General features: G+C 32.8%; 6 protein-coding genes across 8 annotated transcripts; 4 read left to right on the plus strand and 2 right to left on the minus strand.

Moving 5' to 3' along the window:
* Positions 1-1,872: 1,872 nt before the first annotated feature.
* Positions 1,873-27,854, plus strand: LOC140448021 (beta-hexosaminidase subunit beta-like). Of its 2 annotated transcripts, XM_072541059.1 has the most exons (10): positions 1,873-2,165; positions 11,792-11,979; positions 15,412-15,643; positions 16,770-16,885; positions 17,912-18,117; positions 18,717-18,829; positions 23,073-23,271; positions 25,183-25,399; positions 26,899-27,043; positions 27,543-27,854. In XM_072541059.1, the coding sequence occupies exons 2-10, from the start codon at positions 11,806-11,808 to the stop codon at positions 27,755-27,757; spliced, it is 1,617 nt and encodes a 538-aa protein (XP_072397160.1). In that variant the 5' UTR covers positions 1,873-2,165; positions 11,792-11,805; the 3' UTR covers positions 27,758-27,854. The 2 variants fall into 2 exon arrangements, with proteins under 2 accessions (XP_072397160.1, XP_072397162.1); XM_072541061.1 differs by lacking the exon at positions 1,873-2,165 and having other exon boundaries at positions 11,623-11,979.
* A 4,089-nt stretch (positions 27,855-31,943) lies between these two features.
* Positions 31,944-100,815, minus strand: LOC140448023 (chitooligosaccharidolytic beta-N-acetylglucosaminidase-like). 2 transcript variants are annotated; one of them, XM_072541064.1, is made up of 9 exons: positions 100,611-100,815; positions 65,662-65,713; positions 61,520-61,693; positions 47,595-47,806; positions 46,968-47,289; positions 42,593-42,920; positions 39,264-39,481; positions 35,555-35,759; positions 31,944-32,318 (listed from the first exon to the last, which is right to left on the minus strand). In XM_072541064.1, the coding sequence occupies exons 1-9, from the start codon at positions 100,615-100,617 to the stop codon at positions 32,088-32,090; spliced, it is 1,749 nt and encodes a 582-aa protein (XP_072397165.1). In that variant the 5' UTR covers positions 100,618-100,815; the 3' UTR covers positions 31,944-32,087. The 2 variants fall into 2 exon arrangements, with proteins under 2 accessions (XP_072397165.1, XP_072397164.1); XM_072541063.1 differs by lacking the exon at positions 100,611-100,815 and adding an exon at positions 71,963-72,203.
* On the minus strand, positions 56,328-61,380 carry LOC140448022 (uncharacterized). Its single transcript, XM_072541062.1, has one exon. It carries the CDS (start codon positions 60,107-60,109, stop codon positions 56,690-56,692), a length of 3,420 nt encoding a protein of 1,139 aa, XP_072397163.1. The 5' UTR covers positions 60,110-61,380; the 3' UTR covers positions 56,328-56,689.
* Positions 78,044-94,013, plus strand: LOC140448577 (C-type lectin mosGCTL-7-like). The gene is made up of 3 exons (XM_072541661.1): positions 78,044-78,375; positions 84,583-84,691; positions 93,017-94,013. The coding sequence occupies exons 1-3, from the start codon at positions 78,190-78,192 to the stop codon at positions 93,283-93,285; spliced, it is 564 nt and encodes a 187-aa protein (XP_072397762.1). The 5' UTR covers positions 78,044-78,189; the 3' UTR covers positions 93,286-94,013.
* A 13,342-nt stretch (positions 100,816-114,157) lies between the features above and the next one.
* Positions 114,158-120,092, plus strand: LOC140448578 (C-type lectin mosGCTL-7-like). Its single transcript, XM_072541662.1, has 3 exons — positions 114,158-114,401; positions 118,303-118,411; positions 119,808-120,092. The coding sequence occupies exons 1-3, from the start codon at positions 114,216-114,218 to the stop codon at positions 120,068-120,070; spliced, it is 558 nt and encodes a 185-aa protein (XP_072397763.1). The 5' UTR covers positions 114,158-114,215; the 3' UTR covers positions 120,071-120,092.
* A 6,643-nt stretch (positions 120,093-126,735) lies between these two features.
* On the plus strand, positions 126,736-139,281 carry LOC140448579 (C-type lectin mosGCTL-7-like). Its single transcript, XM_072541663.1, has 3 exons — positions 126,736-127,050; positions 137,287-137,395; positions 138,905-139,281. The coding sequence occupies exons 1-3, from the start codon at positions 126,889-126,891 to the stop codon at positions 139,171-139,173; spliced, it is 540 nt and encodes a 179-aa protein (XP_072397764.1). The 5' UTR covers positions 126,736-126,888; the 3' UTR covers positions 139,174-139,281.
* The last annotated feature ends 4,898 nt before the right edge of the window (positions 139,282-144,179 follow it).

Raw genomic sequence — 144,179 nt, forward strand, 5'->3', positions numbered from 1 at the left:
ATTCTATAGGAGGAATCATCGGACTCCTAGAGTGATGAAGTAGAGTACAACGATAATTCGTCAGATGATAGTTTCGAATTAGAAGAAGAACGGCAAGATACAGAAATTTGTAAGGGCGATTACATTGTTACCAGAGTTTTTGGGACAAAACGTGTTAGAAATTTTGTGGCATTAGTTGATAATGTGGATCAAACAGATTGTGAGGTCAGATTCTTAAAGAAAAATATGCCATCAAATAGATTCAATTTCATTTCTGAGCCTATAGCTACAGTGAGTGTTACTAACATTGTAGTAGTTCTACCCCCGCCAATTAAAGATAATAGAGCGAGATATGAGGGAATTATTTATTTTAATACAGATTTATCACAATACAATTTATATTAATTGTACAAAAAGTGTACAAAATAGTAGCGAGTTTATATTTAAAAGTTTAGTAGAATTGGTGCTGTTCTTACATGGTGCTTGTAAAAATAAATGGAGAGATCAATGCTTGGAATAAGCTTAAGAAATAGATTAAGAAACGAGGAAGTTCGTAGACGAACCGGAGTGGAAGACATTATCGAACATATTACAATGCAAAAATGGAGATGGGCAGGACATGTTGCAAGAATGAAAAACGACAGTTATACAAAAAAATTACTTGAGTGAAGACCACGGGCTGACAAGCGAAGCCGAGGAAGACCCCCAACGTGATGGACCGACGACCTCAAAAGAACCGTGACCAATTGGATAGCAGAGGCGCAGAACAGAAGCAGATGGAAAAGTCTAGAGGAGGCCTATGTTCAACAATGGACAACTCAGGGCCGATTGATGATGATGATGACCATTTGGTATTATATCGATTTAGTAGTCTACTTGAGGGTAAGGAGACGAGTTATACTCTCCCATAAAGACTGTGATCATTTTAACATAATCAAAAACTGCCTAGACGTTAGTTCATTTGTAGTGTATTTGGTTAAATTAAGTATGCGCTTAAACTAAGTTTCTAATCCTTATTTTGATCTCCCAGGCCTCCCCTACTGGTTTGTTATAAGTTCCATACCTTCTCAAATACTCTTCCTGAAAGGACCACCTGTAGATAATAAAGTGTAAACTCTAGCATTTCTGCGATTTTGCTTTTCAGAATTATCACAAATTAGCTTATAACTATTGCTTAGAAGTAGAATGTTAATGCAAATCTATGATAATGAAATATTATTAAAATTAACAATGCATGACTTTTTTTATAAAATAAGGCAAATTTTAGGATTGCATTTATAAGAGTTAAGAAGTTTTTATAAAATAAGGCAACTTTTAGGAATGCAACAACTATAAGAGTTTTAATGATTTTAAAATATACTTTATATAAAAAATAAAAGATTCATGTTGGTTAAGATTTAAAGTTAATTTAACTACAGAAGCAAAAATGTACAAAATAGTAGCGAGTTTATATTTACTAACAAAAGTTTAGTATAATTAGGTGCTGTTCTTACATGGTGCTTATAAAAATAAACTTTTAATCCTCAGAATGTTTAATAGCCCTTTTTCCAACTTTAACTAACTTTCACCCATCGACAAAAAATATTCTTTTGATTTTTTCGATTTGGAATACTATACCATTTAGGTATTGTATCTTCTTCTCTTTTATTAATGTTTATTAGATGTATAAAAATTGATGTATACTGTATATTAGTAGAGTTTGCTAGAATCTTTGTTTTTTTTTGGAAAACATTGTATAGTATAATCAATATTTGCGTAAATATGCAAAACTAGTGAAACCATGGCAACAGCACTTACATCAACGTCATACGACTCTTGCTATGTCATACCCCCACCTAATGTGACTAGTAGCGCCGTCGCCATTATGAACGGCTGGGCCCATGCAAATCACTCTCCCCACCTGTCCCATTCCACTTACACTACTATTTGTGGTATATACTCTGACACATGTGAAATACCGTAAGCGATGCTCTCGGTCAGAGGTGGTCACAGTATATTGTAATATTGTTATTCTTTATCAATATACTGTGTCTCGGTTTTCAGTCGATTCAGCTCAATCAATCCGTTACTCGTTATTTCTCGTAAACGGCAAGGCAAAGCATTGAAACGAACGGTCGATACTGAACATGTGAATGAAACACGTGAATATTAACATATTTATTTAGTTGATAAACTAATCGATACAGGTATGTAACAACTGCTTTTGATAAATTTGGTGATAGCGATATGTAGTAAACAAAATATTAAATTAAATGAATGGTAAACTATACAAAAAGTGACAATTTTACTAAAAATATTCTAAAGAGAAAGTTTGTAAAGTTATTATTTTTAATTTGTTTATTAATTATTGCAAAAATCTTCAAAAGTTGATTTTCTAAAAACTAATAATAACTTTTCTAAAAATGCACAAAAACTTTGATTTCGCGTGAGAATAAGTACACTATCACAAATATTTAGCTTTAAAAATTTCAAGAAGTTTCACTTAATAGTTATTGCAAAATTAAAATTGTTTATACCATTTATACCAACAGCTTTTATCCCGTTTATGCGTAAACTATTGAGTCTACATTAATTATTTTAATCAAATAAAAGGCAGATATCGAGCACAGTTTTTATAAAATCTTGCCCAAGTACTTTCGCTCATAGAGCATCTCCAGGGGCATTTCGTCAAAATTAGGCTATCCAACAATATATGGAGAATGTCATAAACATTAAATGGTACATTAGCACAACACGACACAAGGACAAACAGTTTAAAAATTATTAAAAATCGACGAAGCTATAATAATTATATTGGGTGGCATCAGGAGAGCGAATGATATTCTTAGCCTAATTTTGACGAAATGCCACTGAAGATGCACTAGGAGCGTTGGGAAAGATTTAATAAAAACTGTGCTCGATATCTGCCTTTTATTTGATTAAAAACATGACTGGCCTTTTGGCTTTGCCAGTGTCATTAACTTAGGGAAAAAAAATTTGATTAAAATTCATTTATTCGAGCATTTAACCTTATATCACTTTACATTAATTATTCTTAAAGCACCAACTTGAAGAAAGAGGCTTATTTATGAAATTAAATTATTTAAAGATTAAAAAGTTTTCATTAAATATTGTAAAATATATTTGCAAAGTTACTGTTATTTTAATCTTATAAACAATTAAAATAACTCAGACGCAATAACATGTAGGAAGTTATTTTTTTGCCATGTCGGCATTTTTACACGAATAAAAAAAATATAATGTCTTACGATCCTGAGTTAGCCCTTTTTTAAAACCCTTTTAAAAAGGGTTTAAAAGCGGAGTAATTTTACAATTTGGTCAGGTACTTTTGAAAGTGGGAAATTTTTTTTCATGTCGAAAGAAATTGTCAAGAGTCCATTTCTTTGCTATGCTCGAGCCTGTATTTTATGAAGCTTCTTTTTGGTGTCCCATGAATTAATCATATTAATGCTCTTTTTTTCTGCAGCTTGTTTTACTCGCTGTTCAAACTCAGGGCAGGTTGAGCAAACATCTGTAAGAGGTGAGGTAAAACTGACATTGAAACGTGTTTTAAAAATGTGTCTAAAGTAAGATTCTTTTAACTTTAAACAATTTTCGTCTGTGCTTTAATCATACATAGCGTACATTTTGCTCATGCTTAAATCAAAACTAAGGTAAATTATCTTGCTTTTACCTCTACTATAATGGAACTCAATTCCCTTAATTTTTTAAACAAATTTGATGAGCAAACGCTGCCTCTTTCCTATTGCCACCACGAGTTTCCTGGGGCACCAGAGAACCATTCTTCTTAAAACGCTGGAATACACTTATTATTCGATGCTGTGTTATCCCTAAAATCTACAAAAAGGCATTTCTATAAACCTCTATTTCAACTTGGGCATTATTTAATACAAAGTAGTGGTAGATGAATGTTTTCTAGGGTTCAACTTTCTTATTTCGCATTATTACTGGGGCAGATTTCTTGCAATATTTGAGAAGAAAACAGTATTACTTTGTCTTCTCCTTGGAGATGTATACAGTTGAATGGAATATCGAAACATCTCTCATAGTTAGCAATTGGTAACCTTTTTTATTACTTCTATGCTTACAAGTCGGATAAATTGGTAATAATTGCGCAGAATGCCTGAAGCATACAAAAAACCACATATTTATATCTTAATCTTTCCAGAAATAAAAATTAAAATTTATACATTTCTAATTTAAAAGAAGTAAAATGTAGAATAGAAAAGGCTAGGAGTGCATTCAAAAACATGGCCAAACTCTTTAAAAGACACAAGCTTAATCTGGATATAAAAGTAAGGTGCCTACGATGTTAATTCCTCTCGATATTATAATACGGAGTTGAATCCTGGGCACTTACTGTAGCGATAGAGAAAATACTTCGCGATGTGGCTACACAGAAGAATCATAAGGATATCCTGGATGGACAAGACAACCAACGGGACTGTACTACGAAGAATGAAGAAAGAAATAATGAAGAAAATGATGTATACGGTTAAAAAGAGAAAGTTAGAATATCTCGGACACATAATGAGAAACGGCACTAAATACAGATTACTGAAAATAATCCTTCAAGGCAAAGTATTTGGAAAGCAAGGAATTGGGAGAAGAAGAATATCAGGAGCAAGAAGAACGCATCAGTTAATAAAATAATTATAGCCAGAATGATCGGCAATATTCGAAACGAATAGGCACCAAAAGAAGAAGAATTTAAAAACCCAAAACGGTGTTCGTAGATAACATAAACCATGGCAAGACGTAAATTAGTATACACGACGACATGCTAACTCAAATTTTAATCTTATCCTGTTCCCGTTTCCAATTATTTTTGTCTACTAATTTCTTTCTGGCTTTACTCTTAGGTGCTTCAACTACGTTCACTTGCATTTTTCGGAAAAATAACGCAAGTAATATTAAAAAAACACGAAAAAGGTTGAGATAACGTCGTAAACTGTTACAAACTTAAAACGCAATGCTCACATTGCTCACTCTCAGTAGGTTTGTTCTAGTGCGCATGGCAACTTGACGGAATTACTAACTTTCGATTGGCTGTAACAGAGTACCTAGTCCGATTCTGCTACAAGGTCAAGTTCAAGCTGAACATTTCTGAAACTGATACTCATTTTAAAATGTAATTTTTTGCATGTTCTAGCTGTTTTTGAAACCAAAGCAATTCAGATTTGAATTCTTTGTATAAATCCTATAAGATTGTACCATTAACTCAATTTTGAAAAAAATGGAGTTGTCCGTCTTTGATACCAAGCTCCTCATTTAACATATTTGTTTAAATTGTTATATGGTTTAATTTGATAAAAAGCCTTTCTCTTCAATTTGGTGCTTTCAAAATTCATGTAGATCTAATTAATCCGGTCAATTTAAACATAAACATAGTGGTCAAATAACAAAAATTCCCAGAAAACCAATTGGTAAAGAGCTGGGGTTAACCATTACAAATAAAGTTTTAAAAATCCCCATGGATCGTGTGTGTGCTACAAAAGTTATTCGGAGTCAAAGGTCAAAATTTGAGGTTTTTTGGATTTCTCTCGAAAATCGTAAATTTTATCAAACAAACCTCAAACCAAAGTTATAGATCTTAAAATTCTCTACAAAATTGGCAATTATGATTTTTTCGTAAGAGTTAACATTCTTGAGAGATCGAGATTCTAAGAGTCACATTATAAATGATATTCACATATAAGCCACGTATCTACTCGTACATATCAGGCCCTTAAGACAAGTATAAATACCTATTTGTGTCTCTTTTATATATATTATACTATTCTGAAAACATTTATTCAAAATATAGTAAATCCCTAACTGAATCCCCTCTACCCACGTGGGCTTGAAAAACATCTGGTCATTCTATTGTCCATAGTTCTCGTTCATATATCTGTTTCTTTTAGTCACTTTTAGTGCTAAAGGTTCAGTTCAAATTAATATACGTACTTATTAAAAGCGTCTACCATTTATGTTATTTGTGCTATTTAATAGCTCTAAAAAATGTCTCAGTTTTGCTCTATTTGCAATAAACTTTTAAGTGAAGATAAAACAGTTGTTGTGATCGTGGAATGCCAAATTTAATCGAGGCTAGTGTTGCGAGAAGGGATGAGTTTACTGAGTATTTAAGAACTCAAAAATCCGTTACATATACCCGGAAAACTTCATTGGCTGCAGTGAAAAGACAGCGTAAGGAGGAATAGGCTAGTACTTCAAAAATAAATTTTTGTTTTAAAAAATACTGTTTATTTGGTGGCAATGAAGCCAATGAAGAAACTGAGAAAAGGAAAGCACAGCATCTTCGAAAAAAAGTATGTTAGGTGACTACACTAAAATTCAACGAATCTCTGTGGAAATTAGCTAAAGATCGTTCTGATGATGTTTCAAAGGCTGTTCTGGAACATATTAATTTTAAGTATGATGTAGTCGCTGCTGATGCAAAATACCATGACAATTGTTACAAATCTTTCTTAAAACCTAATATAAGTGGTAAAATTGGCCGTCCATAAGATGAAACTGTAAACTCTGCGATGGAGAAAATCTTTCAATTCATAGAAACGAGTGATGATTGCCAGTATTCGTTAAATGAATTAACGAATGCTTGTCAAGATGTAGCTTTAGACGACAGAACTATAAAAATACAATTCAAATTGAAGAATGCCAGTAGAATTATTATTACAGAAAAGCCTGAAAAATAAACATTTATTTGTTTTATTGACAAGATATTTTAAGTCATGTTTGATCTGATAAAAAACACTTGGATGAAAAAAACAAGTGGTTAAAAACTCTGAAAGCTGCTGTAGCAATTGTTCTTGAAGATATTCAATCTTGCGTTTTCTATAATACTATGTACCCTCCACCAGGTAGAATGTTATAAACTACCGCGGATATACATAACAATATTCCCGAAACATTATCATATTTTTTTTTCATCATCAAGTCATTTTAAAAAACAAGCGTTATAGTTTAGATCATCTAAAGTTAGTTTGTACGAATATAAACCACTGCTTCATGACTGCTGTTCGGCCTAGAACCTTTAAATCTAAACTACAGCTAGATCTTTCAGTTCATTTCATCAGCGAATTGGTTCGAAAAGTCTCATATAATATTTATCAAAATATCAATCGAAATTGATAGATAATACTCTGGAAGCGATTAAAACTTTACTCCCACCTGCTCCCGAATAACTCTTCAACACTGTTCTTTGCAATTGCAAAAAAGGTTGTAGTGCCAAATGTGGCTGTAAAAAAGTCGGATCGCTGTATTCTCCAGCGTGTACCAATTGCCAAGGCCAGTCGTCAGTCTTGTTTAATATTCAGTTAAGTACAATAAAGGAAGATTCCTGTGGTTTTAATCAAGACACCAATGACTCATCCACATTTGAACATTCAGCAAGAGGAAGAAGAAGAAATCGAAGACGACTGTTAAAGTAGACTTTCAAGAGTATGAATCTAATTAAAATATCTAAAGAAATTAAAACAATAGTTAACCCAATAATCAATAGCAATATGAATAATCAATATCAATAACCTAATATCTAGAACTTGACGGGTATTGTTGCCTTAAATTATCCTAAAATTGTCATGATAGTTCTACACACTACCTCAAAGGTGGCGTGGAAATGTGTCCATATCATCTATAATGTGACTCTCAGAATCGCGATATCTCAGGAATTGTAATTTCTAGGAAAAAATCATATAAGACATTTTTGTAGAGAATTTTAAGATCTACAACTTTGGTTCAAGGATTTTTTTTTGATAAAACTTAACATTTTTCGAGAAAAATCCAAAAAACCTCAAATTTTGACCTTTGACCTCGAATAACTTTTGTAGCACACATACGATCAATGGGGAATTTTAAAACTGTATTTGTAATGGTAAACCCCAGTTCTCTATCAATTTTTGGCATTCCCGTAATTTTAGTTATTTTAAATGTCTATATTGACCGGAGTAAATAGTGTAGGCATAATATCGTTGTAGATAAGAACTTTCTGGGATAAAAAATTTCAATTTTGCGATAACTGTTGGGTGAAACTTCCTGAAATTTTTATAGCTGAATACATGTGATATTTTTCCTATTATCACGCAAAATTGACGTTTTTTTTTTTACATTTTTAGAAAAGTTATTATTAATTTTCAAAAAATCGAATTTGGAAGCTATTTTTATAATAATTAAAAAAAAAATAAAAATAACGTTACAAACTCTCATTTTAAACGATTTTCTATGTTTTTCAGTAAAATTGTGTCGCTTTTATATATAATTTACCTGTGTTCACCTTTAGTATTTGACCCCCCAGTATACGCGCGGATTACATACGTAATCCATTGAATTTTATAATATTGCTATTGGGACTATACTGTATATAAAGTTGCCTATATCCTTATACCTTCATAGTATAAGAAACTGTTTTAGTATGCGACTGTCGCTTGATGTGTGTAGGCACAGCCACCTAAAGTTACTTGTGGCTGGTGGTGTAGGTATAAGAAATGGATTGTGTTCTGTTACCATTGTAATCCACGCATGTACTTACTTAACTCTAAACTAAAAATTATATGTTATATTCGGCGGTTAAGGTAAGTTTTCTGCGCAAAAAAGAGTACCAAATATTTATTTTTTATTTTTGCTTTAGTTATTCGGCGACTCTAATTTTGAAAAAATGCCGATAGAATGGAATAATGAAATAGAGAACGAGCAGGAGCCGAATATAGATAGTAGTGACGACGACAGCTGCTCAGATGACTATAATGTAATACTATCTTGGCAAACACAAAAAAACAAAGTGGAGTAAGATATGTCATGCGCCTACTTCAAGAACTTGTGCAACAAATCTATTTCTATCTATTTATACAGAGCTTGCTGTCCAATTTTGGACATAGGCCTCCCCTTCCTTCTTTCACGTCACTCTATTGTAGGCAGTTTGTATCCACTTCGGGCCTGCGTGTTTCTTTAAGTCATCTGACCATCTCATTTATGGCCTTCCTCTTTTTCGTTTGTAACTATATGGTCTAGAGTGTATAATCTTCTTATTACATCTGTCGTCTTTCTGTCTTATGGTATGTCCAGCGAATTTCCACCTAAGTTTTGCTATCTGCGTTAATACATCGGTCACGTTTGTTTTGTTGCGGATCAAAGTATTTCTTTTCTTGTCTGATAGTCTGATGTTCAGCATTTGCCTTTCCATGGCTCTTTGGGTCTTTGCTAGTTTTCCATGTTTTCCTTTGTAAATGTCCAAGTTTGAGACCCGTAGGTGAGAACAGAAAGTATACATTGCGCATTGGTTGAAGACTCTTGTTTTTAACAAATATTGTTTGGAAGTTACTAGGACCAATAAGAGAAACTAGAAACGCAAAAACACAGTTTAAATGAAAAATTTTTTTTTGAATAAATTCCTTTATAAAAAGGTATATAAAAAACCCAGTTGGGCTATGTTGAATTGACAAAACGTTTTCGGAATAAGTATTCCATCATCAGTGTCTAGTTATTACATGGATGTAGCCACTAAATATGTGGGTAAAAACCCTTTAAAAATTATTAAATGAAATTTAGTTTACATTATGTCTAATTTACAATTAAGATGGTAAAGTTACCGTTGGATTGGTAACATGGCGACATATGACTCTAATAAGATATTTAGTGGCTACATCCATGTATTAACTAGACACTGATGATGGAATACTTATTCCAAAAACGTTTTGTCAATTCAACATAGCCCAAATGGGTTTTTTATATACCTTTTTATAAAGGATTTTATTCAAAATTTTTTTTTTTTTAATATATGATATACAGCCAAATACAGGAAATGTAGTTTCCTTGTGGATTTTACAGTTTAAATTCTTCAAATGTATGCTAGATGATAGTGTCGTTAAAGAAATTAAGCGTTGTACCAACATCTATATTGAGAAGGTAAGAGCAAATTTCCAACGCTACAGAGTTGCTAAAATGAGCAACGTCGAAGAGATTTGGGGACTTATTGGTATACTCTTTTTAGCAGGTGATCTAAAATCGGGAACACTAAATGTTTTGCAAATGTGGGATAATAAGAAAGGTACTGGTGTTGAAGGTATTTACTTGACAATGTCTTTAAATCGTTTCCGATTTCTACTGAGATGTTTGAGGTTTAACGACTTTAATTCTAGACAACAAAAGAGAGTGCTGGATAAACTTTCTCCTATACGAGACATTTTTGGATTATTAAAAATTTTCAAAAAAATTTTACACCTTCAGAATATTTACAGTTGATGAGCAATTACTTGCTTGTAGGGGAAAATGTCAATTCCGTCAATACATCCCCAGTAATCCATCAAAAAATGGTATAAAAATATTTGCATTAGTATATAGCAAATATGCATATACCTATAATATGGGGATTTACTGTGGAATACAACTAACTGGTCCGTTTGAAACTAATTGGAGTAGCATATGCATATACCTATAATATGGGGATTTACTGTGGAATACAACTAACTGGTCCATTTGAAACTAATTGGAGTAGCGCAGAGGTTGTTAAAAGAATGGTTAAAACCATAGAAGGAACAAGTAGAAATGAAACCATGGATTTTACCAGTATACCTTTGGTAATGGACTTGCTTCAAAAGCGATTAACTGTTGTTGGTACAATTCATAAAAATAAGAGGGAGCTACCACAAGAATTTATAACGTCTAAAAACAGAGACATACATTCTTCACTATTCGGATTCCTCCAAGAAAAATGTATCTTGATAGCGTACGTTCCAAAAAAAAGGTCATATTAGCTGTTTTAACCATGCACCATGATGACAGTATTGATCCTGAAACAGAAAACAAGAAAAAACCCGAAATAATAACGGATTACAACAAAACAAAATTCGCTGTGGATCTGGTGTGTGACTAGTTGTGTGCTCAATATGATGTTTCCCGAAACTTTCGGCGTTGGCCACTCACCGTGTTCTTTGATTTATTAAATATATCAGGAATTAATGCATTTTCCCTGTATACGGCTAATAATGTAACTGCATCTTTCCCAAGAAGCACTTTTAAAACATTTCGTTTGAGTTAATAAAACCACTGATTTTAAGGCGACTAGATAGACAACACTCACACATCAACAGAAATAAAAGAAAAAATTTCATTTAAAAATAAATAAAGAAACTCCTACAAAAGTTCCGACTCGATCTTCGGTCCTTGGGCGTTGTCATATTTGTGGACGAGCAAGGAATAAGAGCACAAGAAAATGGTGCAGCAGCTGTGATCAGTGGACTTGCCCAGGACATTTAAAGCAAATATGTGTACATTATGCTGAGATAAAACAGAACATGCAGTCTGAATCAGATTAAGATGTTATATTCAGGATACTATAGAGCCTAGTTTGGTTTGTAACATTTGGTTATAGGAAACTTTGATTTATAGTATTTGTTTTTTAATTTTCATTGTTTGTTTATTTTTTTTAATTGAATGTACATTTTACTTATCAAATAAAGCCAATTATAGATTGCAGTGGTATTATTAAAACCTTATTAAAACAATAACAGTATTTTTAAATAATATTGCTTTTCACATAAGGAATAATTAAACAAAAAAATCAATAAACACAGCTGAATCATTGGTATTAGCAAATATCTGATAATAGAAATATAAAAAAAAGGATTCATATAAATAAAAATATTTACAGTATCCACTTATGATAAAATTCAATTTTTATCACAAAAAACCTCAGAACTTCATTCTAATAGGCATATTAACTAAACATTTAGTTTTACTGTATCAAATCAGATGCACTTTTAATTATTGTGTACAGTTATCCTCCATTTGGAAAAGTCTCAATTTTGTTTATTTTCAGACATTCTATAAATAATGCATAGAATAATATTTATGATAGCTGCAGTGTGCGTTACTTTTGTTCATATGTACATAGAAGAACCAGGTCCAAGGTTTCCGCCAACCAAAGGAGAGATCTGGCCAAAACCGTTCTATCAATTAAAGAGCAATAATTCTTTTTTAATTGATCCACGGATACTTAATATTAAGGTAAGTAACTATGCGTAATTTTATCAACATATATACCAGATAAGTATAAAAATGCAGGCGAGAAATTTGGCATTTTAAACAAACTAACACATTTTCCAGTTGCATTTTATTAGTTCTTAATAATTTCATTGTCTCTCCACGACATTTTAATTTCATTTTAGTAAATAATTTCTTACTTTAATATTTAATTATGTAATTAAAAATTAAATTTAAATTTAAATTATGTAAATTCCTATATCTTCAATCTTCTTTTTATATAGACATAACTCTATCTGTTTTTAAATGTGCCTCCAGTAAGTTGTCATTCCATCGTTTTCGTGGTCTTCCTACTTATCGTCTTCCTATTGGGGAACCGTCTCTTGCCGTCTTTACTACACTATTTGTTGTCATTCGGCCTATACGATCGTTCCATTCTACTCTTCTATTTCTTACCCAGTTCTTGATGTTCTTCACCTTGCATCTACGTCGTATATCTGTACTTCTAGCTCTGTCCCATAATGTCTAACCATCATTTTTCTAAGTGTTTTGATCTCTGCTGTCTCTAACATCCTTTTTGCCCCCTCTGTGCCAGGTCTTGTTTTTGCCGGGTATGTCATTATTGGTCTGATGACTGTTTTGTAAATTCTGCCTTTCGTTTCTTTCCCGTAATTTTTATTTCTCTCAAACTAATAATTACATAGTCTGTAGGTCGTTGAAATTCATTAATAAAATTACTGAAGCTGAAAGAATTTTTTACAAAAAAGTTGTTATCGGTGTCGTATGCATCACTTAAAATTTTTGTAAAATGTTGCGATAAATTTTCATTAGGTGAGTTGAAAATAAATACAATAGGTCTCATTATTAATTCTGGCTTGTGAATTTTTGTATATATTAACATTAATTGATAATACAGTTTGTCGCAGGGTGTTCGGCAGGGTCCAGTACTAGGTCATATCCTGTGAAATGTCCTGTACGACGGGGTGTTTAGGCTACAGCTGCCAAGAGGATGCACTCTTGTAGCTTATGCCGATGATCTCGCACTGGTTGCGAAAGCAGAAAACGGACATAGCTAATACGGCTTACACAGCTCTGCATCGCATTAGTAGGTGGATCAGAGAGAACTATCTACAGCTAGCGCCTCAGAAAACTAAGGTGTTAGTTCTCAAAGGGAGCCGGGAAAAATGCTCTCTTTGCTTTATAGTGGAAAGTGTGGAGGTTGCACCGGTTAAATCGATTAAGTATCTGGTCTGGTTGTCGGAAGAACTAAGATTCGGAGTACACATCTAAAAGACGGTAGAGAACCGAAATCTGGAGGCATTGATACGGCTGATACCAAACATTGAAGGCTCAGATAGTACCAAAAGAAAGGTGCTAAATGGAGTTTTCCAGTCAGTGGTAACCTACGCTGCTCCTGTATGGTGTAGCGTACTGAACACTGCAAAATACGCTAAGCTGATGGAGACTTCGCAAAGGCGAATGCTCCTCAGGGTCTCTAGCGCATATAGGACGGTTTCAAATGAGGCTCCATATGTCATGGGAGCGGTGATACCAATCGTTTTGTTGTGTAAAGAGCTAGCGAGGGTGTATGCAAGGAGGATGGATGAAAATATAGATGAGAATGAGAGAGAGAGAGAGAACGATAGTGAAGTGGCAGATAGGATGGGCGAAAAGGCAAGGTGAACAAAGGAGCTTTTTCCCGATTTGAGGCCGTGGTGGGAATGTAAGTTCAGGAAACTAGACTACTTCCTGACACAGTTTCTGACCGGACATAGTAGTTTTGGCACCTTCACAAATAAAATAGGCAAATCTGCCTCGGCAGACTGTACTGTTTGTGGGGTACCGAACGCTTCCGCCCACATTTTTAGCTGCCAGAAATGGGCAAATGAGAGGGGAGATTTCGAGAGGCGAATGAGATTCGGTCAGGATGAAAGAAATACTGTAAACATAATGTTACGAGGAGAGAAAAAATAGAGGGAAGTACACTGTTTGATTTCTGGGATGATGAAGAAAAAGCAGCAGGAGGACAGAGGCGGAAATGGAGCCAGGAATCTGAAATTTATGGTTAATATTATTTATTAGTTTATGGCCTAACGTCTGCAATATTTTCTGATTTACGGTAATAGGTATGGTTATTTATAAGTTTTTAGTTTTGTATTTTAGATGTTCATTGAGTGGCAAGATCACCTCTCTGGAACAGTGGTTAAGGTTTTAACCGGAACACAGTTAATTCGGCACTATCCTGGGGTCTTTTGGCTTAGTATTCTACTCGGCCGAAAGATGCGAGTGTGTCTTGCTCCGTGACTTACCATGACCACCTTGACCACCGTTGTCTGTCAAAATTCAATGGATCCCTTCTTAGGCTCTTACTGGAATTTGGCAATACAGCAATTAAAAAAAAATAATGATAAAAAATACTACAGTTAAAATTAATATTGTAACTTTAACGAACGAAAAAAAGGAAAAAATTATACAATTTTGCAAGTGAATATTCATTTATACGTAAAAACATGGAACAATTTTTTTTACATCCTTTACCTATTTATTGCAATATGTTTCTACAGATAAAAAAAAACAATAATCAACAAGTTTATCACGTAAAACACATGGGAAATCGGTCCAGTGACAAACAAAGGGATCACAGCGTTTTAGTCTTCCTTGGTTGCTTAAGTAGGTCTTGGCCAAGCGTATTTGGATAATTACGGGTTCAGTAGTCTATTTTTGTAAGGGCTACTTAATGTTGTTTTTAATATTTTCAATCTGAAGGTCTCGATATGTAACATAATTGGCACATACCATGGTGCAATGGTAATAAGTCTCAAAACTTTAGATTGGAAACGCTGAAGTTCTAGTAGATAAGAATTATATGTACTCCATATCTGCATACCGTAAGTCCAAACTGGCTTTAGAATACATTTATACAGTAATAATTTATTATGTAGACTTAATTTGGATTTTTGGTTCATAAACCATTACATTTTCGTGTATGTTTTTCCTTTTCCTTGTTGTAGTCGTTTTGTCTAGATGTGCTTTCCCTAATTTAGTCAGCTCTCAAAATGTACCAGAAAGTATTTCATATCACTTCTTTTCGGTATTATGGTATTGTTTATACGCACAGATGTTATTTTAAAAGTCTATATTGACCGGAGTATTTAATAAAAGAAACTTTTAAGTTTTATCGGTGTTGTTTTAGAAATTATATGTATGAATTTATTGTATTTTTTATATGTATAGTTTCAAAGACAAGAAAAAAGTTAACTATTATATTAAAAGACGAACGCTCCGATATAGGTCGATGTAACCGTGAGCCGACGGCTGAACTGGAATGGAGAACCACTCACGCGCCCATCTCTACTGCCTATCTATACCTTTCTAAAATTTGAATAAATATAAACATAAAATAAATAAGTGTAAACGAATAATTGTATTATTATTTAATAATATATTATTTTACAGACAACAAGATATGAATGTTCACTAATAAGAAATGCGATTGTGTACTATCTACACGTCATTTCAGAAGGTGGCGTTTCAGAAGAAGACAAACTTAAAATACTTAAAAATAATTCGAACACAAGATCATCGTTGCATGATCCTGCTTCACTAGGACTTTTCGAAACACTTGAAATAAAGCTTGATTCTCCATGTACGGGAAACGAATTTCCTTCAGATGATATGCTAGAAGATTGTAAGTTTATGTATTTTAACAGTAGAATATAGCTTCCTATTCTTCTTTATTTCTCTAGTGCAACAATTCTTCCCCTCTGAACATTTGACAAACCTACGTAGGGCATATTACCTTTTTTGAACACAAACTTAACTTACTCTGACGTCTCGGTTTTACAACTTGACACAAATAATAAAATTTTTCAATGTGTACTTGATCAAATTTTCTCAATTATGAATCGTATTTCCAACAAAAACCTTTATCTCTTATCTGCAAAAAGAGTTGTCATACATTTCTTATTATTAGTAAGAAATACTGGATGATTCCATATAAATATATATATATATATATATATATATATATATATATATATATATATATATATATATATATATGTATATATATATATATATATATATATATATATATATATATATATATATATATATATGTTGGAAATATCGGGTATGTGGTCTATATTAAATAAAAATCTTTGTTTTTTCTAAAGCTCAATATTTCGCCATTTATTTAATAGCTTCATCGGGAGTAAAGAAATTAAAAGATTATACACATAAATAAAATTGAATATTATAACATTATTGCTGATGTAACTGTACATTTAATAAAATTCATGTTAAAATTTAAAATATCTTTGAGCACGTTCGTTAACAATAAATAAGATGGAACAGGTTCCAAGACTTGTTCCATCTTATTTATCGGACTGGTTGGTACTAAGAGGTAATGTTATTAGAAAATACAGATAATATTCTTGGGTAATGGTGACTCCCATATAAAAATTGTAAAGGATCCCAGTTAAATGCGATTGAAAGACTTGTGTCACAAATCGATAGATCAATGACTGATGTTCTAAAATTATGTATATACATTAAATCTAGTTGGTCTTTCATCATTGGGAATGTTTAAGTTTATATGTTTTTAACAAGTCTTTATCGGTATGCCTTTGGTATTAAAATTTCTTGTACCCCACGTTGGGTTGTGACTATTGAAATTTCCTAATATTAGCCTGGGCATAGGTATTTGTGAGATGACGTATTTTAAACTGAAATTGTGGTTAACTCCTTTTACAGATAGAAAACTAATAAAAATGACACAAGAATAGCTTCAGAACTATATTTTTATGTTCTAGATTCAATCATTATATCTGAAGATGTAAAGCAACTAAATTCAAGTTCAGTTTGGGGCATTCTTAGAGGTTTGGAATCCTTTTCTCAAATGATCTATATAGCAGATCATGGATTATCGGTAAGTAAATGAAATTAAATTGTAATATTGGCTTTATTGAAAATTGAACCACATTGTGTAATACCTAACGATTCTGCACCATTGTCTTGTAATTGTCACATGGGTTTTACCATTTTGAAATCCACGATTGACTTTTTATCGTGAGATAAGAAGTATTTTAACTAAATCATCTCTTCATTACCATAAGTACAATCATGTGGTTCTCTAACCTGAGAGGTACTCTAACATTACCTTCTCAGAGGTACTTCGACTAATCCGCAAGGCAAACAATGGTAGCAAGAACAAACACGAACATTTAAACAATCATATTTTATTGATTAAATCGGCAGATCTGTCTCTACATAACAGCAAGTCCTATACAAGATTCAGCTAGAAGGTTTAAAAAATAAATAAAGGTCCAAACAAAAAGTATCACTGTAGGTACCACTGCAGTATTAGGTCTTCTATTTATTCATTAGATGGTGGATCTTGGTGACTGTATAAAACCTTTGCTTTTTAAGGTCCATTGGATGGTGGATAGTGAAATTGAGCCTGGTGGTGGATTAATTATAAGTCCATGGATTTTTCGCACGGGACGAGATCCAAGATTCTAAACAGAGCAACTTTAAGTTTTCGACACGGAAAACCTGTCAAGTGTCCACGCTCTATGAAAAGACCTAAATCTTAGAAAATAATAAACTTGACATAAAGACAAATTTATTACAGTAAAAAGAAATTAACATAAGAAAGTTTCTTAAAAAGTCAAATGAAAATTTTCCCAATTATTAGCAAATTACAAAGAGTTTAAAAAAGGTTTTAAAATAAAGCAAAAAAATAATGGCAATTAGCCATTCTTTTTTTGCCTGCAATATTTAAAATATTATTTAAAGAGATAAAACAAATATTGCAATATTTACTTGTATCATAGACCAATTAAGTTAGATTTTTACTCGACACAACTATAAAGACAGGTTATACAGTTGACAGAAATTTTTTTCAGAAAAAAAGATACACAAAATGAGAGATGCTTCTGTTTTTTTATTTTAGCTTAAAATTAACAAGACTATTGTGGAAGATAGCCCTAGATTCTCACACCGTGGACTTCTTCTGGATACATCACGACACTTCATTCCTCTAAAAACTCTTTTACTTACCATTGATGCAATGGTTTATAATAAATTAAACGTGTTCCATTGGCATATAGTGGACGATCAGAGCTTCCCCTATGTTAGTCGAAAGTTTCCAGAACTGAGGTAAGTATGTTTTTATCATCGATTAAATACTTATGTACTTATGTATACTATAATCAAAAGAGACATAATATTACGTTTTGCTGATAAGATAAAAACCTTATATAATTCTTCATTATTCAGTGTAAATTACTAATATTTCAGTTTATTGGAATTTCCTAAAAAAAATTTACCGAAATGTGCATATTAGTTAACATATTTCACCATAAGAAAAGGAATTTTTTCTTCTTTTTATTAATTTTTCTAAGTTAATGTGGAATTTTTATTTTTTCCATCACTATTATTAGTTTTTTTCCTTTTAATCGAATCAAATACTTATTTGAAGTCGATAAATAGCATTTCCAATTCTAATTTACATTCATTTGACTCGAAAGTAATATTTTTTTTGAGGTTAGATATAACTGCTAAATGTCAACTCGATTTATTTTTTTACGAAAATCTCACCATGTATTAAATCATGTCATCGTAAACGCACACAATAATAGGAGATGTAATTCGCTATATTGTGCTTCTGCAACAGTATGCATTAAAGGGTTAATAGAAAAAAACTTTAGGGTAGCTTTGTTTATTTATTTTTTTTATTTATTTTGTTATTTTTTTAGCGCAAAAGGAGCATATACACCCTACAAAACCTATTCGTATGCAGATATACAGATGGTAATTGAATATGCTCGATTAAGAGGAATTAGAGTTATTCCAGAATTTGACACACCAGGTGAGAAAATAATTATAAAATTTTAAAAATATGGATTTAATAATACATAATTTTACCTGTTTCGTCTTTATTATTAGTAAAAATATTTGAATGTGCATTCATATACTTACCACCATTATATACCATTACATACCTTCATTAATATGTGGATCTAATTCTTTAATTCTAATTTTCCATAAGATGGGTTACATTAATGTCTGTCTGTCTTAAATCATACCAATAGTAATTTCTTCCACAGAAATATTTAATTTAATTTTCATCTACTCTCTCTTTTTACATGGTTTTTACCTATTTTTATGCCAACTTCCTCCTTTCCTTTCTCCTTCTTTTTTTGCCATTTATTTAAATTTCTCTCCTATTAATATTTATTTATTCTGCTTACCTTACTTATCGATGTAATTTACTGTGATTTTTACATGTTTAATGCATCACAGTTACTGGTAACAACTCAGTTTCACAACATCATTATGTATGCATTAATAACCTTGTACATTGAGTAGTTTAAGGCGAAACTTACATTAAAACCTTGATTACCAAATTACCGAGAATAAGTAAATTTTTGTTATCGTGGCTGAATGGATCAAGTTATCCAAAGCCATTAATTAATTAAAAAAAAAGTAAATTTATTGATATGTGGCAACACCGATCCGGACTCGATGTCTCTTCGCGAGAAGTTCCAAGTTATTTCGAACATTATCGACAGCCTGCATCTCTTTAGTTCTGGCCACCTGACTAGTCAGGTCAGTTCTTCTGTACCTGTTACATTGATTGTGAATGTGTATGTTGTAGTTTGCACGTTAATTGCGGTTTACGGTATTAAAATATCCCAAGCAGTAAATATCAATTCATACAAAATGATGGATACACTTTTAACTGGGCGTAATTATAGTGAAGCATCAACAAGTGCACAGGCGAGAGTGGTTCCAAAAATAAAATTAAGAAAATATTCTCAAGAATATTTAAATTTTGTTTAAGTTTACTGATGTTAATGAAGAAGAAAGGCCTCTGTGTATCATTTGCTCAAAAATTATAGCAGCCGATAGCATGAATCCTAATAAACTTAAAAGACTTTTGGAAACACTTCATAGTGAGTACATTAACAAAACCCGAGAATTCTTCGAGTTAAAATTAAAATCACATGAAAAGCAAAAATCATTAAAAAAACTTTGACTGTGAATGAAAAAGCGTCACTTGCTTCTTATAGAGTCTCATATCAAATAGCCAGATGTAGAAAGCCTCATACTATTGATGAAGAACTTATTTTGCCAGCTGCAATTAAAATTTTAGAAACTATGTTTGGAGATCATTTTACCAAAAAATTGGAGTCTATACCTTTATCAAATGATACGGTTGCCCGTTGAATCGGTGATATAGCTGAAGATGTACATCGTTGGATGTTTTCGATTCAAATTGATGAGGCAACAGATATCAATAAAGATGTTCAATTTATTGTCTACGTTCTATTTTGTAATGGAATATCAGTAGTAGAAGCACCACTGCTCTGCAAACCCATAGAACTGAAAGCAACATGGCTCGAATTATTTGCTATCTTAAATGATTATATAAACGAAGCAAAAATATCGTGGATTAATTGCGTCAGAATATGCTCCGATGGTGCTCGTCCAATGTCCGGAAAATTTTAAAGTCTACAAGCGCTTGTGAAACAAAAGTCTCTAATGTATGTATGGACACACTGTATATTCCACTAAGAAGCTCTGGCTTCCAATAAAATATCTTTATGCCTCAATATTGTGCTAAATACAGCTATAAGTGGTTAATTATATAAAAGTGAGACCTTTGAAAACTAGAATCTTTTCTGCACTTTGTATAGACTAGGATGATTATCACGTGGGAAGTTTTTACAAATTAAGACAAAAAATCGCCATTTTTCTAGAAGAAGAAAATAGACCGGAAGCCAAGATGGTTTATTTTTGATAAAATTGAGCTACTTGGATGATATATTCGAGAAACTAATATTTGAACCTTCAGATTCAAGGAGCCAATGCACATATATTGGATACGAGTGATAAAGTTAATGTTTTTTATAAAAAATTGGAATTGTGGAACAGAAATTTAAAGCAAAAACACCTAGAAATGTTTGCATTTTTGTAATCATTGAAAATCATTTAGTGATACTGACAAGCAATTTTAAAAGATATTTTTTTGCCGACGAGAAATGAATACTTACTTACGAGTGGGTAAGGAATTCGTTTCAAATTTAACCCGAAGGGTTTACTATTGCCGAAGAAGAAACCTTCATAGACTTCACGGCAAATGCTGAAATCAACAAACAGTTTATTAATAAGTCCCTCTTTGAATTTTGGGCAGGGGTGAATGATTAGTTTTCTGCACTGAAAACCAGAACGTTCCGTAAACTATTACCGTTTTCAATATCCTACCTTTGCCAAACATGATTTTCCGTGGTGGCTGCTTTGAAGACCAAATGTAGATTGCAGCTAAATATGTAAGAGAGTCTATTTCTAATATTAAACTGTGTTTCGATAAACCTTGCTTTACAAAACAAACATTAAACAAGTTAATGTGTAGTACTAATACAGTGCTATTTATAAGTGTACCTATTATATCAGTGTTCATGTTTATTTTATTTTTAATTTGGCAGAATTTTGTTTTGTTTTAATTTTAGGAAATTAGTCAATGTTGTTGGTGTTTTTTCGGATATGCTCACCCCTTCCTCCCCCATTAGTAATGTAGCATTTGAGAATCCCCTCGTATATGTATTAATTGAAATCCCCTTATATATGCATTATAATAACGAAGAATTTTTTCAATGTTTCTTAGTTCGTATCTTTCAATTTAAAACCCAAATAATATTTCGTTCTTTTCACGTCGCCAAGTCGATAATAAACCATTTTATAGTTTGTTAATATTTTACAGATGTTACTTCCTCGGTATTTCTGTTAATGTTTTATTCGAACTGCTTGATATTGCGTTTTCTAATAAATGATTTGCGTTTTAACCGTCGTTTGTTTATTCCAACTTATGCGATCAATTTTTAAAGATAATTTCGTCACTCTCGCTGGAGCTGCGGTCAAGTCAAGAGTGATAGGCTCCAGCGTTTTGTCTAAATTCACGTCGAATTTGTAGTTTTCTTTTTTTTTATCCCTTTTTAGGGAAATCTTCGTCTTACGCTATGGAAAACAATTTTAGTAGCAGTTAATCGTCTAATTCTACCTGTTCCTGTTTTTTAAGAGGCAGAAAGTTTTGTGTCCAGTGCCGGCTTCGGCCTCAAATGGTCGATCTAATTCGCAGTGTGAGATGCGGTCCTTTTGTTCGTGTGTTCGTGTCCAGAGAATTCAAACCCAGTTTCCAGGAACTTGTGAAAGTGTTTTTGTGAAATTCAGGTAATTTTTTTTTGTGTCCAATTTAAAGCAAAGACAGACATTTTTTTAATAATTGCTTTCATTAAAATTTAAAAGGATTTGTAATAATTAATAAAGTGTAAAATTTTAGGGTTTGACTTTAGCTGTCAATTTATTTGTTCAGTTTTTTTAAATTTAATGTTAATATATGACAGCTAGCTTTATTATTTTCGATATTTAATTGTTTTGTTTGTTTTAAAAAAAGGTTAATCTCTGTGCGGTAACATTTGTAAGTTTTTGTAGTATCTCCAACTCCTGGAGTTTGTAAACGGACGATATGTAAGTTTTTTCTGTATTTTTTTGAATTGTAACTATCATTTAGTATTTTTGCATTGTCTATTTTGTAACTGTTTGTGGTGACACAACAATAAATGTTAAATTTTGTTTCTTAACATTTTGTTTATTTTTTTTATCTAACCTTTTTTTGAGTTTAATTTAAAAAAGATATGTTTTGCATTTCAAATAATTATTTCGATATTTACAACTAGCTGTTGTTATAGTTATAATTAGGCACCTCGAAGTGGCGCCCTTTCCAAATTACTAGAGGTGTTTCCTGTTTCTTTTTGTTTTGTTTGTCCCAAGAGATTCATGACCCCTTTGTTTCATTTTTCTGTAGTTGCCCAAATCCAACCCCCTTGCCATTTACTTCTCCACGACCCCAGCTCTCCTAACAAACCCTGAGTGCCGTTCGCACAAGAAGCGTTTATTTTGCTTGCCCTATCTCCACCCCCATAGTTTCTGTCCCCAATTTTCTACCCCTAATAGTAATACCCATGTGGTAGGCAAAATAATATCGTTACAGTAATAGCGCGCCCCTTAGAGTTGAGAATCACTGCTCTAACCTAAAGCTATTTTGATTATAGGACATACAAGATCTTGGGGTATAGCTCATCCGGAAATACTAACCGCCTGTGAAAAAAAATATACAGGAAAATACGGGCCCATCGATCCAACTAGCAATGAAACTTATGTGTTTTTGAACGATCTATTTACAGAAATAAGCGAAACTTTTGCTGACAGATATATTCATATTGGCGGCGATGAAGTAGAATTCGAATGTTGGTAAGTTTTTAGTTAGTATTAAGTGATAACTTTTAAATTTTAAGTCATAGAAAAGGAAAAAAAAACAAAAAAGTAATTGTATAGGTAGGTATTCTTATTAACACGCCCGATCCCTCTTGTCCTTGCTGGAAACATATTTTTTTTTTCATTTTCTGAAAAAATGGGAGTCATTTGTAGATAATTATAATATTTATATTACTAGTTGGCTGCAGACTAAGTAGCAATTACTTAATATAAAATCTACTAGTTCACTTTATTATTATCACCCGTTGTATCGCGGTCACTCGAATTTCATAAGCGAAGTACAAAAAGAATTACTTTAGCAGTTTTTCTTCTTCTTCTTCCTCTTTATAAGCAATTCTGCTTGTTCATTGGCGGATTAATAACTCTATGAAAGGTTGTCACTTCATCTTTTGCGCGGTCGTCCGATACTTCTTCTGTCGATTGGTGACTGATCTCTTGCTATTTTGACGACACCGGTCTCCTCCATTCTGCTTATGTGGTTATTCCATTCTTTTTTTTTCTATTTTGTGTCCACTCATTTATACACTGTACGTTACATTTTCTTCTAATGTCTTCACTTTTCTTTCGATCTCTCAGCGCATTTCCTGTAAATCTTTTCAGTACTCTCATCTCTGCCGTTTCCAGTAGCCTTTGCATTGTGGCTGTGTCGAGTCTTGTTTCTGAGGCGTATGTCATTGGTCTTACACTGTTTTTATAAATTCTTGACTTCATCTCAGTGTTAATGTGTCTGTTTCGCCATATAGTGTTATAAAGGCATCCTGCCAGTCTATTTGCTTTTTGTACTTGATCTCTCACTTCTTTGTCTAGATCTCCATAGCTAGACAGTGTAATTTCCAGGTATTTTATTTCCATTACTTGTTCAATACTGATGCCATCAATTTCTATTTTACATCTGGTTGGTTCTTTGCTGACTACTATTGTTTTAGTTTTCTGAGATGAGATTGTCATATTAAATTTTTTGCTCTTATGTTAAATCTGTGGACCAGTCTTTGCAGACAATCTTCATCTTGGGCTATCAATATTGCGCCGTCTGCGTAACAGAGTATTTTGATTTCTTTGTTTCCCATTCTGTATTGTCTTCCTTTGTTAACGGTTTTGATGATTTCATCCATAATCAAATTGAAGAGCATGGATCTCAATGAGTCACCTTGTCTTTTTCCGCTGCCTATTTCTATAGGTTCTGTAAGTTGTCCATCTATTCTGACTTTCATTTTGTTGTTTTTGGTAGATGTTATCGATAGTTTTTATAATATTTAGGGGAACTTCTCTATTATACACAAGATGGATTACATCTTTTAGTCTTACCCTGTCAAACGCTTTCTATTTCTATTATACTCTAGTGATTTCTCAGTAATTTGCTTTATAACCAATATTGCATCTGTACACGATCTTCCACTACGAAAACCCTGTTGTTCATCTGTTTAATTTATCCTCCGATTTATTAGCACTTGTAAAATTTTAGTTGTAAGTTTTAGCGTAGTATTTAACAAGTTTATACCTCTGCAGTTTTCTGGCTGTTTTTTATCTCCTTTTTTGAATAGTAGAATTAGTTCGCTGGTTCTCGATTCTTCCGGTATTTTATAATTTTATTAACTAATGTTGTTAATTGTTCTGTCATTGCTGCTCCACAATATTTCAGTAACTCGTTTGGTATCCCGTCTTCACCTGCTGCTTTTCTGTTCTTCAACTTTAGCAATTGATATGGTTAATTTAAATAATAAAAAAAAAAAACAATTATTATTTGAAAATTTTCATATATAGACAAAATATATAGGTACATACCTCATTGAGTGACAGCTGTCATCAAGGATATTAAATATAAAATGTTTGTAAATAGTTAGGTTGCTCGTAAAAAAAACCCTAAACATTATGAAAAATATTTTTTAGGAGTAGCAGTTCCAAAATTAATGAATACATGATGGAAAATAATATCATTAGTTATAAAGAATTAGAAAGTTTGTATATTGGAAAGGTTATTAATATAGTTAAAAAATTAAATTATAAATCGATTGTATGGGAGGAAGTTTTCACAAATGGCGTTAAGTTACCGGATGACATAGTAATTCAATTATGGAAAGATTTCTGGGAAATAAAAATGGCCGAAGTAAGTATTATATTTTTTTAATAAAACTGTACACAGCTTTTGTTAACGACTAAAAAGTTTTTTCTTTTTTTTTTCCTTCTTTATAATTTTAGGCCAGTAAATTATTAATGTGAAATACGGTAATACCCTGTAATTTCCCGTGTCACCACCGAATTGCATAAAAAGTTGAAAAAAGCGCATTAAAACCAAATTAAAAAAAAATAACCACTTTGAATCGGTTAAACTTACAGATCATATAAACAATACATAAATAAAGTAAATTGTAAAGCGGTAACGATTCATTTTATTTGGGTTGCTAATAACGGGGTGACTTTCATGATGTTTTTACCAAAAAGGAATGGACCAACTTTATTTTGAGCGTAAATCGCTTAGTTTTGATGCTAGAAACTAAAAAAAAAAAACAAAAATAGATCTTTTTTAAAACACTTTCAAAAAGTTTTGATAACTTTTCCCCGAAAAGTGCTATATTTTGGTTAGGGAGCTATTTGTGAAAAACCGTCTAAAAACGTGGTTTTTATTTTGAAAATGAACATTTTCACTCGCAATTTACTCAAAATGTAATGACTTTTAAATAAAGTTGGTTGGAATTAGTCAATTTATCCATTTCCGGACTTATTTTAAACGTATAATTTTTCATCCCCGAGAAAGGGTGGCTTTCAAACCTGAAGTAAAAGCAACCCTGGGATAAGTCAAGTTCAAATTTTCAAGCAAATCCGTCGTGACGAGGAAAACTATACTTCAAAACGGTCTATAGTAAGTCTACTATTTCTATTTTGATGTCTCTCTTATTTATTTCACTCAACACTCTGCCAAGAGTGGTATTTTTTTCGATTCCTTATTACCGTCCATCTTTTTCTACGGACGTCCAATACTTCTTGTTATTCTATGGATTCCACCGTTACTTGATGGAACTTCAACAAAATTTATTATAATATCTTATCACGACAGCTGTATGTGTTTACACTTTATAGTCTTTAACTGAATAAGTTCAGGAGGAGAGAACTGTTTGTCTCTAGTTGGTCATTCAGAATTATATCTGTATTTTTTAATTTGTTAATTTACATAGATTCTAATAAAGGTAGCTTTATTTTGGATATGAAGAGTCTGAAATTCGTCATTAAAAGAATGATATTGTCGAGAAGGTGAAGTACGTAAATAGAATCTGTTTTTTTTTATTACTGAAAGCCCTTTTATGTTCTGGTATACGTTTATTAAAAGTTCTACCAGTTTGACCGATGTAAGTTCTTAGGCAGTCGCCACATTTAAGTTTGTATACACCACTGTGTAAATGCTTTTTCTTTTGGCTCTTGTTGTTTTTAATATACTTCTTGTTCTAATTGTTTTTAGACATTGCCTCTCTTTCCTTATCCTTTTTGTTCCATATCGTTCTCGTTTCCTTCAAGGCAATGGACTTCATCCTTAATGGCAATGGACTTAAGGAGTTTCCTATGGGGATACCATTTTCAAGTAATTTCTTATAACGTACTTATATTTTTCAGGTAACAAAAAGTAACCGAAGTGCAATACTCTCGACCTGCTGGTATCTAGATAACATCGGTAGTGGAGGAGACTGGCAAAAATTCTATGCATGTGAACCTTATTCTTTTACAAACGATCCCATATTGCGATCTTTTGTTAAGGGAGGTAAATATATACAGAGTTAGAATGTAAATCCATTATATATAACCGATACATCTCGGAAAACTGCACAATTTGTATTTCTACCATAGTTTATAATCAAAGAGTTAAACTAGAAGTACACAATTGTGAGTAGGTTTTTTAACACTACGAACATTTATTTAAAAGTAATTTTTTTATTTGTTTGAAAATACAATCTGTTACATACAAACCAGTAACACTAAGCATTTTTATTGAACGAACATAATATTTATGTAACCAAGAGTTTTGGTCCAATGACTATTAACTCCTGATTTAAAAGTAATGCCTTATAACAAAATTAAATACCTAGCCGATAAGAAGGCTAGCTTTGTGAAAAAACCTAAATTTCTCTAAAATAAATACCTTAAATCTGAAAAAGAAGACAAGATCTTTGGATAAATTTATAAGAATGTTGTCCACCTAGTGTATTTTTACATATATTTTCTGTATACGAAGCAGTAATTATTTAAAATGGTACTTTTAGGTGAAGCCTGTATGTGGGGAGAAGTCGTAAATGAGTTTAATGTAATTTCAAGAGTGTGGCCAAGGGCTTCAGCTGTTGCCGAAAAACTTTGGTCACAACAGGAATTCAAAGACGATATAGATGAAATAGAAAGAAGGCTGGAAGAACATACATGTAGAATGATCAGGAGAGGTATTCAAGCTCAACCACCTAACGGCCCTGGATTTTGTTATTGATATTCATTTATATATTAGATAAAGTTTACAATAATTTTAGTTTAATAAACATTTAAAGGTTTTAAACATATTCATTCATGAACAAATAGATTATTAAGAATTACATGTTATTTAAAAAAAAATATTTCATCAAAGTAACATGTGAAGAAAAACAAATGTGTAAATGTTACTTTTGAATCGAGTTTGAATACTTGGCAAGACGTTGGAATACTTGGCAAGAGGTTGGAATAATTGGCTCATATCATGAGAGTTGAAAAATATAAACTAATAAGGAATATATTGCAGGGTAAAATCAAAGGCAGAAAAAGCGTAGGAAGACGTAAAACCTCGTTGCTACGTAATCTCTGTAAATGGTTTAATTGAATTATTTAGGCGCGTAACTAACAAAATTATAATTGTCAGAATTATTTCCAATCTCCGATAGGAGCGGAACTTGAAGAAGAAGAATGAGTAAACTATTTGTAAAGATTCCCATTAATGTTGCAAATTGAAAAAATTTGAAATTGCCAATAGCAAAAACGTTACGTTAAGTTTTTAAGGAGGCAAGATCACAGCAGAACAACTCTCCTAGAAAAATCCTTATGTCACAACCTGTGGGAAGTAGAAGTAGGGGTAGACCAAAACTCAGATGGAGGGATGGTGTAGATGAGGATGGTAGACAAATAGGAGCAGCAAACTGGCAACAGTTGGCAATGGATAGAACTGACTGGCGTAATAGACTTAGGAAGGTCGAGGCTCTTTTATAGGGCTGTAGCACCAATGATGATGATTAAGTTTTTAAGGAATGTGACACTTTCAATAAACTGATAATGTTGTAATGATGCTGTAATGATGAAAGATGTCCTCTTTGCAATAAACGACTTGTTTTAGCATTTTGACAAATCCCAATAACTATTGTGTCAAGAATATCTATATTTTTGGCACAATTTCTGACCACAAAATACCCAATTCCTTAATACTAGTCCATTGCTAAACAATTTTCAGAAAACATGGAAATATTTTCAACCTAGGTAGAGAATATTAATTTAGTACTATTTAGGTAGGTAAGTTTTAATACTGGAACACTACTGATGCGTTTGACGTTTATTTAATTATAATATAATAGTGGATGTCAATTATTTTTTTGTGTATTGTCTGAACCCATTCATGCCCAGAAGTATTTATGCTTATTTTTTCTTTATTTTATTTTATTTAATTTAAAAACTTCAATTTTTAGATAATTGGCTGTTGCCATAAAGCAAAACAGGGCAATTGAGATGTAATTTTTTTTAAATACGTTGTTTGAAATAAACTGACATTAAAATAACATAAAAAAATTATTGCGTATTATTATGAAATTGGGTATTATTGCGTATTATTGGTTGTTGCGTGACAAAGGTTGTTGCATCGGGTTTGTTTTTCTTGGATAAAAATAAGATGGCCGATGTTGTCGAATCGAATATCTTGTGTAATGTTGTTTATGGAAGATTAATATGGACCAGGTCTTCTTGGATGAGTTCCGAACATCGTCGACAAGGTTTTGTCTATATTTCGACGAAACTGCAGCAAATCCATTTCGGGTTGTTCAGCGATAATGTGTCTCATTCTAACCATGGTAAATTAACCAATTTTAAACCAAATAACGGATTTTTGAAACGTTTAACAAAATGGGCTCTTTTCTGTTCTATTTGATCGTATGGTTCCTAAGTAGCTCATTCACTTTGATGTTAAAAAATCAATGTTTCATAGATGTGAAATAATTACCAGCATATAAGCAATGAGGCATAACCCTATTGCATTGAAATTTAGGAATCAGTTAAGCAAACTGTAATATTATTCGACCTCCAAGGCCAAATTCTTTTTTGTATTTTTCCTTGGATTTTTGATAAATATTGAAATCTATCAGGTAACCAGATTTCTGATTCCAACACCACGATTTATACCCAAAGCGTATGGGCTTGCCTTTTATACGTTGTTTCATACCATGACGCCCATAGTATTTTATCATGGACTATCCACGCTAGATTCGGTTTCCCATACAGTGTATTCAGTAGATGGTTTGCGGAGACTTTCAAGATACGGACAAATTTTCTATGTTTTGTCTGAACCATCTATGTTTAGGTTATCGTTAAAATGAAGGAATCTTATAACGGTTTCAAATTGGTTACGACGCACGTTACTTGAAATCAGTATATTTTTAACGTCATCAGATTTTTCCCAATACATGCGTCTTCTTGGATTCGTGGTGTACCCACTCACTAGTAAAATCCCTGTAAAGGGTTTTAACTCCTCTACTCCAAATTCTAAAGTAGTACCTTTTTGAAGAACATAACGAACTGGCACCTTTACAATATTTGTTAAAAGCTCTTCATTAAAAAAATCAAAGATCTACAAAGGGGTCGTAAATAAAATGAAGAAGTGTATGTGTTCCATTAAGTTTTTTATGTTCAATATCCAAATAAAGGTAATTTTCATCTGGTAAATCTCCCTGAATCCATTTCCATGGCAGGAAAATTACTTTTTGAACGAATCTCAGTAGATGCCACGTGAATATCTTGAATTTTTTCATTTTGTGTCTCTATTTCTGTTTCCATGTCAATCTCTCCCACATCTTCTTCTTCCTGATCTTATGTCACAATTTGAAGATCTGCCTCTTTTTCATGTAGATTTATATTTTCTTCGTCGATCCTTCTTTCTTTTTCTTGATGGAGTACATCTTCTGATTTCGCATTCATTTTTGTTTAGGTTATTGAATTTTCCTCCACAGTCTATCTCCACTATCTGCATCAGTCAATTCAGTGGGGTCAGGAGGTGATAGGAAAACATCTGCACTGGAAGCCGACTACATAAGTTTCGATTTTTCCAGCATGGACATAATTTTATGTGCCCTTGATTCGTAAAAAATTTTTTTAGGACGACTGTTATTACTAGTGCGACCGAAACTGGTCGAACCAAGTTGATTTGACTGACATCTTATTTCCACCTTCTAGAACAAAAATTATTATATGTATTAATAATATGCCTTGTGCCCAGTGTTGCGACAACGCAACACTGATAATTGGGTAGTTGTACCAACTAGCACAGATAAAATAATAGCCCTTACTTGATAGATCTATCTTTTTCAATGATTTAACAATACGTTCATAGCAAAAACCAAATTGTTTTCTAGTTAATTTGTACACAAACTACTTCTTCTGCTTATTCTAATGGTGCTACAACTCTTTGTGAGTCTTGGCCTGCTTAACAATGTTCTTCCATTCTGCCCTATCGGATACTTTCCTTCGCCACTGCCTGATGTTCATGGTTTTAAGATTCCTCTTTACGTCGTCTATCCGTCTTTTACGGGGTCTTCCTCTTGTTCTGTTTCCTTGGGCCTTCCATCTCTGGACTACTTTTACAGCTCCATAATCTGGCATTCTTTCTAGGTGACCAAGCCAGTTTAGTCTTTGTGACTTTAACAAATCTAATAATATCTGCGCTCTGCATTAGTTCATTCAGCTCGTGGTTCATTTTAATTCTCCACGAACCATCGCTGCATTGGGTTGGTCCAAATATCTTTTTTAGTATTTTGCGCTCAAATATTCTCAGTTGATTTTCATCAGTGGTTGAGAGGGTCCACGTTTCACATCCATATGTGACCACTGGTCTAATTACTGTTTTGTAGATTCTAAGCTTAGACTCACGATTCAGTAACTTACTTTTCATTAAGTCTTTGTATGCACAAAAGCACTTATTACCGCTAAGAATCCGTGCTTGCATTTCTTGACTGATGTTGTTGTTGTCACAAACGACTTACTACTAACTAAAACACGTGTTCATAGAAGTCAAAATTAACCTACAACTTTCAATATGCCATCTGTTAATATAAACCAAGAAAGAAAGTTCTGCGACCAATTTCCATTAAAACATACATAGGAAACTGTTGTGAAATAAATCTGAGCTTTGACTGGCCGAATAAGTCCTTTTAAAAGATGACGTCATAAAGGGCTATGTCAACTGTTGCGAAAACGCAACGCTGGGCATTATTGAGTTAAGGATGCATTTTTATGTACCTAATATTATATGCGGTTTCAAAAAACAAAAGTATGAGTAGTACAAACATATTTCCGAACTTCGGGGCTTGTTGGCCTCCATTGTTGTTCAGAAATGTGCTACTTTTACTACTAGATACACAATATACTGTACCCAAAACTAAATAATTGTAGTATTAATTTAACATATTTTATTTTATAATTCACTATAATATTAAACTAATTCATTTTTTTATCGTGAAATTCACTATACACTATTTACATTGACACAAATTAAGCAACGATTAGTCTTTTAATAAAATGGCACACATATTTCTAGTTTATAAATATGTACTACATTCTCCTTCGTTCTCAACACACCATTTTGGCATAACAGCTTCAGAGGATATTCCTCTTTTGATTAAACGCTCCCTCTGGGAGAAAAATCTATATTGGGCAGAAGTGGCATCAGTGCTAGGGTAAGTCCATAATCTCTCAGCTGCGGCAGCTGCTCGAGGCCATATTTTGCTGTCTATATTGTTGTCGTCTACCAACTCTCCCCACATACAGACCTAAAAAAGAGAATATCAATAGATTTTTAGTGGGCAAAAGTATAGCACATCAACCATGATTATTAGTGGTGGTTAGAAAATATATAAATGCGGTTTGAATTATACAATTTTCTTGATAAGATTATTTATAAACAAAAATATATTTAACAATATATTCATTTATATTATTTAAATAGGCCGATTAACTGTTATAAACCTAACAATTTTTCACTAATTGCACAGTCTAACGCGCACTTCAGTCTATGTCGTAGACTCTACGAGATAAATTTATTTTTTGTGCCTCAATTTAGATCAGAGGACACTCCTATCTTCCTAGCCAATTGGTCAGCAATACGGTTGCCTTTATTCCTATTGTGTCCTTTAACCCACCTCAGGATGATGGTATTACCATCCGAAGCTTAAATTAGTGACTCGTGACACTCCATTACTAACCCTGATGGGACACGTGGTCTATTCAAGGTTAGTAGCGCTTGTCTGCTATATATGCAGATCGTTATAGTTTTCCCTACTATACCTTTTTGGGTTATCTCTTTTGCGGTTATGGAGATACCAGCCAGTTCTGTCTAAACTACGCTGGCATTTTTGCCCATATCTCACTTTATTTTTAGGTTCAGTGATCTGGAGTATATCCCGAATCCTGAGCCTTCTTTCATTTTGGAGCCATCGGTGTATATGCAATAGGCATGTGCCACGTTTGTCTCCCTATACTGTCTTACTGTTACTTACCTACTGTTTGTCAAAGACAAACTTTGGTTCAATTGAGTCGCAGCCTGCCTGTAGCAGAGATAGCGCATCCATCTCTCCCCGCCAGAAACGAGTACTCAATTGTCCCATTCCTACATCAAGGTTTGCACCAGCTGAGCGCAATCGCATCATTGCCACTAGCGCCACCTCTTTGACATATATATCTAGAGGCGTGATGCCAATGATTAACTCCATTGCAGCAGTTAGTGTTGTTTTCATGGCACCTGTTATATTTATGCAAGCCATCCGCTGAATATGGTTTAGTTTGTTAATTGCTGTTGCCTGTAGCACTTTTGGTACCCAAGCAATAGCTCCGTAAGTGTTAGCATTGGCCCAATGACAGCAGTGTAGAACCAGGCGATCACACTGTGCAAAAGGCCCCAGGTGCGTCCGACTGTTCGTCGACACTGCTCATAGGCAATATATGCTCTTTTAGCTCTACCATCTACGTGTGAGTTTCATGTTAACTTCCTGTCAAGGGTAATACCAAGGTACTTCACCTCGTCAGAAAAATTTAGAGAGTAATTTAGAATCCTTGGAGGTATTAAGCCCGTGATTCTTCTTTTCCTAGTAAATAGGATCATCTCTGTTTTCTTAGGATTTATAGATAGTAAGTGTTCTTTGCACCATGTTTCTATTAGTCGGAGAGCAACTTGTAATCTCTCACATAGTGTGTTCTAAAACTTAGGGCTTTGCAGGATAGCAATATCGTCTGCTTGGCCTATTGTGTAGAAACCATTGCTGCTGAGTTGGCAAACCAGGGTATCTAGAACTATGTTACAGAGGAGTGGTGATAGCACACCTCCCTATGGACACCCATAGAGCATACTGAATATCCATTCTCTATGGCCAGGGGAACATTCCTGACGTTGAGCTGTTGGGTGATGGTTGGGAATGTGGTTTATTCAAACGCTCCCTCAATGTCTATGAATATACCCTGGGGTGGATTCTTTATTATCCAGCGATCTTTCAATTCTTCCCACTACATGATGCAGTGCAGAATCGGTAGATCTTTCCGAAGTATATGCATGATGATTTGGGTGAAGTGGGTTATGAATCAGAACTTCATCCCTTATGAACCCCTCGCATAGCCTTTCCATCGTTTTCAACAGAACGGATGTTAGAGTAATTGGTCGGAAAGCCCTGGTAGGGTGTAGTCCATCCTACCTGGTTTTGGTATGAAGACCACACCTCTCTCCACTTCCTAGGAATATATCTAAGAGGCTCTGAATATTTCCACGAGGTCTGGCAGAAGGATATCCAGTTCCCACCGTAGTAGGGCTGGATATATGCCGTCAGGCCCTGGTGATTTGAAAGAAGTGAAGCACAATATGGCCCATTTTACCTCTTCCTCATTAATTTCCATCATTGTTTTGGCGAGATGCCAGTCGTTTATTGAGGGTATGATTGCTTTTTCCATCCAGTTTTGTGCTGTTCAGACACTAGAACCGGGAAAGTGTGTTTTCATCAGGATCTCAGCACTCTTGCAAAGTTTGGAAGTTTTGTTTCCATCTTCCTTCGTTAATATGCTGACATGCCCATGTGGGTCCTTTGAGAGCGCTTTTTGTAGCCTGGAAGCCTGCGGAAAATCTTCGATTTCCTCAGAGAAGGTTCTCCAAGCAGCTCTTTGTCTTTGTCTGCAGACTTTTTTAAACTCTGGGATTTGATTGATAAGAATCCCAATTCTCTTTGAGTTTGGTGCGTTTTGCTCTATTAAAAGCTGTTCTTGCTATCTTCCTAAGGTATTCCAATTCAGTGCACCACTCAATTTGGATCAGAGGACAGTCCTATCTTATTTTGGACAGTTAAGATAGCGCAGATACTAATGCTGGGAAGATTATACTTCGTCATTATTTTTTAACCTTAATTATCTAATGCTGATTATTTTTTAAAATTAAAACCCATCAGATGCTTATTACATCTAACAAATAATCCAAACGTAATATGCGACACTAAACCGCATTATATTCTGCTTCCATACTAAATACATAGTTGGAAAAAAAACTCAAATGGTTTTGTCCTTGATTCTTCTTGTAATTTAAGAGGATTTTTTTATCATTCTAACACATAATACTGCTTTTAATAGTCATAGAATATTGTCAACTTTAAACTATTTTCTTGTGCACACACACATATTGAGCAAGCCCGACCTTTTAGATGCTTCACCACTTCCTTACACTCTACCTAAGAATCTCTTTTTTTAATCTCTGACGAACTATGAGCATTGCACCAAAATTTTCGTCTTTTGTTTTCATGCAAGGTGGCCCATGAGACCAATATTTATTTAAAAAATGCCTCTAAATGAGCCCATGATTTTATTTCTATATCTTTCTTAAAAATATAGTGTATTTAATAATCTCTTCCAATGTGGAAGTCAAAATAAATAATTTAATTTACAATTGTTGTGGTTTACTCCAAAAATATATTTAAAAAATTTGAGAGGCACAAAAACACACAAGTTTTATAATAATAAAGATAATTGTTTTACTCACCTCCCCACCTAAAATACCTTTGACATATTTATCATACATTCGATTATTGTAAACGGATTTCCATTTATGATACTCCGTCGTGCCCCAAAAACCGTGGTCAAGGTACCACTTGTCCTTAGTTGATATAATAATTTGATATCCAAGATTTGCAAGTTCCGTTATCAGATTATTTTGACTTTCTGGTATCCAAGTTTGAATAATGTACCTAAAATGCGTTATAATTTATTTTATTTTATTTCTACTTTTATCTTAAAAAACTATACTGATTAAAGCACAAAAATGGGGAATGTAAAATAATTATTATAAAGCATAATTCAATTTTTATGAGTTTAAAATAACACTCTAATGGACTGCCTAAGCTCTAACATCACAATGGGCGCAATGGGCGGAGATTTAAAAACGTTTTCCAAGTATTTCTAATTTGTGTGTATTTGTCCCATACGAAGTTGAAAACATTGGTTTTTAATTGTTTGAAGAATAAATAACGACTTTTGGTTATGAACATTCATTGTGTGCCATTGGTATTAAATGTTGTTCGTTAATTTGTAAGGTAAGAATATCGAATGATTAAGATATTTACTATAAATGTTCATATTTTAAGGTTATGTTATGTTTTGTTAAGGGATGATGTCACCGGTGTATGTGTAGTGACGTAATCGGTAATTTTTTTAAACAGAAATCGGTATAATGCGACACTTCATTTAAACGAGAATTTAATTCTCTATTTAACGACATTACATTTTTAACTAAAATATTTTTTTAACGATACAAAAACAATTTTTTTTAATTTAAATTCAACTAAATTACAACTAATGATTTAATTAATAATGTACTTTAAAGTAACCAAATTATGCATAATAATTATTTTAAATTAAATGTTTCTTGACAATATGTGAACCTACGGACACATTTATCAAGAACATAGCGGATGACTTCTGGAGTAATTAGACTCATTTCATGCCTAATTCTATCTTTCAAGTCCTGTAAATTTTGGGGTCTATTGACATAAACTTTTAATTTTATGTAACTCCACAAGAAAAGGTCTAGAAGTGTTAGATCTGGCAACCTTTCTAGCCACTCTATAAAACCTCGTCTTCCGATCCACCTCCTGGGAAAGCAATGATTTAAAAATTGACGTACTTCACGTACGTAATGCAAAGGGGCTCCATCTTGTTGAAACCAGATATTTTCACTAGGTAAATTTGGATTATTCGCATTTGGATACATGTTAGCAAGGACAGTTATAAGTTTGATTTCTCAAAAAAGTTAAATAACGTTCTGTTAGATTTTCTTCAAAAAAAAAGTGCCAATGATTCTGTCATTAATGATCCCTGCCCATATATTTACTTTCTGGGGATATTGCGTGTGTGACTCAGTCATCCAATGTGGGTTTTCTTGATTCCAATATCTGCAATTTTGACGATTTACGGTATCATGTATAAAAAATGTGGCTTCATCGAAAAAAAGGATTTGATTGATAAAATGGGGATTGCGGATACATAAATCCTGCATAATTTCAGAAAATTGAAGCCGGCGATCGGGATCGTCGTCGTTTAATTCCTGATGTAGTTGAATTTTGTAGGGATGGTATTTTTTTTAATTACTAAAACCGATCGTTGTCAAACTACAGCATATTCACCCATTTGTGTTGAACTACTGTGAGGATTGTTATGTACATTTAATAAAATATCAAATTTGACATTGTGTTCAATTTTAGGACACCCAGCGTTTGGAATATGTTTAACGTGCCCAGTTTCTCCAAATTTTCGGACTATTTTACTTACTGTTGATTGGCTGATGAGTTTGTCTCGATATTTTGCGTTGAATAAATTGCATTTCTCGTTCTGTGTTCTTTTTTTATCTCCGCGTTTCATTTAGGTGAGCCATAATTTAATATTCAAAAGTAAAAATTACAATTGACAACTGATGACAACTCACAAAATCAAAACATTTACGTCAATAAATATTACAGTAACTATGCCACTATCACTTGCTTGAATTAACATTTGAAACAAAGTTTCAGTGTTTATGAGATAATTTTTTGTGTCCATTATTATTTTTATTTATTCTTGGAATAAATTTATTATTTATCTTTTATTTATTCTTGGAAAAATGGTAGGTATACATATCGGGCGGACGTAATTTCGGCCGGAAAAAGAGGAGGTACTAAAAGCCGGTAGGTAAATTCGGCCGGAGGTTTTAAGTTGCTTCCTTATCTCATAGGTATTTTCGGCCGCAAATCAAATAAAATAACAGAATGCTTTATATTAAAATATTTCTTTATTTCAATAAAATTATTACATCAACTTATTTCTATAAATTAAGTAAACTATAAATTTTTAAAAAACGTTTTGATGTGATACAGATTTAACGAAATTAATTCTAGAAATATTGTCAGATCGAAGCATATTTACCATGTTTTCGATAAATTTTAGTTTGTTTTTTACTTGTTTGTCTTTAATTTTTGCTGGAATATTTAAATTTTTTATTTTTAAATATGCATCGATCTGACAATCTTTTAATTTTTCTATAAAAATAAATATAGAAGGGTGACTTGAATAAAAACTAGAATTAAAGTGCGAATGGAATGATTCGCAGGCATTTGTGGTTCTTTTAATTGATGGGTTTTCATATGCCCATATATTTGGTGGAAAATGAGATTCTGGCGCTATGTAGTTTTCTAATAAATAGTCTGCGTATTTATCTATAAGTTTATGGTCCGGTTTGTATGACATGAGATCAAATATGAAACAATCTTCAACTTCAGAGGGGTCTAAATAAGTTAGCCCAAAAGTATGAGTAAGCCATTTGCTTTCCTCGCAGTTTTTATCTTTATACATTTGGGTTAACCCTAATGATTGTATTTTCCTATACCACGCCTGGTGCAAGTGGAATCTACAACCATTTAGTTTGGTTTTGGGAAAGACAACTTTTAATGCGTTATGAATTGCGATTTCAAAATCCACAAATACCTCCTTCGGTTCAAAAACAATATTATAAAGTTCAAAAATTTTAGATTTTACCAACAGAAAAAGTCTCATATATGTGTCACTGGTCTTATTGGGCAACAGACAATACAAAAGAGGAACATAATGCCCATTTTCCAGTCCATGGATGGTAAATAGCTAGCTATAATAATTTTATACCTGTTATTTGTGAATTTTATACATTTAAAGGAATAATCTTAAGTAGGTACAACATAGTTATTAGAATAAAGAGATAAGTAAATTAAAGGTATTTCCGACAGGTACACAGGATTAGGTATTTCCAAATAAATACACAATTAATATTTTACAGAAACTATGAAGCGTAATTACCAATATTTTAATCTCATCGTAAACATCAACCCCTCGGCCGAAATTACCCCTGTCATAAATGGTACCCCTTGATTTATGCAGGTAGGCCAAGGGATTACCGGCCGAAATTACGCCCGCCGTACATATCTAGGTATTACAATTTTATCAAGTGGAAAACTATTATTCATAATTTTAAATTATTATTCTTGAAAAACGGACCTGTATTCACAAGAAATCAGAAGACAATATAGGACACATACTAAGTGATATTTCATCTGAGGAGAGAGTACCTAATACTAACTAAACTGTGTTTTATATCAACAAAAATGCAGTTTATATCAACAATCATTCCCATATAATAGTAAATAAAATTGAAGATCTCACAAGAACATGATTTCAGAGAAATACATTACCTCTCCTTTGGCAAATACTTTTGGATAACTTTCGAATCAGTTAAGCTACTGGTCCAAACAACTATGAAAGTTTTATTATGTCCAATTGCCTTATCAAATGCCGCCAAATTTTTTTGTTGGAATTCAGACCAAAGGTCTAGGTAAGTTTCTTCCGTTAACGGTTTACCTTTTAAATATTTTAGAATTTCTGGGGTGGAATTCCAACATGGAATGTAAACCTAGAATAAATAAAATTTACTAGATGTAGTCTTTTTGAAAAACGTTTGTAGACACTTTCCCTATTCGCGATTGAAAACAAAGTATCTGACCTCTGGCGGAATAATTTTAAACTACTAAAAGTGGTATAAACAAACCAGACAGCTGTTGATTTGAATAGAATTATTTAATTTTTTTAGTTAATTTCAGCATTATGACTATGTCACAGTATATTGCCAAAGAATATTCTTTATAAAGCAATATTCTGTGACTACGTTAAAGTATTTTAAATCAAATCGATATTGTTCTGTTCCTCAAAGATCAACGCAAAGTTAATTATATTATGTTTTTTAAATATTATTTGTTCGAAATAGGCCACAATATATTTGTTTTTACCGACGTTTTGATCTCTATATAAACAGACCGTTTTCAAATATATAGATAAATGATAGTTATATTTATTTTATTTATTTATTATTATATATCTCTGGAATAGAGATCAAAACGTCAGTAAATTAAACAAGTAAATATATATATATATATATATATATATATATATATATATATATATATATATATATATATATATATATATATATTGTGGCCTATTTCCAACATTCTCCCTAAAATTTAGAATGCCACAAGCAAAAAGCTATAGAAAAATAAATATAACTATCATTTGTATATTTGAAAACGGTCTCTGGTATAGAGATAGAAACGTCAGTAAATTAAACATATGAATAAATATTTTGTAACTTATTTTCTACATTCCCCTAAAAATACAGAATGACACCAGCAAAGTGCTACCCGGTTGTCGCAGAAGTTACGCTAAAACTTCTATTGACGTTATCCGACCTTACAGGGTTAAACACATTTTTTTTAATTAAATTTTAAGACAATTTCACCAAACCATCACAGAGGTAGGTCTTTTGGTGCGCTATTTTTTTTTTAAATAAGTGTTTACCAAGAGTATTGCTTGAATCGGAAATTTCTTAATAGTTCTTAAAGAACTTTGACATCATAATATTTTGCAGTTTCATCCACAGCATATTTAAGATATTTAATTTTCCTTAACTACGCAATGTTAAGTAGCTGAATTTTGATCATTGATTGATCACAACGTTGATTCTTCGTATGCAATCCCCTTTTCTGTAAACCATTCTTGAATTCTACCTTTCCGCCATACCGTCGTCGGTATTTGTTCTGGTCTGCGACTATGATATGGCGCACTGTCCATAACAACCACAGACCCAGGCTTTAATTTTGTTAAGATTCTCTTAAACCACCGCTTGAAAACTTCGGTCATTTCTTCATGATAATCTTCCGTTTTTCTTAACAACTAAAATTGAAGCAAACAATTATCAAGGAACCCTGTATCACTTCCCAAATGGGTGATGATTAAATGCCGTCCTTTTCCTAACGGAGCTTTTAATTCTGTAGATCAGCCTTCTGTAAATGCTTCGCATTTACTTCTGAAATTTAAATCTTGCCAAACTGTTTCAATTGTATGACCTTTGTTAATCCAGGTTTCATCCAAATAATATATTTTCAATTCAGTGCTGCAAATTTTACGTATGTTAAATATTTACTTCTCTATACAATAATTTCATTTTTTTCTAATAACATACTTTTTCTGTTGCGTTTTACATATCTAAAGTTCATTTCGAACGTAGTGCTGATTGATACACTACGAGATATCTTGGGCAAGATCGTTCTAGTTTATGTTTTAATTTAATGTCTTAATGGGTCCCTGGACGAGAAGCGAGTAACCATGTTTGCTCCTTTACTCATAACCAAATATCATCATCATCATAAGTGGCTCGACAATCCGTTGTGGATCTTGGCCTGCTCACAAAGAAGTGGCCACTCCTGTCGATTCCTGGCAATTTCCCTCCATCTTCTAACCCCTACAATCTGTAGGTCTTCTCATAACCAAATATGCATTATGATAATTATTTTCTTGTCTTTTCTTTGGGAAGAACTTAAAAAAGTTGTGACTGGCTGAATGGCAAATGCCTATGCCAAAAAAAGTCATCGTTTTCGAGCTCTTGAGAAATTTTTTTCAGTGTTGGAATTTCACTCCGAAAACAAAATGAATGAATTTTTCGACGTATAAAATTTCTTGTGTCGCCATCCAAAACAATATTTTTTCTACCTGTAGTTTTACCTTTTTTTGTCCTTTATTTTTGTTCTATTTTCCAATGTACATACGTTTGTTAAATTTCTACAAATAAATGTCGACCGTTTGACTAACATTTGATGCCATTTTTCTGCTTAAAATACCTTGATAACTTCTCTTCTTGGGACAACTCTGTTAAAACACTCGTTTTATCGCCACATACTTCAAGAACACAAAATATAATCACACAATGCCTCACATGCACTCCCGCCAGAACCGCTTATGTAAATAAACGTTTCTTGCTTCCGCACATGCGGTAATGTTACCGTTGCTTTTCTTTACAAAGTACAAAGTTGCCAATTGTTTGCAAAGGATTGGGAATGAAATGTAAAATATCGATTTTTAGTTTATAAACTTAAATATGCAACGAAACGCAACTTGTAAATAAAATTTATTTCATTACACTTGTGTACTCAATTTTTACTATTGAAAAAAATCATTTTTTTTGTATTTTTATGACGGTTATAATCGCTGTGTCGAAGAATTCAGGATTATATGACAATAACTGCTACTTATGAACAAGAATCGGCTACACTGTAAGGCAGCTCGTGGTAAAGTCTGCTATAGAGAAGCACAAATAAATGTACTAATTCTATGATTTCTTCTGTGAAGAAAACTCAAATCGAACGGGCAGTTGTCGAGGGTCGCTGTGTACATTTAAATTTGAGGATATTCGGCGGTTAAACGATGAAATCACTCTTCCAAACAATGAAATTTTACCAGTTTTAAAATTCAGGTACCTATTTAATAAAAACATACGTTTTTACCACTATGTTACGATAGCCGTGCTCTGCCTATGATGAAATAGACTCGAATCGAAGCGACGCACATGTCCTGATGGCACGAATCCTGTCTATTCCATTTATATTAACATATTTTAAGTTTATCTGTATGTTTTTTACGTATGTTATATCAAATATAATACAATAATTTTAAATAAATATATTTTACCTACCTCGTCACCTCCCATATGGAACATATGTCTATCTGGGGTGACATCTACAATATCTTTATATAATTCAGTCAAAACATCATAGAGTTTTGGATTAGAAGGATTCAACTGTCCACATGGAGGTTGAATACAAAAAGATCTCCATGGCTGCTTATTCACGCATATTGCTAAATATCCCAAACCGGCACTGTAACCCCATTGCCACCCCATGCCTGCATGAGATGGACCGTCTATTTCGACAAGAACTCGTATTCCTCTAGTTTCTGCGAAATCAATAATATCTTTAACATTTTCTGGTGTGTAAACTTTCTTGGTGCTATATGCTCCAAATCTATAAGAAAACAAGTGATGAGATTTACAATTATTTTATCATCCATCTATCACAATAAAATTATTCATAATATTTATGTTTTGAACACTAATGTAATTAATAAGCGATTATTGATTTTTGTTCCATTAATGAAAACATGTGTTGGTCTTTTGTAATTATTGTCCAATATACGCCAAGCTAACACGGTCCTGTTTTGTTTCAATTGTTCAGAATGGCCCAAAAAATTTAAACAAAAATTGTCCAGACCGAAAATTAATTTTTACAATTTGTTTAAAAAAAAATTGTTTAAAATAATTTGAACAACTTTGCGCTTGGGCGACCTCTTGAACCTTATTTTGGAGTATCTCATGAAAGTGATCATGCAAAAAAATCCCATGGGGACATTTTTCCGAACGAACCCGAGCTTTTCGCCTTTTTTTAACGGATGAGTTTATTTCTGGAAACTAAAAATACATTTTAAATAAATGATTAGCTGATAAAAACATAAAAATAAAAAATATGGTCAAAAACAGGCCCGGACTGGCTAAAAAGGCGCTAACCTTAATTCTACACTGAAGGCGGAAGGATCCCTCTTGTAAGCTTTTTAAATCAAACTTTCAAATTTTTTTAAATCCTACTGCAGCATTTGACGTTCTTTGGTCGAGGAGCACTATGTAGGAGTTGGAGGGTGAGGGAAAGGGATGTGGTATTAACCATTACATTTTCTATTCAATTTATTTCATTTTTTTTTTCAAGCGAAAACATAAGAAACTTAATTACAAATAACAAAAAACAAATAAAATGAACACACAGATCCTATTTCTAAAATTTTAAAAAACGTAATGTCTTCATTTTAATGTGAAGAATGAGGTTGCCTTGATTTGCAAATTTTAGTAAAATCCGATTGAATTTGAGATAACTGCATTGGCGTGAAAGAGAGTTATTGTCTTTTCCTGAAATGAGAGACCAACTTCATTGGCCTTGTTAAAAATATTTGTTAAATATGCCAATTAATTAACCAATGCTTGTTACACAATCGATCACCCAAGACAAAATTGCTGTCAATTAGGAAGGTTCTAATTTCAGCTCTCATTTCAAAGAACCTTACTAAACATTTGTTGCGAGAAAGCCACCTTACTTCCGTATGAAGAAGTAAAGACAAATGTATATTGCCCATTTCATCGCACATCACTTTAAACAGCCTTGTGTTCAGTGCTCGTGATTTGATAAAATTAATTATCTTCACGGTTTCGTCCAAGACTACTTTTAAGTAATTTTTTTTACAGCGAGGCTATGGCGGTGGAGGATACAGTGATTGCTGATGGCATTCCTTGGCTTTTTCCTTTATTCTTGAAATGACGGCCGACGTTCTTCCAGTCATCGCCTTCGAGCTGTTTGTGTACCCATTGACGTAGTTATCCCCTATGAAAAAGCTTTCTATTAAATTAAAAATTTCAAATGCTGGAACCGCACAAATGCTATTAAAATTGCCAATCCAGCTACATCTGTTGAGTCATCTATGTGTAGTGAAAACTAGGTAGATTTTATTCGAAAAAGTAAGGTAGCTTTCACATCCTCTGCCAAGTCACGATGCGGCGCGAGATTGTATTATTTGACAAAGGTACCGTGCTCACTAGTTTCTTGGCTTTATCGTCCAACATACATTCAATTATGTCCTTGACGCACGGCTTTATGAGCTTCCGCTCACCTGCTTGAGCAACACGTTAACTGACTAAGTTGGATGCCATCAAAGCATTTTCGTTAACTGTTTTGAATGGTAGGTTATAGTTTTTTGGGCATGTATCAGTTCGCCGTGCTTCCTTCTCAAGAAATCATTACATTCTGGATGCACCTTTTACAGATGATGACGCATTTTAGCTGGAAACATTGAACAGTTTGGCAACACTTTGCCGCAAATTACGCACTGTGATTTGTCGTCACAGGTCTCAGCGAATCCAATTTTGAAATCGAAATCATTGTATTTCCTTTTTACCGATTTTTTTCCTGTGGAACTGATGTTCACAGAAGAAGAAGGCAGTTCGTTGAACACTTCTAGCGCATTTGGCGTCACTAACTCTTCCACAGACTCTTCAGCCTGTCGAAAATTGTATCATCCAAATCTGGTTCGTAATATTCACAATATTCATATTTAAACACTTTCAGTGCCCACGCCGTAACATATACCACATTAGCATGTTCTACAGCAGGGCCCGTACCGTATATGTAACGGCGTAGGTATGCATAAATATACTCAGAAAAATCTGGGTTCTAGTAGGCTTCTTACTGGTTTAATGGCGCTTTGGTAATTGTTTACAATTTGTAAAAGTGCACGAGGTTCGGAGTTTTGGTAAAATACAAAAATTGAGTACAAAAGCCGCACTCTTCGCCTTTAAAACTCATTTTGGTTTTTATCAATAGCACACTCTGATCAAAGAAATAGAATTTTTACCGTCGAGTTGACTTTATTTTATTTTATACAAATTTTATTTAAAATTGATTTCGCGCCCGTAGCTGACATTCAAAATCGCCGGTCACTTCAAGCATTGTTTCTGGGAGGATGGTTCATTCTCCACAAAAAGTGTTAAAAAACTTATTTTTTAAATTATCTCAGCTATATTTTTTATTTGAAACAAACCCAATGCTGGTAGAGCACTCAACCCTGGGGTAAAAGTGCACATGGACACTATAAATTTTTTTCTTTGACATGTTTTCTATTTACATTTCAAATTTCATGTCAATCGAAGCGGTTCTTTAAAGTGTGGAGCAAAAACCGTAAAAGAATGGACTAATAGGTACAGGTAAAAGTCTTAAATTCCCAAATTTGATTTATAAGTCTCGATTGAAGTCAGGTATTGAAAATCGGAATTTTAAGTCAGTATAATATTGTACCCCAGCTTAGTTGGTCGCTCGCATATTAGTTAGTTTTTAGTTTCGAATTCGATATAATTCGACGGATTTTTGGTTTAAGAGTTTTTAGACTATCACGTAATCAGTATCAAATTGTATTCCAGCTGAGCTGGTCGCTTCTTGTTTTTAGAGTTTTATCTCGCGCATTGTAGTTATCGTTACAGTGTAATCTGTATCAGTGCTTGTGTTTGAAGTGTGTCGTGGACCAGTGTATAGACAGTGATCGAGGCTATTTCAATAAAGAACTTGCGCTAAAACTTTGGCTAGATATTAACTTAGTTGTAGTAACATTCAATTATTAAACTAAGTATTGTTTGAACTGCTTGTGTTCGTATTTCTCACGCCAGTGGGTGGTCCTTCGGATTGGAAGTAATTAAAAGACTTAGTACGCTCTAAATGGTAGCAATATCGCCATCCTAATTTGTTGAACAAATTTCCGTTTAATTCTACCACAAGAAAAGACAGTTAAGATATGATTTCAAGTATAGTGCCTCTGTATGTTCTCTTATATGTATTTTATCGTACCAGCATTCATCAGAGAGACTGGCACAGAAGGTCTAAAAGTGTAATTAAATCTTTTCCGTCAAGAGAAGCAGTAATAAAATAACTGAAATAAAGACGCCACAGCGACATCTGAGAATAAAACCAGAAAGTAAAAATCCGAAGCTTTCGTGGTTTACGAAACCAAACATCAGATGTTTGCTTTAATATGTGCTTTCCATAAATTACAAGGCAAAACTGACGATGAAAAGATGAGACGAATGACGTGATGATGAAAAGACGAGATGAAAAGAAAGACATTGGGAATCTAAAAATTGTTTTTTACAATATATTTACTCATCTACGCAAGAATCATTGGTAATCTGATTTCTTGTACTCATAAAGAGTAAATAGAACTATAAGAAAAGACAGTTAAGATCTGATTTCACGTATTTTGCCTCTGTATATTCATTACATATAAAATTCATAGATATATTTAATTAATCTTACAACCTTAACAAATATGCTTTAAAAACCTTGGTAAGTAAACTTTTTAAACGACTTCTATATGTTTACAGACGTATATGATTTAAAATTTGGCCTGTGTGTTAAAACATTTAAATTAATCAAAATTAAATAAAGCAAATGAGCAAATAATTGGAATTATGTTAAATGGCTTACCTCGTCATATTGGGCAACCTAGGCGAAACTAATGGAAAGCTCTGTGTATCAGTTACATGCCAGTGTAAGACATTGAGTTTAGAAGCAGCCATGCCTTCCAGCTGTTTTTTGATACTATTAATGCTTAAATAATTTCTGGCAGTATCGATTAAGAGGCCTCTGTGATGAAATTTGGGTTTGTCAGTTAGTACAAGATTGTTTACGGTAACTAAACATTTCGTGCCGTCCTCATTTATAGGTATCAGCAATTGCAGTAATGTTTCTATACCATGCCTTACTCCAAACACCGTCGGTGCCGTAATATTGGCGTAGAGGTCGTTACCTTAAAATACACTTAAATGTAGTATGTATGCGTCCAAATAAATATAAATAAAAACAAGTTTTAGTAACAAAAAAAAATTGGAAAAGTTTACAGATGTAGGGTGTAAAAAAATAATTTTAAACATTGTTAAAAAATATTTAAAGTAATACTTCAAAAAGTTTAGAGAAAAATAAGAAAGAATCATTACGACGAGTGCCAAAAGTTGTCGGTGTTTAATTGTCTAATATAAAATTGAAGATTGGTATTCATGCATCTTTTAATTAAGGACAATAGAGTTGTTATTTACATACTTAATTAAATCTTACCTTTGTAATCCATTTTTATGGTATACGATTCATCAGTGTGTAAGTCTAAACTTAAATCATCATTTATAGGGGTTAAATATACTTTGAGATCATATAAATTGTCTTCACAGGAAAACGGTTCTTCTTTTTTTAGCTGTTCTTCGAAATAGTGTGTGAATTTATTTAGATGGCCCATCGTATTTACTGGTCCATTGAAATAAAAAACTATGTTTCTAAAAAAAGTACGAATTAACAAATATAATAAACCGTGTTAATAATTAATTACATGCGGGTCAGATAGCTGAAATAGTGGAATGTATGTCTAACACGAAGAAAGCTTAGATTCGATCCCTATCTACGGCGAAAGCATCTCTAGGTCAGATCTCTGGTCGATTCTAAAGGATCGCCTCTTGGCTTCTTCAGAACCAAGGCAGCTTAAATAAGACTATTATCTTGGGTGAAGCCAGGGGTATAATATGCGGGTGAAGCGTGACACATGCCTTGTTACTGTCGAAAAAACTTCGAATATAATACAACATAAAATGCAAATGAGCTGTACCATAAGTATTTTTGGTAATAATTTTTAAACATACCATTGTAATTGGACGGCAAATTAGAAAATTTCTTTCTGAACCGGACGTATTAGAAGTTTCGCAAACCAAGCTGTCCAAACTTCAATCAATTCAACAATTATATCAACAATTTTAAAAAAGATTCATAGAAGAATACATTTCACAGCTACGCTTCCAATATAAATCGCAAAGCCAGGCTACTCCGCTTACTGTTGGTATATAGGTATTAATAAAAAATGATCAACAACCTCCAGGCATGTGGCCAATGGAAAGAATTCTACGTTTATCCTCTGGAAAGGATGGAGTCTCGCAAGTGACAGAAATAAAAACAATATCAAAAAATATAATCCGTTCCTTGAGATATTTGTGTATTTTGGCTTTAGAAAAAGACACAGTAAATAAACAATTTATTCTAGTGTTAAATTTAGACAATTCTATTTTTTCTTTTGTATTAATATTTTGTTTCTTTTTCATTGTTTTATATAATTGATTCTTAAGAATCCGGCTCGAAGAACCAAACTTGATTGTCACCTTGTGTAGTTGTTAGTATATCTTGTTTCAGATTATGATGTAGCTATTCTTGAAATGTTTCGATTAATACTTTACTTTTATTGTTTTGAAGTTTATGAAAGTGAACGACTGAGAGGTACCTTAGAAGAGCACCTGTCATACCACCTGAATTATGGCGACGTTGCCAGAATACAGATTCAGTCACGTGCACTACAAAATTAAAATATAATGGACAATGCCCAAATAATTTCTTATTGATGGATTGATTTTTTTATTATTTTTCTGAGCACCTCTGTGTTATTTGAATATCTTGTTTTTAGGAATTGCTTCTTTTTCTGCATCCTTTTCCTATGAATTGTTGTCTTTGTTTCCGTACGAGTTTTATTAGTAGGTTTCCCATTTTTGACATCGAATATGTGTTAAAGTTGGTATCAGGTATTGAGTGTAAAATTTATTATTATCTAGCTACTTAAACAACATTTACAGAAGCAACAGTTCTTCTATCTGACGTGGAACACGAAAAATTACGCAGCTTCCGTAATAAATATCCCAGATAAGAGACAACTCTGGACTCTGGACTCTGAACTACACATAATAGGAAAAAGGCAACTGCATTTGCAGAATATTTAAAAAGTGTTTATAAACCCTACGATTACGTATAAAAAAGGCAGCTAATCAAATACAAAGATTCCTCGAAACACCTCATAAGATCTATTTTCATTTTTCATCAAGGAAACTATATAAACTTAAGAACAATTTTTCCTCCATTATTATCTTATCTTGAAATCTTACCATTGTCCGATCATTAACCTGTAATTAAACAGCATGAAGCCCGGTTCGAGCTAGTTAAGTTAAGTCTGGTATTCCCCAAGGCAGCGTTATTTGCCCTGTTTTATATTTGTTACTTACTGCCAACTTATCAACTACTAGAGTTAACCACAGCTGTCACATATGATCCTCACACGGCTGTTCTGGCGTCACATATAAAGCAGCAAAAAGCACCACAAAACTTGCAAACGAATCAAAACAAAATTCAAAAATGGGAAACATGTCTTCTAGTTTATTTAAATAGTTATTTCTATAGGTATATATTTGGATAGAAGACTGGCTTGGCAGAAGCATAAATTAATAAAAAAAAAACAAATTGAACTGAACGCACCTAAACTCTACTTTATGATTGAGAGAAAATCGCAGTTAACAACAAAAAACAAAACGCTAATCTACAAATCTGTAATAAATAAAACCCGGATGTATACAATTATGGTACAGCCAGTAATTCTAACTTGGAAATTCTTCAAAGACAAATATAAAGATAAAGACAAAAGACAGATGTCTGTTGGGGAGAAAAAGGTTTTATTAAAAATAAACAAACCAATAAAACAATCAGATGACACAGCCCAGTACGGACAGATTTTTTGTTTTAGTTGTAAATTGAATGAAAATTAATAAACCAACTTTCGCTTTCAAAAGCTAAAATTTGATTTTTGTCTTGTGGAGCAAGGAATGTCTCAAAGGAACATAGCTGCAGTGGTAGGCATAACACTGTGCGTTGTATCAAAAACCTATGCTACGTATACGAATACGTGAAAATAGACTGAAATAAAGTCGCCAAAAAGTAACAACGGCTAGTTACGATCGTTTTATTGTCCAAATAGTTACAACAAATCCAACAATTTCTCACCTGCAACTCCAAAAGCAGCTTTTTCAACGTACAGGTGTAATTGTTTTAGTTGAAACGGTAAGATGAAGACTTCTTGTCCAAGTACTATACAGCACTAACAGCAGTAGACAGTTACGGGTTCCCGAGTTAACCAGGCAGCACAAGATTGATCGCCTAAATTGGTGTCTTTGATAACAAAACCGGAACATTGGAAACTGGCAACATGTGCTTTTTTCAGATGAAACCAGGAGAGTCACTACAGACTTCCTTGAATCAGAAGATATCACTATTCTGTAGTGGCTTGTTTGCTCATCCGATAATCCACAAAACACCGTACAGCTAGTACAAGCTGCTCTTGAAGAAAGAAAACACACTGCAATAAACTGTTGACGCATGCCCACGCGAAATGGAGCTTATACAAGACCTACGGTGAATAATACTGACTACTACAAAAAACATAAATACATAAAAACCATTTAAATATCATTTCTTGTGCATTCAAATTTTGTATGTTATTGACTTCAAAAAAAAGAAATAGTTTCAATTATATTATTTAAGAATTTATGTGTTTCTTTAATTCTATGTATTGGTGATTAAATTGCTTTAAAATAAGTATTATTTGACTTTCTAGGTTGGTTTTTTTAAATTGGCTTAAAATAATAAGAAATATCAGATGATTCCATTTGGTTGTGTGTATAATATGTACTAGACATACGTCGGACTTATTGTTCCAACGGAAGGAAGATATTGTTAAAATAAATGGGGTGAAATAAAAAAAGTATAAAGTGTGTTGTATTTTATTAGACGTAGATATTTCTCATCTTTTTTTATTTACTTTAACTAATAAACTTTTGATGATCATCTGCGTTTACGTAGAATATACGTTATAATAGAAACATAAAAAAACAGCAGTTAACCGTGATCTCGAAGACTTTGACCTTTTCAAATATAATAAGAAATTAATATATTCAAGATAATCTAATTATTTCCCTGCAAAGATAAAAGTTCATAATTTATTATAGTATTTTAAATATTTAAACCTTGTAAATAAAATATTAGCAAACATTGCAAATGTATATTTAGATGTGTGAAAAATTCTGCAGGAACTCTGAATATTAACTGACAAAAACGCAGATATGGCGGCGATATCAAAGAAGAAAAAAAAGTAAAATGATACCAACATGACAATACACATATTTAACATAAATCGTAACTGGGACAGCAGACATAAAAATACTTTCTAGGGATTTTTTATTTGTTTTTTTTTTATCTTGTTACATTTCAGACTTAGCTTAAAATATTGAAGATTTTATAAGCTTTTTGGGAGACACTAGTCAGTTGTTAAATTCAATTTTCAGTTTTGATTTGACAGGTAAAGTACTACAATGTCAAATAGCTGGATAAAGTGTAGTATGAGGTGTAAAAGAATGTAGTAAACTACAGGGTGTTTCAAAAAGGTATGTCATAAATTAAATCACTCATACCGGGCACAAAAATAAATTGATTGAATCCAACTTACCTTAGTACAAAAGTGTAGACAAAAAAGTTACAGTCCTGTGGAGTTACAAAATAAAAAATTGTTTTTTTGCATTATCTCCTAAACTACTTGAGATTTTGTAATAAAAATGGACACGTTACTTTCTTGTTCTGAAAGCATTTTTCATAAAAAAGAAACAACAAAATCGAAGCGCACAGAAAAATTTTAAGGGGGGTATGCAGCCCTAAATTAACCAAACTTTTGAGTACGTTCAAATCAAATGAATTTTGTAGCATCATTAGTTTAACACATTATTTTTAAAAATTTTTTGCCTCTTATTACTTTTTCGAAAAACTAGTTTTTTCCTAGTTGGCCATAAAATTACAACGGATACAATAATTACAAACAGTTCCATCAATAATAGTCAATAATTTGAAGCTATCATTTATTGTGCGAATAAGATTAATATTAAAAATTTTCACAAACGAAATAAGTCATATTCGTTATTTTCATTTCGATAGTATTTATTTAAGGACTAATAAGCCCAATTTAATTAAGGCTCTGTTTATTTTTATACCATTGTTTGCATGTTATAATGCCTTACCGAAGATATACCTCTATATACCTGAATATATATTTTAAGCAACAAAGGGTATGGCACACATCGCTGGCGAATTCCTCGTTGTATTAGTCTGTATTTCGTCTGTGTCGTCTTAAAGGTGGGTACACATATGCGAGCCGAACGGTATACGTACAGTACGCGTACAGATCCTTGAAAAATATTCTACATCGTACTAATCGCATACTTATCTCGATCCATGGAAAGCGACAAACCAACAACGAACACATATGTGCGAAATGATTCATTTTATTTATAATTTGGGTACTGATTTATGTTCCTGTTTTTGCTTGTTTAACAAAAATAAAATTATGTACAGTAATCATCGACGTATAAATAAAGATTTTATCTTTATTTATACGTCCATGACAATAATCAGTTTACTGTTTTCTCACGTCTCTCTAGGAAGGAACACGTCATTCACACAATGTCGATTTGATGACACAATAAAAATGTTCGCTGCGTCTAGTAAGCGCCGTCCAAACTGAAAGCCGAGCTTCCTTTGAAGTCGTGAAATAAACCGCAACAATTTGGTTCGCGACGAGTCACGATGAAACAGTACGCAAGCGGTTTTTTCTGCCGTACACATTAACGAATATAGCGTTCACAAACGGTTCGCGAACAGTTCTGCTCGCAAATGTGTACCCGCATGTGTAAGGTGGTTACACATATGCGAGCCAAACGGTATACGTACCGTACGCGTACAGATCCTTGAAAAATATTCTACATCGTACTGATCGCATACTTATCTCGATCCATGGAAAGCGACAAACCAACAACGAACACACATGTGCGAAATGATTCATTTTATTTATAATTTGGGTACTGTAATTTTGGGATTTATGTTTCTGTTTTTGCTTGTTTAAGAAAAATAAAAATATGTACAATAATCAGTTTACTGTTTTCTCACGTCTCTCTATGAAGGAACACGTCATTCACACAATGTCGATTTGATGAGACAATAAAAATGTTCGCTGCGTCTAGTAAGCGCCGTCCAAACTGAAAGACGAGCTTCCTTTGAAGTCGTGGAATAAACCGCAACAATTTGGTTCGAGACGAGTCACGATGAAACAGTACGCAAGCGGTTTTTTCTGCCGTACACATTAACGAATATAGCGTTCGCATACCGTATGCATACCGTTTGGCTCGTATATGTGTACCGACCTTTAAACTAACCACGTACGCTCGCGGTTCCCAAAACAAGTGTGTTAAGGCGGGTACACATATGCGAGCAGAACTGTTCGCGAACCGTTTGTGAACGCTATATTCGTTAATTTGTACGACGGGACGAACCGCTAGCGAGCTGTTCGTTCGTTGCTCGTCAGGAACCACAGCATGTCGGTTTTTGGGACGAACACAAAGAATGTTCGCTGAACTATAAATTGTGTCTATAAATTGTTTCTGCCAAGTGTGCGATGATATCATTCTGTTAAACAAAATTGCTGAACGAGCGCGGCTTATCTAAGTAGCGAGAGAAATTAATAACAGATAATGTAAACAAAATACCGAAATGTTTAGAATAACGAAGTAAATTAATTCTTGGTTTGTTATTAGATAGTTAGGGTATTGGATAGTCTGAACATAAACATATTTTCGACGAACTCTTCGCGAACAGTTCACGAGCAGTTCGCAAACAGTTCGGCTCGCATATGTGTACCCACCATTAAGTGTAACTCCACTCTGGGCCAAAATAATTAACCGGCCACCTTAAAAATGGGTAATTTTTGATGTCTTATATCTCCTAAACCTGTTGTCCGATTTAAGTGATTTTTTTAATATGTTATAGCCTTATTCCTTGACAATATTGTTATAATAATATGGTTGCTAAACAGGTAAAATTTTCATTGTATATCGGCTGTACGAATTAAACTGTGTTTTTTTTCTTAAAGTTTGCATCACCCTGTGGAATATTCTAGCATTTATAAAATATTGAAATTAAAACCTAACTATAGCCTCATGTTTTCACAACATTATGTTTTTTGATTCATTCGCTTATGTTGGATAATACAAAAGTTAGGTAGTTTAACAACTAGCCATGTTTTTCATCAATACAGACAATTTAACTCACCAGCAAAATTAACCCCACCACCTTTATTATTATTTTGTTTACATTACCTGTGACAGTTTGTTTCCTAAATTTGTGTCATCGAAGGATTTTTTACATATAGTCGTTGTACGACATTGTTGCAAATCTGTTTCCGTGTTAATAACAATTCTTGAACAATTTGTAATTAAAATTAACAATTAAAATTGTAATTTTATATCATTGTGAGCGAATATTGTTTGAGTTAAAATTTTAGTGCTTATTTATGGTTTGTGATTTTAAAAATGCCACTCATTCTAACTGATGCTGCTAGGGCAGTAGCTTTAGTTGATGCTGTTACAGTCAACGTCATCTCGCTGGTATACTCGATGTACTCAGAACTACGGTACAAGACTATCAGACGATTTCGGGAGACAATCGTACAACTGCAGGCCAGGTCAAAGCCGAAAACGATGCACTTCACTTCGAGATGACCGCTTCATTGTCACTAAAGTATTGAGAAATCGCTTTTGCACCGCTCCTCTAGCTCGTAGGTCTCATCTTGAGGTGAGAAACGTTAGTGTGAGTAGACAAACGATTAGAAGAAGACTGTCAGAAATAAACTTAAGGGCTTTTCGTCCAGCTCGCGCACCACAACTACTCCTACAACACCGTAGGGCTAGACTTCATTTTGCACGAGAATATGCTAACTGGACTATGGCGGAATGGAAGAATATACTGTTCTCAGATGAGAGCAGAATAGCTCTAAAAGGTCCAGATGGACGCCAACGTGTCTATAGGCGTCAAAATAAAAGGTTTGCTGCATATTGCGCTCTAACCGAAACAGTGGCTTACCGAGGAGGGTCAATAATGATTTGGGGAGGTATTTCTTACGAATCGCGTACTGATCTTGTTGTGTTCGGTAGAGGCAGTGTGAATGCCTAAGTATACGTGCAAGAAGTTCTCCAAGATTATGTCATGCTTTTTGTACCATTCATTGGTGATGTCTTCAGACTAATGCATGACAATGCACGTTGCCATACAGCAAGATCTACCCGTGAGTACCTTAATGAGGTCGAGAATCAAGTTCTACCATGGCCAGCACACAGTCCCGATCTTAACCCAATTGAGCATATCTGGGACAACCTCAAAAAACGGGTAAGAGCAAGAGTACCAGCCCCTGCATCCTTTGAAGAGCTGAAGACAGCTGCGGTAGGGGAGTGGCACAATATCCCCCAATCTGATATCCAGGATATCATGAATGGATTGCCAAACCGGCTCCAAGAAGTCCTAAGGGCTAGAGGCGGCAACACCCATTATTATTATCCAATTTTTCTTCAATTAGACTTTGATTTCCAAAATATTGTTAATTTGAATTTTCTTCGAAGATTTTATTCATTGGATTTTTACTGTAACAAATGACTTTTTTTTAAAAAGATAATTTTTTCTCTTCCGCGGAGATAAAAATTGATAAAAAATACAGGGTGATGCACACTTTAAGAAAAAAACACAGTTTGATGCGTACACCCGGTATACAATAAAAATTTACCTGTTTAGCAATAATATTATTATAAAGATATTGTCAATGAATAAGGCTATAACATATTAATAGGACAACAGGTTTAGGAGATTTAAGAAATAAAAAATTACCCATTTTTAAGGTGGCCGGTTAATTTTGGCCCAGAGTATATATATATATATATATATATATATATATATATATATATATATATATATATATATATATATATATATATATATATATATTATATATATATATATATATATATATATATATATATATATATATATATATATATTATATATATATATATATATATATATGTAGGGTTTTTCTTTGTCGTCTAGGGTTTAATAATTATAGGCCACGGGTCGATCCGAATTGAAACAAACACTTTATTGTTTAACTTGTAAATTACAGGAATGAATAATGCAACTAACGTAAACAATAACTACTTATAACTTAAAATAGGTCCGCGGCTTAATAGCAAAAATATTATCGTCTTTCGTCGTACGTCGTATAGAGATGAGATGCCGTCATATGCATATCAACTCTTCGTCTTGAGTGCTCTACTTACACTGTGTACTCGACCCCCCGTCGAGCTACCATCATACCGCGTTTTATGTTTTTTCAGCCATGGTACTTTCGGCTTTCGGCTCGCGGTTCGTGATAAATAAAAGTTATTGGTAACGGAAATAACGGAAATGGAGTTTATTTGATGACGAATGTAATCCTACACTCGGCCATCCTCTTCAGAATCCGACTCGGATTCGTCGCTTTCATTGTCGACCCACGGTTTAAGATACTCAGCACACGTTGATGTTCGCATTGGTCCCTCATGCTCACCAATCTTAACAACATCGTAACGATCGTTATCTTTAACCTTGACAATCTCGTATGGACCTAAGAACTTTATCTTGAGTTTAAGTCCTGGGCCGAACTGGGTTCTTTTTATTGCAACTAAATCTTTTTCCTTATAAATTTTTGCACGTTTTCTTCTAGAATTATACCCTTTTTTGTTTTCAGCTTGTACCTTACATATTTGTTCTTTACATCTTTCTCGAAGTTCTTTTCTTTCTTCATCATATATTTTAATCACCTCTTCCTCTATGAGTTCTCTGATTCGAATATCATCTTTATTTTTCATTTTTACGCCAACCAATACTTCGAAAGGTGTAGTACCTATACTTCGTTGATAGGTAGAGTTCAATGCATTTTGTACCCTGTCAACATTTTTATACCATTTCGTAGGTTCTTCTAAACTCAATTTCGTAAGAACAGGGATCATTGTTCTATTCACTCGTTCAACCTGACCGTTTCCTCGTGGTACTTCAGTTGTGACTAGAACATGTTGAATGTTTTCTTGTTGGCAATATCTTTTAAATTCCTCTGATCGAAATGCTGTACCTCGGTCGGTTATCATTCCAGAACGGTTTCCAAAAATTCTTCGTTGCTTTTCAAGACAACTTATAACTTCTTTCTTCGTTGTCGACTTCGTCGGGTAAAGCCAAACAAATTTGGTAAAATCGTCTAAATAGTAAATTACATATTTTTGAGCCGTCAATTCTCTAAAAATGTGAGCAATAAACCTCTGAAATACTTCTGGGCTGTTACACAGTCCAAATGGACACTTGAGGAATTCAAACTGTCCGCTGGGCGTCACAAACGATGTGTACTTAGTACTACTAAATTCTACGGGAACATGAAAAAATCCGTTCTTTAAATCAATCGTGCTAAAAATGTTTGCACCTTGTAAACAGTCAAGCACGTCTTCAACGAGGGGAAGTGGGAATCTGTCTCTTATTATGTTTTTATTTACTTTTCTATAATCGCAGCAAATTCTTGTCCGACCGTCCTTCTTCTTTACCAGTACTATTGGGCTGGCAAAATCTGAACAACTAGGTTTAATTATGCCTTCGTTTAACCATTCATTTATCTGACTGTCTACCTCTTCTTTTTCAGAAACAGATAATCGTCTGGGTCTTTCATAAATCGGTTCCTCGCTTTTTAGGACAATTTCCATTTCAATTTCTGTCGTCTTTGTTTTCTTTGGTTCATAACTTTCCATTAACAGCCTAACAATTTCTCTGTGTTTTTCGTCTTTAATGTGTGCTACTTTTACTTCATTTTCTTTATCTTTTTCGTCAAGCATAATGTGCATAATAAAGTTTTCGTCCGTCCTTTTGTACATTACTATCCCATCATCTCTTATACTAACAGATGCTTGTTGTAAAATATTATTTCCAATTATTGCTTGAAAAGATGTCGCAGCTTTTGGGATAATATGAAATGTTAGATCAAACTTCTCTTCGTTAACGTCAGCTTGTGTAGAGAATGATCCTAATGTGTTAACTTTCGCATTTTGTCCTAAGCCTTTCAAAATTATGGTGTCGGGTGTTAAACAAATATCGTTAAAGAATGTAGCGTAAACATCTTCTCTTATCGTACATATATCACTTCCTGTGTCAAATAAAGCTGTTAGTGTGATCTGATTAATTGTTAGCTTAACCGCTGTTTTTGGCTGAACCTCAATTACATTTAAAGCTGTGTTTTCTGTAGTAGCCTTCGTCGAATTTTTATTGGGACATTTACTTGAAACATGCCCATATTTGTTGCAACCAAAGCACTTCGTTCCCTTAAACTTATCTGGGCAATCCTTAGATTTATGACCTCTACTTCCACAATTAAAACAAGTAATGTTGTTTTCTCTTTTCACGTCGTTCTTCTCTCTTTTGTCCTTTCTAACGATGTCTTCGTTTTTCTTAAATCCTTCTTTATTTGCTCTAAAGACTTGAGCTTGTCCAGTAGCCTTCTTACCGCGTATCCTCTCATATAGTTTAATTTTCTCCTTAAACTCTGCAAAATTTTTTGCTCCATATAGCACTAGTTTATTGGATGATTCGTCTTGTATTCCATCAATTATGTATTGCATAACAACTTCTTGTTCTAAGTAAGCTCTATTAGCTATTTCTCTCATTTTAATCATGTATTCTTGTACAGTCTCATCAAATTTTTTTCGTCTCGCCATCAACATTTTATGTATCTGCGCACTATTTACCTGTTCTCCAAATTCTTCTATTAAACGTCTCTTCAATTCAGGCCAATTTCTGATGCCTTTTTCTGACTGCACAAACAATTTGGCGAGTCCTTTTAAACATTTTTTTGCATAGATTAATTTTTGCAGGTTGTTCCACCCTGTTATCTCAGCTACTTCTTCAAATTCGATAATCCACGTGCGAATAGGATATTCGTCTTTTCCATCAAATGATCTTATGCTGTCCTCCACGTCTCTAAAACTTAATGCAAATGATTCTTGTCGTCTTATACCAGTCGCTCCAGTATTCACGGATCTAACTTCAGCGTCATTTCTTGCGCTATAACTCCTTTGTCCAATTTCTTCATGTATGTAAATATCTTCGTCATCTCGCCTTTCTTCGAATTTTCGTCTCTCTTCGTCATTATTTCGTTCATATCTACGTCTTTCATCACATATTTGTCGTCCTTCGTCATAATTTCGCCCTTCGCGTCTTCGTCTATCCTCGTCGTTTCTTCTCTCACGTCTTCGTCTTTCTTTTTCTTCACGTCTTTCGTCTTCCGAACGTCTTTCATCGTCTTCTCGTCTTTCTTCTTCTAATCGTCGTTTTTCTTTTTCACGTCTTTCATCATCTTTCCGTCTTTCTTCTTCCAATCGTCTTTTTTCGTCTTCCAGTTGCCTTTTTTCGTCTTCCAGTTGTCTTTTTTCGTCTTTCAGTTGTCTTTTTTCTTCCTTTCGTCTTTCGTCGTCTTCATCCATATCTGATACGTCATCCTCCTCTTCGTCGTCTTCAGTTTCGTCGTCGTTAATAAAGGTATTCAAAAAGGAACAAATACGGACAACCACGTCATGCTTTTCATTTTTATAATTTAAACCAAGAATTTGGCATACCGCAATTAAATCAGGAAGATCAAAATTTTCACTTACGTCTTGACATTTACTCAAAAATTGTTCGGAAGTGTCGTCAAGCCGAAATCCAGGAAAAGCACGCAAAGCTTTTCTAGTTTTTCGAGGTTCACCATCAGTGGTAAAACAAATATAATGTAAAATTTTAGCAACTCTCAATTTAGCATGAGTAATATTATAGCCAATATTACCGATAGAACCCAAAGTTGCCATAATAATAAAATATTTTTTTAAAAATATCCAACAATACCGAAAATATATGTAACTACATATAAACTATAAACATACAAAAAATGAAACCTTTTCAAAAATGATCATTGTCTTTTAATAACCATAATAACGCATATTTGTGCTATCAAACCTACATAAATTATCGTTTTCCTAATCTAAAACAGAAATATATCGTCGACAAAAAATAGGAGTAATAAAATTTTTATTATAATTGATTTCTATTTATTACGGAATTCACTCTTAAGACTCATAAACGTTTAAAAACCGGATACCATAAATGTTCAAATGTATCAAAATGTTTTTATTATAGTCACAAAATTAAATCTAGGTCAAATAAAAATAGTTCATTCATATAAGAAACACGTGCGTCTTTACTGAGAGTTCATCTACTATACTATTAATTCTGTTATATAATCAAATGCAAAACTTTCAAAACACAAATGTCATATAAATATAAATAACGTTATCTTCTTTGTCTTTATTTGCTTGGTAGAATGTTGAAAAATAACTCTTACCTTAGCAAATCATCTTTAATAGTTTTTTAATTCGTTACCATCTTTCATCGGTTGAGATTTTATCCTCTTTGCTCCTGTTTCTCGTTCTTGGCACATCTACTTGAGTTGGTATTGGTAAACAAGGCGTTGTTGTGTCGTCAATCATATAATATCCTGTTCCTCTATCCTTTATCTGCTATCCGCTATCTGCTATCGTTCATCGTTCATCGTTTATCGTTTATCGTTTATCGTTTATCGTTTATCGTTTATCGTTCATCGTTCATCGTTTATCGTTCATCGTTCATCGTTCATCGTTCATCGTTCATCCCGGTTGAGCCCCCAAAATGTAGGGTTTTTCTTTGTCGTCTAGGGTTTAATAATTATAGGCCACGGGTCGATCCGAATTGAAACAAACACTTTATTGTTTAACTTGTAAATTACAGGAATGAATAATGCAACTAACGTAAACAATAACTACTTATAACTTAAAATAGGTCCGCGGCTTAATAGCAAAAATATTATCGTCTTTCGTCGTACGTCGTATAGAGATGAGATGCCGTCATATGCATATCAACTCTTCGTCTTGAGTGCTCTACTTACACTGTGTACTCGACCCCCCGTCGAGCTACCATCATACCGCGTTTTATGTTTTTTCAGCCATGGTACTTTCGGCTTTCGGCTCGCGGTTCGTGATAAATAAAAGTTATTGGTAACGGAAATAACGGAAATGGAGTTTATTTGATGACGAATGTAATCCTACATATATATATATATATATATATATATATGCCTCTTATGTTTGTAATAAAACAGATAACCTAACTATTGTTTCATTACTTCCCATTGCCTCTCGAAAACCAACTTGTCAAATAGAAATACAGAAAACTTCATTACTTACTTGCTATTTATAAAACTAGTCTCCTGTGTAGAGTGTACAGTTCCAGTGGGTTGAGGCCAAATATTCAAGTACTTGGAACACAATAATCGACATAATTCCAGTGAAACATATCCTTCACGGTAGGATTGACTAGTTTCTCTAATACAGTGACCATTTTCACATAACCAGTTAGAACTAAAAACGCAAAAATATATAAATTATCTAATACATATAGAGATATGTATAGTCGCCGTAACATAATATATTGTAGAATGCTTTAAATGCAGCGATAGCTGATCCCTTTTTTACAACCGACCGGAATCCTGCGCAAAGCGTTTTAGTTGGGACCGTGGAATAATATAGTTGAAAATATTGCGTACGATCACATTACTGATTTTGTAGAAAGTGACAGTGCCAGTGGCTGTGTGAATGTAATTCCTGAAAAAAAGTACCCGTAAAGAAGTTTCGAATGCATTTAAATGCTGAAACATAGAAATTATATTTCAATGTGTAAAAACATTTTAACAGAAATACCACTTTCAACTGTATATAAAATAGTTCAAAATGAACCCTATCATTGCAAAAGCGATGTGACTACAAATTTTCAAGACCTATGGAAGCTTGACTTATAAAACAATTGCAAACCACGATATGCGATTCCTACAGAAGCAGTGAAATAACTACAATAGAAATATTTAAAAAAATTGGAAACAACCGGTCAGAACATGAACTGCTGTGAAAAAACTCTTTAAAATTGGAAAAAGAAAATGAGCTTTAAATTTGAAACAATAAATAAACGTCAAGCAGTTATGGAAAGCCAAAAAATAGTCAACAGACGTAATATATCTTCTTCTGGTGCACTCCATAACTAGAGGTCATATACATCAAAATAAAGGATTGCGGGTAATTATTATTGTACATTGCAGAGGAAAGGGGGGATGGGTTCCGAATGATCCGTTACAATTCTCTATTTTCTTATACTATAAGTATAAAGCATGCAAAAATATTTGCTAACTTTGATAAGAAGGTAATTAAGATAATTAAAAAAAGTATCTAATATTCCCAAAGAAAACTGGCAGAAAAGAATTAGCAAAGTGATTAAAGTTAAAGAATACTACAAGAAGATTCGACACTTCCACATTAATGGTTGAAATAAATTTATTATTGAATTGAATGATCATATTGACGCAGAAAATACGGAATAAGGAGAAAATGAATTATTTGTATAATTATTTTAAGTGATTTCTTGTTAACTGTTGTTTTGTGAAATTAATATTCCAACAAATTACAAGTACCATAATGAAGAGACTCTCTTTTAGAAGTTGTTATATTTCTAAGTTTCGTATTTTTGAAATAAATAAAAAAAGAGCGAGGACATGCTTGTATTTTTTGCTCAATTTAAAAAAATTTAAACTGCATACGTACGTTAGTTTTAGATTGAACTCTGTTTTTAAAGACCTATTACATAATTACCTAAGATATTACCCCAAACGTTTAGCACCACCTTTTTAGACTCTTCGTAATTATGTAGTACCGATTTCTGGTAGAGTAATAGCGGAAGTTGACATAGTGATTATAGCGAGCACATTCGAGGAACTGCAAATTATGATGGGGGAACTAGCAGCCAGATCCCAATACGTCGGCCTAAAAATGAATATGAAAAAAACAAAAATAATGACAAACACAGATGACCCCAGACGTATAACTATAAATGGCAGTGAGATAGAACAAATCCAGGAATATATCTACCTAGGCCAAATCCTGAGACTTGACAAAGAGAACCAAAGTGCGGAAATTATAGAAGAGCAAGACTAGCATGGGCAGGATTTGGAAAACTTAGTTGGATACTTAAGAACCGCAAAATACCCCAATACTTAAGGAGCAAAGTGTTTAACCAATGCATCCTTCCTATCATGACATATGGATGTCAAACTTGGACCCTAACCAAGGCAAGCATAAATAAACTAACCATAACAGAAAGAACAATGGAAAGAGCAATGTTAGGTATACTCCTGTCAGATAAAAAGAGGAACGACTGGGTAAGATCCAAAACAAAAGTCGAGGACATAGCAACAAAAATTGCCAAACTTAAATGGAGCTTCGCGGGCCACACTGCTAGACAAAAAGGCCAACGTTGGAATACTACAATACAACATTGGAGACCTTATGAAAGTAAACCACCAAGAGGAAGACCACAGATGAGATGGGTTGATGACATTAAAAGAATAGCCGGAACAAATTGGAAATATGTTGCTCAGGATAGAGACCGTTGGAAGGAGTTGGGAGAGGCCTATGTCCAAACATGGACCACAGATACAGAACTGTCCAGCACTAAATTAAGTTACAACAATTTTAAAAGCAGATTCATTATCTACATGTAAAAATGCATCTATTAGTTTGTGATATTTCCGGAATAAAAATTTTCGACTACCTTTCCATTTTATGCAAGCTTTTAATTTCGGTTCTTTAGTAGTTATTGTAACTTATAGACAGTTGGTCTATATTATATCAAACTGAGTATAGTAGTGTTATCATTACCGGAAATTTACTTGTTTCTTTTATCGTATTCACTGCAAAATATATTTATTTAAACTGTTTGTGTATTTACATAAATTAGATTTAGCTATCTAATCATATATGAGAACCCGACAGTAGTTGACCGTACGAGTAAACCTAGTAAGATAAGATATCTACTTGCCATTAAATTAGCCGCATTGTTTTTTAAATTTTGTTAAAAATCGACTTCTTTTTCTCGTATTTTTCTTGATCTAACTGAATGCTTTTCACGTGTATATTTTTGTTTTCTCTGGTTGAAACTGCATGTTTGCAATCATAAGGCTTTATTGTTGACAGTATATGTATGAATGTACGAAGAAGCAGAACAACTTCGGTTGGATATGGCTAAATTGTTATAGGCCACCCTATAAATTTCCGAAAATAAAAATTTATGCACTATATCATATTGTAAACTCAACATCTTCCATTTTTAAAACAAAAAATGGTCATTGTCATTACTGCTTGATCCTTAGCATAATTTATGTAATTGGAATAATACAAAAGAAAATAGTGTAGTATCGAAACGAATTACAACGAATAAAAATAACGACTGAACTTAAACAAAATTGTCTAATATTGGGTATTGTGCCTTAAAACACCAATAATCGTTTGCAGACGATTTGGTCACAATTCTTGCAGTATGCGGCCGTGCATTATCATGCATAAAGACGAAATTGTTCCTTATAAATGAACCAAATGGAACTAGTGCTTCTGCCAAAGCATCCTCTATATACCGGTGAGCAATCAGGGGGTCATTGATGAAAAGAAGTTCAGTTCGAGCTTTAAATGAGATTTCGTCCCAAGCCATGATACCATCACCGCCAAACTTTCTTCTCTGGGACATACAAGCTTGGGCATATCTTTTATATCTTCGTCTCCAAACGCTCTCTTGGCCATCGCCAGACTTCAAACACAACCGCGATTCATCAGTAAAGAGAATTCAGCTCCAATCCTGTATATTCCAGTGTTAATGTTATCGAACAAAATAATTAATCGATTCCTACAGTTTCTAGGTTGTAATTCGGGAACAATATAGTCGGCTTACATTCACATTTCGAATATCCTGCAGACGATTTCTTGCAGCAATTGCAGTGGAATGGTGATTTCTTCCATCACAATAAATTTCATCAATCATCTCTTTGCGAGGTAACTCTTCTACGACCGGAACCAGGTCGGCGTGAGTATCTCCTAGTTTCTATAAAGCGATGGAAAGCTCTACGTACTGTACTTATCGGAATACCTAAACTTTTGGATACAGAAACTTCACTTCTTGCATCTTGTAGCAATGCAATAATTTGAGCAACATCTACTGTAGATAATACTATCTCTTAATTATTCACTTAGTCGAAATACACGTTTAAAAAACTAAATTACTGTATAATTAAACGTTTTCAACTTAGAAGAGCGAAACAACGACTACAGAAAACAACAATATAAACGTCAAAACTGTCAAAAACAAGCATGCATGATGGCAATAAATAATTAAATTAAAACGCAATATGAAATAGTGCATAAAACTTCCAATGCATTTTTATTTTCGAAAATTTATAGGGTGGCCAATTATTTTGCCATTCAGTGTGTTAAAAAAATTCTTCACTTTAACTTACCTATCGGCAGCATTTGTTACTATCCATAAAACAGCTAGTACTATATTAAAACCTGAAATATATAAAACAATTTAAATTAAAAATACAATGTATTAATAATTTAATAGTGTATGCATTAAACATAATAAAAATAATTTTTTTTTATTTCAACTTTAACGTGCTCGGCTACTATGGCCACTTACACAGGTACTATAACATGAATTTTCATTACACAAACATTAAGTGTTACATTAAGAATATGTTACAATAATACAGTATGATAATAATATGTTATACAATGTCTAAATTAAAATCTAATTATATTTTTTTGATATAAGTGTTCATCTCTAAGGAATTGTAGCACAGCTTTTATTTAGTCAGGGTTGTTTAGGATATCTCGTACTTCACGTTTGAGTTTGTATGGTAATCTTCTGGCCGAATGTTGATGGCATTCAGTGAGAATATGTTTGATTGTCAAATATGATTGGCAGCTTTGACAGGAGGGACGGATGCTAGAGGACATTAGGTAGCCGTGTGTGAGTTTTGAATGTCCTATCCAAAGTAGGGATGGGAAAAACCTACCGGTTTTAAGCAAAACCGGTTTTTTTACTTCCTAATAACCGGTTTTATCGGTTGTTTTTTTGTCCCGGTTATAACCGGTTTTTTATTTTTAAAGTAAAAACCGGTTATTAGGTTTTTACGGTGATTAGGATTAGGTTACGTATTATTTTGGATCCCAATCATAATTATTATACTCAAGTAATTATTCCAAACAAAACTATAATTCAAATTTTATTTTATTTTATAAATACATGAAAGCACAAACTCACATCAGCCAGAAACAATTAAGTTGTATTCTAATATTTCGTTGAAAAGGTATTTGTAATCATAATATTTTCATAAGAAGTGATCTGGTACATCATCTATTTTTCATACTTGACTCTTGACATTGAAAGTGGGTGAATGGCTTTTTGTGATTACCAAAAATAATATTCTGACTATGAATATCGAATTACCGATTACGAATACGAATCTCCAAGGTTTCCCTACGTTTTCAAAATGATACACCCATACAGGAAGTATTAAATGAGTTAAAATGTACCTATTATACAAATATACAAACGTGTTAAAAGTAATATATGATAAATTTTTTTTGATGGTAGTAAAAATAAAAGATGAATTGCATTATCCAATTTATTTTTAAGTAAAATATTTATAATTGATGGATTCGACTGTTACTTGATGTAAATTCATTTTATGTAACAGTAAAACACTGAAAACTTTGTTTTCAAAACTTCCACAAAATTTATTTTAAACTCTTATCACTACAGCTGTTTCGGCTGATTGCCTTTCTCAAGTGATCTATTTTTGGCATGCGTTTACACTTTATAGTCTCGAATAAAATAGGTTGAGGAGGGCAGAACTGTTTGTCTTAAGTTGGTCATTCAGAATTATATCTGTGTTTTTTAATCTGTTGATTTCCATAGATTCTAACAAAGATAGTTTAAGGCCTTTATTTTGAAATTCCTTTTTAAAATTTTGAAATTTAAAATTCTTCACATTCAAAATAAAGGCCTTAAACTATCTTTGTTAGAACCTATGGAAATCAACAAATTAAAAAACACAGATATAATTCTGACTGACCAACTTGAGACAAACAGTTTTCCCCTCCTCAACCTATTTTATTAGAGACTACTATAAAGTGTAAACGCATGCCAAAAATAGATCACTTGAGAAAGGCAATCAGCCGAAACAGCTGTAGTGATAAGAGTTTAAAATAAATTTTGTGGAAGTTTTGAAAACAAAGTTTTCAGTGTTTTATTGTTACATAAAATATTTATGTTGATATTATTTTTTTTAAATCCCATTTGAAAGAGTCTGGGAAGTTGAAATGGTTGGGGTGGGGAATTTGAAATGGTTGAAATGGTTGGGGATGCAAACTAAAGTGCATTGTAAATGTAACTTTGTAACCAATTGGAATAAAAAAACCGTAAACCGGTTTTTGGAAAAACCGGTTTTTTTTGGCCGGTTATAACCGCCTGGTTAAACCGCAAGCAAAAAAAAACCGGTATAACCGAAAACCGGTGTTTTGTCAACAACCGCCATCCGTAATCCAAAGTCGTCTTATCACAATGAGATCTCGTCTTGAGAGGGCTGAATAGTCAAATGTAGGCTTACTGGTTATTGACGGTTGTATTTCGTGTAAGATCGAATGGTTAGAGTTCCAATGCTGCTGCCAAAGGAGTCTGGTTCTTCTTTTAGTATATGATTGCCTTCTATACCAATATGAGATGGCAGCCAAATTATGGTAACTGTTATGTTTTGGGACAAGATAATTTGGTAAGAAAAAATAATTTATATAAAAGAAACCATGGAATCAGTGTTTGATAATAATTACGGAAAGCTAAAACAACTATATTGTAATACCGAACAATACTTATATCACTAAGTTTAAATCAAAATGAGCTATTTTTACACCTTTCTGTGAACTTATTTCGGAATTGTCACATAATACTTCAACCAAAACTTGAAAATAGTCCGGATAGTATGGTCGACAACGCTGGGACAAATTATTTAAAAAAACCGAATCAGAATATTTTTACCAGCGTGGCCGACTTTACTGCCTGGATTAAAAACGTTACAGAACTGTCCAGCATTAAATTAAGTTACAACAATTTTAATAGCTGATTCATTATCTACATGTACAAACAATGTATTGGTTTGTGATATTTCCGGAATAAAAATTTTCGACTACCTTTCCATTTTATGCAAGCTTTTAATTTCAATATAAAAACTTTTACTTTTTCTTCTTCTTCGTCATCATCATCATTCTGATCTAATAACAATGCGTAGGTCCTAGCCTCCTCAATACTTCTCTCCAGTCGTCCATATTCTTCGCCTTTCTCCGCCAAGCACGTATTCCCATATTTCTCATGTCTTCATCGTTGCTATTAAGAGACCTTATTCTGGGTCTTACTCTGCTTCTTTGTCCAATTTGACTATCAAGGAGCGTTTTTTTAGCTAGGTCATTTTGTTTCATCCGCATTACATGCCCTATCCACCTCAGACGTCCTATCTTAATATGTTTTACGATATCAGGTTCCTGGTATATTCTATAAAGTTGTATCGTCTTCTCCACACTCCATTGTCATTTACTGCTTCATAGATTCGCCTTAGTAATTTTCTTTCGAAACATCTTAACACGTTTTCATTATTTTTTGTTAGAGTCCAAGTCTCTGAACCATATGTTAGGACTGGGCGTAATATTATTTTATAGAGTTTTATTTTTGTATTTCTCGATATAATTATGGATTAAAGGAGGAGATTGAGCCCAAAATAGCATCTGTTAACAGTGCAAATTTTGCGGTTAATCTCTACGGTAGTATTATTTTCAGTGTTAGGGAGCGCTCTCGGGTAGACAAATTCGTTCACTGCTTCAATGACTTCGTTTTTTATAACAAGTGGTTGTAGGATTAGTGGTTGCATGCTTATTTTCATATATTTCGTTATATTGGTGTTTATTATTAAGCCCATTTTTATAGCTGCTACATACGCCTCTTGTACAGCGTTTTTTGTTCTCCCAACAATATTGATACCATCAGCATAGGCCAGGATTTGCACTGATTTATTATATATTGAACCAACAGTATGCATGAGAGAGAGTCTCCCTGGCACAGCCCGTTATTTCTTTTAAAAGGTTTAGACAGTTCCGCCTGAATTCGTACTCTACATTCAACTTTTTCAAGAGTTAGTTTTGTTAAATTTACCAACTGATTAAGTACTCCTAGCTTTTTCATTGCTTTGAACGTTTCTCTTTTATTCACAGAGACGTAGGCTGCTTTGTAGTTTATAAATATATGATCAGTATCAATGCCATTTTCCAGTGTTTTTTCCAAAATTTGTTTCAGGGTTGCAATCTGATGAATTGTCGATTTACTACCTCTGAAACCACCCTGGTATTTCCTACTATCTTTTCTGCATATGGTGACATACGGTGATATCTCCAAAGATATCTCCTTTTTTGTGTATGGTGCAAAGTATTCCAATATTTCAATCATTGGAGACGGATTTCTGTGTCCATATTTCCTTTATAAGCTGCTGTAATGCCATTATATATCATGGCCACCTTCACCCACCGCCTTCTAATTTCGATGCAAAAACTTTTACTTTTTCTTCTTTTTCGGTATTTTTTTATTATGAGCTCACCATTTTACCCCTCCACAGCTTTCTATCTAGTCACCTTCTCTTAGATCCATCTCCATTATTATATTCCCTATATACGTTTTCCATTTCATAGCTGGTTTTCCTCTCCGGTTTTTTCTGAAGCTTTCCATTCTATTACTATTTTTGGCCATCTTTGACCTGGCATTCTTTGGATATGAACGTACTATTTTAGTGCTCTGTTTTCCAATTTTTTTTTTGTTATTGAGCATTTTACTTCCATCCGGTTCCATATTTTCTCAGTCCATGTATGTACTAGTCAGTAGTACAGTCCACGGCCAAGGAAGTTCATGGTGAAAGAAATATTAATAAAAAGCAGTCGTCCCCAAGGCGAAGAACTCCATGGTTTTGTACAGAAGTAAAGGAAAAATGTAAAGAAAGGAAAATAGCTTACCTGAAATACACGTCACAAGAGTCATACCATAAGTAAAAGACAATTAGAGACGAAACACCTGCACTTGTAAGAAAAATAAAAATGATCACTGGGAATGGTTTTCGAAAGAAATGGAACATTATTTTGAACAATTTGCGAAACGAAATATGGCGCTTCATAAGAGGTCAAAGAACGGAGGAAAAGAAACTAATAGAACCAAAACACATAGAAGAGGATACGTGGATTGACTAACTAAAAAAGCTCTATGCAGATAAAGAAAAAACGACGCTAGAACCGGAAACACCAAAAATTACCATAAATAAAGAACTTAATATAAATATACAGGAAAACCTGAAGACCAGAAAAGCAGCAGGTAAAGACGGGATACCAAACGAGTTACTGAAATATTGTGGAGCAGCAATGACAGAACAATTAATTAATAAAATTATAAAACACAATAAAATAGTACCAGAAAACTACAGAGGTATAAAGTTGTTAAATACTACGTTATAACTTACATCTAAAATTTTAAAAGTGCTAATAAATCAGGGGATAAGTTTAGCAGATGAACAACGGTTTTCGTACTGGAAGATCGTGTACAGATGCAATATTCGTTATAAAGCAAATTACTGAGAAATCACTAGAGTATAATAGACCAGCATTTCTGTGTCTGATTGACCTAAGGAAAGGGTTTGACAGAGTAAGATTCAAAGATGTAATCCATCTTCTGTATAATAGAGAAGTTCCCCTAAATATTATAAAACTTAATATTTTAAAATTATAAAATTTAAAAATAAATGTTTTTTAAACTAAGTATCTCGTACGGTTCTTATATTTTCATTCAATAAATAACGAGCTTTTTCAATCCGTTTTACATTATTATAATTAGAATAACAACTATTATGAATTTAAAAGTTTTAAGTTTATTCAAAATTGTATACTTAATATCATTTCTTCGTTACTAGAAGCAATAAATCTCGAAGATGCTGCTTTACCAACGATGCGTGATGTAGAACAACATGTTTTGTTTACTGGACTATAAAACACTGAACGAATGAAGACCCAGTGAACTAATTATTGGTCTATTCAAAAAAGGCGACTTAAAACAGCCAGAAAACTACCATTAACTTATAAAAGCCAACCCTAAAACTTACGACTAAAATTCTGCAACAACGAATGAATTGGAGAATAAGTTTGACAAATGAGCAACAAGGTTCGAGGACTGGAAGATCGTGTACAGATGCAATATACCTCATAAAATACATTACGGAGAAATCAGAGGATAAGGTGTACAAATAGTAATCTTTATTTTAATTGTCCCAACCATATCAATTTCTTAACAATCTCTACTTTTTAGAAGAACAGAAAACACTGTAAATTTTGACAGAATAAAAATAAACAGCTGATCAATAACATCCAATAAGATAATAAATAATCAATTATAAACTTGAATTATATACAAGTCAGAAAAAATAGTGTTGTTATCTATTGCCAATAATTACACAGTAATATTTTTTAGAATATCCAAGTTTTTTTATTTATACATATAATATGGTGTTGAACTATGAACCAACGTATTATAAAAAACGTCGGTGTGAATAAAATATTATTATCTGAATATAGTTCTACTTATTTCTGTTTGGAAAGCTAAAATAAATCAAAAGTTTTGTTTAATTTTTTATACTAATAGTGAAATTTGAATAAAAATGTTAATTAGCGTTAACTTACCAAACATTGTTTTAAATCATATATTATTATGCAGTTTCAAATTAACCATAAAATCACGGAACACTCACTGTACGATGGCATTTTTGTATGAACAAATATCTGTTTATAGACTGCACGATGTTGTGAATAGTATTTTGAAAAGACGATATTAAATTGGAGTGCGTGGGGTACTCAACGATTGTAATCGCTGATATTATGGTTTTAGTGTCAATATTGTTAAACACGTTAATGGTGTATTGAGCGTTCACTAATATGTAAAAGGGTTTGATAACAGTTTTTTGATAATTAAGTATGAACATAAATAGTCTCTAAACAAATTTGTTATGTAATAAAGGTTATGTTTTGAGTAGATAAACGTCAAACATTTAATAATAATTTTTACTTGGTCAATTACTAACAGTAACGTGGCCTTTTTTTTGTGGGTACTATGACCAAAAATTGCAACTTTTATAAATAAATTTTAATATCCTCTATCCGCTAACCATTAACCGATTGTATGGGATGTTTAATTAAAGTAAGGTAAAAAAGGTTTGCTTTATCCTTCATTAACACGAGGTCAAGTTTTATTTTATTTATTCACATATTTAACGTGTGTCTTATACAGTATAGTTAAAGAATAGACATACTTTTTACTATTTTTATTGGGAATAAGAAATGCCAGACAGAAAGTTAAAGCAACCGTGCAAAGAAACCTCCAAATTTAACTGCATAAAAAATGTTTCGGAGGAAGACCGTCATTTAATTTTTAATAATTACTGCGATATGGGAGACCTTTACAGGCAGCGTGAATTTGTAATGAGGCACATAACTAAGATGTTACCCCGATATTCTTACAAAATCCACAAGAGTAATCGCAGTAATAATTTTGCATTTTCGTTGACTGTTGGCAACACCAAAATCAGGGTTTGCAAATTGTTCTTCCGGCCAACGTTAGATATATGTTATCGACCCATCCGTACTATCATTGATAAATGCTCACAAAATGAAACCGGTGTATTATCTACTGACAAACGAGGCAAACACGGCAAACATAAATAAAAGAAAGTATACGCAAATATATACAATCGATACCAAAACTTGAGAGCCATTATTGCAGGGCCAGTACGAGTAGAGAATATATTGACGAAGCAAATCTATTAGAAGTTAACATTAACATAACATTAACATAACCGTTTGAAAATTATATTATGTATAGTCGTATCTTTAAAAATGAATTTAATGCAGTTTTCCATCATTCAAAGAAAGACCAGTGTGCAGACTGCGAAGCATTTAAAAATTTGACAGGGGACCTCTAAATATATATATATATATATATATATATATATATATATATATATATATATATATATATATATATTGTACAAAAAGGGTGTACATATGTGAAATTATAAATATAATTTCAGTAAATGAGGACTGTATTACATAGGGCTGGTTCAAATAAATTAGGATATGTGGTAAAAGGTTATACAGATTATAGCAAATAAAAAGTTTATACAAAGTCTTACCAATTCTTCTGCTGCACATACACACACTCGCGGTATTTAGAGGCTTCAGTCGCGGTTGCTGTTCATACGGGGAAACTGTCCGGTTACCGGTTTCTGAACACGTCTTTCGCGGTACTAACACTGAGATCACACGAGATATAGCACGCGATAGCGATAGAGAGATTCTACGTCTGCCTAGTAGGACTCAGCAGACGAAAGAGAGGACGACTGTTTCTAGCAACAGTCAGTAGTGAAGAGAGAATGTCCGTTATCATCGAGAGACAACAGGCAAGAGAGTGAGACTTTCTTTGCTATCTTACAACTGTCTGTATTTCTAATGGAGTGGGGTTAAAATGTGAGTAGGAAGGGTTGGAGAACGGGAAATAATTGTAAAATTGTGGTAGAATGGTAGCTAGTAATACAGCGAAAAAATGACATGATTTTTCGCATGTGAAAAAATTGAACATATATATATATATATATATATATATATATATATATATATATATATATATATATATATATATATATATATATATATATATATCTGTATGCCGGAGGTAAAGGGCACTATGTCACAAATTTGTAATTTTACAGGAGAAGCGTTTTAAGTTTATTTTTGTGTTTGTTTATTCACAGGATGTATGTTAATACACATTATGTCACGAACCCTTGTCTAATTTATTCTTCAGATTATTAGCTTTCAAAATTGTATTATTTAAAACACATATTGTGATAATAAACTTGGTTTATTTTTATTAAAAAAAATTAAAACACAATGTAGTGGACATAGTGCCGTTTACCTCTTCAAGATCTTTTGGGTCATAGTACAAGATGTATACTAAAAATGCATTATACAATATTAAACTGTAATTTGTTTCTCCTTCATGACAAACATTACAGGGTAAAGTATAAAACTTAATATTTGTTTAAATTTTATGACCGGAATACTGTTAGAATACTAAAAGAAACATAATGTATATCCCTCATGCATCAAAAACTTCCTCTTCATCATCTTTTGGGTAATCACTAGCGTTGTTAGATGTAGGTAAATTTTTATAAAATTGATGACATACAGATGGTAAATATGGTAGCAGTAACATCAAGTCATCGAACTTTTGGCGAGAAATTGGTAATAAGTCATTAGTGATAGGCAGTAGAACGTCTGGCCATGTAATTTTTTCACTTCTTCGAAATCGTATCATATCAAGTTCTTTAAAATTATTATCATCAGAAGAAATTTTAAAAAATAGCTTTCCTATAGCCTCTCGACGAACTTGAAAATGAACACAGGCAGACTTTAATACACGTTGTTTTTCAGTGTCAAGTCTTCTTAAGACAAAAGGAGCTTCTTTTCCGACAGATAATGAGTTGAATTGCTTGAAGTCCTCACATTCCATATTGTGTAAATTGTATTTAGTAGATTTTTGGCGTACAAGTTGTTGCCAATCCCAAGGAGTTAGTATTGTCATGTTTGGCACTCTTTTCCTTTTCCTTCCAAAGTGACCATGAACAGTGTCTGCTTCCATATGAGTATGGCTCTTTAACAAAAACTCTTGATCTATTTGCTGAATTTGTGGGAAGATCTTCAAAATCCAGAAATATGCCATTGCAATAAACGTATTTTTATTTTGACCATAACAGTTGTCCGTCCATATGGTTATTTGTTGAATAGTAGAGTCAGGTATTACACTATTTGTCCATTTTAATAAACACGAAGCCATTTCTTTTCCGCCACGAGCTGCTTTACTTTCATCCCACATCATTCAGTGTACTGAAGAGTCGAAGGAATCATAAATCGTAACATTAAATGTCCACAATTTTCTCTTATAAAAACTGATGCTGTTTGTAATCAAAGGTGTAGGTAAGCACTTCTGGAGATCACAAGTCAAAACTTTATTATATCTCGGATTATCCGTGGAAAGTTTAATATCTCGATTTTTTAAATCATATCTCTTCTTTGACTCTGCAAGAATAACTGTTATATTATTTCTTGGCTCTAGATTTAGTTCATTCGTGGGCCTAGCACTAAATGAATCACAAACGTCACATGTGTTTGTACCAGGTAATTTAAAGAAAATATTAAATTGTTTGTTAAACACATCAGAATACAACCAGTGTTTAGCAACCAATTTTGAATCAACATTATTTTCAGCACAATAGGTTGTATAAAGTCTGTATGTATTCTTAATATTTAATTCTGATCCCAAATATTTTTTGGCGGTTTTTTCTCTGGTATAATGGCTCTCATAGTTAGAGAATGATGAAATATGTTTCTTAACATTTTCAATAATTTTAGGTAACGTTTTATTGCTAGGAGGGTGCTTCCCTCTTAGGTCTGGTTGTACCAGACCTCCTTGTTCTGTATTTTGTAAAACGTTTACAACCACTTTATTTGAAATATCTAAAGTATTAAAAAACATAACTTTGCAAACGCCAACATTCTAATACGCTTTTGTTCTTTTCCGGACATTGAGTTTTGTTTTCCTAGGTTACACAGCCTTGTCCGAATGTCGGATTCGTTTTTTACCGGCTTGTTTAATACTGAATTTATTTTGTAACTTCCTTTTCTTAGTTGGGTTCTCATTTACATTGTCGGTATTTCTACTATCTTCGTCATTGGAATTATTACCAGTACTACATACTTCATCATCGGATAGAGACCTTTTTTCAACTGATCATTTGGTTGTTCTCTTAACTCGTGACCTGTTCTATTATTACTGATTCCCGCCTTTAGCTCTGGCGAAAAACATCTTAATTTTTCATCAGTATCACTAGATGTATCACTAAACATGCCAATATAATTTTTCATAATCAACGTTATTCATTCAATGCAATAAATGTGAGATAATGATATTATCTTACCTCTATTATTTTCATTTTGTTGTCTTAAACCCAAATTCAATATTTTGGCAACACATGAATGTTTTTTGCACTCCATAATCAGTTGTATTCACTTATTATAATCACTTATTTACTGCATATAACTAAACAAAATCTGAAATGTAAACAATCAATTCCAAGGCACTGTGTCTAGATGATACTGCAATGTTAGCAATGTACACAGAGGTATAGGGTTTCATGTCCACATGGTGCCCTCTGCCTCTAAACAAAATGTGACATGATACTTTTTTTAAAGTGCTTATCTTCGTTATTTTATAACGTAGGACATAGTGCTTTATACCTCTGTGTGGAGAATTAAAAGTTCATTATAACTGCAGTATAATCCCAATATTGACAAAAATGGACATAGTGCCCTTTACCTCCGGCATACAGATATATATATATATATATATATATATATATATATATATATATATATATATATATATATATACACGCTGTTCAGTATTTCGATCACATCAATTCTATTCAACATAAATTTCTGATAAAAGGACACACCCAAAATGAAGGGGACAATACTCATTCGGTTATAGAAAAATATGTCCAAAAATCTCTTAAATCCGGACCAATTTATACTCCGGATCAGTATGTAAATATAATTCGAAACGCTAAAAAAAACAGAAAAACCGAATAAAGTTCATGAATTGACCCACGACGATTTTTTAGACATAAAGACTTTAGCCGATACAATGGGAAAGAACTACACAAAAAATACTGAAGCAGAGCAAGCAAAGCTGACAGAAATAAGAGTAATGAAGTATGCTGCCGATGAAGAAAATTGTTTTCAGTATAAAACTTCATTTGAAACGCAATCTTTTAAACAAGTTAAAATAGATATTACAAGAACAAGGCAAATAAGAAATAATGCGGCCAAACCTTCATTACAGAAAGTTTACAAACAAAAATTTACAATATGTGAAAAAAAAAAGGATTATTGGAATTAGTTAGAAAACATACCATTCCTAGATTCTACAATTCATTTTATTCAAATTTATAAGACTCATTTTTAAAAAGCTCTTCCTTTAGAGTTAAATGAAATTGGATAAGTTTTGATTTTTTGATACCTATCTTTTTTGATTAATTTTTTTAATCATATTCATGGTTTTTATTTGAATTATTTTCTTGAATGTACTGTTAGGTTTTGTTTTTTCATAAATTAAAACTACATGACACTTTGTATGTATTTATTTCTGAAAAATTTGGATATGAAATTTAGTAACAATTTTTCGTGAACATTGGCGTAAATCAAATTTTTTTAATTTTTGAAACATACCTGCTTAAAGCAACCCATTTTAACATATGTCAAATTAAAGTCCATAATATAAGCTATTAAATTTTTTAGCAATACCACCATATCAATGTTTTAGTAATATGCTAATAATCATTACAGTTTGAGTAACTATGTTTTTTTAGTTGTCACTATTCTTGCCAAGTGACGATATGTGACGATAGCGTTCCACTGGAGAGCCTATGGCAATCAGTGGAAAGTGCCAATATTTATACAGAATTAATAAAAGTCGTCAAAATTTATAGACTGGTCCACAATAAATAATAATTTTAATATATTATACATCGATGTAAATTAATTATTCGTCTATGAAACTGACCGTGAGGTTTCCCAAACAAGTTAACTAAAATATTTCAATATTAATCTTCAATAAATAATTTTTTATTTTTGTACGAGCTGGGAGAAGCTTGAAAAATCTGAACACATGTAGCTCACAAATAGTGAATTCGGTTCAAACATAAACATCCAACTCTAATATTATTTTATATAAATATATTTTATGATAAAAAGATATAAATTCAACATCTGTATTCTTGTGTCTTTTTAACCTAATGATTTTAAAGATGTGTACATTTCTCTCGTGGGTAATTAAGGTGGTTTTAGTGTGTTTGTTTGTTTTGACACAGGTTTCGGGAAACACCACTTCTGTCCTATATACATCGGCAGTGAAACCGCCAAAAAGTTCCAATATATTAAATTATGCTGGAAAAACATATTACTTCTCTACTGCAGTTAAGGTAAGTAATATAGAAGTTTAATACAAATTTAATGCAAAGGTAAACATAAAAATCCTTAAACTTTAAATCTAATAGTTGATATTTTCTTGCCTTTGAAGTTGTATTTATTTATATAATCTCATAAATAATACTAATAAAAAGTGAAATTTCTTAAAAAACTTTTTTTAGCAAAAGTAGAAACCCAAATCGTAATTGGTTTACAAAAATATTAATTTTATCAAATTATCGCTTATCGGATAACAATAAGGTAAGTCGCTCTTCCACAATCCGACAATCCGACTCACACAGGAAAAGAACTTCTCGGAAGTAGCATAGCTATAGTCCAACATTATTGAAGAGGCGACTCGTTCTTTAAAACGAAATAGTTCATGGGCCAGGACTTCTCGTAACCGATCAAAGTCCAAGGAGTTTCAGATTGTATTCTTATGTATTTTGACCCGCTGAATGCGAATTTCAAACTTGCTTTTGTGTTAATTAATTGTTATAAACAATTTAATTACAATACCATTACCATAATAACTAGGTACCAGCTTTACAACTAAACCTTATTAATTATAATCGAGATATTATTTATAACAAAGTTATAATAAATATAAACGGATATTTTTTTATTAATAAAGGGATATAATTTGTTTATATGTATAAACAAATATAAATATATTTAGAATTTTAGCTACGAAAACTTTGGATTATAGCAAAGCAAGTTACATCGTACGATCGAAGACGAAGAATTTTATGTAATTAAAAGTAGGGGAAAGTCGGGTAAAATGGCCCCCTAACGTATTTCTCATAATTTTAATAAAACCGCTGTTGAGCTTTCTTTGTTATATTCAGTACTACTAGCGCCACCTATGCACGAAGCTGTGAAGATGTGCGAAGCATAATAGCAAAGAATATAGACGCTTATTAGCGTCTATATTCTTTGATAATAGGCTAGTTTTAATATAACCTATAAAAACACATATACTATTGCTAATTTCGTGTTCGTAAAAGTTGTATTTTTAGGCGTTTTAATTAAAGTAAGTTGAATTTTTTAATGGATTTTAAAAATGTATTTTTTCTGTTTATTTAATATTTGTTGCAGTTTCTCTAAATATCAAGTCACTGATGTGAATTAGTTTTTATATTTGATTAGATTTTGAGGTAAAATGGCTCCCCCACGTTGAGGCAAAATTACCCCAGGAACCATTTTACCCTTGCTTAGCCTACCAAATAAAGTTTTGAGTTATACTGGAATATTTTTATAACAATCAAATGTAGGTATATTATCTTTACAGAAATAATGTTTAGAACTTATGTTCGGAAGACGACAGACAGACAGCAATGGGATTCAAATTCAATGAGACTTGCCTTGGAAAATATTTCTATTGGTATGCCTTTAAAAATAGCCGCTAGGCTTTATTGGTATTGGTAAGTGAACTAAAAGTAGACTACTTTATTCATAGGCAACAGGTTATTCGAAAAGCCTTGGTGGATTCACTACAACATTGCCCAAAGAATTGAAGACTTAATGAAAGAAGTATGTTTTAAAGAAAGAACTATTTGGCATGACAAAAAAAAAACACATTTGTGAAATGGAATACGAGCTTGCGGAGAGGAATGGTATTAAACACAGGTTTTCTAAAAACAAAAAGTCAGCTGCAACGGCTTGGTTTAGAGACTTTCTAAAGAGATATCCAGAGATTTCTTTTAGAACTCCTTTTAGATGAAATACAAAATAAAGATAACATTAATCCTATGAAAATATGTATAATATGGATTAGTCTGCTATCCAGACGGCCCCTAGCAAGTTGTCCAAAGTTTTAGCACACAAAGGCCGGAAACAGGTTGATTTCCTAACAGGCGCTGAAAGGCAACAAAATGTCACCGTTGTTCTCTGTATAAATGCAGCAAGTCAATTTATCCCTCCAGCAATAATATTCCCTCGCAAACGAAAGAATTAATTATTATTTCAAGGCGCCCCATATGGAACACTTTCTCTTTACAACGAATCTGGATACAGATGAAATTGACACCTTTATCCTGTTCTTAAAGAATTTTCAACAACATACACAGTGATCAGCTGAAAATAGAGTTCTATTATTGCTTGATGGTAATTCAAGCCACAAGTCTCTCGAAGCTATAAAATTACTGTAGAGAAAATGATATTATAATGTTGTCGTTTTCTCCACATTGCACCCACGAGATGCAGCCATTGGATGTAGTAGTATTTTCACGTCTAATGACATATTTTAATGATGAAGTTATTTTATAGTCGTAACTCTCTATAAATAGCTAGCTTGTTTGAAACATCGTATCGAAGAGCTGCAACACTTGACAACAGACTCAGTGAATTTGAGAAAACAGGCCTTTTTATCCGAACATATTCCCAGATTGAAAATTTATACCGTCGTGTACAACTGATCGACCTATTTTGGAAAATAAAACCGTTTTCCCATCCATGAACAAAGAACTCCTTCTCCACAAAAATATACTTCTTTGCTTCCAAGTACTTTCCTAATAAGGAAAAGAAAAATTCGTAATATATGTCTTCATCAGACGACTCAGAGGAATGAGGATCATCGGAAAATGAAACTCAATCAATTCAAATCCGTAAAAATAAGTTACGAAATTAGCACATCAGAACAGAATGGTAGCGTTAAATGGAATGAAATTCCATCATCACTGGAGAATACTTTTGTAACCTCATATTATATAATAATATCTCCACTACCTCAGGCACCTCCTCAGGCAAGAAGTTCAAGACCTTCGCAAGGATTAACTGTGTTCACGTCTACACCAAATTATATTTTGATGAAAGCTAAACAAAAACACCCAAGTCAACTTCACAGGCAACTAAAAAAGCTGTAAACAGAAAGGTGTTAAAAAAAAACACAAGAAAATAAGAGATTTCATGATATTTTGCTCGGAACTAGCAGTAAATCGCAGGCGAAAGAGTTTTTAATTAAGTGTGTTCCGTGGTTGGTGTGGATGCGTGTGATAAACTTATTTACCACAGAAACAAAAATAAAAAATAGTTGAATCAAATAAAACATAAAAAAGTGTTAATAATATTTATTTTGTAAAACGTAATTAATTCTCGTAGGGACGGTATTTTTTGTATATGTATCGCGGACCAATGCAAATGGTGTCTCAATGATTACTGAAAACAAAAACTCAACACATAACATGCGTTCTTTGTTTTTAAAAGCCAGGCCATAAAATTTTATTATGGGGCTGGTCGTTATATTAATTTCGTTTCCCATAAATGTAAATGCGATTTTTGTAAATACAAATGTAAAAATTACTTTTTCTGTACAAAAGAACTATAGGGATAATTTTACCCTAACCATGGTGTAAAACGGTCCCTTTAGAACTTGTTAAAATAATGTTTTTTTGCTTTTAACTGTACACTTACATATAATTTTTTCAAAAAAATATGTTCTGCTATACCCCAGTTATTGTCTCATTACACTTTATTTAATTGTTTCGATTTTTGTTATTTCTAATCTAAAAAAATGTTAGAGGGACCATTTTGCCTCACTCTCCGCTATGTCTAAATATATTTTTTATTGACATAAAGCAGTTTTAAAGTGCGCGCGCCGTTACGCGCGGAACCCCTAGAAACGTAAACTATGAGAGTATAGGCAAGGCCATAAATTACAGGATGTGTGTGAGTGTGTGTGTGTGTGTGTGTGTGTGTATGTGTGTGTGTGTGTGTGTGTGTGTGTGTGTGTGTGTGTGCCGTTACGCGCCGAACCCCTAAGAAATAGTGTGAAAAGTTCTTCGGCCACAGAATCTTTTATTTATGTTTAAAAATATTTTTTTGAAGCGAAGCTTCTATACTGGCGTTGTATTACTTTTTTTCCGACAGTAAAATGGTGAGGCGAGCGTCACGGAACTAACGCAACGAGAAGGCGTCGTTAGGGGTAGCATCATAGAATAGCGGTTGTTGACATGGATTCACTACTCTCGATCATTTTGTTTTAAGTCAATATATATTTATTCTAAGCAGATTTAAATTTAAAAAATGTTTGAAAAATAACAAAATAAAGAAATTAAACGAGAAGTAAAAAATTAAAAGAATATCTGTCACTAAAAGATTCGATTCGTAACGATTGTCAAATTTAAGTCATAAATGTCATCCGATTAATAACAATATTGAATCATCTGTTTAAATTTTTAACACACTTTTCGTTTTAAAATAATTTTATATAAATACAATTATTATTGTTAATTACTTATTACGCACCCATGAAAGTTTCTTTCGACCAATTCATCTTTTTTCGCCAATTTTCCTTTTGTTACAAGTCAAAGTAGATGGTGTTTGGGTCCTCTAATTATATAGCCGCAGTATTCTGTTTTTCTCCTCTTTATGATGATTGTGAGCAGGCTTTCTGACTTCATCATTTTAAGAACAACTTGAAGTGTGCAAAACCCATGATATTTTTAAGATCCGTCGATAGCACCACAATTAGAATGCTTCTAATTTGTTAAGCATTGTGGTTTTTAATGACCATGTCTCACAACCATATAATAGGATAGACCACACAGCAGGGATCTGATCTGGTCCAGGTGATTTATTATTTTTGGCTTGCTGTATTGCATTTCTGACTTCTGATGTCAGTATACTGGGACCTCTGTCTAACTGGTTGTCATGTGTAGTATGTGTAGTGTATGTATATCTTTTTCTCGAGAAGCATCGTTAAAAAGATCACTGACGTATCTCTCCTATTCTTTGCACTGTTGTTCGTAATCACAAATTTTTCCATCTGCATTTTTAAGTATATGAGCAATTTTTAGTCTCCTAATTTCGGAGGTATATTTAAGTTTCTTGTGGAGGTTGAAACTGTCGTTTTTTGGAGGTCTTCTATTTCTGTACATAAATTCTTGAGCCAAGATTCTTTGACTTGCTTAATTTTTCCTTTTATGAGTTTGTTGATTTTGGCGTTTATCTCGCGTTGAAGAGATAAGATCTCTTTTTTGCTTAAATTTATGAGTTAACAGATGTATTTAATGCAGGAACTTGAAAAACAGCATTTCCAACATTTTAAGAAGTACACATGGTTTTAAGTAATAATCAAGCAGCCGAGTTTTAAATAATACATTTTGTTATCATCCAAGATAATCTGATGCCCAATTCAATGTTTGACCTCCCCAAGATTTGTTCTTTTGTGTCTTCACTCGTCCATCCAGATCATTTGCAATTTGTGTAGGACAGTGTGTGATTTATATCCAATCCTAAGATGTTTCTTAAAGGAAATACACAGAGAGTAAAACAAGGAAAGAAAAGCTTTTCTTTTTATCCAGCAAGAGGATTCTTTTAAGCGGCGTCCAATTTAAATAGTTTAGCAACCTTCTTGTGTTTGTTACCCAGGAAATTTTTGTAAGTATATTTTGATTTCTTTCTTTGTAGTTACCCCTTTCAGTTCCTCAAATAAAGACAATTATTTACGACCCAGCTCACCAAGCAAAACAAGAGTAGCCGTTCGCAAACGTTTCAGTTTATTTACTTACCCTATCTCCATCCCAGTAACTGTTAATTCCTCCTTTCAACCCCCTATAAGCAATTTATATTGTTAAGTGACACCCAATGTGGTAGGCAAATTAAATCGTTACATATTCTGAATAATGTCAAAATTCCACAAATAATGCTTTCATACTGATATGTATACAACGCGCGCATATTCCAGTCGAGAGCGAATGAGACATCTGTATACTTTAAATTCGGATTAGTAGAGAGTAATACAGTGTCAAAGGCGCTCTCGATATCAAATCATGTTACCATTAAATCTTGCTTGTTTAAAAGGCGGTTAAGATCTATATTTGTAACGTTAATAAGTTGTCAGCAGTGGTTCGAGATGGACGGAATCCGGACTGAGCGGCTTACAGGAGTATAGTGCATGTTAGTGTAATAGGCCGGTAAAAATTTGGATTAGTCGTGACTTGTCCTGTTTCATGATTGATATAACGATATATTCCCTTCATCATATTGGAAATTTCTGATTGGTATATATTATGTTGTATATTATAAAACGTTTTTTAACGGCAGATATTGGAATATTTTTGAGGAATATGAAGGGTGGATTTAAGTTTATAATATACATCTGTTTAATGTAAATAAATCAAATTTTTGTGTACTGTACTCCACTTAAAAACCTATGTGGTTGATGTATATTGTATGTTTTGAATAAATGAAAAAATGCTTTAGACTTTATATTGTTTTAGGCTAATTTTTATGGTGCTTTTCAATTTTGTCGCCTGCAAGGAATGCAATTGGTTAGTATTATGAATGATGCTGAAAACGATAGATTAGGAAAATTTGCAGATGAAATAGGTAAGAAAATAGTACCGCTTATGTAAGTAAGCATATTATGTTTCATATGTAAAAATTGATAAAGATCGTTATATAGATTTGAATAATATTGCATCGTAAGAAAGAATAAAAGAAAAAGTAAGAATGTATTCCTACCAATCGTTTTCTTTAAGGTTTCTATCCCCCATTGCATTTTAGAATTTTTTTTTCATGTTATTTTTGGTCGTTCACGTTTTCTTCTATTTGCAGCATTCATTCTTTCCACGTGGCCATACCATATAAGGTGTGGGTTATTATTACATCGGTGATCTTTTCTGTTAATCCCATTTGTATTTTAACGCCTTCTTTTCTTTAAGGTTTGAATTTTGATATTCTCCCTCTCTTCCGAAAATTTCTGACAGTAGGATTTTGAGGATGGCGCGGACGATATTTTCTTTATGAGAGGTCTTCATATCGAAGGTAACCGTATGTCGTCATCTCTTTTATTGAGACAATTTGACCTTTTTCAATTTATATGGCTTCTTGGTTTATTGAAGCGGGGGCTATGGTTCTGTAGTCTTTAAAATCAATTTTGTGATCCTTATGAAATGATGATGTTCAACTAGAGCTAAAATTGAATTGGAATTACAAACAGAAATGAAATATTCATAAATCCTATTTTAGATGTATGAATAGAGAGCAGTCTGCACAAGGAATTTTATAAACGCCGTGTTGTTCATTTGGAATGTTGTCTTTTATTGATCCGAAAAGAGATAAATCTTATCCAAAACGGTTACCGCGAAAATCACATCAACAGGAGCATCCACAGAAACCCACTCAATCTCAACCCAAAAACTCAGACCTTCATCATATGAAAGCTTTTCTTCCTTACATCAAAGGTGTCACTGACAAAATCGACAAAATTCTCAAATCGAGAGAAATAAAGACAATATTTACCTCCAATAAAAACTTTCATCTCTCATGCACATTTTTTTATATCAAATTAAAACTAATTTTTTCTTATAGAGGCTGCCTGAGAAAAAATGGTCACAAATAAGAGTGCCAGCTATTAAAGATGCGAATTATCAAAAATAAAGTAAAATAGAGTTAGGGCGCAACGACACTGGTTTTACAAGTCAGAATATTATGTATATTATTATTATATCTATCGACGCATGCTTTAAGATCTCACACAACTGACACTTCAAACCAGTAGCGTTGCGCGCTAAGCTGTCTTTTATTTTATCTTTGATACCTCGCGTTTTTAACAGCTAACAACCCTAATTTGCGACCGTTTTTTCTAAAAGGCAACCTTATATCATTATATTAAGAAAAAAATTAGATTTAATTTAATATAAAAAACATACACATACATCAGCGTATTTTATTTAAAAAATAAATTAACGAGATACAATATTTGTCAAAATTTAATTACTATTAAAAAAAATAAAATTATTTCCTGCCACTTTTTGACTGGTAACCTATTATCAATGTATTCTCCCAATTTTAAATATATGTACAAATGTGAGTTTGATTAACTACTTTATGAACGTAGTGATCCTGCAGTGGGATGTTAGGCTATTACTTATTTGATCAACTGCAAATAGAGGTGTAAGAAGTGTCTTTCTTCATCTCTATACCTATTTCTGTAAGATTTCCTTCAGCTGGAATGTAGTGTCTCCTGAATGAATATTTTAAATAGAGTTTTTTCCTGCGTGTCTAGCTGTTCACATTTTTTATCTCTTACAACTGATTTTTCGTTTTTGTTACTTCTCTTTTGACTTCTCTATTTAATCCAGATATCGGTCTTAGAACTTCATCGTCTTGCGTTCCGAACCAAATTTTTTACTCTTTCTTTTCATATTTTACTAAATATTTGAGATTATCGTCAAATCATTTCGGGTTACTAATTTTCTCATTGGCATGTTTACCCAATGCATTTTTAGCTGCTTTATGGATATGTAGCCTTATTTGTTCTTAGAGATATTTGGCTACTGTAATCTTATTGGAGAGTTCTATATCGTAGCGTTCGTGTCATGTTCTTATATTGTGTCGTTCAATGATTTCATGACGCTGAGTCATGTAGTGTTTTTTGTAAAGTAGTGGGTTACTCCATTAATGCGTGAGTTGCCTACATAGGATCCTGTTCCGTTTGTTTTAGATTTTGTCTTTTTTTTCTTGGAATGATTGTATGCTTATAACACTATGTTGGCCAGGTGGGTTGGTGGATATTTATTCAGCCTTTCACTCAGATTACACGCTGTTTATAATTATCCTCTTGAGATCAGATGCTAATATTTTGATAGTTTAGGTCCACAGTGGATATTTCATTTTCCGGATATTAACTATATCTGGGAGGTATTCTCCTATGCCACAAGTAGGGATGCGCTCGATGGAAGGCTAACTAGCAATAGTTAGCAATAGTTAGCTTTGGTTTTTGTTCATATTATTCCAGACTAAATACTATACACGAAATAAAATTATCAACAATGTTTCTATAAGATTTATTTATAAGTAAGTGTAAGTGTAAGTGATAATGAAATATTTAATTTACATATTTATATCGTCTTCTTTTTCTTTAGGTGCCGTGTCGGTATTCAGAGGCCTTTAGCATGTTTAAAATTTCCTTAAACTTTTCTCTATCGGGTGCTGTGCGAAATAATTCGACTGTGAAACCACACTATTGCCTAATATTACGCAGCCATGAAAGTTTCTTTTGACCAATTCATCTATTTCCCTCCACCTTTCTTTGTATTATAAGGTAGTTATTTAGGTGGTCTAATTATATACCCCAAGTATTCTGTTTTCTCCTCTTTATGATGTTAATGAGTTGAGGTTCTAAATACATCAGTTTAAGAATATCTTCATTGGAAGTATGTGAAATCTACGATATTTTTAGGATCTGTCCATAGCACCACAATTTGAATGCTCCAGGTCCATGCCTCACAACATTTTAAGACCTTCTTGCAAATATGCATCGATAGGTTTCTTTGACAAAAAATTAGTTTTCAGGCCATAAGAGCCTTACGTAATATTTTAATTATAAAAATCATGAATGTGTTGCTTGTGTGAGTCCATTTCAAAAGGTGAAAGAAATAATAAGTTAGACTTACTCACAATCAATTTAATTTAACTAATCGGACGACCGGTTTCGCTTTCTACAATATGCAAAGCATCTTCAGGTCACGATACAAAGTTAAAATGCTGAAAACAATAATCCCATATTAGGGTGTTGTCTAATAAAGATAAAAACATAGGTAGGTGATACAAATTATATAAATTACAGTAATTATGCCAATATTACATGTCTGTGGTTTTATAAATGAATAAAAATAATAATAATAAAATGTTTAAGCAGACAAGGTAAGACCCACAAATTGGTAACATCGTCTATTAAACTGTAATGAATCAATAAATAAATGAACAACTAAATAAACATTACTTACATGCCGGTACTCTATTAATTGATGGTTGAAAGAACATGGTTCAAACTATCTTGGATTGTTGATTGGAGAACTCAGGTTAACTATTGTAATTGTTTAACAGTAAACTGGGAAGTTCTTGAGGAGACAGATTTTATCCAATGAAGTAGAGATAAGTGGAATGTATTGTTTGTTTTATGAAAGTAATGTTCTATACCATTAATTTCTTTAAAGTTATTTAAGTTTATTCTGGAGATATATTTATGAAATATGTGTTATTTATTGAGATTTTATGTTTTGTTCTGGAAGGTGACGGTTGTAAGACAATGAATAGGAATGGATGTATAGATTGTGTGGGTGTGCAATTGTATAAACTTGAAGTTATCAAAATTTCTTTGATAAATTTGTTGCAATAACTGGCAAATTATTGTAAAGTCGAAAGATTTTTATGTTAAAATTAAATTAAGACACTTTTACACACACAGAAACACACAGAAAACACTTTAAAAAACGGGGGACGAAACAAACATTTAATTAAAAATAAAAGGAGAGGATTTCCAAAAGAACTACATTTCTTATTAGGAGACAATGAGTTTTTTATGTGCTGTATATCAGATTTTAGAGGTAAACTTGACAAATGTAGGTTAAAGTGTGACAGTTCTTCTTCTATTTTAAATGCTGTAAGTTAAGTTATCCAGTTTATGAAACAAGCTGATATTAATAAAATCTAAATTTTTAATTTTAGATATCAAAGTTATTTGATGTGTTAATATTGGCATACTTTAACAAACTTTAAATAATTGATTTCAATGTAACAATATAAATAATTGTAATACTTATGCTATGATAACTAACTCAGCTAAGTCAAAGTTACAGAACAAACTTAAGTGATTATTTGTTAATTAAATTAAAATATGTACATTTGTATTGAAAATGTATAATGTATAACTAAATTACAAACTTTCTTTGAAAATAATTGTTGGTGTGAGTCATCTGTCATGGTGTGTATAAGTATTTTTAAATATTTATTCCAATTCTGATATGTTAATATGGAACTGAAAATAATAAGCAAATAAACCATTGTTGATAAAATTATTTATAAATTAAAGAAAATTAAAGAAATTGACTGAAAATTAAGTATTCAAAGGTTAGTTGGTAATTTTAATATCTGACAGTTGGGACCGGAAATTGGTTATACCAACAGGTAAAAGGTTCTCTATTTAAACCGGTGTAAAGTAAAATTATTCTTATTTCAATTTTCCAATACCATGAAGAGGTATCATCACACCGACACGAACATTGGTGAGTTTGTACAATAATTTCTGTGACACTTTAACAATTTTAAATTTAAAACAGTTTATAGTTAAAATATAATATTTCTATTAGAAAATGTAGATTTGCTAATTATTAGGATTAACAAAATTCTATTTAATTAATACTGCCAGTCTGAACGAATTTACCATGTTGTGTTGGGAACAATCAAACCACGTGTTAATTTGAAGTTAAATATTTTGTAAAATGAGTGTATGTCGCAACCGGATGGGGTGTAATATTATTACACCCCATCCGGTTGCGACATACACTCATTTTACAAAATATTTAACTTCAAATATTGAAGTTAATTTGAAGTTAAATATTTTGTAAAATGAGTGTATGTCGCAACCGGATGGGGTGTAATATTATTACACCCCATCCGGTTGCGACATACACTCATTTTACAAAATATTTAACTTCAAATTAACACGTGGTTTGATTGTTCCCAACACAACATGGTAAATTCGTTCAGACTGGCAGTATTAATTAAATAGAATTTTGTTAATCCTAATAATTAGCAAATCTACATTTTCTAATAGAAATATTATATTTTAACTATAAACTGTTTTAAATTTAAAATTGTTAAAGTGTCACAGAAATTATTGTACAAACTCACCAATGTTCGTGTCGGTGTGATGATACCTCTTCATGGTATTGGAAAATTGAAATAAGAATAATTTTACTTTACACCGGTTTAAATAGAGAACCTTTTACCTGTTGGTATAACCAATTTCCGGTCCCAACTGTCAGATATTAAAATTACCAACTAACCTTTGAATACTTAATTTTCAGTCAATTTCTTTAATTTTCTTTAATTTATAAATAATTTTATCAACAATGGTTTATTTGCTTATTATTTTCAGTTCCATATTAACATATCAGAATTGGAATAAATATTTAAAAATACTTATACACACCATGACAGATGACTCACACCAACAATTATTTTCAAAGAAAGATTGTAATTTAGTTATACATTATACATTTTCAATACAAATGTACATATTTTAATTTAATTAACAAATAATCACTTAAGTTTGTTCTGTAACTTTGACTTAGCTGAGTTAGTTATCATAGCATAAGTATTACAATTATTTATATTGTTACATTGAAATCAATTATTTAAAGTTTGTTAAAGTATGCCAATATTAACACATCAAATAACTTTGATATCTAAAATTAAAAATTTAGATTTTATTAATATCAGCTTGTTTCATAAACTGGATAACTTAACTTACAGCATTTAAAATAGAAGAAGAACTGTCACACTTTAACCTACATTTGTCAAGTTTACCTCTAAAATCTGATATACAGCACATAAAAAACTCATTGTCTCCTAATAAGAAATGTAGTTCTTTTGGAAATCCTCTCCTTTTATTTTTAATTAAATGTTTGTTTCGTCCCCCGTTTTTTAAAGTGTTTTCTGTGTGTTTCTGTGTGTGTAAAAGTGTCTTAATTTAATTTTAACATAAAAATCTTTCGACTTTACAATAATTTGCCAGTTATTGCAACAAATTTATCAAAGAAATTTTGATAACTTCAAGTTTATACAATTGCACACCCACACAATCTATACATCCATTCCTATTCATTGTCTTACAACCGTCACCTTCCAGAACAAAACATAAAATCTCAATAAATAACACATATTTCATAAATATATCTCCAGAATAAACTTAAATAACTTTAAAGAAATTAATGGTATAGAACATTACTTTCATAAAACAAACAATACATTCCACTTATCTCTACTTCATTGGATAAAATCTGTCTCCTCAAGAACTTCCCAGTTTACTGTTAAACAATTACAATAGTTAACCTGAGTTCTCCAATCAACAATCCAAGATAGTTTGAACCATGTTCTTTCAACCATCAATTAATAGAGTACCGGCATGTAAGTAATGTTTATTTAGTTGTTCATTTATTTATTGATTCATTACAGTTTAATAGACGATGTTACCAATTTGTGGGTCTTACCTTGTCTGCTTAAACATTTTATTATTATTATTTTTATTCATTTATAAAACCACAGACATGTAATATTGGCATAATTACTGTAATTTATATAATTTGTATCACCTACCTATGTTTTTATCTTTATTAGACAACACCCTAATATGGGATTATTGTTTTCAGCATTTTAACTTTGTATCGTGACCTGAAGATGCTTTGCATATTGTAGAAAGCGAAACCGGTCGTCCGATTAGTTAAATTAAATTGATTGTGAGTAAGTCTAACTTATTATTTCTTTCACATTTTAATTATAGTTATTATCTCTTTATCAGAGTCTCAATTTACAATAACCAGCTGCCAAGGTATTTAAAATGGTTTACACGTTCCATCTCCTCTCCATTAAGAGAAAGCAGACCTTGATCTAAATTTATCTTTCTAACCGCGATCCAGTTTGTTTTTGAAATGGTAATTTTAATCCCTCTCCGATAACTTGCTTCATTGACTACATTTACTAATATCTGTAGATCTAATAACTTTTCTGTCTTACTCCCTCTTGTCTGTCATCCAAAGTCTCTCTAAAGATTTCTTCAGAGTATGGATTAAAAAAAAGTAAAGTTCGTGTAACCTTCTGGCTAAGGTCTAGTGTTAGGGTTTTCAGGTCGCGCAAGCGCCCCTAACATGACCTAACGACTACTTTCGTAGCCGGGACCGACGGCTTTACGTGCCCTCCGAAGCACGGTGGCAGCTCAGTTAAATTAGAAATTTTAAATTTTTGTCGGTGCCGGGATTCGAACCCAGGCCCTCCAGCTTGTTAAGTCAGTAACATAGCCACTGAGCTACGGCTGCCACTATGGATTAAAAAAACTGGGTCACAAAACACAAGCCTCTTGTACTCTACGTTTGATGGGTAGTTTTTCAGTACAACTATCTCCAATTTGGATAGAGCTACTTAATTGTAATATTAGCAGTCTTATATCGTAGTTAAGTGCGGCTGCCCGTAGGCAATTGAAAAGTGTTTCGTCTTGTAATCAGTCGAACGACTTCTCGATGAAAGAGCCAGAAACATTCTTTCGAAACTTACAAATTTTTTTAAAGAGAAAGCGCATACAGAATAGTGCCTCTCTAGGTTCTAGACCACTCTACTTTTGCTTAGAAGAAATATTCATCAATGTGTATGGCTCATCAAACTGATTAGTCTGAAGTCACTGCATTTAGTGGGCCTGTTTTTCTTTGGTAATGTTATAAACAGTGACTCCAAACAATCATCTGGTATTTTTCTTTCGTTGTAAATTTTGTTAAAGAGAGTAGTTAGGTATGTAATGTTTTCATCATCCAAAAGTTTAAGTACCTCGTCAGGGAGCTTTATTATTTTTTTCTTGCTGTATTGCTTTTCTAAATTTTGATTTTAATATACTACGACCTCTGTCTAACTGTTTGTCATAGGTAGTATGCGCATGTCTAGCATTTTCTTAAGAAGCATTGACAAGATACTGATATATCTCCCATTTTTTACACTGTTGGTTGTGATCACACTTTTTTTTTTCTTTTTAACGAGTTTGTTTATTTCGCGATATTTGTTATTATTTCTATTTTTATATTTCCACCGAACTGCCATCAGATCTAGGATTTCCTGTGTCATACACTCATTTTAAATAGATATGTTTTTGTTTAATTTTAGGCTTGAAATATGAGCATTTTTGGACTTCCGGAACAAACTTAGCTAACACTCAGAGATTTATTTGGTTATCAACTGGTAGTGCTATAGTTTACAGTAACTGGTATCCTGGTGAACCCACTGTACATAGCTCAGATGGAAAGGATTTGACTGAAAATTGCATAGAGGCAACCAGAACAGGTGGGCCCAAAGGGCTTTATTGGAACGATCGATATTGCTTGGATGAACTAAGCTTTATATGTGAAAAATATAGAAATGAATGTAGAAAATAAATATGTTCGCAGAAGGTAATTGACTGTATGTTAATACATTAGGAAACGTATTCATTAACGTATTGCATAACAAGGCGATTACTGTAGTTTAATAGATAATTGTAAAATAAATAAGATAAATATTAAGATTGTAATTGTACACTCCTAGAATACTCTTAATACATAACATTACAATAGTCCTTTCCCCAATCCTCCGATAGTCGTGTTTTTTCAAGTACTGCTTCTCAAGCTCGGCCTCCATCACGAAAAAACTTTTGTTTGGACCAGTTTTGCTAAAGCGAATCATCTCAATTTTCCTTTTATTGGTCTACGACTGAAACGATTTCCAAGTAGAATGGATCTTTAGGTTACTTTAATTTATAATTTTTGTCTCATAAGTATAAGTTTGCTCAAACTATCGTTCAATAAACGAATCGGTATGCTCAGAATAATAATTTTTGTGGGACATTCATCTAATACTTAAATAACTTTTTTAAAGGACTTAAGAAAATACAACTATTTGTGGATATGCCATTCTATATGGGTGTTGTTTAAATAAATAGGATTACGGCCTAGTGAAATAGGAAAAAAAATAAATTAAAACATTCTCATCGAGGATGTCCAGCGATAGACATCTATACATTTATGAGGCATTTAAAACTCTTTCTGATATTTATCGAATATATTGTACCGTTTTTAAATAAAACGAGCGGTTCTTAATTTATGTATTTATATTTATTTATAAGTTTACAGCACAAAAATATCTTATCAACTGAACTTAGCTTATAACTTAGCTACTTATGTATAAAAGTTATTATGTACTATAATAATCTGGAGTAGTCCACCTCTAATTCATCTGTTTGACGGGTCGATCTCTCCCGCGCTCGATACATCTCTGGAAGCTTCTCGTCGATTCTAGATGCAACCGTTATATGGGCAATATATCGAATTTTTATATCAAATTTGACTATTTGGCCACAGCTCTGAAGAAGGCTTTGTAAACCGAAAGCGCTCTACTAGGAATTAAATGCTTTACAAACTTTTAAAGTACTTTTCTTTTTAATTTATTTACTAGAGTAAACAAGATACCTAAGTGTGCACCTAAGAACGCCTAAATTATATTATTTAGGGTTTTAGCTTCTCGGCAACTGTACTCAAATGTTCTATAAAGCTTAACGTTCTGTCTAAAGTCACATCTAGTTATTTTGGATATTTATTCTGGTTGAATCGTGTATTATGAAAGAGAACGTTAAGTGTTCTTGAAGCCAAACTCTTGTTTAGGTGAAAGCAGGTTGCCACGGTTTTAGATGCGTTAAGGGCATTTTTAAAAGTATCTTTCCATAACTTTTAGGTTTTCCGTCAGAATCTATTCAACTTCTTCTTCAAAAATGGAAACCTTACATAAAGAAATTATGTAAATATGAGAGGCAAATGGAAGAACTATCCAATAGTAGAAAAGCTAGGCCAAGCGTAACAAAAGAAGAAGTCATGCATGCGGTAAAATAAGAAAAGAATAAAAGCTACAGATCGTAACGAGTACCAGCAGAAATCATTAAAATAATCATAAAAGATTAAATAAAGATACCAAAAGACTTGTACAACACTATATATAATACCAACATCATTCTACAAGAATGTGACCAGTGGCCATAGTACTATCAGCTTAATGACCCGGACTCTAAAGATAGTCTTGAAAATCATACATCAAAGGATTTTCAGAAAACTAGAGCCAGACATTGATAACATCAAGTTTGGCTTCAGAAACGCAATGGTTACAAGCGAGGTTTTGTTTTGAAATATTGAAATTTCCCTTGAAATATTGAAATAAATATGTATGGATGTTTACCAGCATGTGCTATATGTCTGTTTTCTTGATTACAACAAGGCATTTAACAAAGTTAAATATTAACATATACTATAACTTATATTGACTGCTTTCTTCATCATCATCATCATCAACTAGCTTCTAACGTCCACTGCTGAACATAGGCCTCTCGCATGCTTTTCCACTTGGTCTAATTTTGCGCCATCTGAATCCAGTTTCTTCATACATCCGTTCAAAAACTGTCATTTTAATTAGTTGCCGTACTGCCCTCCTAAGCAAAAAGGACGTTTCTTAATTTTTTTGAAAATGAGATGTTGGTGGCATGATATTTTTAAACAACTTCCTTATCTATAGACCAGGCAAAAAAGCCATATCTCAAGTCAAAGTACTTCAAAATCAATTATTAACAAAGACGTATCTAAAAAAAGTCATGGAATCCTAAGCAAATTTACCATATCTCATTTTACTTAGCGTAAAGGTCGTAACTCTGAGATGCAGCCATTTAGACAAAATAGACATATCTAAACATATACGTCCAAGCCGATAAGTAAATCAGTTGTATAGTGTTTCCATTCTCCATCGTTTAGGCCTCTCTTACTCGTGGCGTGGTCTACTTCGTTCTTCCAGGATTTTCGGGGTCGTCCTCTTTTCCTCCTTCCTATGGGGCTCCATTAAGTTATTCTCATTATCCATCTGCTGTCGCTAGTTCTTCTTGCATGTCCATATCTCTTTAGTATTTTTTGTTCTATATATGTTAATATGTCTGTTTCTAGTGATGTTCTTTGCTTTATTTCGTCATTACTTCTCCTATCCATTCTTGTTACTCTGCAGCATCTTCGCAGGCATTCCATCTCTGTTGCTACTATCTTATTGCTGTTTTTCTTATTTATGATCCAATTTTCAACCCCAGTGTTTTTGTCTTCATATTTAGGTGTCTATCTTACGGATCATACGGAGTTAAGTTGTTGGATAGCTGTTCTTGTTTGTCCTACTCTCTGTGTAATTTTTTCGTCTGTTGTTGCCTTTTTTGTGATTATAAACCCCAAGTATTTGAATTTATCCTTTTCTTTGATTGTTACGTTGTCATCAATCTGTAGATCTTCTATGTCTTCTTTACTTGTAGATAGGTACTCTGTTTTCGCGAGGTTAATATCTAGGCCAGCCTTGGTATATTCTTTTTGTAGTTTCTTCATCATGTAGCCGAGGTCGTCTTGGTCTTGTGCAATCACTACTTGACCGTCTGCAAAGCTTAACGTATATAGGTATTCGTTCCGTACTGGTACTCCCATGCCTTCACATTTTCTTTTTCATGTAGTCAAGGCTTTCTCTAAGTATATTTTGAATAGGGTTGGAGATGTGGAAGAACCCTGCAGGAGCCCTTTTGTTGTGGTGAAGTCTCCTATGATTCTTGTTTTCATTTTTTGGACACTTTATTTTCTTTATACGGAGCTTTTGTAACTTCTATGAGTTCCGTCTGTATTTCTAATTTGTACATTGCCTCCTATAGCTCTGACCTTGGTATAGAGTCATACGCCTTTCTCAGGTCCACAAATGCCAAAAGTATATCTCTATTTTTTGCTTTTTTATTTTCCAACAGTTGTTCCAGTGTGTATATGTGGTCTATGGGTGATATTCCTGCCGTAAAGCCAGCCTGATCCTCCCCGATTTTGCCTTTTATCGCTTGCTCTATCTTTTCTCGCAGAATCTTCCCATATAATATTTCTATTGATGATATTACGCTTATTCCTCTGTAGTTTTCGAATAGTTTTTTATCTCCTTTCTTAAATATATGTCTCCATCCATTTCTTTGGGAGCTGTTCTCCATTTATGGCTTTCTGAAATATCCATTGTATCATCCGGTGTAATTTTTTTGATCCGTTTTTTATAAGCTCAGGTTTTCGTCACCTTAGAGCATTTTAAAAAATCTAATTTTGTTCGTTTTTATCTATATTTTCAAGATATGTATATTTGAAATACCATTTTCAAAACTGTAATATACCTAAAATTTACTTTAAATAATGGCCTACTTTGTATACAAAGTTTTTCGTTAATAACTTTGCGGGAAATAAATATGAAATAATGCCATTTCTATATTTCTTTGGCTGGTAATTTTTCACAATTAAAAACAAGTTGTTCTAGGACCATTTGTGACCGAGATAGCCTTTTTTTTTCAGAAAATCACCATTTGTTCAATAACATTCAATGCTTATACGAGTACTTGAGAATCACTATTTTAAAAATTGAAAATAGTTTATTTTATTATTATAAATACCGGTTTGAAAAGTGTGAGTTTCAAATGATTCCAAATATGAAAAGAGGTTAGAGAATAAAATCGGAATTTCAAATTAAATTCTTTTGAAAATTTTACAATATCTCCGGAAGTACTGGGCCAATTTTGATGTTCTTTTAATCCGGGCTATCTCGAGAAAATAATAATAAATGCAGTTGTTAATGTAGACGTTAGAATATAAAGTTTGCACTGTGCACAAGGCTAAAGAAGACGTTTATTTTGTATTTTGTATTATTTAATAGATAAATAGATAATAAGTTTATTTTGTATAATTATAGTAATTAGTGTTGTGTATTCACAAGCAAAAAATAACTATTTTTTCGAACGAGCTGATATTTATATGTAAGTATTATTTTTAAATATTAGATTTTATAAAAAAATGTAAATTATGTAGAAAAAAATTTATGTAGTGCTAATGCAATATACAATTTTTATAATCATTAAAATATTCAATTAACTAAAACCACAATACTCCGTTATTAAATTGATTGAAAATACTTGTTTTTATATTTGTTTTTAAAAAAAGTTTTTAACTCTTTCGGTCATGTTGGGTATAATAAACCAGTTTAAAGAAATTTACATTCTATAAATATTATACTTCTGAGTTTTGTACCCAGATGGCGTATGGATAGTTTTATTCTAAAAGAAAATTAATATCAAAAGCAAGTCAATCGCGGTTTATATTTCAGTGCAATGTTCAAAGTAGTGTTACTTCTTACTAATTTTGAGAATATATTTTATTGAAATTTGACATTTTTCAAATATACAAGTTTATCTCAGATTTGATGGACACAATTGTATCCAAAATGACTAGAAGGATGTGTAAGTGATGACAGTGACCGCGAAGAAGAAATACAAGTAAGACGGAGAATTAGCCATATGATAGATGATGTCTCAGAAAATCAAAACGAAGGGAGGATAAGGAAGAGGATCATGAGGAAGAAAAGGAGGATGATGATGAACAGGGCGAAAACGATGTTAACTATGATAACTTTATCACTCTAAAAAAATTTGTAAAATGATTACAGAATCTTTAATATGTAACACGACAATTACCTAATAAAGTATATTCCACCTAAGAAGACCGCTTTGCAATTAAATGCTGGCGCATTTTACTAGCGCACCAGATACCTAAGCGACGATATATTTTACACTACTTTTATAAATAACATTTTACTGCTCTGTTGTTTCAATCAGCACTGCTCAACAAGTTATCGTTTATTGGTTTTAATATTTTATTGCAATTTATTGCAATAGTACGAGTACGGAATATTTATTTAAACAGTGAATTTATTACATGTTAATTTTATTTTAATTTCTTCTGACGTATCGTATAATGTAGGTTTACCCAATAATCAAAGTTATGCCTTTACAAGAACATATTATTTGAAAAATAAGGAGTACCATATGTTATAGTAATTGTAATCTACTTTATACACACTTTAAAAATTTGTTTAAAAAATGTATTTCGTATACATGTAATGTAACGACACTGTTATCGACAAAATTGATCAAATTCAAACGTCATCATATTTCTCTTCTGTTTATCGTTAAAAATTAATTGATGCTGGTGGGTTGTATTGGTGTTATTTAATAATTTAACAAAATACATAATTAACGAAAGTCTTATTTAAAACATGCGAACTGTTTTTGCAATCACAATCAATGCAGTGTTTATGCTTGTTTAGCAATTGCTGTTAAATAATTTGTGTTCGATTGTTTCGCCTATTGTACATCCCTCGTCCTTTTTAGGGTGTAATAGTTGCATATAAGTACCTATTTTTTTGTAGTAGTGTAGTGAAGCAATACTTTAAAGCAAAATGAGTAATTTGGAAAAAATATAATACAGTCGAAACGTAGAGTGTTATCTCCAGAAGAACGGCGTTTAGTTCTAAAAGTCAAGAGTTATTTCAATTTGGAAAAAAATAATATGGGTCCATTGACATCTGTTATGGCAGTTCAGAAACGCACATGCGATGCTTGCTGTATCTCAGAGAGGACATTCCGAAGAATTAATAACATGAGTGAGGATAAAATAAATAAAGTAAGCAAGAGAAATCGTCGACATCCAAAAACTTTAGATTTGCAAAAGTCAATTAAACTTGCAATTAAAAATATTATATATAATATGTATAAAGCCAAAGAACATGTAACAGTTAGTGCTGTGTTACAAAAAATAAAAGATAAGGAACTGTGTGATATTAGTTTAACAAGTTTGTGGAGAGTGCTAAAACATTTAGGTTTTCGATATAAAAAGACAAATAATAGACAAGATTTGTGTGAACTCTTCAATGTTGTTTCAAAACAATGGCATTTTTTAAGAAAACACATGAACAATAAAACGTCTGATAGTTCGAGGCAAGTTGTATTTTTAGATGAAACAAAATCATCCTAGGAAGAGGGGACCACGAAATGTTATTCTTCTAGTCGTTCCGGTAATGGTAAACGCTACATTATACTTCATGCGGGAAATGATTAGGGTTTTATTCCTGACGCTAGTTTAATTTTTTCATCCACAAAGAATACAGGTGATTACCATGGAAATATCGATGCAAATATTTTTGAAGAATGTTTTAAAGAAAATTTGTTAAAAAAATTGGAGCGACCATCCATAATAGTGTTGGATAATGCATCCTACCACTCAAGAGTAGAACAGAGATTTCCTTCAAGTAGCTGGACAAACGACGAAATAAAGTTCTGATTGACAGAAAAGAAAATTATTTTCCTATGGCGGGAGAGATTTGGTTTCGATTCAGGGCAAATTTATGTCGCTCTGATGAGACCTAATAAAGTTGAAATACGTATAAGCGGCTTGAGGATGCCCTGCTTCGAAATTAAATCTAATACCATTTTTCTATTTCAGTAATATTTATTTTAATTTTCTCAACCATTATCCATTTCCCGACAATCAGCTGATCAATAACATTCAATGAGATAATAAATAATTAATGAATTATAAACATGTCAGAAAAAATAGTGTTCTTATATCGACTACCAATAATTACAAATTAATGTTTTTTAGAATATTAAGTTTTTTTTATTTATCTAATATGGTGTTGAACTATGAACCAACGATGTAGGTATATAGAAAACGTCGGTATTAATAAAATTTGATTATCTGAATATATTTCTACTTATTTCTGTTTGGAAAGCTAAAATAAATAAAAAGTTTTGCTTAATTTTTTATACTAATAGTGAAATTTATAAAAATGTTAATTAGCGTTAACTTACCAAACATTGTATTAAATCATATATTATTATGCAGTTTCAAATTAACCATAAAATCACGGAACACTCACTGTACGATGGCATCTTTGTATGAACAAATATCTGTTTATAGACCGCACGATGTTGTGAATAGTATTTTGAAAAGACGATATTAAATTTGAGTGCGTGGGGTACTCAACGATTGTAATCGCTGATATTATGGTTTGAGTGTCAATATTGTTAAACACGTTGATGGTGTATTGGGCGTTCACTAATATGTAAAAGGGTTTGATAACAGTGTATTTTGATAATTAAGTATAAATATGTCTCTAAACAAATTTGTTATGTAATAAAGGTTGTTTTGAGTAGATTAACGTCAAATGTTTAATTAATATTAATTTTTACTTGGTCAGTTACTAACAGTAGCGTGGTCAGCATTTTTTTTGTGGGTACTAAGACAAAAAATTGTGAATTTTATAAATAAACTTTGACTACCTCTTATCCGCTAACAATTAACCGATTGTATGGGATGTTTCCATCGAGTTAGAATCTAACTCGATGGATGTTTCGCAGTTTAATTTTGTGTATCAGTAGTCGTACACGGTCATAAAAATAGTCCTCTGGATGCATTTTGGTTAAATTTTAATAAAAAAATCTATTGTTTGTAGTTTTTTTGAACAATATTTATAATTATTGACATATTTTGTTTATTTAAAATGTTTATTTACGTAGCACAAAAAAATAGTCCAAAATTTTTGTATTAGTTTGAATTATTGTCTTTTTTACTAAATAAATTACAATTAATTTAAAATTACAACATAACATTAGTCTTCAAGAACTATCTTAAAAAAAAATAAAACATTATTTCACTAAGACTTATCATGAAAAAATGTAAGAGATGCCAAAAAACATAATGAAATTAAGCTGGAATATTGTTACAGTCATTGGAAATTAGATTTACATTTTCCAAACAAAGATAATTATAAATATTATTATAATAAAATTATTCGTACCATGAGGTTTAGAAGGCGCTTGGATTCCTGTAGACCAGTTTTTAAACAATTAAATATTTTAACTGTAATTTCGCTGTATATTTTCAGTTGTGTTGTTTATGTAAAGTCACATAGATGCAATTATGATGTTTCCTTAATGAGTGGCTACCACTTGACCGTTGTGGGCAAGGGTCCTTACCCAACATGCGTTCGTTTGTATAATAAATTACCTAATTATCTTAGAGAGTCAAATATTTATGTATTTAAGAGAACAGTTAAGGACTTACTTCTGGTAAACACTTTCTATTCGTTAGAGGAAAACTTGCAGGCATCTTTTTAACAATGTGTATGTTTTTGTCTATATTTTGTATGTTTTTATGTTAACTGTTTTTATGTATTTATAGTTTTTACTAATCATAGATTGTATTTGACGCATTTCAATACTTGTAAAAGTCAGATGACATAAAGAATATTGATTGATTGATTGATTGATAATTTTTCGTTTTTTGATTCTTTTTCCATCCACAGTCACCACACCTCCCAATTGCTCCCGGAGTTCTTTGAACTGGCACGACATCTTCATCCATATGACAGATCTCCTTTAGTCGAATCCTTATTGTCTTGGGTATATAGATATTTAGGCTTTGATTCTTATAGTGGTTGGACATAAGGCTAAATGCTAAATTTGTCAAAACTTCTCGCCGGGTCTTTGTTATGTCAATGTTACAATTGTAAATAACACAGGAATTTATTGCTGTAACATTTAAAAGGCTGTACAAAACAAGCATAGGCCATCTTCTACTACAACGTGCCACATCATATTGTGCGCATGTTTTTCAGGTACAGGATCAACGTCGTCCCCATGGTGCATAGTGAAATATAACAGAACGTTTTTGTTTTTTTTTGGTTTATATGACACTAAAGGAGCAAGCGAAGAAAATGGCAAGCAACAAGAAGAATTTAAAGGAAGTTTGTATTGATTATACATATATATATATATATATATATATATATATATATATATATATATATATATATATATATATATATATATATATATATATATACAGGGTGGTCCTTAAGTAATTGTACAAAAAGAAACAGTAGATTCTACACTTTAAGATATTACGATTTAAGCCAAATTGCTTTAATAAAATGTGGATATTAAGAAAGATACAGGGTGTTAAAATGTAAAATTAACATTTTATTTTGCTCTATAACTTTCATGTTTGAAAACATTTATATATAAAAATTTTCAACTAAGTAGTTTTAAATATGAGAAATTATAATTTGATGCATACTTTGATGTAACGGATAGAGGGCGCCACTTATGCCACATATGTGGTATAAATTTGCATTTAACTTTTTTGGTCTTTAAGTTACCTCTATTTGGGATAAAAAATATTAAAGATACATTATTTTAACTAAAAAAAGGTATACTTGTTAATAACTTCAAAACTCAAGAGTTTTCGAGATAATCGCATTTTAAAAATAAGCTGCATAATTCTGATCTAAGGCAATTACCCCAGGCAACGAAGAAAAAATAGACAAAAACGTTAATACTTCTAAATTTTGGTATAAAATACCTTTAAATAAGGTTAATAGTTAACAAAATATTAAATAAAATAAATATATCAGCAGAATAATTAATAATAGGATTTGACAAAATAACAGAGTAATAGGATTTTACATCAAACATTTTACGTTTTATGTTAAATTAAAGTCATAATCAAAACATTTTGTTTACAAACCAAATTAAGAAATAGTTAAACTAAATAACATAACTTTTTGTCAACGTAAGGGTTCGATATGTCCACCATTTTCTTTAATTCATTTGTCAATATATTCCATAGAAGATCGTCTCATATTAAATAGCATCATTGGTTCTAAAGAAACTGCTGCAGTATTTATTTCTTGCCATAGTTGGTTGCGAATGTTTATGGGATTCTTATAGACACGTTGTTTTAATGCACCCTATACTACTATATTATTTTGGATACATATCCAAATCTTATGCTATATTATGGAACTACATCTTATTTGTGGCAGAAGTTAATTAATGTATTAAACTGTGATGTATCTCGTTCATTGGTTACTTATATAAACACACGAAATAACCTATCGATGACATTACTTATTTATATGATTACGTTACAGCTCACGAGTAACTATAATTACATCTCGAACAAATGGACTATTATGATTAACTAACGAACTAATATTATGCTGAACTAAATTGCCTGTGTGTTTACTATATTTATAACAATATCGTTTATTAGGACATCGATGATGTTTTTGTAAAAATTCTGAGTCTTTCAGGTTAGATTTGTAGCAAAAGTATTATGAAACAGGACACATATGTGTTATTCAATACCTGTGCTCTAGTTTCTATTTATCCTAATAAAAATGGGTATACAATTTACGTAATGAACAATAAGTATTCTTTTCGGATTTTTTATAAATTAAATAATTATATCAATATCTCACCACATTGCCAAGGAATATGACTACCACGACCAATCCAACGTTCAGAAAAGTTGTATTTAAGTTTGTTCTAACTGCCTTCTTTCTAGAATATGGTGGTGTACCATCTTGCATAAACCACATATTTTGGGTTTTTAGCATTTTACAATAGAAAAAAAGTAATACAACGCCATTATAGAAACTTAAGAATCGATAGCAAAGGGAAATTGTAAACATGATGACGGCCAACGTCTGAATACGGACACGGCACCTAAAGAAGTAGATGAAATATCTTTTCTCCAATAAGACATTTAGCACCCATAACAAAGCATTTTGTGATGTTACATTATCATCTTTGAGTTGTTTTAATAAGAATAAACTATGAATTATGCTTATCTACATGTATTCCGTGCTTTACCGCACAAATATCAAACTAAGAATTATTGTGCAGCTGACTTATAAAATGCATCTATCCCGAAAACGGTTGAATTTTCAGGTTACTAACAAGTATACCTTTTCTTTGTAAAAATAATGTATCTTTAATACTTTTTAACACAAATAGAACTAACGTAAAAAGCAAAAAAGTTATGCGCAAATTTATGCCACACATGTGGCATATGTGGCGCCCTCTATTAGTTACAATAAAGTAAGTATAAAGTTATAATTTATCCTACTCAAAAGCATCCAACTGTAAATTTTTGTCCAAAAATATTTACAAACGTAAAAGTTATAGCGAAAAATAAAATTTTAAATTTCCACTTTAACACCCTGTATCTTTCTTAATATCAACATTTTATTAAAGCAAGTTGGTTTAAATCGTAATATTTTAAAGTGCAGAATCTACGGTTTCTGTTTGTACAATTACTTAAGGACCACTCTGTATATATATATATATATATATATATATATATATATATATATATATATATATATATATATATATATATATATTATTATATATATATATATATATATATATATATATATATATATATTATATATATATATTATATATATATATATATATATATATTATATATATATATATATATATATACATCCTACTATCATTTTCGCATCGATACATTATGCTTTTACCGTCAATTTAGCATCGTCTTGCAAAGTAGCATCTGTATATCGATGCTACTTTACAAGACCTTAATAACTGTTTTCCCGTACTTGTTACAAGAATTTTAACCATCTCATTGATTAGAGTCTTGATACCGTGTTGGTATTTTAAAATATCCGCTTTCTCTTTTTATCCCTTACTGAGTTATATAAGTTTATTCCAGAAAATGTTTGAGTCTAAAATGATGGTACAGTGAAAATATTATATATATTTAGTTCAGGGTTTTACCGTTTACTCGCTGCCATTATATACATGAAAATGTATATCCCACTTTCATTATCAATCATTTTAGCATCAGAAATTTGGCATCGTTGTTGAATATAATATTACCCACGACGAAATAGTAAATTTAAGAATATATATATATATATATTTTTTTCATCTACAAATCATTCTGGCATCATGTTTGGTTAAAAGTAACGGGTTATGATATATTGCAACTACCTATTGTATCTTCGCTCCAATTCGTCCAGTCGCGACGTACAGCACCTCAAATGATAGGATTTAACCAATAAAATACAATAAGACAGAAAAATCAAATATAGCAGCATGTCAAAAAGGCCTTAATTATATATCTTCGTTTCTATAAGTCCAATCGTGACGTACAGTATCTCAAATGACAGGATTTAACCAATTAAAAACAATGAAATAAAAAAATTAAATACAGCAACATGTCCAAAGGGCCGTAGTCACGTATCTTCGGTCCTATTAGTCCAATCGTGACGTATAGTACCTCTAATGATAGGATTTAACATAAGTAATACAATGGGATAAAAAAATCAAATGCAGAACAATGTCAAAAGGGCCTTAGTTGTGTATCTTTAGTTCTATTAGTCCAATCATGACGTGCAGTACCTCAAATGAAAGGATTTGACAAATAAAATACAATGAGGTATAAAAATTTAATGGAGTAGCATGTCAAAATGGCCTTAGTTATGTATCTTCGGTCCTATTAGTCCAATCGTGACGTACGATACCTCAAATGATAGCACTTAACCAATAGAATACAATGACATTTAAATCAAATACAGCATCACGTCGAAAGGGCCTTAGTTACGTATCTTTGTTTTTAGTGGCCCAATCGTGACGTACAGTACCTCAAATGATAGGATTTAACCAATCGAATACAATAAGATAGAAAAATAAAATACATCAGCTTGTCAAAAGGGCCTTAGTTATGTATCTGCGGTCCTATTAGTCCAATCATGACGTTTCGTACCTTAAATGATAGAATTTAACTAATATAATACAATGAGATATAAAAATTAAATAGACTAGCTTGGCAAAAGGGCCTTAGTTATGTATCTTCGATCCTATTAGTCCAATCGTGACGTAAAGTACCTCAAATGGTACCATTTAACTAATAGAATACTACGACGTACAAATCAAATACATCAACACTAAAAGGACTATAGGTATATATCTTTGCTCCTATATATGTTATGTCAAAAGAGGCTTAGTTGCGTAAACGAATTAACGCACAGAAGTGTGTGGCATATTACGTGACAGGATTATTAGCGAATACCATACGATTACGTCATACATCTCTTTGCATACGTCCACTTTTAGTTAACTACTTAGTATGTATTCAGTACTTTGCTTTGCGGTTGTTGAGGCATTAACTCTTAAACAGAAGAATGTTAAAAATCTTGAAAGCTTTGAGATGTGGTGCTACCGCCGTATACTAAAAATAAGTCGGGTGGATAAAATTACAAATGAAGAGGTAATACGCAGAATAAATAACGATCCAGAAGTTATACTGAATATAAAAAAGAGAAAACTTGAATAGTTTGGCCACCTGATGAGATGACAAAAGTACACATTCCTACAAAATATAATGCATGGAAAAATCCAAGGACGCAGAAATCCAGGCCGTAGAAGAATGTCCTGGATGAGAAATTTAAGAGAGTGGTTTGGCTGTACCACTAACGAATTATTCAAAACAGCAGTAAATAAAATTAGAATCGCCCTAATGATATCCAATCTGCGATAGCAGAGGCACTCAAAGAAGAAGATATGATAAACTCGAAAAATCTACAACGTTCACTGTTAGACATATGCCTCCCGTTCAGTATGCACATTTACTGCTCCTTGACGCTGTGACGAGAATAAGATAGGATTTAACAAATAGAATGAAAGAAAACTAAAAAAGACAATGTGTCAAACGTGGAATGCGTCGCAGAACGTGAAATATTAGCGTAAAATTATATGATGCCATAGACGGTTCTTTAATACCCAGCAAACTCGCTTTGTAAAGTTACATAGCAGGGATCTGTGCGAGAAAAAGTCGATCATTCGTTTTATAACCCAAAGGGGACCATAAAATATTCAACGTTAAAATTTGACATAATGTAACGGTATGACAAATCTTTTTTCTCCCGCATGTGCTTGCCTGTGTACCTATACAAGGGGAGTCGTGCATAACCTTTAAGTTGATCGTAATACATGCAATAAAACATAAATGCACATAAAACTGCAACAACAAGTATGTTGACGACTTGGGTTAGTATATACAGTGCATTCCGTACGTTTTTTTAAACATGGTTAGGAAATTGTTGATTGGAGGCTATTAAAGAAGTTCTTAAAATAATTGCGGGTCACCGCCTTTTCTGTAAATGGAGTGAATATTGTTATCAATTTAATTTTTTTCTTCAGTTGAATAATTCCTGCTAGTATTTGGTCTAAGCTTACTTCTTTTTCTCATTCAAAATGTTTCATAGCTAATTTTACTACCTCTTTATAGTGCCCTGTTCACTTGTTTTGGTAATTTCGGACTATTTCATCTCTTATAACATAAAACAGTTGTTTCAGATATCTTTATCGCGTTTCCTTTTTTTTATGGATGAATATGCTGCCGTTTTCATCTCCTACTATTTCATATGGAGCTACACGATTAACAATTCCAAATCAAGAAAAGACAAATAACACTCCGAATTATATTATACAACTAATAGTCGAAAAATAAAGAGCAAGAGGTAGATAATCAGACAATTAAGATGAGCGCTACATGATGCGCAATGCCACATTTGAACACTACATTAGTACATTGTCTAAAGAAGATCATTCACTATGGATAGCAACAAAAAACTTAAAGAGACCTGATCAATGCAACCCACCAATTAAGAAAGATGACGTTAGTTGAGGGAGATCAGACCAGGAAAAAATGTCAACATTTTCAGAATACCAGATAATAATAATCAAGCAATAGAACACTGAAAACTTTTGTTTTTAACTGTACGCCCGTGAATGACTTATTATTTTTTAAATAACACTTAATATTGCACTTTTTTATTGTATTTTTTTCATCTTTCAAGATAATTCTTATAGGAATATACTTATTTATAACATACGGTCTTATGGGAACAAGAGTTGCAGTAAAAGATTTTTCTAAATATAGAATGTAAACCATATTTCTAATATATTTGTGAAAAAGAACCAGTAGTTTATAATATTCCGGACGACGTAATAAAACCTTATTTTAGACTATTGGTCGATGAATTGAAATCATTGTTCAAGAAACGAATTATTCATGTGCAGATGTTTTACTATAAAAACATGTACAACCAAAATCTCGATTAAAAAAATTGCAACCAGTTACTCACGATGAAACTTAACCCCATTATTGATTTTATAAATAATAAAATGGGTCGACAAAAGACCAGTTTTAATCCTTACAACATTTAAACATAATAGTTATATCTTGGTTTAATCAGATGAAAAGAAAAATTATACACAAGTACTAAAACCACAAACTATTCTCGATTATAACTTGGTGAAAAAGAGTGTTGATTTTAGTGATTAAGTGGCTTCTTACCAAAGCCCAATACGCAAAATTCTGAAGTGGTACCGGAAAGTGGCAGTGGAATTAATATTTAATACCGCATTTAATACCGCAGTAGTAAATGCTTAGTTGCTAAATAATAGAAAACGTAAAAAAGCGACAACCTATCCTTGAGTTCAGACTGGAGTTCGCGAAGGCATTTGCAAATAAAGAAATGTTGTAACCCTCACGAACAGTTACACCCAAAAATACCATCTCAGGCAAAGCGATGTAGATAATACAAAGAGAAGAAAGTGTACAAGATGTAACAAAATTTTAAAAAGAAGCATGACTAGTAGAAAGGACGATAGAAAAGTTAAAAAAGTTAAAACATACTCTGAAGAATGTGATGGCAAAACTGGAATATGTCTAGTGTGCTTCAATGGAGCACATTAAAAAACAATTTTACTTATACAGGAACTATTATTGAGTAAAAACGTATTATACCTCAAGTGGCCTTATAGTATTGGAAGTCGTAAGTTGATAGTTTTAGTAGAACATTTTAATTGTTAATTACCTCCGTAAAAGTGAGTTATAGTATTTATAAAAAGATGGATGTAAATAATATGCCTTCGACATCTAAAAAAGCTAAATGTGAATATAAACGTAGATTGACCACTGCTGAATTACAATCATTGTTAGAAGCATCTGGCGAGGACGATGTAGATTAAATGAATGGTGGAAGTGACTCTGATTGACTCTGACGAAATATTTGCACAAAGTCGGTCAGAAAAATCGAGGATTGCGTTTTGGAAAGAAACAACACAAACAGAATTTAAGAATTTTCTCGGACTTATGTTCCATATGGGGACAATTAAGATGAACCGTCTGAATGACTACTAAAAAAGTATGGGTAACTTCTATAATAGTGTTGACTTGACTAGATAATTGCTCATAGCCCATATTAAGAAATAAGCGAATAGATAATCCTCACTTGTCAAAGAAACTGAAAAAACGTGAAGTGGTCTAAAAACTAAAAAGTCCCCTATTCAAACTGGTTTTTAATAAAAAATTTAATAATATGTTAAAGTTTTTTTAATATACCCTAAAACTAAAAGCGAAAAGAATCGATTGCAAGTTACAAAATACTTGTAGAGTCATACTGTTTGGACAAGTACAGTTGTTTAAATAATCGCTTTCTGTCATAAACAAATTGAATAAATTGTAAAATATTTTTTGATCTGCTTGATATTTAGCACACTTTAATAACTCATCAATTGCCATAATTGCCTGTCGTTAGGCTATTTTTCTTTAGAATGTATACAAAACGTTTTATAAGCAAAAAATAATTTTTTTTTGCCTTTTAAGATTGTTTAAAAAAACAAAGCAAAATCAACTGTACGTCTTTACGAATTTTTCGTCAGCTACCCCTCATACTATTTAGAATTTAAATTTCTGTATAAGATTTTTTTAAATTATTTAGTCAAATATTATTTTTTTATGTGATTAAGCCACAATTATTGGTCGTTATTGAGATGAAAATTACATTTTTAATTAACTAATATTTAACGTTTTGATTTCCACTATTATTTTACAATAGCTTTGTTTATTGTACTAATTGTGTAAACATGTGTATACACATTTTGTACAGAAAAACGTTGTTTAAGAACGATTTCCGGAATGGAAATCAAAATTTCAAACATTATCACAATCACAACCAATAATAAAGGCCTTAATCCCATAAAACCATAATATTTATCTCAAACTATTCATCGATAGCTTCGACTAAACAGGTTGTAAATTAAAATTTATCTAAAATATTCCCCTACACGATTCTCTGGGCAAAAATATCTAGGTTAAATAAATATAACATCTAAACGAAGAAAAAAACCTGTTGAGACTGCAACGTGTGAGCAGGTAGTTTCAATGTCGTCATTCGAACTTGACCCAAACAACCGATCGATATTTAGGTATCTAAAATATTATTTTAAGGATTAATACCGGCAACATCTACTGGCTCTAAAATGATGCCAAATACAGTGATTTTACCGCTCGATGTTAAAACGTAGGTTTGATGTAAAAATTAAATATATAAAAAAAATCGGAATATTAAAAAACCGACAACAGTGCCAAGCCTACAAAGGTACCCTAAACGAACATACACAATTTATAAATAGAAAATGATAGCAATTCTTGGTGATGCTAAATTACTGCAACGTGAAAAGAGTTCTAAAGGATAGCGGGATGTATATATATATATATATATATATATTATATATATATATATATATATATATATATATATATATATATATATATATATATATATATATATATATATATATATATATATATATATATGACACTAGTGTTCTTCTTGAACCAAACCTAAATGTACAAGAGCTAATAGTTCTTCCTTGATTGTTAGAGAAGTATGCAGGCATTTCTCTTCTATTTACTTTTATTGTTCCCAAGAGAGTTAAACCATTTTCGGTGGTAAATTTCTCTTAGATCCATAGAGATGTTGACAGGTCCGTGGGGTTTTTGCTTGTTTTTGCCAAGGTATACTTCCATGCTACTGGTATAAAATAACTTCTCATCAGACAGTGCAAATATTTTTATATTGGGCTTGCTTGATATATACTGGTGGAACGAGCACCGTCCTCTACAATCCTCCAACTTTTTATCCACGGGTACGTACTGCGAATGAGAGAAACATTTTTTCTGATTTTAGTTCCACTTGGTACTAAGATTTTTAATTGGTGCTAATTTATCCAAACTAACTCTATCATGCCTTGTATTGATATCATAATTTCAAATGTACCTTAGTTAATTTCTGAATCTCGTGATGTTCATTGTCAGTCCGAAAATCTCTATACCAGTGCCACCCGTTTTCCACAAGTCCGTTGTATTAAGGTGACTTGCATTTCTACACTTGCAAGATATAAGAGACCTAAAAGGGTACGAATTTCATCAATGTTTGTTGGGTATATATTTCGATCGCGACTAAACTTCTGCTTTTCTGCTTCTATTTTGTATTAGTTCCATAAACAATTATTTGCAACATATCAGTATCAAATAGATTGTTACAGATATCTAAAATATCGGTTTTCTGTCTGACACATTGTTTTGAACCCGGAAGCTGCAGAACAATATTTTTACTTCGAGTTCTGGCGTTCTTACGGGCAATATGGTTAGCTCATTTTGTTTTATTATTTTTGCCCAAAAGATATAAACCAATGGCAAGATCTATCTCATCATCTAATTCCTTATTTTCCTATTCAGTATCGCTCCCTCTAAGTTTTCTTCTACATGATCTTCTCCCGATTCCTCTTCATCAGCACTCATTACCCGTCGAAACTTCTTCAAAAAGTGCTAACAATTTTTTTCCTCTTTTTCATGATCGATAATATCTGACAAGTCACAAAATTCTATTACTTCTGTAGATGCACACGGTCCATTGCATCGGTTTTACAAATTACAAACTTACAGTTCGAGCATTAACACTGCAATGATACACAATCGATATATGTACCCATCAAAAGAAGGTAGAAAGCCGGAGAAACCCGAAAACTTACGTTAGGCTTTAGAAATGTTACGTGTATTTTATAAAGTACAGTTAAAGAATAGACATATACTTTTTACTATTTTTATTGGGAATAAGCCACAATTTTACTTTACAATTAGTTTATTTGACGTTTAGATTATCACTTCGGAACCACTTCCGAAATCGTTCTCAACATTTCATAAAAAAGTAAAAATTGAAACTTCAAAATAAACTAATTTTAAAGTAAAATTAGGACTTATTCCCAATAAAATTACGAAAAAAGCCCCAGAACCAGCTTTAACACAACATTTGTGAAGCTTTTCCATGCTGTTGTATATAATATCAATAAACATAGTTTTTAACAAATGTCTGCAAGAATCAGCAATATCAAAATTCCCATGTTCTAACAATGATGGCTCTTGCAAGTAGTGACAACAGACAACGAGTCCCCATCCATTGTGCCTAGAGCCCCGTGACCGTAATCATAACCTATTGATATGACATCTTTCCCCCTTTTTTTTACATTTGATAGTCATTAAAACGCACTGGAGCCCTTTTAAGTTTACCGCTAGTTCTATTTCCAGCATTCATTTGGGAGGTTAAAGGTTCCTCTACTCCACGACTCTGATTCCCAAATGAGGAGTTCAATGATCTATCATTATGGTCAAAATCAGTATTCTTCTTAATTTCTGCTTTAACTAGGGAAGGTCTCAAGTAATAACTGTTTCGCCTAACCACTTCCCAATTTTCTTTCTGTATTAAATAAGATCTGGGTGCCTCATCTACTCTTTCCAGAATTTTACCTGGTCTCCATTCTCTACCCTTTCTGACACCTACATTCTCTCCTGGCACTATTTCCCTTCTTACCTTGGTGTTTCTATTATAATAATCGAGGCTTTCGAACTCTGGTTATATCTCAGAGTATTAAAAATATCATGGTCTGATAGAATTACAAATAAAGAAGTACTGGAGAGGATTGGTAAAGAAACAGAACTAATTACCACTATACAAACCAGAAAACTGGAATACCTAGGCCACGTGATGATGGGACCAAAATATGAAATTTTGAGACTCATAATACAGGGAAAGATTCAAGGAAGAAGATCTGTTGGCCGAGCACAGAACTCATGGTTGAAGAATTTACGTGATTGGTATTAATGCAGATCGATTGATTTATAGAGCAGCAAGTTCAAAAATAAAAATAGCCGTTATGATTGCCAACCTCCGTAGGGAGACGGCACTCAAAGAAGAAGAAGGCTTTTAAGAACTTGTGCGTACAGATAAAGGTGAAGACGTCACACAAAGAAGAAGTGTTTACGGCGGATACTGAAACTTTCAAGAATTGAAGGCAATGATAACTTCTTCCGGAACCTGATAACCATTATTTAATACCACAAGTAGTAATAATTCTTCAAATAAAAATGATTATTTATAGATTGGTCCACAATAAATAATGATTTTAATATTATACCTTGATGTAAATTCATCTGTGAAACTGACCGTGGGTTTTCCCAAACAAGTTATCCAAAATATTTCGATATCAATGTTCTGTTATTTTTGTTCGAGCTGGGAGAACCTTGAAAAATCTGAGTACTATCTACAAAATAATGTAGCTCACAAAGAGTAAATTCGTTCCAAACATAAACATCCAACTCTAATATTATTTTATATACCTAAATGGGTTTTACGTTAAAACGATATAAATTCAACATCCGTATTCTTGTGTCTTTTTAACCTAATGATTTTTAAGATGTGTACATTTCTCTCGTGGGTAATTAAGGTGTTTTTAGTGTGTTTTTTTGTTTTGACTCAGGTTTCGGGAAATACCAGTTCTGTTCTATATACATCGGAAGTGAAACCGCCAAAAAGTTCTAATATATTAAATTATGCTGGAAAAACATATTTCTTCTCTACTTCAATTAAGGTAAGTACCTAATATAAAAGTTTAATCAAAATTTACCAAATGTAAACATAAAAATCGACGTATGTCGGATAGTTTTTCTTTAAATCTAATAGTTGATTTTTTCTTGCCTTTGAAATCTAATTTCAAAAAACTAATAAAAAGTGAAATGTTTTAACAAACTTTTTTAGTAAAACTAGAAACCTAAATTGTAATTGGTTTTCAAAAATAATAATTTGTGTAAATTATAGGATAATAGTCTGGTCCCTCGCTCTTCTACAGTCGCTATTCTCGACATCACAGCGCCTATACGCACGTTGCGAAAGTGTGGTTTGCGAACGTTTCCTAAAAATGATATTCTTACGTCGGCTCCACACATGGGGGCCAGCGGTGGCCCCAACAGCGTTCGTCCAATGTGTGTACCGACAAAACTGTGTTGGAGCCAATGTTGGCGCCAACTGCCAACGTTTTTATGACTTGCTCCAACGTTGGGAGTTTTCCGTAGACTGTCGGTTTTTGCGTACACATCAAAGAAATTGGTGCCAATACTGGTGTTGCCGACCACATACTGGCGCTACAGCAGTGTTCCAATTGGCGTATAATTATGCTATTTGCGCATAATTTAATTGTTGGCGCATAATTTTCGCATCCTGCATAAAATTAGGTACCTAATTTTGCACACTCTACCAAAGCAAAAGAAAATAAACCAATGACAAACCACAGTTTATAAAAAGTGTCCTTGCCTTCTTTTTTCTTTTAAAACACTTGTGTTTTACCATTTTACATTTTACACAGTATTTTTTTAAAAAAATAAATTACTTTATCGAAGAAAATTTCCATTTCATGACGGCATTAAACAACAAACATGTAAAAATCGATATTCGGCCACCTGAGCCACTTCCGTTGAGTTGTTTAGAATTAACACTCCTAGACACATCGGTAATCTATCAGAACGGGGTTTATTCTCAAAAGGCTATTTTTTACATAAATAAATAATATACTATCAAAAGACATTTCAGTCCAGGACGTCGCCTGATTGACCTTAGTGCGGGATTCGTTCTTCGTACTCTCGGCAATAGTTCTCGAGGTACTTTAAAATGCCCTCTCGTCGCTGAGTCTACGCCGAACGCCTACTTGCTAAACCAGACCCTTCTCTATCATCAAACGATCCGAAATCGGAATAGCCGCTTTAAGGCAGGCATCACTTTCGAATCACTACCATCATTTATCCCAAGACCCTATACGCTCTTAGTATAGCATCACTCCAAGGCGGGCATTTCCTCTTTTCCCACAGTCTGACTCACATAGTCTAACTCATACAGTCTGACTCACTTTTCTCTCTTCAACCTTCAGCATCTTTCCCTCTTAGTTTTGCCGTTGGTCCAGCTGTCTTTCTTCTTCTTTTTTCTTGATCACTGCACGGAGGCAGTTGTGTACACTAGTCCAACCTGCTTTATTTTCAATCATTCTCTTAATCATTTCTCATACTGTAACAAAATGCACACCTGTCTCTCTTTCCATTCTATTCCTATCTACTCTCCATCTGTTGCACTCTAACATCGTATGTGTCACAGTGTCCGAGTATCCACAGTACAGGCATCCATCTATGTTAGCTTTTGCGAATTAGAGGTAGGCCTTAAAACACTCATGTCCTGTGAGCATCGGCGTTAGGAAATAATCCAGTCGCTCGTGGCCACAGTCCACCCAATTTCTTATGTTCGGGATCAGCATCTTTGTCCACTGTGCCACATCCTCCGTGTTGTTCTATTCTTCTTGCCATCTTTCAATTGACCTTTCCCTTTCCTGTCTTCTCCCGGCCATAGTAAAGTTTGGGTCTTTTCTCTCATATAGCTCTTTTCTTTCCATTGCCAAAACATGCAACGGAACACATCCAGTGATGTTCCATAATACTGCCGCAGACACAATCCTGTAGGCGCATGCCACTCGCAATAGACTTGTTCTGTCCACTCGTGACATGAGCCTCCTATAGGCCAATATCTCAACCGACCCGCTGCAGACTAGGGCCGTGTAGAGGACGATCGACTGCATAACATCGTGTAACGCCCTCCTCCTTTCGGATTCGGTCCTCTCAATGCAGCCGCACTATTCGTAGCTTTTCGGGCCAGCACCCGCATGTGCTCCCCGCATTTTCCATTCTGGTGCAACGTCACTCCTAGGTACTTGTCCTAAACATGTAGTTCCACACTTTGCTTGTTTTTTTTTCTCCTTCAGAATGATGGCTTCGGTTTACTCTGCCGCAAGTTTCAGTCCGTGCTGCGTATCCAGCTTATCTAAGTCGCTGTGTCTTAATGAACGTTACGACATCTGTGTTGTGAGTTATCTCCTTATTACAATATAAGTAGCTAGCCAGACACAGTCAAAATGGTAATTATAATAAATAAATAGATAATTTTTAAAGTCAAAATGGTAATAATAATGCTTGATGAATTTAATAGCACTTTTACAAATGTGTTTAACAAAAACTAAAACGTCTTATTTTTCTGCTATGTATGACCGAAAATCTAAGTAGAGCGTATGTATTTTTACATAAATCTTGAGAGATCGAGAAGTACCTACTGTCAGGTACGGGAACCGAGAACGGAATCTCTGAATGCGACTTTAAACGTTCCCTCGGTGGGTTATAATAAGCCACATGTTCTATACATTTACGACGAAACTGCATAATAATAAAACAATATAACTAAAAGATTAATTGCCCTTTAACTAGTTCCAAAATCAAATAAACATTACTGACCAAGTCTGCTAGACAAAAAAACACTTGTTTTTTCTAATGAATTAGCAAAGCGGTTAGTTTGGAAAAAATATTAATGATCAGTTGTGGTTGTAAAAATGATAACTTTTTATATTGAGAAGAGGAGAATTGGCGGTAATATAATATCGAAGCGTTTTTAGATACCAAAAGAAACAACCTGTTTTAGCAGGCTTCTTAACGGGAAACGGACGAGACAAAAAACTCGTTTTATTTGAGCTGAGATATATCGAAAATAAATAGAATGTATTCTTGTATTTTATTAATAATTGTAACAAAAATAATGAGGGATTATTGGTGATATATTAAGATTTGAACAATCTGGTTCATTAAATAGTTTCTCTCTCTGTCTCTCTCTCTCTCTCTCCCCCTCTCTCTCTCTCTCTCTCTCTCTCTCTCTCTCTCTCTCTCTCTCTCTCTTCAATGGTGCTACAGCCCAAATCAGGCCTTGGCCTCCTCCAAACTATGCCTCCAACCTTGTCGGTTCCTCGCCGATCTTCTCCAGGTTCTCACGTCTAGCAATTTTTGCGCGTCCGCTGCCACTTCATCCTCCCATCTTTTTCGTAGCCTTCCTTTTGGTCTTGCGCCCTGCATTTTACTATCTAGGGCTCTTTTCGTCAATCTTTCTGTCTTAATTCTTACTACATGACCAGCCCATCAAAGTGTCTGAAGTTTAACGAATTCTGAGATCGGTGTCTCTTCGAACAGTTGGTAGAGTTCATGGTTATACCTGGATCTCCATATTCCGTTTTCGTTAATAGGTCCAAATATCTTTCTTAGGACGTTTCTTTCGAATACTTACTAAATAGTTTCTATAATTCGAAATTGTACAAACTAGTATTCTAAGATAATTGGCCATCTATTTCTTAAAATATATTATGCTTACATTTAGAAAAAGCAACTTTTTAAAAATAAACTCTTATAAGTTTAGATACAAATAGGTATTCCGTACAGTTTCTTCCAAAAAGAGTTATAGACGGTATTGTAGACTAGTACTATACAATCTATAGAATTACGAGATATTCATTCTAATTATTATAAGCATTTTATTAGAGGGCGTTTTCCAGAGGTAGACGAATATTAGATTTAGAAAGACAAGATTTCACAATGATGTCAGAATTAAATTTATAATAGTCAAATGTTTTTTTATTTAAGGCGAACTTTTATGCTGCTCACCACTTCTGTCGACAGCAGGGAATGCAATTGCTAACTATTAATAGTGAAGCTGAAAATCACAAAATTAGTGAGTTTGCGACAAATATAGGTAAGTAAACATTTATTAATCCATTAGCACTTTTTTTATGAGGTTTCGGTCTACTAAGGACCACGCATCTATTTCATGACTGAGTTTTGCTCCTCTGCCAGTAGTTTTTCATTTTAATGAAATGTTTATTGTGACCATTAGTTAGCTGAGCGAGGAGCTCGGATAGTGAAAGAGATAATGTACTTAGTAGTTTTCACATTATCTCTTAAACCTTGATGATCTTGGAGAACACTCGGTGGAATTTGCGTTTGATCCATTTGAACTAAGATAATGACCTTAAGATTAAAAAGTGAATCATATGGGAAGTCTTTGAGAATTCATACGTTCTAGTTAATCATAAAACATCATTTTTTGTTTTCTCATGTTGGTAACAATGTCTTTCAAGTGTTATATAACTCATGATTTTGTCTTCTGCGGATTTTTTCATTTTCTTTGATAGGTCAAGATTTTTTCTCAAAATTTGCTATCTTTTATTTTAAGTTTTCGTAAGGGCCATATCTTTACCATATTTAGACATTCGGATGCATATATGGCTGACCGTCTGATCACTGTATTTTAGTGACTGAATTTTAAGTTTAAAGATCATCATCATCATCATCAATCAGCCCTGAGTTGTCCATTGTTGAACATAGGCCTCCTCTAGACTTTTCATTCTGCTTCTGTTCTGCGCCTCTGCTATCCAATTGGTCACGGTTGTTTTGAGGTCGTCGGTCCATCGCGTTGGGGGTCTTCCTCGACTTCGCTTGTCAGCCCGTGGTCTCCACTCAAGCAATTTTTTTGTCCAACTGTTGTCTTTCATTCTTGCAACATGTCCTGCCCATCTCCATTTTTGCCTTGTAATATGTTCGATAATGTCTTCCACTCCGGTTCGTCTACGAACTTCCTCGTAGACGAACGAAAGTTTAAAGATAAAGTTCTGTGTTTTTGTACAGATCTCTGCACAAATAGAATGCACCTTCTAATTTTGAACATCTTCTTTCAATGGCAGCATTCTCTGAACCATCAGGTGTAATAAACTCCCCAAGGTATTTAAACTTTTTTAAATGTTTAACTTTTTCTGGTTGTATTTCCATATACGAGGCATTCTTGATGTTTATAAAAAACTCAGTTTTATTCATTCCTATTTTCAGGACAGTTTTTACAGCAATTGACATGGCAATTAAGCTTTAGCTGCATTAAAGTTATTAGCTAAAAGGGCCAGGCCATCGACAAAAGCCCTTCAGGCCTAGACCGTAGGTTTATCTTAAACTCATTATGTATTATACAAATGTCAGTTTTAGTATTGCTTTGTAAACTTTTAGTATTCTCTCTAGGTATGTAGCATTTTAAACAAAACTAACTAGAAGCTAATATTAATTTGACATTACAATTGATAATTTGATATTATTTATTTCAGGCCATGGGGTAGAAACTTTCTGGACTTCTGGAACTGATTTAGCAAAGCCTAAATTTTTTATCTGGCTATCGAATGGCAGTCCTTTCACATATCAACGTTGGTCTAATCTGGAACCTACTGGACTTAGTGGGGATGGATACAGACATATTGAAAACTGTGTGGAGCTGCAAAGAGATTCAAAACTGAATGATTTTACCTGGAATGATCGATATTGTCTTGATGAAATGAATTTTATTTGTGAAAAATACAATACTATCTGCTAAAAGAATATAATGTTTGATATTCTTTAATTTTGTTTTCTTTCCGCTTTTTCTTACGTCTCATAAAAAACATCAGACTTACTTATATCCTACCCTTCCTCCTACCCTTCTATCGATTTTCCACTTTGCTTCCCAATCTCGAATATCTGTTGTATCGAAGTTTTACTTGGTCTCCTTTTGCTCCTTGTTTTTATTTTTCTTATCTCAACTCTTTTGATCAATCCACTTACCTCCATTATGCATATATGGTTATACCTACTTACTTGTTTTCTTTCAAGTTATAACGAGGTTTATATTTCCAAGAGTTTTCCATTATCGCCCAAGTTATTTTTGAAAATCTTTACTTTTAGAATTAATTATATATATGGTGTTACCATATGGTAACGCTGGGAGCTTAAGGAATTTTTAGGATCGTTGAAATTAAAATTTGAAATTTTTTTAAAATATTTATTTAAGAATATTTTCATCGTCTGGTGTAGTATCCTATAAAACAATTAACACACAAAGCAACGTTGCATTTTTGGCACATTGTTCGTACATATGTTGTACATCTGGCACATCGCCTTCTACTGCTTGGTGTAACGAAATGGTCGAAAACGAAGATCTGGTAAGTTCTGTTTATGTAGACTAGGTCTTCCTGTATATAAGGGAGGACTTCCATATCTTGCCAGAAGAGCTTTGGCCAATTCTCTCCTAAACAAGGATATATTTTATTTTTTTATATAAATGCCATTAATTATAAACTGCAACATTCAACAACCATGTTACAATTGGCCAGTACCATTTTTAACTGCGAATTGCTACTGGGTAGGTTGAAACACCTTGATCCATTAAGTCTTTACCCCCCATATTTTTATTGTATTCAGCAATACAGTGAAGCCGACTTATTTGAATATGGCGTTTTTCTTCATGAGAAAATCTTTTTACCCTGCTCAATGCTAAACCACCACAACTCATAGATGTCATTGTAATACCAGATTTATCTTTCCATCGCACCAGTAACTCACAGCTGTTTTTTTCTATTGCATGTTGTGAATAGCCACGATTTTTTTTAGAAAACTCCTTCTTTTTATCCAAAGGACAGCTAGGTGGAATTCTGCTTTCCCTTATTGTTCCAATTGTGCCGTACGCCAAAAATCGTAGGTTACTAAAGAAATTAAGTTCTGAGAATAGGTTGTCAACGTGTAAGTTGTAGTGTAAATCTGACTAATTTATCTCTTCGAGCATTCGCACCAAAGGGGATGAACACTTTCCAGAAAGTTTATCATATTGTTCATTTGAACGTGGATTTCTTCCTTAGTATAGGCCAAAGTTCACCAGATATTCAGTAGAAATATTTAACGACCACATTCTATAACCAAAACGGATTGGTTTATTTCGTATAAATTGTTTACATTGATGGCGACCATAATACTTTACTATAGACTTACTATAGGATAGATTTTTGGTTAGAACAAAATTTTCAAGATATTTTGTTTTTATTCTGTCAATCAATGGCTGAATTTTCCATGCTTTATCATTAACATTGGGCTTTTTATTATCTGCGAAATGCAAAAAGCTTTGAATTTGCAGAAAACGTATTTCTCCAGATGTAATGCATGGGTCAGTTTGGTTTACAAATTGTGTATATCGTTGGGTTTCTTCCGCTAAGTAGTTTACTGTCTTATCATCAAAAAATATACTGAAGATATCAAGACATGATAGATTTTTATACCTAGCATAATCTTCTGGAAACGATAAACTTGCAGATTGTAAGACTCCTTGCACCTAAGCACATTTTTTTATTATTATATCTTTTCTTTCGCTACATTTAATTGTTGATAAAATACATAAGTTAGGATATAATAAACTTAGTTTTTTTTAACCCTGCGTTGGTGTGGTGCCTAAAACTTACGTGTCTGGTGTGGTGGGGTGTGACATACCCCATAGCAAAATACGTCTTGGGAAACTCAATACTTGAGTATCTGCATCAAAAGTATACACTTCGTTTGAAATAGTGCGTTCTATTAAAAAAATTGAAAAAGTATTATCAGCCCAAACAATTTATTGCACAGGTCAAAAATAGCAGAAATAGCAACTTAAAATCATTACATTTTCCTGAAATGAAAAAAAAAAAAAAACAACTAAAGACTTCTGAACACAAAACACAACACAATTTTCTTTATTGACTTATAAACAAATAAACATTATAAAGAATAGTACATACATCAACAAAAGTTACAACATCATTTACTGACTTTCCTACCGACTTTCCTCGTTGACGAAAGTATCGCATTTGAAATATGCGTGTTCTAAACAAACAAAATGTCTGCAATCATAACACACGTAGCAACTTTTTCTATCTCTTGTTCTTGTTCTGGGACACACTACACATCTACTTTGTATTTTCTGACATTTAGGCAATGGTTCATTACAATCTGCAGTCTTATAGCCCGGTGTCTCACGCAGTTTTCTCGGCAACCGAGGATTCTGTTGTCTTTCTTCCATATAATCTGCTATGAGTGACAAACTAAGATATTTCAAATATTTTCGACGCTTCAGTGTATAGTCATTATTGTTGATCTTATAGATTACTTGGGAGTTAATTCCACACATATTCAAGAGCGCATAGAATACCGTCAACGGCCACCTTCTGCTGTTTCGGGACTCATCGTATGTACCTGATAACTGGTCAACGGTGTCAACCCCTCTTTTAGTAACATTGTAGAATGTGACTATATCTGGCTTCCTAGCGTTTATTCTGTCATTATGGTGTAGTGTTGATACCAACAGAACGTTTCTGTTTTTCTTTGGAATATAGGATACTAAGTGAAAGAAAACATCACTAAAAAGTGATGTTTTCTTTCAACAAACAATAACATATACCTTACTCCTATATCATCTGTTAAGATCCCTCCCCTCAAGAAACTTCCTCCTTAGTTGTCAGACAGTTATAACATTGACCGAAGATCACCCATTATCAGCAATACGGGATAGTTTGAACTATGTATCACCAATCACTGTATAAAAACTCTTGTACCGGAATGTAAGTAGTATTTTGTTTATTTCTAATTTATTACAATTCAACAGATTTATTTCTCTTACCAATTTGTGGGTTGTTACTTTGTCTGCTAAAGCAATTTTATGCATATTAATAAACACAGACATGTAATATTGGCATAATTACTATAACTTCTTTGATCTATAACTTTTTTGATCTATAACTTTTTTGATCTATATCCTTATAAGACAGCACCCTAATATGGGCTTTTTATAATTTCAGCATTTAATTTACTTTGTACCACTGACCTGATGATGCTTTGCAAATTTTAGAAAGCGAAACCGGTCGTCTTGGGTATAAAATTAAATTGATTGTGAGTAAGTCTAATTTATTTCTTTTACCTCTTTTAAAATGGACTCACACAAGCAACACATTCATGATTTGAATAATCTGTAGTTTATATTTGCGGTAGTATTATTTTCAGTGTTAAGGAGCGCTCCCAGGTATACAAATTTGTTCACTGCTTCGATGACGTCATTATCTATAACAAGTGGAAGAAGGATTTGTGGTTGCGTGCTTGTTTTCATATATATTTTTTTTTTTGGTGTTTATTATTAAACCCATTTTTGTAGCTGGTTCTTTTAATGCTACATACGCCTCTCTTACAGCGTTTTTCGTTCTCCCAACAATATTGATATAATCAGGGGTAAGGATTTGCACTGATTGCATGCACCAATGGTTGTGATTTGTGACATACGTATTACTTTTTCCAGAGCCAGATTGAACAGTATACAGAAGAGTCTCCCTGACGCAGCCCGTTATTCGTTTTAAAAGGTTCAGACAGTTCCCCCTGAATTCGTAAATCAGAATATAAATAGTTATAAATAAAATTGTTTTTACGAATAATCGTTATATTTTTTATTTGACAATTACTTACCTAAACCAATTATTAAAAAAAAACGTTGTTGACTACCTATTTTCATTTAAAAAAAAGTTCGACGTAGATAATACCTACTTTTAAAATGCCTTCATGAAACTACACTCCTTCTTCTTCAAGTGCCATCTTCGTTCCGAAGGTTGGCGATCATCAGGGCTATACGTATTTTCGAAACTGCTGACCGAAACAATTCGTTGCTGCTACAGCTATACCATTCCGTAGATTCTTTAGCCAGGAGTTTCGTCTTCTTCCTATGGACCTTTTTCCTGCTATTTTCCCTTGCATAATTATTAGAAGCAGTTCATATCTTTCGCCTCTTGTAATGTGTCCCAAGTATTGCAGTTTTCGTTTTTTTTCCTTTCTTTATTCATTCTTCTCAAGACCTCGACATTTGTGACTCTCTCGGTCCATGATATTCTAAGGATTCTGCGATACATCCACAGTTCAAATGCCTCTAATTTTTTGGTATCAATCTTTTTCAACGGAAACTACACTGGTAGAGAGTAAATAATTAAGAATTGGGATAAATTGTGCTATCCAAATATTAATTTCGTAAAATTTATTGTGAATACAATCTATTGTTACAGCTTTCTTACTGTAAAAGACCCCGTTCAAAATGTTGTGAACCGATATTATTTTGATTTTCTTATTAGTGAACGGTGTATTAAATGGTGATTTTCACCTCGTACAGTTAGTATATTTCATTTCATTTCATTTCATTTATGAGTCACCTTGCTTAACCTTGCTTGCTGTTTTGGTTTTTTTTAACCCAAATTACAATAATATATGTACCTACTACTTTTATTTTATAACCAATGACCATTTGGGTAATACAATCCTGTTAACTGTTAAATTTATTTCAAAGTACATGCAATAATTCTTGACATTCTGGAATACGTCACTACTAAGGAAGAGCTCTGAGAGACATATACCTTAGTAATATTATCCTTTTATTCAGTTATTGATAACTAAAACATGAGTACCGCCCAACTCTATGTTATTATGTTTATAATGGTATTAATTCACGATATACTCACCCAATGGTATTTATATACAGGAGGTTATACACCTGTTTGTTGTGTACGACAACAAAAAATGTATACCTAACTTTATTTTGTTATATTTTATTTTCATTTTAATTTTTATAAATTTTTTGAAAGCTATTTTCGTAGTGAAAGTTGCAACGTCAAAAACAAATATAAAAAATGTAATTTTCATTTCATCCAAATATGGCTCACTATCATATAAACATAATAAACACAATAAAAATAATCTAGGGGACAAAAACAAAATGCGAGATTACAGGAAAGGATTTCTAATAATTAATTTCAAATATTTTTAATAAAAAATTATAAACAAGTGTCTTGAATATAAAATAAACATTTTTTTAGAATAAGCACGTAATAAAATTGAAAGAGAACTCCATTCAAGTCAAAAAATGGTAACACAAGAAAATAATAAAAAATAAATTAACTCCCTACAAAGTAGTCTTTAGGTTAAGTTATTATAGTGTATAACCTCCACGGTTGTTGTTTATTGTCCTTAAGGCAAACTCATGATCAGATGGTCAATGTCTTGCTGCGGTATTCTGTTCTACTCCATTGAAAGGCCCTCAAAGAGTTGCTGTATTGTATTGAACGCAATATTTTGTTGTAAAATGCGTCTGCCCGATATGTCCCATACATGCTCAATTGGGTTTAAATCTGGCGATTGAGCAGGACATGGTAAAAACTAAATTTCAATATTTTCGAGGAATGTTCGCACGACCCTGGCAGTATGCGGACGCCATGGACATATAAATAAAGATTTTATTCTTTATTTATACGTCCATGACGGACGCGCATTGTCGTGCAATAATTGAACTTACGGAATAGCTTGTTGTGCAAATGATACAACAATAGGTTCGAGAATAATATCACGGTAGTTTGTTGCATTTAGAAACCGTTCCAGACAAACGAGATTGGTTCTTCCACTAAGAGTGATGCTATTCCATACCAGTATACTACCGTCTTGCTGTCTATAAACCTCCTGCACGGTGGCCAATCGTTCAGCATTGCCAGAACTCCTCCAAATTCTTACCCGTCTTACATCTGGTGCAAATCCAAATTAACACTCATCCGTAAACAAAGTAGGAGCGAACTTACGTCTAACCCAATTTTCGTGTTGTTGTGCCCACTGATTTGCCCCAATCGCGATGAGCGCGATTTCCTCTGGATAACACAGGCACTCTCACAGGTCTTCGAGCATTTAACCCTACTTCAGCTACTTCGTACAGTATATTTCTAATGGTTTGACTGATGGGTCTCGTTCAGTGCGATCTCTCAAATCCTGCAACCTAATAGAACGATCTTCAATCTGGTTGGTTATACTTGTACATCCTGTATGATATTCAGCAACATCATTAGTTTCTTGACACCTTAACCACACACGATTAATGACACTTCTGTTCGTGTGGAGGACCTCAGCAACATTTCTTTGACTTCTGTCAGTTTGAAGCATCCCTATAGCACGCCACTGCTATTCGCGATTTAAATGATGTCTCTTCATTATTGGAAATTGCAAAACTAAATAATAATACACATAGACATCGAAAATCAGGTACCGATAAAGAAATATTACTTTTTATCTTATATAGAAAAAACGCATATTGAAGTTTTGTTAAATTTTTTAATTCTTATCAGCATTACCGTCCAATTTGGTATAATATATAATCGACAAAACAACAAAAAAGTATACGTGTCCCATAGATTATTTTGAAGTGTGTATTTAACTTAGGTAAGCCACAAGAGAACAGTTTCACAATCTCTTTGCCCAACTCTGTTTTCATTACTGTAAAATGTTGCCTGACAAGAAAAGGCTAACTAATATAAACACTCTACGGTCTACGTCCGAACGGCATAAAAAATGTATAAAATCCTGTTTTGGTTGGTGAATTTTTTGACGGTTTTTCTTTTTGTATTTGGTGTTCCACAAGATGTTCTTTTCACATCGCATGTTAAGAAACAGAAGCCAACAAATATATTAAATTATGCTGGTAAAACGTATTATTTTGGAAATGTCTTTAGGGTAAGTACAATGTAATGAAAAATTTTTATAACGGCCAAAAATACTTAGAGATTATTTTATTTCATTTCAGAGGTTTATTTCAGGGGGGTATTAACTTTAATAGTTGCTTTAACCCGGGTTCTGGGTGGTGACGTGTGTTGGGGTAATTATCACCCCATTTTTTTATTTATAAGAACCTACATGATGGTTATATTATTAGATATCCTTTGTCAAATTTTTATCATGTTAAAAATTTGCGTTAAAAAATCTTGATTCAATAAAAATACTAAAATTTAGTTTATTAATCAAAATTTTTGTTCCGGAATTTTTGTTGGAGATACAGAATTTAAAAAATAGAACATTTATAAAAGGTAACCAAGAACTTTTGTTTAAATAATAGCAATATTAACAATTTGTTGCACATTTAGAACAAAAATATACACATAATTCGAGACAAATAAAAATGTCACATTTCACACATTTCTTTTGACACTTTCTATCCTTTCCACGGGGACACACTCCACATCTGGATATTGTTCGTTGTTTCTTGTTGGGAGGTCCGTGAGTGTCCTCTCCGCTGTCATTTCTTTTTAGTTTTCCCCTTATATCTGATATAATTCTTTGATTGTTACTTCGTTTTTTAATGTTTGCTTTAATTAGTGCCAAACTAAGTTCTTTTAAAAAAATCTTCCTTTTAGTTTTTCAGTTGGGTTATTATGTTGATAAATAACATCAATATTTATTCCTGCAATATTAAGCAGTAAACGGAAGAAGCTACTAGCACTATTTTATTTTTCTTCTGGACAAAGGACACCAAAAAATGTTTTTAAATCCGAAAATGCGTGGTTTTCAGCTGTTTTTGGAATTCAAACAGATTTCGGTGTTTCTCTCTTGTTTTTACAAATAGTTCCAACAGATGTTAACCGATGCTCACGAAGCAAATGTTCCATTAAAGGTATGCTCGTAAACCAGTTGTCGAATGTAATGTTGCGCTGAGTACCACGTATTGGAGTTACAAGCCTGTTTACGTTCAAACGGTCGATTACTGAATTAAAAAGGTCTTTCAGGCTATGACCCAACATATAACAATAAATTTAAAATGCAGAATATTTTGGCATTTACTAATGCAAATATTTTAATTTGATATTAGGTTGAATGCTCGAATAAATGAACTTTGATCAAATGGAAGGCAGACATCGAGCCCAGTTTGTTAATTAAATCTTGCCCAGGTACTTTCGCTTCCCTCATTCTCATCCTCTTGCCTCCCCCATGCTCTCTCCTGATGCCAATCAACATTTGTACAATTTTATGTTTATGACATTCTCAACAGATTGTTGGATAGGCCAAATTTGACGAAATGCCCCTGAAGATGTTCTAGGAAACGAAAGTACTTGGGCAAGATTTAATTAACAAACTATGCTCGATATCTGCCTTTCATTTGATCAAAAATATTTTAATGCCATATTTGGACGGCTTATTGGGGATATATTGCCGAAATGAACAACGTTCCCGAAAAGATTCTAATTTGTCGTCGATCGTCAAGTATCGACTAGGAATAAAATATTGTTGATAATTGGATACAAATCAATCAAAAACAGCTCGTATTGCTGCCTGTTTATCTACTCTTTTTCGGTCTTCTTTATTTTGGATATTATCGAATCGTATTCACTTTAAAAGTAATTTGAATCTTTGCAGGATTATTGTTAGCCTGAAAATGTCAAACCCTGTTCCATCTGTAGCCCAAAGATCCCCCAGATTTAACCTATTTGCTCTATAAACAACCGATAGATTAATAATCCGAAAACTGCACGAATTTGTTCTGCAGCCGTAGGCTTGGTGATATACTTATGCTGGTCATTATAATTCTGAGCGATGAATAATTCTCAGCAAGAAATGGGCAACTTGTAATGTTTTTGCATTATTTTGAACACCGGAAAGTAGAATAATTAAATCTTCTTGTCGTGTTCTAACCGATTTATTAGGACAGTTCTTTGCCCATTTTGTTTTCACATCTCGTCCGATAAAAAATTTAGATTGTATTAGTCTACCATCTTCAAACGTATTGTTGTCTTAAGAAGATTCTTCCGACGATGATTGACTTTCCTGATTAGAAGTTCCAGGCTGACAATTTTCCACTGATTGAAGCCGGTTTTCTTAAATATCCTTACTGAGACGAATGCTAACCTGCTGACTTCATTTTCAGATTTGCTTTCAGATCATAACTCGGATCCAGCTAATTCATCCTGCCAAAGCTTCAAGGGGACTTCTTGTTCTTTCTCTCAACTACACATATTTCTATATATCTGAAATTAATAATATAGAATTAATTTTCAATATTTCTACCAATTCAATTATGTTTCTGTAAAAAAAAATCAAAATTAATTGTGGTATTATAAGACGTATCTGTTAAAAATAAACTTGTGTTGTGAGGTGAAAATTTCCAAAAACTAAATAATACTGAACTCCAACTGTGTGGTGGGGTCAAAATCACCCAAGAAGTCCAAAGAACGCGACACCACTCATTCAAATCTTATTTATATACTAAAATTTATGATGCAATACAAGGTGTGTTATATTATGGGAAGGTACTCTAGGGGTGGCGCCAGAAGAATCTGGTGACGTTGCTACTATTTTAACAAGCGCTAATGAACGACGTGGGTGATTTTCACCCCACAACACAGTTACCAGGATGAAATGTAATATAAATTTATATGGTTCTCACTTTCATTATTTTAATATATCTTTAGTCTTTAACTATCTCTTTCTTCTTTATGTGCCATCGTTTAAAAAAATTAGCGATCATTAAGGCCCATTTTACTTTGTCTACAGTAGTTCTGCCTGCAGGCAGGTAGGATCCCGAAAAGGTTGCAGTACAGCGGATCATCTTCTTACAGTCAGAACTCTAATAGAGAAAGCCAATGAATATCACTTGAACTTATATATTGTCTTCGTTGATTGTGAAAAGGCATCCGACTCCACAGAACTTTGGGCAATAGAGAGAGCTATGAACAACTGGAGGATAGACTCCCGATACAGAATGCTCATACACAATATTTACAAGAAAGTTACAATGAAAATACAAATTGATGCGAAAACCAAAGCTATACCAATCAATAGAGGAGTTCGCCAAGGAGATATTATCTCACCAAAGCTATCCATATGGGGACTTGAAGACGTGTTCAAAGACATTAACTGGGCAGATAAGGGAGTAAATGTTAAGGGAAGAAAACTGAGTCATTTAAGATACGCTGATGACATTGTAATATTCGCTACAAGTTTCGAAGAACTACAGACCACGATGAGGCAACTATTTCAAGCTTCGGAAAAAGTAGGTCTTAAGATGAACTTGGAAAAAACAAAAATAATGACAAATACACTGAGCATTCCAGAAATAACATTGAACGACATAAATTTAGAAACAGTAAGCGAATACATCTACCTGGGACAGATAATGAAAATTAACAAAGAAAATCAAACTGCCGAAATTACCAAAAGAATAGGGTTAGCGTGTTCAGAATTTGGAAAACTGAGTTGAATCTTGAAAAGCACTAAATTAGAACAGTATTTGAAAACCAGAATTTACGATTAGTGTATCCTCCCTATACTCACGTATGATTCACAGACGTAGACACTCACCAAGTCTAATATGGATAAAATAATAAAAGCACAAAGAGCGATGAAAAGATCAATGCTCGGGGTGAGACTTACAGGCAAAAAAACAAACAAATGGATTCGAAGCAAAACCAAAGTAAAAGACGCAGGTGAACATGCTGCCAAATAATGGAGCTTCGCAGGACACAATGCCCGACTGAAGGAAAAGAGATGGAACCACGAAATACAACAGTGGAGGCCATGGAAAGAGAAGCAGAAGAAGACCACACATGAGATGGGCTAATGACATTTAGAAGATCGGAGGACACAACTGGAAGCAAGTGGCGCAAAATAGAAGACGCTGGATTGATTTGGGGAAGGCCTATGTCCAAAGTTGGATTACTTAAGGCTGAAGAAGAAGAAGAAGAAGACAGTAGTTTTGAAGAGGCCTATAGTTGTTTTTCCATTCCACTGCTTTTAATTTTTCAACCAGGACGTGCGTAGTCTCCCCGGTCCTCTTTCCCCTTCCACGTTTCCTTGTATAACCAATCGCATCAACTCATATTTTTCATTTCAAGGCTGCGATTTCATTGTTTTTTTGCTCGCATTCTAAGTAATTGTATTTGGATACTTTCTCTACAGCTTCTCCTGTAATGTAGATTGTTTTGTCTTTAATTTTGTTCTTACATCTGATGTTAATCATAATTGTTATTATTGTGTTCAGAACCATTCCATACCTTTCTCAGTACTTCGTAGTGCGATCAACCAAAATTTGCAACCTTTCTTTGCTGTCCGCATGGATTATTGTATCGTCTGCATGTCTGAGATTATTCACTAGTGTTTTGTTAATTGATATACCTTCATTGATGTCTTAAGTGCTTCTTTAAGCATCTCTTCTGAGCAAGTATTAAAAATTAGAAAGGATAGTACACATTCTTGTGGTACTCCTCTTCTTATAGGTATCTCTTTATACTAATTAGACATACGAATACGTCACAGTTTACTGTCTTACTGAGAGTTCTGAGTATTTGTATAGTGAATAATGCCTCTCTAGTGCCAAAGCCTTTCTTAAATTCCAGGGTTGGTTTCCTGATATTCTTTCGTCTAGTTTTTTGTAGACACGTTCATGTACTACTCGCAAGAAGACTGTTAACCTAAGAAAAAAGGTGTCTTTATGGGTACACGATAGCAATCAATCAGTCTGAATGAATTCAGACAAGGTCTAAGGGTCAGCAGTAGCCCCTATTTTGAGTATTACGTCGCTATGAAGGGTATCTGTTAAATACTTTAACAACACAATATATTTTCAAAAATAATGTAATACACAACAAATTTTGTAACTTTTTAAGGGTTTTTACCCAGATATTTAGTAGTTTGACTTATGTATACCTAGTAATAATACACTGATGATGAACTTTTTAATCCGAAAACGTTCTATGATGTAGCCCGAAAGGTTTTTTTTTTAATATATACCTTTTATAAAGGATTTTTAAATAAAACTTTAATTTTTTAAATCTCTTCTGGCTTTAACGTATCTTTATCGGTCATTTTTTGCCAGCGTGTATTGTACAATTATTTCTTTTTTTTTACACATTTAAATTTTTTAATCCAAATAAAATTTATTCGGCTTTAAGTACAACCAAATTTTTAGCATATTTAAATAATGTAAGTATGTTAAAATTACATATTATGAATGACTTGTAAAATATTGTAATTATTTGAAATGAGTTTTAAATTACCCAATATAACATTTTTTCGGATTAGTTTTAGTAAAATACCTCAAAGGAACGTCAATAATCTAAGAAATTAACAAAGTATCAAAACATTCTTGTTTGATCTATTTTTAATATATACGATTATATTTGTCCAAAAACGTGAGTAATTTTGATAAAAATAGAGTTAAAAACTTAATTTAAATTTTATTTAATAATTCAAATATATTATATAAGAACCATTTTTCATCTGAACTCCATCCATTAGAAAAACATTCCCCCCTCTGCGGAAAAATCGAAATGTGATCAATCTGATGCTGAAAGAAAAAAATCGTTAGTAAACTATAAAAAAATCTATATTTTGAAAAGTTTGTTAAATGCAGAGGGGATATTTAAACAAACTTCTTCTATTCTCATTTGGAATCGAGCAAGGCAATCGTAGTGAACAGGAAAAAGTTAACGTTTTATTGCCACTTTACGTAACAAACCAGTTAGACGAATTAACATCTAAAACACTTCTTTCTGATCAGAATCATTTTCGCTTAACACCATTATAGGGATGTGAATTAGAGTTTGCCCTAGATAATTGCATTATAACCACACCAGGATACGATACATTTGCCAGATAAGTCAGAAGGATTACTTTTAAATATATCTATTTAGGTTATTATTGTAGGCGATAGCTTATAGTATATTTTAGTGTATTATTGTCGTTTCTACTCTCAAATCTGTCTGATTGACATCTAGTACATTCTGAAAAAGTTCTAACTGGCTGATGACCATATTCGTAAGATCTTGTATAGACTATTTTGTTGTTCTTGCTCATGTACTTGATACACTGTGTAAGAACATGTTTAAATATTTAATGATTCACTACACTTTTCACAGACAGATGATTTCTACGAAGCCATGAGTTATCCATGGGTCAGCCGTGTGTGACCGATTCTTAACCTGCGAAAGATTAACTTGCCTCTCTACTTAAGTTAGGTAGCTATAAAATTTCGATAATAGGTTGTATTTTGTGTAGTTTCGAGGTTAATCTCTTTTATTGGCTTTGCTTGGACTTTTTGATTTGGGACCTGACATGTGGTTTTGGATCTGATGCTAGTTGAACGAATTTGATGTCTGATTTGGTTGTAATTGCTTCATTTGCAGCAGTATCAGCAATCTCTGTTGTAAACTGTAGCTTTTCTACAACATAAGTAGCGAGCCACAAGTTGGAACTGGCTGAATATGAAGACTTGGATTAAATAAGTCGAGTTGGTATTAAATAGTATTTGCTGATTTTAAACTACTTTATTTTATTTATCACAATTACAAAAACAAATTTGTTTGATACAAAATGTGTTTGAAAAAAAATTAATTTTGTTTGTTATTTTTCTGCTATATACGATGAGAGTTTTACGTAGTACGCGGATAAGTTTTGCAAAGTGACCGAGCTTATACTATTGTGCTTGCGAGATGAAAAGTAAATCTGAATTTGGTCGTAGTGCTTTCTAAAAAGTAGTTGCTTTCTTTTCTTTTGGTTTTTTTCTAAAATATAAGGAAATAAAACTTTACGTCTAAGTGTCAGGTTGCAAACAAGAATAAACGAGGGTAACGGAAATTTTCGACTGGTTATATTTGAAGACGAAGTATATTGGACGTAACCATGATATACAGACGTGTTTTAAAATATTAATTGTAACAGAAACAATAAAAATTCTTGATGCTAAGACTCTTGATGTTAAGACTTTAATAATCTGATAATCTAAAATGGCAACATGTGAGGGATCCAGATTAATGTTATGTTTGTTCCAGAAGAAGTGAGACGGTTTGTTGCTTCGTGTATTCTATGAACCAATAGTTGTTGGGAATATAATATATATTTTTAATCGATTCGTGTACATAGTATTGCAGTATTCTTGACTTTAGTTTAGTTAGATAAGCCTTTTGGTGCTTGGAGGATGACGTATAGTTCTTTTTTATGGAGGGAAATGGATTATGGAAGGCAAAACTTCCAAATAGTACTATTTGTAGTTTTTACAGAATATCCAGCTCTTTTCTCAGTTTTACATGCATTCGTGTAGAATATCTCGTCATTTGTGTTGACCAGTTCTAGAAAAGATTGCCTCAGGATTTGGCTGTTTTCATTTTTATGAAAATTGACAGTACATGAGTATCTGTTACTAAAAAATCAACAGGTCGTGAAAGGCGAAGTAAAATTTAAGGTAATATATGGTATTTATTGTTAGGCTTACAATTATCATCAGCATCATCATCATACTGGTGCTAAAACCTTGTGTGGTTCCTAGCATCCTCAAGAATTTCTCTCCAGTCGTCCCCATCCATAGCCTTCCTCCGTCAAGCACGTAGTCCCATATTTCTCATATTTTTATCGATATTATCAAGAAACCTTATTCTAGGCGTTCGTGTTCTTCCCTATTAAGGAGCGTTTTTCTCGCTGGGTCATTTTTTATCTGCATTATACATGCCCTACCCACCTTAGATGTCCCATCTTAATATATTTTACGATATCGGGTTCCTGGTATATTCTATTAAGTTCGAAGTTGTATCTTCTCCACACTCCATTATTCATTCATTCACCTTCGTACTTTTCTTTCGAAACATCCTTTCATTGGCTTACACTTCTTTAAAATGGGCTAAACTCTACATAGAGTTTATAAATTAGCTCATATCTTCTTCTTAACGTGCTCTATCAAGTCCCCTTGACGTTGGCGATTAACATGGCGAAACTGTCTCTGTCTTGAGCTATTTTGAAGAGTTGCTCAGCTTTCCTCATTCCCGTCCACTCCCTGATATTGTTCAACCAAGAGGCCTGCTTTCTACCAATTCCTCTGCGTCCTTCGATTGTACCCATCATAATAAGTTAAAGAATATTATATCGGTCTCTCCTTACTACGTGTCCAAAATAGGCCATCTTTCTACATTTGATGTTATCAAGCAGCTCGCGAGCAGCATTTGCTCTCTCAAGGACTGCCACATTTGTCAGCATAGCCGTCCATGGAATGTTTAGTATACGTCTGTGCAGCCACATTTCAAAGGCCGCCAGACGATTAATGGTGGATATTTTTAATGTCCATGCTTCGACACCGTATAAGAGGACTGACCAAATGTAGCATTTAACCATGCGCTTTCGAAGTTGAAGTTGCAAGTTATCATTACAGAAGAATGACTTCATTTTTAAAAATGTCGTGCGGGCTATCTCGATTCTACGTTTTATCTCTTGATCTGGATCTAGTTGTTCAGTAATATGGCAACCAAGATAATTAAAACTGGACACTCTTTGAATAGCTCATATACAGAGTTTTTTTCAATTCTAAAACACCCTAGCGAAGTATTTCAGAAGAAGTTGTTGCCTGCGAAGAGAAAGAGGCAGTTCACCTGTCTTACAGCGAAGGAATTCAGTAGGACTGGATCTGAAGGCTCCAAGACATATAAGGCTTTCATGCTGATATGTATACAAAGCACTCATATTCCAGTCGAGAGCGAATAATATCATCTTATCATCTTAATTAATTAATAATCTTAATTAGGATGTTTTCATTAGCTCCCCAGCAACGGTTTGCTAGAGATTTTACTAGATTTAACTTAGTTAAGCAATTAGCTTTGACATTTGTAATCTGTGGTTGCCATTTTGGTCGACCATCAAAAATTAATTAATTAATAGAATGCTACGTGGTATTCGACTGAATTTGAGTACTTTCGATTTTTCAGCAGAAAAATTAATACCAAAACTTATAAAGTTAATTCATTTACTGCTTTTTTGATTTAAATTGTAGTTGTGAACGTATCTCTACCTCATTAGGTCGTCTGCATATAAGTTTGACTTACATGCTTCGGGATGAACGGAATCCGGATTGACCTGAATCTAAAATTTTGTGTTTGTCTATATACCATATTAGTCTTTTAATTATCAGTTTTACGTTTAATTATCATCTAGCAGCTTACACTTGTGCACGTTAATGAAATAACAGGAAAGAATTTGAATAATTAGTCGAGGACTTGTGCTGTTTCTTGATTGATATAACGATAGATTCCCTACATCCTATTAGAAATTCGTAATTGGTTCTTATTATGTTGTACAATATAAGGAGTTTTTTAACGACAGGTTAACAACGAAGGTTTTTGAGGAATATAAGGGGAGATTTACTTATGTTTATTTACATCGATTTAAAGTAAATAAATCAAATTCTTGTGTACTTTAATAATAATCTAATATAATACTTTTTAATAATAATATAATAAAAAAATCGGTAAGATAGTTTCGAAACAAATTCAGATTTCTGCTTTAATCTGGAGCCTTCTAAAAATTGCAAGGCATAGCCAGACGTTGATAAAGATGTTAATAGAGACATGGGGAATCTAAAATTTGCATTCCACATGTCTCCTCAACTAAGCAGAAATCTTTAACGAATTTGTTTCTTGTACTCATACAGAGTAGATCCGAATAAAATGAAAAAGACAGAAAAGATTTGATTTCACGTTCAAAGCGTCTATGTATCTGTTGATACGTATTTCGACTTAATAAGTCTCATCAGAACAGTTATTCATAGCCTTTCTTAACGTGAAAAATAATCTTCTCTGTCTTATTAGGAGGCAACAATAAAATGGCTTCGTTATGGACGCAATAGCGACATCTGATAGAAAAATCGGTAAGATAGTTTCGAAACAAATTCAGATTTCTGCTTTATCGCCATTTTATTGTTGCTTCCTAATAAGACAGAGAAGATTATTTTTCACGTTAAGAACGGCTATGAATAACTGTTCTGATGAGACTTATTAAGTTGAAATACGTATCAACAGATACATAGACGCTTTGAACGTGAAATCAAATCTTTTCTGTCTTTTTCATTTCAATAATATAATAATGTACTAATATTCATGAATAGTTGTTGTGGATTGTTTGTTTGAAATTTATAAAAAAAATGCATTAGACTTTATATTATTTTAGGCTAACTTTTATGGTGCTTTTCAATTTTGCCGTCAGCAAGGAATGCAATTGGCCAGTATTATGAATGATGCTGAAAACGATAGATTAGGAAAATTTGCAGATGAAATAGGTAAGAAAATAGTACCGCTAATGTAAGTAAACATATTGTGTTTCATATGTAAAAATTGATAAAAATCGTTATATAGATTTGCAAAATACTGTATCGTTAGAAATACTAAAAGAAGAAGTAATAATGTATTCCTACCAATCGTTTTCTTTTAAGTTTCTTTCCCGCATTCCATCTTTGTTCATGTTATTTTTGGTTGGTCATGTTTTCTTGTCTATTTGCACCATTTATTCTTTCCATGTGGCCATACCATATAAGGTGTGGGTTATTATTATATCGGTGATCTTTTCTGTTACTCCCATCTGTTTTCTAACGTCTTCTTTCCTTCTATATTTCAATTTTAATATTCTTTTTTCTCTGGAATCTCCACTGTCTCAATTTTTGCCTTATTTGCCTTGCTTAGTTCCCAACACGCTGAGCCATACGTTCTTAGAGGCTTTACAATGGACATGTTTATTGATAATTTGGATCTCGCCTAATTTGCATCGACGAATATCGTTGTATTGAATTAAGTTTTTGAATTGCAACTATCCCTTTTGATATTCGATTCTGTATATCTCCATCAGACTGTTCTTCACAGGATATAACGTTTCCTTGATAATGTATATTTTTGACATGTGCTAATTTTATAGGCTTCGATTTCTAAGTAAGGCGCTGATTCTCCAACAAATAGATATTTTGTTTTTTAAAAATGTATTTTTAAACTTAACTGAAATAAACAGAAACGTTCTTTCGGAACTCACAAATTTTTTGTAAGAGAATGCGGATACAAAATAGTGCCCTTACCCATTCTACTTTTGCCTAGAAAAAATATTTATCAATGTGTATGGCTCATCAAACTGATTAGTCTAAAGTCACTGTATTTGGTGGGCCTGCTTTTCTTTGGTAATGTTATAAACAGTGACTCCAACCAATCATCTGGTAGTTTTCCTTCGTTTTAAATATTGTTAAAGAAAGTAGTTAAGTAGGTAATGTTTTCATCATCTAAAAGTCTACGTACCTCAGCAGGGATTTGATCTGATCCAGGTGATTTATTATTTTTGCCTTACTGTATTGCTTTTCTAACTTCTGATTTCAGTGTACTATGTCCTCTGTCTAACTGTTTGTCACAGGTAGTATGTGTATGTGTAGCATTTTCTTGAGAAGCATCGTCAAGATACTGATGTATATATCCCATTCTTTGCACTGTTGGTTGTGATCACATTTTTTTTCCGTCTGCGTTTTTAATTACTTGAGCATTTTTCAGTATTCTAATTCCGAAGATATGTTTAAGTTTCTTGGAGAGGTTGAAGCTGTCGTGTTTTTTTTTGGATTTTCTTTATGGATTTCTTTACATAAGTTCTTAAGCCAAAATCCTTTGCCTTGCTTATTTTATCTTTTTAACGAGTTTTTTTATTTAGCAGTATTTGTTATTATTTCTATTTTTATGTGTTTGCCGAACTTCCATCAGATCTAGGATTTCCTTTGTCATACACTCATTTTAAATATATATGTTTTTTTTTATTATTTTAGGCTTGCAATATGAGCATTTTTGGACTTCTGGAACCAACTTAGCTAATTCGTACAGATTTATTTGGTTATCAACTGGTAGTGCTATAGTTTACAGTAACTGGTATCCAGGTGAACCTTCTGGACATAGCTCAGACGGAAAGAATTTGACCGAAAATTGCGTAGAGGCAACCAGACTAGCTGGGCCCAAAGGGCTTTATTGGAACGATCGATATTGCTTGGATGAACTAAGCTTTATATGCGAAAAATATGGGAATGAATGTAGAAGATGAATATGTTAGCAGAAAGTAATCGACTGTATGTTATTATGTTAAGACACGTCTTTATTAACTTATTGCATAACTATGCGATGACTGTAGTTTATTAAATAATTTTAAAATAAATAAGAAAAATATTAAGATTGTAATTGTATACTCCAAGAATACTGTTATTTCTTGTTTTAGCTTCTCGAAAACTGTACTCAAATGTTCTTTAAAGCTTAACGTTTTGTCCCCGGTTACGTCTGGGTATTAAGTTTATACTGGTTGAGTCGTGTATTATGAAAGTCAACGTTAAGTGTTCTTCAAGCCAAATTGTTGTTTAGGTTGAAGCAGGTTGCTACAGTTTTAGAAGCATTGAGGGCATTTTTAAAAGTATCATCCCATAACTTAAGTATTAGGTTTTCCACCAGAATATCTTCAGCTTTTTCTTAAGATATGAAAACCATACGTAATGAAATTATTTAAATATGGGAGGCAAATAGAAGACTTAGAACTATCCAATAGTAGAAAACCTACGACAAGTATAACAAAAAAAGGAGTCCTGCGAGCGGTAATATTAGAAAAGATACAGATTCTAACGAGTACCAGCAAAAATAATCATAAAAGATCAAATAAAGATACTAAAAGACTTGTACAACACCATATATGATACCAACATCATTCTACAAGAATGTGATCAGTAACCATAGTACTATCAGCCTAATGAGCCAGACTTTTAAATATATTCCTGAAAATCTTACATCAAAGGATCTTCAGAAACTAGAGCCAGACATTGATTACATCTATTTTGGCTTTAGAAACGCAATGGTTACAAGCGAGGTTTTGTTTTCCCTTAAGTATTGAACCAAATATGTATAGTTGTTAACCAGCATGTGGTATAGAAGGCATTTAACAAAGTTTAACAAAACCGTCTTTTACAACTAACTACTTAGAGATACAACTCTGAATATGATATGAAATTTTATCAAATATCGGACTCAATATAAAAATATGGACAGATATTTACATAATTACATATTTACAGATAAAAAGTAAGAATACTGACATGTGAGCTAACAGGGACATTAGCATTAGAATAGAAGCGATTGAGATGTGACTTACAAGGCAATCTTAAAGATAAGCTGGTTAGATAAAAAAATTAAAAAGGAAGTAGAGATTTTGAATACAACTAAAATAAGGAAATTGTAGTTTCTGAACCATATATCATGAGTGGAGAGAGGTATGTGTTGTTTCAGATCATTATAACAGTTAAAGATACTGATCCAAAGAAGCGTAGAAAGATGACATATCCTGGCTAAATAATTTGAGACAATCGTACAACTGTAACCCTTTTGAGTTGTTTAAAAACCAACATTTTATAAAGTAATGCCAAATGAAAAATAGTTTATAATAAACAACATTTTATTCGTATTCTACAAATGAAACATTCTTAAATTCTACAAATAAAAATTTAATATATAACTTATACATATGTTGCAAATTTGTACATTATAAATTATTTAGTAGACTAAAAATCTTTCTAAGATATAATTCTTAATATTATTTTAAAGTTTATGTTCTTAAAGGGGCATTCTGTTATTGGGTGGATCCTTATTTTTGTCTATATACAATTAAAGAGTTAAACTAAATGTATGGGAGTACATATAATATCTACATTACCAAAGTAATAAAACGTTTAATAGTAAAATTAAGAATGTAACGGAAAAATAATAAAATAAACTTGTGCACCTAAAACGATCTTGCGCAATGTGATGTTCATAGGGATTTAATTCAATATAAGCATATCTTAAAAACTGAACGAGATAATAAATATGAAGGCTGCAATAATTGATGGTATAAAGACGAGACATTAGATATTTCGCGAATATGAAAACATTCTTCAGATATCCTGGACAGACCATATAGCGACAGGAAAATACTGGATGTATAAATAACCGGAAATTGCGTTCACAATGAAAAAAGAAATCTAGAATATTTTGGTCATGTTATGAAACAGTAAAAACGGCCCTGCCATTCAGTCTCTAGGAAAAAATGGGTAAAACGAGGGATCCGAGATAAATAAAGTACGAAACGAGGAAGAAGATAGAATTCATCAGGGATAAACTTGCATGTAGGTATTATTTGGGTTAATATGTCTTCTCAGATCGTGAATTCCAGCTGGTACTTTATCTTTTGTTATTTTTACCACTTTGATTTTAGGAATTTAATTTATCTGCTTTTTTTTTTCTTTTCTGAGCATGGAAATTTTCTAAAAACCGTACCAGGTTAACCCATCCCTACGGAAGGCTGGCTTCTATTGGATTTAGGGTAGAGGAGTACATCCAAAATAATTTCTTCTAGAAAGAAGTCCTGCAAACAGATGCCTTCCTGTTATCCTGCCTACTAATTAAAACCAACCTCTCCTACTTGTTCACAGTTGACTGTCGCACGTACTGTACTCCGAACGTGGGATGGCCGCTGTAAGGCTGACGGCACATTCAAATCACTCGATTATCTTATCTAGATATTCTCTCTGTCGTTGGTCTGGCTAATGTTTCTCTTCTTTCTTCTGAATGACTGCTCAGATGTCTTTGTGTACAATATTCCATCCTTTATTACGTCCAGTCATCTTTACGACCATCTCTCTTACAGTCACAGGGTTCATACCTGTTTTTTATACATTTTGTTTTTCTCCACTGTACATCTACTACACTCCAGCATTGTATGACTAACAGTGTCGGAGTATTCGCAGTATATGCATTTATCTGTATTTGTCTTTCCGAACATTTGAAGATAGACCCTAAAACACCCGTGCCCTGTGACCACTTGCGTCAGTAAGTAATCCAGTCGCCTGTGGCCACAGTCCACCAAGTTCCTTAGACTCGTATTCAGCATCTTAGTCCACTAGGCAACATCTTTCGTGCTGTTTCTCTCTTCTTGCCATCTTTTTATTGATCTTTTCCTTTCTTCTTTTTTGTAGCTATAGTTAAATGCTCTCTTCTCTCATAGATATGTCTCCTTTCTAATGCTAATACATGCAGAAGAACACTACCCGTGATAGTCAAAAAGGACGCCACAGATATAGTCCTGTATGGGCATGCTACTCGCAAAAGACTGGTAGGTCAGTATCTCTACCTCCTCACTCCAGACTGGTGCCGCGTAAAGGATGATTGACTGCACAACACCGTATAGAGTCCTCCTCCTTTCTGACTTGCGTCTTCCAGCGCAGCCGCACTCTTAGCTGCTTTCTGATCATCCGTATGCGCCATATTCGTGTAGCATCACCAACATGTGACGCATTTCTTCCCTTTTGTTCTCCGTTCACCCTTCAGAATGAGGGCGTCAGTCTTCTCTGCCTTAAGTTTTAGACCGTGATCTGTTATCCATTTCTTCACGGCGTTGCTCGTATGTCTTACCCAAAATCGGAGATCTAGCTCGTCCCGTGTCACTACCAGCATAGCAAAATCATCTGCTAAGGCGAAGGGGGTTATACATTTTCCATACTCGCAGTTTATGACCTCGTCATATGCCGGGTTCTATAGCGTCGGACTCGAGACCGATAACTGTTGGACTCCAGCAGTTACGTCAAAGAGCGTGCCCTTCTTAAGCATGGTCCTTCTCTCTGAAAGATATTCCACCATTAAACTCATGAGGAAGCTAAGACGCTCCCTCTCCTACCTTGCCCGCATCACCTCCCCCCGCAGAGTGTTAAATGCATTTCTAATATCGCAGTGCAGCAGAGCCGTCTCAGAGCCGGCACTGTTCCTCTCAAAACGACGACTTTTAGAAAAAAAAGTATACAGAAATTTTTTATACATAATTGTATGATCTGTTTTGGCTTAAAAAAGCAAAAAACCGTTATTTGCGACCTTTGACCTGGAATGACTTGTTTTTAAATGTGAAATTGAGCTTTTTAGCTCTATATGAATTTTTTTAACCTTACCTCTATTTTTTTGGTTAACTTGACATTAGTACATTGCGCTTTAGTACATAGAAACATACATACACAGAAACATAAATACCATCCGCCAAAAAAATTGTTTCAATATATTAAGTATTATTTTCTTGACACTTTCTTATCCTTTAACTTATGCCCCTGAATTATTAATTAGATATATTTACATTTTATAAAATTTATGTACATGAATAACAAAGCAAAGTAATATATGTACAAATTTAAAAAGCTATTAATTCATTAGAGAAGAGATCGCTAGATATATTTTTTATATTGCATAAAAGGGGTTAGACCAGTTTCGGAGAACAGACTTGAAGCATCGTTAATGTTTGTTTTTTCAACAATGGATTAGCTAAGCTTCGACTTTACAATGGGCTAGGATTTTAAAAACCTTTCCAAACATTTCTAGTTTTTGTTTATTTGTGCCATAAGAAGTTGAAAATATTGGTTTTTTTAATTGTTTGAAGAATAAAAAGGGACTTTGGTTATGAACATTTATTCTATGCGATTGGTATTATTTGGTGTTCGTGAATTTGTGAGGTAAGAATATCAAACAAGATATTTACTATCAATGTTCATGTTTTAATGTTATGTTATTGTTTGATAAAAACTTTAATTATTTTTTAATGTACTTCTAGGTATTTTGTTGTTGTTTTTATTGGAGTTGTGTCAAAATTAATCAATAAATCGTTGAACTTATTTACGAAGTTAAGAAATATTTAAATTCATGTTTTATCCTTTTTTAAGTGCTAGTGATTTTATACCCCAAAAGACTAAATGTTATATTCGTTTCCTCCTAGTTTAAATAGTTAATAGTAGTTTTGTTATCATTACTAAAAAAATCAGTAATAGTGGATATTTTTAACACATGTTTACTAGCCAATATATGCCCAGATCTAAAAAAAAAATAAACACATTCAAAAAACATTTTTTAAACACTCACTATGGCAATTTGATAGAAAGATTTCCACAGAATGTTATATTACAACTTAAACTACCAAAAACCGAATATCTTTAGTCTTTTACAGGATAAAATCACTAGCAACGAAAAAATTATAAAACAATCATTTAAATATTTTTCAAC

The sequence above is a fragment of the Diabrotica undecimpunctata genome, chromosome 8 (assembly GCF_040954645.1).
Source record: "Diabrotica undecimpunctata isolate CICGRU chromosome 8, icDiaUnde3, whole genome shotgun sequence".
In the NCBI taxonomy this organism is placed as follows: Eukaryota; Metazoa; Arthropoda; class Insecta; order Coleoptera; family Chrysomelidae; genus Diabrotica; species Diabrotica undecimpunctata.

What these genes read in the sequence shown, in the direction of transcription:
- LOC140448021 (XM_072541059.1), top strand. Translation starts at nt 11,806, where the DNA reads ATGCATAGAATAATATTTATGATAGCTGCAGTGTGCGTTACTTTTGTT. An exon ending in GAAGTAGAATTCGAATGTTG is followed by an intron (nt 23,272 to 25,182) that starts GTAAGTTTTTAG and finishes AATATTTTTTAG; the next exon opens with GAGTAGCAGTTCCAAAATTA. An exon ending in GGGAAATAAAAATGGCCGAA is followed by an intron (nt 25,400 to 26,898) that starts GTAAGTATTATA and finishes TATATTTTTCAG; the next exon opens with GTAACAAAAAGTAACCGAAG.
- LOC140448022 (XM_072541062.1), bottom strand. Translation starts at nt 60,109, where the DNA reads ATGGCAACTTTGGGTTCTATCGGTAATATTGGCTATAATATTACTCAT.
- LOC140448577 (XM_072541661.1), top strand. Translation starts at nt 78,190, where the DNA reads ATGATTTTAAAGATGTGTACATTTCTCTCGTGGGTAATTAAGGTGGTT. An exon ending in ACTTCTCTACTGCAGTTAAG is followed by an intron (nt 78,376 to 84,582) that starts GTAAGTAATATA and finishes ATATTGTTTTAG; the next exon opens with GCTAATTTTTATGGTGCTTT. An exon ending in AAAATTTGCAGATGAAATAG is followed by an intron (nt 84,692 to 93,016) that starts GTAAGAAAATAG and finishes GTTTAATTTTAG; the next exon opens with GCTTGAAATATGAGCATTTT.
- LOC140448023 (XM_072541064.1), bottom strand. An exon ending in TCCATATGGGAGGTGACGAG is followed by an intron (nt 39,482 to 42,592) that starts GTAGGTAAAATA and finishes TATTTATTCTAG; the next exon opens with GTTTACATTCCATGTTGGAA. An exon ending in AAGTATTTGCCAAAGGAGAG is followed by an intron (nt 35,760 to 39,263) that starts GTAATGTATTTC and finishes AACGCATTTTAG; the next exon opens with GTACATTATTCAAACTTGGA.
- LOC140448578 (XM_072541662.1), top strand. Translation starts at nt 114,216, where the DNA reads ATGATTTTTAAGATGTGTACATTTCTCTCGTGGGTAATTAAGGTGTTT. An exon ending in TCTTCTCTACTTCAATTAAG is followed by an intron (nt 114,402 to 118,302) that starts GTAAGTACCTAA and finishes TTTTTATTTAAG; the next exon opens with GCGAACTTTTATGCTGCTCA. An exon ending in TGAGTTTGCGACAAATATAG is followed by an intron (nt 118,412 to 119,807) that starts GTAAGTAAACAT and finishes TATTTATTTCAG; the next exon opens with GCCATGGGGTAGAAACTTTC.
- LOC140448579 (XM_072541663.1), top strand. Translation starts at nt 126,889, where the DNA reads ATGTATAAAATCCTGTTTTGGTTGGTGAATTTTTTGACGGTTTTTCTT. An exon ending in ATTTTGGAAATGTCTTTAGG is followed by an intron (nt 127,051 to 137,286) that starts GTAAGTACAATG and finishes ATATTATTTTAG; the next exon opens with GCTAACTTTTATGGTGCTTT. An exon ending in AAAATTTGCAGATGAAATAG is followed by an intron (nt 137,396 to 138,904) that starts GTAAGAAAATAG and finishes TTATTATTTTAG; the next exon opens with GCTTGCAATATGAGCATTTT.